This window comes from Anarhichas minor, unplaced genomic scaffold (assembly GCF_050575085.1).
Source record: "Anarhichas minor isolate MPS153535 unplaced genomic scaffold, ASM5057508v1 ptg000003l, whole genome shotgun sequence".
Classification (NCBI taxonomy): domain Eukaryota; kingdom Metazoa; phylum Chordata; class Actinopteri; order Perciformes; family Anarhichadidae; genus Anarhichas; species Anarhichas minor.
In genome coordinates, this window is record NW_027466449.1 from 6,172,161 (window position 1) to 6,296,891 (window position 124,731).

General features: G+C 41.5%; 14 protein-coding genes and 1 pseudogene across 27 annotated transcripts; 7 read left to right on the plus strand and 8 right to left on the minus strand.

Moving 5' to 3' along the window:
* Positions 1-1,423: 1,423 nt before the first annotated feature.
* On the plus strand, positions 1,424-6,377 carry ca6 (carbonic anhydrase VI). The gene is made up of 10 exons (XM_076095190.1): positions 1,424-1,546; positions 2,064-2,243; positions 2,830-2,978; positions 3,425-3,520; positions 4,503-4,569; positions 4,644-4,801; positions 4,989-5,115; positions 5,236-5,319; positions 5,402-5,434; positions 5,537-6,377. The coding sequence occupies exons 1-10, from the start codon at positions 1,456-1,458 to the stop codon at positions 6,169-6,171; spliced, it is 1,620 nt and encodes a 539-aa protein (XP_075951305.1). The 5' UTR covers positions 1,424-1,455; the 3' UTR covers positions 6,172-6,377.
* Positions 6,375-14,819, minus strand: slc2a5 (solute carrier family 2 member 5). The gene is made up of 11 exons (XM_076095187.1): positions 12,283-14,819; positions 12,044-12,142; positions 11,786-11,946; positions 11,576-11,700; positions 11,339-11,491; positions 10,947-11,260; positions 10,748-10,858; positions 10,560-10,661; positions 8,732-8,807; positions 8,391-8,518; positions 6,375-6,824 (listed from the first exon to the last, which is right to left on the minus strand). The coding sequence occupies exons 1-11, from the start codon at positions 12,325-12,327 to the stop codon at positions 6,600-6,602; spliced, it is 1,539 nt and encodes a 512-aa protein (XP_075951302.1). The 5' UTR covers positions 12,328-14,819; the 3' UTR covers positions 6,375-6,599.
* A 140-nt stretch (positions 14,820-14,959) lies between these two features.
* Positions 14,960-19,147, minus strand: gpr157 (G protein-coupled receptor 157). The gene is made up of 4 exons (XM_076095188.1): positions 18,520-19,147; positions 16,843-17,056; positions 16,452-16,646; positions 14,960-16,035 (listed from the first exon to the last, which is right to left on the minus strand). The coding sequence occupies exons 1-4, from the start codon at positions 18,894-18,896 to the stop codon at positions 15,811-15,813; spliced, it is 1,011 nt and encodes a 336-aa protein (XP_075951303.1). The 5' UTR covers positions 18,897-19,147; the 3' UTR covers positions 14,960-15,810.
* A 5,530-nt stretch (positions 19,148-24,677) lies between these two features.
* On the plus strand, positions 24,678-35,769 carry LOC142953163 (glycine N-acyltransferase-like; annotated as a pseudogene).
* Positions 35,770-38,934: 3,165 nt separating this feature from the next.
* On the plus strand, positions 38,935-46,515 carry spsb1 (splA/ryanodine receptor domain and SOCS box containing 1). 3 transcript variants are annotated; one of them, XM_076095208.1, is made up of 3 exons: positions 38,935-39,054; positions 42,490-43,378; positions 44,951-46,515. In XM_076095208.1, the coding sequence occupies exons 2-3, from the start codon at positions 42,685-42,687 to the stop codon at positions 45,076-45,078; spliced, it is 822 nt and encodes a 273-aa protein (XP_075951323.1). In that variant the 5' UTR covers positions 38,935-39,054; positions 42,490-42,684; the 3' UTR covers positions 45,079-46,515. The 3 variants fall into 3 exon arrangements, with proteins under 3 accessions (XP_075951323.1, XP_075951321.1, XP_075951322.1); XM_076095206.1 differs by having other exon boundaries at positions 38,981-39,150; XM_076095207.1 differs by having other exon boundaries at positions 38,981-39,150; positions 42,494-43,378.
* Positions 46,516-50,529: 4,014 nt separating this feature from the next.
* slc25a33 (solute carrier family 25 member 33) lies at positions 50,530-57,464 on the plus strand. Its single transcript, XM_076095203.1, has 7 exons — positions 50,530-50,756; positions 52,436-52,609; positions 53,691-53,768; positions 54,739-54,839; positions 55,160-55,226; positions 55,764-56,044; positions 56,149-57,464. The coding sequence occupies exons 1-7, from the start codon at positions 50,716-50,718 to the stop codon at positions 56,346-56,348; spliced, it is 942 nt and encodes a 313-aa protein (XP_075951318.1). The 5' UTR covers positions 50,530-50,715; the 3' UTR covers positions 56,349-57,464.
* Positions 57,465-59,440: 1,976 nt separating this feature from the next.
* LOC142953274 (uncharacterized) lies at positions 59,441-63,589 on the plus strand. 7 transcript variants are annotated; one of them, XR_012954933.1, is made up of 10 exons: positions 59,441-59,578; positions 59,848-59,956; positions 60,600-60,638; positions 60,724-61,032; positions 61,374-61,682; positions 61,795-62,109; positions 62,353-62,505; positions 62,581-62,654; positions 62,816-62,852; positions 62,948-63,589. XR_012954933.1 is itself a non-coding variant. In XM_076095199.1 (10 exons), the coding sequence occupies exons 1-8, from the start codon at positions 59,471-59,473 to the stop codon at positions 62,622-62,624; spliced, it is 1,386 nt and encodes a 461-aa protein (XP_075951314.1). In that variant the 5' UTR covers positions 59,441-59,470; the 3' UTR covers positions 62,625-62,654; positions 62,816-62,834; positions 62,948-63,589. The 7 variants fall into 7 exon arrangements, 5 of the variants coding, with proteins under 5 accessions (XP_075951314.1, XP_075951315.1, XP_075951312.1 ...); XR_012954939.1 differs by having other exon boundaries at positions 62,951-63,589; XM_076095199.1 differs by having other exon boundaries at positions 62,816-62,834.
* Positions 63,590-64,012: 423 nt separating this feature from the next.
* Positions 64,013-67,681, minus strand: LOC142953452 (uncharacterized). Its single transcript, XM_076095211.1, has 7 exons — positions 67,374-67,681; positions 67,095-67,193; positions 66,622-66,650; positions 66,172-66,197; positions 66,013-66,066; positions 65,858-65,920; positions 64,013-65,386 (listed from the first exon to the last, which is right to left on the minus strand). The coding sequence occupies exons 1-7, from the start codon at positions 67,453-67,455 to the stop codon at positions 65,179-65,181; spliced, it is 561 nt and encodes a 186-aa protein (XP_075951326.1). The 5' UTR covers positions 67,456-67,681; the 3' UTR covers positions 64,013-65,178.
* Positions 67,682-67,739: 58 nt separating this feature from the next.
* eps8l3b (EPS8 signaling adaptor L3b) lies at positions 67,740-92,997 on the plus strand. The gene is made up of 20 exons (XM_076095193.1): positions 67,740-71,665; positions 73,299-73,408; positions 73,500-73,597; positions 86,351-86,461; positions 86,654-86,769; positions 86,871-86,935; positions 87,025-87,183; positions 87,772-87,921; positions 88,109-88,194; positions 88,309-88,457; positions 88,652-88,770; positions 88,939-89,074; positions 89,224-89,300; positions 89,450-89,524; positions 89,611-89,756; positions 90,386-90,626; positions 91,121-91,237; positions 91,324-91,412; positions 91,521-91,653; positions 91,734-92,997. The coding sequence occupies exons 3-20, from the start codon at positions 73,566-73,568 to the stop codon at positions 91,773-91,775; spliced, it is 2,043 nt and encodes a 680-aa protein (XP_075951308.1). The 5' UTR covers positions 67,740-71,665; positions 73,299-73,408; positions 73,500-73,565; the 3' UTR covers positions 91,776-92,997.
* Positions 68,202-71,370, minus strand: LOC142953196 (uncharacterized). Of its 2 annotated transcripts, none has more exons than XM_076095192.1 (7): positions 71,296-71,370; positions 70,933-70,975; positions 69,130-70,827; positions 68,976-69,042; positions 68,797-68,863; positions 68,582-68,701; positions 68,202-68,482 (listed from the first exon to the last, which is right to left on the minus strand). In XM_076095192.1, exons 1-7 carry the CDS (start codon positions 71,299-71,301, stop codon positions 68,366-68,368), a joined length of 2,118 nt encoding a protein of 705 aa, XP_075951307.1. In that variant the 5' UTR covers positions 71,302-71,370; the 3' UTR covers positions 68,202-68,365. The 2 variants fall into 2 exon arrangements, with proteins under 2 accessions (XP_075951307.1, XP_075951306.1); XM_076095191.1 differs by having other exon boundaries at positions 68,797-68,866.
* dnase1l1l (deoxyribonuclease I-like 1-like) lies at positions 71,394-74,336 on the minus strand. Of its 2 annotated transcripts, none has more exons than XM_076095205.1 (8): positions 73,247-74,336; positions 73,077-73,165; positions 72,888-72,974; positions 72,673-72,794; positions 72,322-72,434; positions 71,961-72,118; positions 71,714-71,810; positions 71,394-71,627 (listed from the first exon to the last, which is right to left on the minus strand). In XM_076095205.1, the coding sequence occupies exons 1-8, from the start codon at positions 73,385-73,387 to the stop codon at positions 71,547-71,549; spliced, it is 888 nt and encodes a 295-aa protein (XP_075951320.1). In that variant the 5' UTR covers positions 73,388-74,336; the 3' UTR covers positions 71,394-71,546. The 2 variants fall into 2 exon arrangements, with proteins under 2 accessions (XP_075951320.1, XP_075951319.1); XM_076095204.1 differs by having other exon boundaries at positions 72,888-72,977.
* On the minus strand, positions 74,485-80,617 carry traf3ip3 (TRAF3 interacting protein 3). 3 transcript variants are annotated; one of them, XM_076095195.1, is made up of 14 exons: positions 80,462-80,617; positions 79,324-79,779; positions 79,069-79,213; positions 78,864-78,981; positions 78,747-78,774; positions 78,599-78,628; positions 77,834-77,929; positions 77,058-77,129; positions 76,702-76,842; positions 76,461-76,598; positions 76,250-76,385; positions 76,017-76,162; positions 75,556-75,672; positions 74,485-75,304 (listed from the first exon to the last, which is right to left on the minus strand). In XM_076095195.1, the coding sequence occupies exons 2-14, from the start codon at positions 79,744-79,746 to the stop codon at positions 75,104-75,106; spliced, it is 1,791 nt and encodes a 596-aa protein (XP_075951310.1). In that variant the 5' UTR covers positions 79,747-79,779; positions 80,462-80,617; the 3' UTR covers positions 74,485-75,103. The 3 variants fall into 3 exon arrangements, with proteins under 3 accessions (XP_075951310.1, XP_075951309.1, XP_075951311.1); XM_076095194.1 differs by having other exon boundaries at positions 80,458-80,615; XM_076095196.1 differs by having other exon boundaries at positions 75,556-75,691; positions 80,458-80,615.
* atp5pb (ATP synthase peripheral stalk-membrane subunit b) lies at positions 81,154-85,182 on the plus strand. The gene is made up of 7 exons (XM_076095209.1): positions 81,154-81,288; positions 82,074-82,110; positions 82,215-82,360; positions 83,129-83,292; positions 83,458-83,583; positions 84,654-84,833; positions 84,940-85,182. The coding sequence occupies exons 1-7, from the start codon at positions 81,261-81,263 to the stop codon at positions 85,015-85,017; spliced, it is 759 nt and encodes a 252-aa protein (XP_075951324.1). The 5' UTR covers positions 81,154-81,260; the 3' UTR covers positions 85,018-85,182.
* On the minus strand, positions 92,806-95,567 carry LOC142953436 (glutathione S-transferase Mu 3-like). Its single transcript, XM_076095210.1, has 8 exons — positions 95,428-95,567; positions 94,592-94,667; positions 94,431-94,495; positions 94,255-94,336; positions 93,974-94,071; positions 93,784-93,879; positions 93,428-93,538; positions 92,806-93,227 (listed from the first exon to the last, which is right to left on the minus strand). Exons 1-8 carry the CDS (start codon positions 95,461-95,463, stop codon positions 93,132-93,134), a joined length of 660 nt encoding a protein of 219 aa, XP_075951325.1. The 5' UTR covers positions 95,464-95,567; the 3' UTR covers positions 92,806-93,131.
* Positions 95,568-99,622: 4,055 nt separating this feature from the next.
* ampd2b (adenosine monophosphate deaminase 2b) lies at positions 99,623-106,183 on the minus strand. Of its 2 annotated transcripts, none has more exons than XM_076090940.1 (17): positions 106,139-106,183; positions 105,763-105,893; positions 105,577-105,645; positions 105,362-105,461; positions 105,010-105,199; positions 103,953-104,094; positions 103,732-103,821; positions 103,407-103,536; positions 103,107-103,301; positions 102,828-102,959; positions 102,560-102,723; positions 102,334-102,460; positions 102,074-102,237; positions 101,391-101,511; positions 100,991-101,164; positions 99,955-100,065; positions 99,623-99,838 (listed from the first exon to the last, which is right to left on the minus strand). In XM_076090940.1, exons 1-17 carry the CDS (start codon positions 106,166-106,168, stop codon positions 99,623-99,625), a joined length of 2,286 nt encoding a protein of 761 aa, XP_075947055.1. In that variant the 5' UTR covers positions 106,169-106,183. The 2 variants fall into 2 exon arrangements, with proteins under 2 accessions (XP_075947055.1, XP_075947054.1); XM_076090939.1 differs by having other exon boundaries at positions 104,998-105,199.
* Between the last annotated feature and the right edge of the window lie 18,548 nt (positions 106,184-124,731).

Consider the following 124,731-nt stretch of genomic DNA (forward strand, 5'->3'; position numbering starts at 1 on the left):
AAATTACATACGCTTTCCCTTAGTCAGCACCATTTAAGCCACCAAGACTTTAAAAGCTGTTATTGTCCTCAATGCAAAGATAAACCTAGTGATTTACTGAGCAAGAGGACAGCTTCAGTTCATTTCTAAGTGCTGGTGTATGCAAGTTGAGCGCCGAGGGGCATCAAACCTGTGGCTTCTTAATGATGTCAGACGTTGTGTGAGGGGAAAACGCTCTCCTGTCTTCTGTCTCCTCCATCTGGGCTTGTTTAAAATAGTTTTTTTAATCAGCCTGTATGTGTTGATAGACAAACAGGAAAACAACTGGCATCAATCAAATGCAGGTCGCCAAAAGGCCGTAACTCCAGTCCAGAGAGGAGGGACGCGAGAGGAACAATGAGGGTCTTAAATCAAGGTGAGTGCTTTGATCATTTGTAACTCAATCAGTTCTTTGCACACACGCAGACAAAAACACTCACACTCAGGGGAGATTTGTATTACCACATTTATGAGGACTCTCCTCGACTAAATGTTTCAAAACTAATTTAACCTTGGACTTTATTTTAGTGCACAGGCCAAGTTCACCATTTTGGGAAATACCTTTATTCGCGTTCCTGCTGAAAGTTAGATGGGAAACAGGGGAAACAGCTAGCCTGGCTCTGTCCAAAGGTAGTTTCCGTGCTGTTCGGCCAAGAAGAAGTTCGGCGCATACCACCAACTCCCGGTCTTAATGCTAAACTAAGCTAACCGGCTGCTGGCTGAAGCCTTATATTTAACGGACAGATACAAGACTGGTATCGAGATTACACCTCTGAAGACAAAAAAAAAAACAGCTTTCAGTTTCTCTTGTTTGTATGACCTTGGCAAACTGCACACCTGCACACCTCAGAGAACAGCTCTGGCATGTAAGGTGGAGGTGTTGGACATGTTGCAACTTGTGTGCATGAAGATGGTAGCACGTAATAGGACATTGTGATGTCACAATGTCCTATTACGTGCTACCATCAGCTCTCCTGTTTTTTTTTATCAGAAGCCATCATGGCTTTTTCAGAATCACTTGCAGCTTTAAGTAAAATGAAGATATTAAACAATGTTACATGCTGAGGGGTGATGTTCCACAATACGGCAACAAGATAGACCAAAGTCAAGTATGAGCCTCACCTTTGTCCTCAAAGACAGAAGTAATTGATTTATTTGGGGTATTAATGTTAATACCTGCAGTTCAACTCTGTGATACGAGTATAATAAGCATGCAGACAATCAACAGTTGTTTCACACTGAGAGATAACATTTCAACTAAGGCCTCTATTATTAACGTACAGATGAGACAGTCCTTTCCTTTCCCTTTCGGGCTGCTGGGCAGGGCTCTGGGCGTTCTCAGCAGAGATTTCAACACCTCCCTCCTCCCGCAGTTTATCTAGAGAGAAACCCTCTGTGAGCTGTCAGAGTCCTGTGTGAAGGATCAGAGGCGCAGCGATGGAGTTCTTCTCTGTGTTTGTATCTGCTGTTTTGGTCTGTGCCGTCAGTGCTGGGATTCCTCATGACGGAATACACTGGACGTACACAGGTAAGCTTTTCTTTATTTTAATATGAAAATGTTGGAATTTCATTTTTTTTTTTTTATTAAATTTGTTGCACCTAAACACAAAAAGTAACAGAGTTATATTAGATTCACAGGTGTTTGCTGCATATAAAAGGTGCGTGACGACCTGTCCTGTGAGTATATATTTTGGTAAGAGAGGCTGCCAAGTTATTTCTATTCAACATTCACTCGAGGAACTTGGCCACTATGTTTTCTGGGTGACGCGTGCTGAATTGGCCAAATACCTTTTAACCACTGTCAGGTTACATAAAGGCAAATGATTAGGTGTATACAGCGTGGCACTAGGCTACTAAATAATTGGGGAGTGAATACTGGGAACTACACAAAATATCCAGTTGAACAAGTCCTGTGCGTGCTGATAAAAGCAACAACATGGGAACAGGTTTGACACTCACCAACAAGGGGAAATATAGTTTGGCAGCTCCTGGGTGATTTGAATGATGTGATAATAGTTTTTCGGGGATGGGTTTTCTTCACACAGAGGGAGCCTTGGACCAGATGCACTGGCCAACCAAGTACCCTTCATGTGGCGGTAAGAAGCAGTCCCCAATAGACATCCAGCGCCGCAGCGTGAAACACAACCCAGACATGCTGCAGCTGGAGCTCAACGGATACGATGCTCAGAGTGGGAATTTTCTCATGTCCAATAACGGGCACTCCGGTAAGAGAAAATGTATAGATGACCCAACCTCAATATTAGCTACAACTATATTAACCAAAGGACCACAATGGAAATAAGCTCTTGAGCCTTGTTGTGTTTTATCCTTTTGACAAATATTGTAGAAAGATACGACGCCCCCTGGTGAGACTTCTATATGTCTTTACTTCACTGTTAGAGGACCAGACCACTGTTTCTGCTTAATGTCAAGAAATTATATTTTGATTAATTTCTTGTAAAACTGAATTAGCACATTATCAAATCTTTCTCAAATTGTGTGATCCATTACAGTGAACCTAAAGTCTGCACATTTTTCCTCATGCAGACCAATATTGCTGCATGGTGTTAATTTGATCTGAAAAGTCTTCACGGAATTAACTTTTATTAATTGAAGCAGACTTTTCACTGTTCACTGTGGTGCATTACAGAACTCAAACAAACCAATGACCGCTTGAAAGGAAGGAAATACATTTAAAAATGTGAAACACTATAGCAGTTATGTACAGTATTCGTGATTTGTAAGCTGCCTCTTTTTTTTGTTTTTGATTAAAGAACCTACATAATCTGAATGTCTTTATGTCTCCATCAGTTCAAATTGACCTGCCTCCCACTATGGCGATCACTAAGGGCCTCCCAGGAAAATACACAGCTGTCCAGATGCACCTGCACTGGGGCGGCTGGGACCTGGAGGCCAGCGGAGCAGAGCACACCATTGACGGCATCCGTTACATGGCAGAGGTTGGCTTAAAGAGAGTTTAAAAATGAAAGTTTGACTTGATAGACAAAAACAGGGCAGAAACTGACTATGCTACACACGCTGGTGCACCACTACAGCGATGACAAACCTTTAATCAACAAACATCTTCAGTTTATACACAGACCTAAACATGGAAACTGAATTTGTACAGAAATAATGACACTGCCTCAGTTAACCACAGTCTGTAGAACAATTTATTATCATCTAAGTATGTAATTCTCTGACTAAGCTAATTAAATTGACAGAGAACTTTGTTTCCTTCTTAATATTATTCTGTATATAATCAATCTCTTTGCTGCCTCCTTAATTTGCTTGTTTTTTTTAAATTTAAAGTTATAACACGAGTAGAGATTTTCCCATTTGCAAAGCAGGTCATTGGTCATATTTTGGCACCTAAACTGTTCTCCATTTCCACCTTGTCTTTCAGCTCCATGTTGTCCACTACAATTCTGACAAGTACAAGAGCATTACCGAAGCCAAAGATAAGACAGACGGGCTGGCAGTACTCGCCTTTTTCTATGATGTACGTAAGCCACAAATACTTTTGTTCCCTTTCCCCTATGATTTGCTTTGTCCGACCACAAATGTTGTCAGCATATATACAGTATGCCCTTCTGATAAATGATCTTCAGTTCGGAAGCTTACAAAAAAAAAGTATTTTTTAGTGAAAAATGATTATGCCCTTTGAAGTGTATGACACGTTGCTTCAGTCGTCCTGCTGGGTTAAAGGCTCCATTCAGTGTTAATTTACATGCCGACATGTTGAATGAGTTTCAACATGTCGGCATGAGCTTGTTTCCAGAGGAATGCTCCGGGTCTCCGACAGTCGGCGGCCTTTCAGCTGCGAGAGGTCGTCGCTGCAGCAACACCGCCGCTGGCATCCCCCGTGATAGCAGCACAGAGTGGCTGAGACTTAGTGCTATTTGGACAAACTCATTTGGCAACAAATGATTCAGATTCACTGACATTTGAAGTTTGAGGTTTGAAGGAGGATTCCAGTTAATTACAAATAAGAACGTGACTCAAAAGAAGTCCAATGGGACAACAAAGCAGCAGCGGTCAGATGATGAGATGGGATGTAATGCATTATTAACGAGGCGCACATTATAAACATCCACCACAGTTTACAGACCGACATACTGGTTCAACTTTGACCTTTCTGCAATGAGGGATTATTATGGACATTTTATGGGCAAAATGTAAGTATTTTATTAATTCATTAATTTGACTAAACCTTTTGCCTTATTTACAACCTGTCCGATGTTTCTTGCCCTTTCCGACTTGTGTGATGTTGCTGCTTTCCCAGATCTTACAAATTACTTTTGTGAATACAACATCATCAAGCTACATACAGTAGATAGATACAATGGCCAAACCAACGGAAAGAACAAGGCTCAAGTTATGATAAACCAGGACAATCATTCCTCATGCTTACACACACACACACATATCTGTGTTTTCTGTTTTAACTGAACATTTAAGCTTCAGCTTTGGTTTACTTTCAGGACGGGCATTTTGAGAACACCTACTACAGTGATTTCATCTCCAATCTGGCCAAAATAAAATATGCAGGTGAGTTACTGCACACATGAATTCACCGACCTTAGTGCTTGAGGTCTAATGTGATTTTAATGTGATCCTGTCAGGTCAGTCCATGAACATATCGAGCATTAACGTGCGCTCCATGCTCCCCGAGAACCTCAACCATTTCTTCAGATACCAGGGCTCCCTCACCACGCCGCCCTGCTTTGAGAGCATCCTCTGGACTGTGTTTGATACTCCCATCACTCTCTCACATAACCAGGTACAGCACACAGGACATTTTGAAAAAAAATTGTTTGTATTATTACAGCTGACAAAAAAAAGATAAAAACTTTCAACTATTTTGTCTTATATGGAACTGGACTTTCGCCATTTGAAGGCAATGTTTCTTATTTTGAACATTATGTGGTGCAATGTGAAAGCTTTCTCTTCTTCTCTGTTGTGTTCAGATCAGGAAACTGGAGAGTACTCTGATGGACATGGACAACAAGACCCTGTGGAACGACTACCGCATTTCTCAGCCTCTCAACCGCCGTGTGGTGGAGTCTTCTTTCCTTCCTAGACTCGGGAAAGGAAGTATGTAGCTTGTTGCAGCTGTGTGATTACACAATAGGGTGTATTCCTCAGAATTGACTTGGGCAAGACTAAGCCCTGAGTCAGATCCTCCTCATTTTTTATTCACCTCTTTCTTTTCAGCATTTTGTCGGCAAGATGAGATTGAATCCCGGCTCTTTAAGATCGAGGGTCTGATAACGTCTCTTGGAAAGCATATACATTCAGGTGAGTCGTAAAAACTGATAAAAATGCCTGGATGTAAATGAAAGTGCCTATACTTACTCTCTTTCTTACTTATGTCCTTAAGGTGGACTTCGTAACTCAAGGCCTACCAAATATGGTGAGTCCCTCGGTTTGAATTTCATTTGAGATCCAACTCTGATTTGTGACTGTGGATGATTAAAGGTCGATGTCTGATTCTATTTTTTTCTGTGTTCATCAGAACCTCGCGCTCTGTATCCTCTGGTGCTCGACTTCCAGGAGAAAAACTCTGGAAGTTATGCTCTGGCCCAGCTCAGCCATCCCATGAAGCTGGACTCCTTCACTGTCTGCATGCATGTCCTGCCTCCGCACGAGGGGATCCACACCGTCATCTCCTACGCCAGTAACGGCAACGACAACGAGCTGATGATCTCCATCGGTGAGGACAGCGATTCGAGAGAGGTGGGCCTCTGGATTGGCAACGAGTTCGTCAACCTGCCGCACAACGTCAAGTCCCACGACTGGGCCAACTACTGCATCACCTGGACGTCCCACACCGGCGGCGCGGAGCTGTGGATCAATGGCATGGTGGGGGAGCAGCGGTATCTGAAAAGCAGTTACACAATCAGCCCTGGCGGTGTGTTCATCGTGGGCAAAGATCAGGATGGATTACTGGGCATCTCCAACGCAGACGCCTTTGTGGGTAAGATGACTGATGTCAACGTGTGGGACTACGTGCTGTCCACAGCAGATATCCGCGACCAGATGTCATGCGAGAGAAACAAGACCGTGGTGGGAAATGTGTTTAGCTGGGGAACAACCAAACTCAGTCTGTTCGGTGGGGTGCAGCTGGACAGCGAGTACAGATGCTCCTGAATAGACTGCTTCTGTTCGCATGAGCTTTAAAATGCTGTAATAAACCAGCATATCACTGCTGATGGTGGGGGATTTAAAATGCGTTTGATGAAGGATACAAAATGTCTTTCATGCACCTGCAAAATATTGAATGCAAACTGTATCTTATAGCTTCAGCCATGTATTGTATTCATATTTTTGCAGCATCAATAAAGACTTACAAGTGACTTGTTGGTTTGTTTAATGACGCAAGGATCCATTCAGCCAGTACACACATCAAGTTTCACAATATTTAAGATCTTATAGCCACACAGACGAACAATACACAAAGCGATTATGTAAAGGTTCCTTGTGAAATAGAAAATAGAGGCTAAATTTAGACATTTCCAGTCCATTACAATCCTCCCCAGAGTGAAGACTTCCTCTCCTCTGAATGCTCTCATTATTCTTCAGAAGGCCGTGACCCTCACTGCATCCTCCAGGCTTTCTTTGCTCTCTTTTAGTGGCAGATCCACATCACCCAGTTTGATCTCTACTTTGTTTCTCTTGGCGAACATCTGGCATATCTCCAGGAAGGTTTTGTTCTTGGTCTCAGGGACCACCAGCCAGATGTAGATCAGCGTGACCAGACAGATGAAAGAAAAAATGATAAAGCTGTAGGAGCCCAGACCTCTCTGGGGGGAGAAGGAGGGAGAGGAAATGTGATCAGTTTGTCCTCAAGATGAAATGGTGTAAATATTGTTTGCCAGAAACAGTTGGTTGGACATAAACAGGTGAGGGGAAGTATGATTTGCACGCTACTTTTGTTGGAATGCTGTTTTTTTGGTTTCTGTTACTTAAACAAATTCCTTCCTTGTTTGTGTTATGGTTTGAAGATGAAGTCTTGATATGAAGTAAACATGCCGCAAAAATGGTTGTTTATCCCGAAGACAAGCTGACGAGAGTGCTCCTAATGAACAGGGATGAATGCTACTTCTGCTAAAAGAACATCACACATGAGTATTGGACCAAAGCTGTGAAGTCACAAAATCATACATCCAAATACGGATTGTAAAAATCCTATTGTTTGTTGAGATGCATTTTGAATGAAGTATGATTAGGTTTTCGTTATGAAAAGCATTTGTTTGGATATGAGACTTGGATTGGTTGTCGGCTCCTCTCCCTCCCACTTAAACTGCTTTTGTTGATAAAATGACTTCTATTGCATTGCCTATTCAGTAATTTCTATTACCATTTTCAAGGAATGGTTCGACAATATGACAATGTCCATTAAATATAGGGAACAGCCAGCACACAATTAGCTTAGCTTAGCATAGACACAGAGGATACAGCTAGCCTGGCCTTGTACAAAGGGAACAAAATTGGCCAATTTGCACAATAAAACTCAGCAATAAACATGCAATATCTCTTTTGCTTAATACTTAAATGTAAATATTACAATTCATGGTTATTAGTTAGGCTATTTTGTGGCCGAGAGCAGTGTGCCCAGCGGTGTAAGGTAGTTACGACGGGCCCAAGCTCACACTATTAGGCAGGCCCTAGTAACTTACTGCCTCTTCTACTGTTTGAAAGGCATGACTGATCGCTCGGCTTGCAGATGAGCTCAGCTTGTTAGGCTTGACATATTTTGTACCTGGACTAGCTACCATATATGGTATCGTTTTGTCACATAATCAAATAGAAACTTGACTGAAGACAACGTACAAATTACCCAACGCATATCAATGGATATATGTGTATGACAAAAATACTTAAAGGAATTTATAAAAATATTCATGTAATGCATTCGTTTTTAATAGTTTATTAATAGGTTTTTTTTTAAAGTTACGGTAGAATAAGCGTATTGTTTTGTTAAAGATTACTACTGACAATTTTACAAAAAAGAAAAGAAAACCGTGATGTAGCCTTTTCGAGGGCAAATATGGTAAATGGCATAAGTGCTTCTTTGAAAAGAGGTGTAATCCTAAACTATACTTCTCTCTAGGTCCTATTCTCTGCCCATTACAACACTGGAGGTCTTGTTTTCTCTTTTATTGGGTTAAATTAAAAGTCTGCAAATCGTAAGACAGACATACAGTACATGCAGAAGTAACTCAAAATAAAGTAGAAATGATCATGTCAGGATGCGACTTGAATTGCCTCGCTGTTTACACTTAAAAAACATCTGTAGCTAATTACATTTCAAAATAATAATCTTTCATTCCCCCAATGTAAGAGATCTTAGAAATTGTGTAACTGACCTCTAGGAAGGGGAAGACGAGGCCAACAGTGAAGTTGGAGAGCCAGTGGACGGAGCCTGCGACCATGAAGGCAGCGGGCCTGGCCGACTGCCTGAACATCTCAGTGGTCACCACATAAGGAATGGGACCTGTGGAGCACAGATGTGGTTAACCACAACCAAAACACTCGAGACACAGCATTACTCTTCAGGGTCACAGTGAGGATGCTCATGTCTCAGACACCCGAGTGCAGGTTTACAACATACATCATTACATGTCTGGGCACATCCAAACAACACTTCAGCTAATGGAGCACCCTGTTCAGTGTGGGTGTAAATAACCACTGGCGGGGTCAGACTCACTGGGTCCTATGGCGTGTCCTATGACGTAGATGATGACACAGGTGATGCTGATGTAGGGCATCCACGTCACGCTCTCCTGTCAACATAAAACAACAGCTGCTGTTATCATTAACCTGACATGCTGATGCTTTCAAACGGTAACAAACACGTAACAAAATCTCCGTAATGGCTGCACTGTGTGGGAAGATTGAAACTCCCTGTGCTGTTGAAAGTGCTGTCTGTCTGAAGATGTTGGATCCAGGTGAGATTACAGGGTTACAGGGGGGCAGCCCTGATATTGTGGTTGTCTAATGGCCAGTGTTTTCTCATACTTTAGTGGTCGGCGACTCTGTTTTTAAGTCTCAAAGTTCTCATGACCCCAGCAAATACAGATGTCAAGTCATCACATTTATTTTTCAGACCAAGCACTAAATGTATAATATTAAAATTACCGTCCAATGAAAATTGTAGTACAGTGACGCATTTCCGGTTGTTTTGGTTTCGTAAACCAGCACACCGGACCACAAGGTTAAAGTGCTTACTTTCAGCTGCGCTGGTTCATCACGACAGCTTTTTTTTTTTTTTTTGTCACTTCCAATGCCATTCTATCAACCACTACTGTTTTGTGTACCTCCCAGGTTTTCTGTCACCATCACCAGATCTCCACACACACATGCACATCTGCTCCCAATTTCTCCATCAGCTCCCCAGTATACACACCGTCCTCCTATGCCACGTTCATGCTGTATCGAAGCTGTCATAGTTATAGGTTTCCAACTTGTAAATAATGTTGATGTCAACATCCAAGTTGTAAGTTACGGCTAGGAAACTTAGAAACTATACACAGTTTGGCACAAAATTAACCAAAAAAATATTGACGCCTCACATCAGCTAAAGTCCAGCAATAAACGTTACTTAAACCCAAATTAAATGGATATGATGTTATAAGGTTAAAGAGACAGTAAGGAATTGGGGCCTGTCATGACTACCGTACGCCACTGGGCACACTGCTGTTGGCCACAAAATAGTCTAACTCATAAACACAAGTTGTCATTTTTCTATTCTATTTGTAGTACGTATTAAACAAAAGAGACATTACGTTAATTGCTGAGCCAATTTTATTACCTTTGTACAGCACTAGGCCAGCTGTTTGTCCTTTATTCTAACCTAAGCTAACTTCAATTTATTTCGATTTTTCTACTTCTAATTCCTACTTGAATTAAGGGTAAACTAGTGCAGTGCCCGTTCTAAGCGGGCCGATTGCCACGCCCCCGGGAGTGCTGCTTGCAGTCGTTTTCTCCAGGGAATTGAAGAAGATTTCGGTTGTAACATTAGTTCATCCAGCAGCAAAAGTGAAATGTCTGCTGCAAATGACATGCTTGACTTTGGCTGAGCCCTGAAGCCCCGCCCCCGTTTTTTAATTCAACATTTATTAATATTCAACGTATAACGTGTCCAAATTGCACCTAATTCAACACGGCACTCCTTTGGGTCCACAACAATACAAACGCCAAAAGTGAAATAGATTGGATAAATGGTTCTTCTTGAGATATGCAAAGGATACGCACACACACACACAGACAGACAGACAGACAGAGATTTCTTGCTTTGTAGTTAGATGTCTGCACTTTCATCTCATTGTCGTTGTTTCAAATACAATGTGAGCCACAGCAACAAAGAATGTGTCAGCTGTCTCAAACATCTTCCATGAATCCGTCTCCATAACAAATCTCCTGACCTTCAGGTTGAGACACTCTTGACATAAAACAGCAGATTTCTTTAATATGCTGAACCACTAGAGGACAGCAGAGTAACATGTTTGAGACACACTAAAGCTTTCACATGGTACCTGGAAGGTGAGTGCGACAGTGAGCAGCACACAGGCTACACAGCAGATCCCAAACCCACAGAGGAGCAGCAGCCGTCGTCCCGAGGCCTCCACAATGAAGACCTGGTGAAACAAACTCCCTGTTCAGAGCTATCGTCTCCAACTGACATGATCAAACAACAGACTGTTGATATCGACAGGGTACCTACAGCAGCTATGGTCATGAAGACATTCACTGCACCCGTTCCCACCGTGACGTACTGGATATCATTCTGCTTGACTCCTGCAGTGGCATATATGCTATCTGCATAGTAGTAGATCTGACGAGGGAGAGAGACGCGTCATGACTAAATATATAGCCAAGAGTTGGAGAACAGAGTTAAAACACAAGAAGGAGGCCAGGCTCACCGCGTTGACCCCCGACAGCTGCTGGCCCATGTTCATGACGATGATGGAGACCAGCTGCCAGCGGAGGGAGCGCTGGGACAGCAGGCTGAGCACCGACAGGTGTCCCTCGGCCCTCTCCGACTGGTCCTCCAGACGCATCTCGGAAAGCTCTGCATCCACGTCTTCGCTGCCACGCAGACGCTGTAGCGCCTTCTTTGCCGTCTTCTCGTCTCCTCTCTGGATGAGCATGTACCTGGGGCTCTCTGGGAAGAAGGGCAGCAGCAGGAGCTCTATCAGGGCAGGGATGCCGGTTATACCCAGCATGAGGGTCCAACCTGGAGACAGAAGGCACAGTCCTGAGTCCCCCCAAATCAGCTGTCAAGGATTGTGATGAATGAAGGCCAATCATGTACCTGTGCTGTTGCCCAATATGTTTCTGATGCCCAGCACTTGTGCACTGAGGATGCCAATGGTGATGAAGAGCTGTGGGATGATGCCAAGGGCTCCCCTCAGGTTTTTGGGAGCGAGTTCTCCCAGATACATTGGAACCACGTTTGATGAGAGACCTGCAGACAGGGAACTTAAGATACATGAGAATGACTTGTGGTACATATGAATCCTGATGGCTTGAACAGTACATCATATCTGACCTGCACAGATGCCCACTATAAACCTAGCCACGATGATGATCTCATAGGACTTGGCAATCTCACTGACTCCCATCATCACAGCAGGGGCGATGGAGAAGATGTTGTTGAAGAGGAGGGTGCCCTTCCTGTCATAGGGTTGATGCAGTTAAAGTCATGTCAGACCAACCAAGTATACACCTCTTATAGTGCATGATACACGTGACATGTTACCTCCCTAGTTTGTTGACCAGAGGGGCCACCATCAGGGAGCCAAAGAAGCCTCCGAGCGGGTACATGGACACAGAGAGAGACCACAGCAGAGTTAGGAGGTTCTCCTCCATCGGCCTGCCGTAACGCTCCAGGTAGGTGGCGTTATAGAACTGCTGCATGAACTGAAGAGAGCAGGACAATACTGATAGAAGCACATCAACATGTGAGTGACACTGGCCTCTATAGCATGTAAAGCTTGTGTGTCTTTGCTTGGGTTACCGGTGACGGAGAGTTGATGACGGCCACATTATAACCATACTGGAACGATGAACCAAATGCAGATATGAGCGTTGCCAACACCAGCACCACAGTTAATCTCTGTTGGGGGGGACATCAGCGCACTATGTGAAGCCTCTTTTTACAACACAAACATCATCCATCACGATCGCGCCACATTTTCAGACAAAACAAACGGCGATGTGAAGGTAGTGGTAATCACACCTGTGTGTGTCACTCACCCCTTTCCTCTCCACAGGCTTTCCCGACTCCTCATTCTCCGCCATGGTTGTGTTTGGACTCAATAATAAGAGCACACTTTGTTATTACGGCACCACTGCATGCCGTCTGCCCTTTGGACACCAGATCAGACAGCGTAGCAGCTGTTTACGGCTTGGCTACAGTTATCGTTTTCACGTTGCAGACTGTGCCCTCGGGTTCAGGAGGTTTTGTATTCAATACATTCAAGGTATTTAATCCTGCCCTGGGCTGAATGCTAGTATCTGATGCTTTTATTGCACTGCACCCTCAACTAAATTGGTTCAATCGATGACATCCAGCTGTCGTTATGGAGTTATGTTTTCATCAAAATGATAAAGACATGCCGACCTGCAGGCTGGATTACAGGAAAGATGTTACTACAGAATGACGACACAATGCTGAAATCACAAACAGATGGACTTGATCCTTGTACAATTTGAGGGATTTATCCTTTCTCGCGCTGAAGACAGCTCATCTAACACTGATTACTGAATAGAAACACCACACCTGACAAATCTCTTTCTATGTTTACTTTGTCTTCAACTCATCGTGTGCTGCAATGCCTCTTATCTCTGAAGCTGAGTGTGTTTGTCATTACGACGGCCCTGAGGCTGTTTGCTCCTAAAGCTGGATGTTCTTTGCTTCAGGGAAGCCTCATTGCAAAAACAAGGCTAATAAAATGTCTGAATGTCTGTGAGTAAATAATGCTGGTGGGAAACAGGAATAATTAGAGGTTAGAACTACGTATGCAGAGAGCAAAATCTGACGAGGATGAAGTGTTAAGTGAAGCAGGATGAGCTGTGAGACTTTAAATTAAACAACAGAGTGGTTTAATTTATTTTTACATATAATATATATAATACTTAGAAGACCCAACCGACTTTTCTGCATGTAAATTGTGCTTATAACAGCTCGTTAACAGAGAGGTCTACCAGCAACATGGTAAAGAATAGTTATCATATCCTGTTCTTTTATACCACAGTATTGGGCCAAGTTGATTATGTGAAGTGGTTGCAATTTTAGCAGTTAACGGTTGGGGGCGCTAATGATTGGTTGCAGAAGAAGAAGAAAGACATGTCATATGTAAGGTGCAAAGTTTACTTCCACTGTGTCACTTTAATATCTTACAGCCTAATTATTCACCCACTGACACCAACCGGTAACCTCTGGCTTTGTGTATGTAGAGTTTCTGAGGTTTTCTATGACATGTGTGAACATTGTTCTGTCATTTCTAATCTAAATACACTGTTGCAGCTCTGAATTATTGCCCATTACCTTTGGTGGACAGTGTGTTTGAGAATTGGCTCTACGAACCACTAACGCAGCCAAATGAACAGCCTGGGATGTGAAAAAAAATGACTGCCATTATGTTGACTGGTGAATGGTCACCCCATGCAGTGTAGGACGGCCCTCTGGTACTCTTTAACTTAATGAATTAAGTGGGCAGAGAGCCAGCGGGGGAGAGAGCATAAACCCCTTTCCTTAAGTGTTTACACCAGCTCCAGTTACTTCAATGTCAGCCAAATCTCACAACCGACACAATGGATTAATTCCTGCAGGAAATACAGTAAGTGTCGATCGTCTGCGGTCCTCAAGGACGAAAAAACATTTCACCGGCAGTTTTAGATGTCATCAGCATAAACAGCATTCACTTCCTCCCATTTTCCCAGACCTGGTATCCAGTGCGCTGTCAGTGTTACTGATGGTCCTGAGAGGACGACCTCTGCACTGTTTCACATAACTTTAGACCACCCATAGAATTAGATCTCCATGTTCTGGAAACAATGTGTGAGAACTAACTGCCCTCAGACGAGCACAGTGTTGTTTTAGTGTCATGAAACGTCTGCCTGACCTGATGTAAAGGCTTACTATAACAAAATCACCCACTTCTGCATTGCCTAATCCATCAAACAGGCCAACAGAGACCATGCAAGATATATTAATCCAGTTTCTGTGATGCCACCTTCACTAACCGAACAAGGGCTCGCCCTCTGCGAGAGTCAAAACAAACAATAATCCCTTGAGGATAAAAGAAAATTGGCTGTCAACAAGATGGAATTTCTCCCTCCAATCCCCAGAGTATGAATCTAATTTCAATGTAGCTCATCATCTCTGAGACTGGCTCATTAAAACTCAATGGATTTTAAACAATATTTCAAAGGGCTGAAGGAACCATGGGAAGTGGCACTGTGGTTGAGAGCCAAGTCGGTCCCATGAGCCCCGTGGGGTTCAGTGGGTTCCCACCCTGGTTGGTATGCGTTCGGCCTGTTGCTCAGTTGGGGAAACGGGAGCAAACAACAGCAGGGGTGAAAGGAGAAGTGAGGCTCACAAGGAAGGCTTAGGTTTCAAGGAGGAAGGCTGGTATGTGATGATAGATCACACACCCTGACCACAATGACGAGTTCATTTTGGCCACACGTCAAACACTGATGGGGTTTTGCAACTAATCTTCTGAAAAATGTTGCAACTATGAAGTTAGGCAAGGATTGATATCTGATATCAAGGGAGTAAATACTGAGTAGGAGCATCATAGGAGAATGTTTTTAGATTTTAATGTAACTTTTAAGTGAATTATACACAGACAGAAAACTGTGCTTGTATCATGTCATTTACTTTTCTTTTAAGAGACGATCACAAATCTGTTAAACATACCCAAAGTTATATTGGACATAAGTAGGAATTCGATTTTTATTTTGGGAATTGAAGTTACCTTGCAGAACACATTAAAAGGGAGAATCTACTAAAAATGTAAACAAACTCAAACAAAGGTGGAGCTGTAAAAAAGCTTGCAGTTTTGTCTCTAACAGCTTGAGTTCATGGTGACAGGTTTTCACTTAATAAACATTCATGAAACCTTCTCAAAACACACTTGCAGCATCATTAACAAGAGCTGAACACAAACTTTTCATCTTTCAAGCTAACAGACTTTGATAGTTGAAAGATAAGATTATGGGTTCTCACTTAAAGCTTTCTGCAAAAGTTCAGTGTCAGGGACAATTGTGTTCATCACTTAAAGTGAGAATGCTGTACGGACACCAAAATGTGGGTATCCCCCCCCCCCCCCCCGCCATAAATACAATACTTCAATACTCAGTGGAACAAGATAAAAACTGAATATTCATTTCACAGTGATAACACCAGAATGTAAGTGAATCGGCACAGTACATGATGAATACAGCTGCTAACCTGTCTTTCACGGAGTGTACAGCTGTTTAAAATGCAATCAGAAAACATGTGCAATGTACAGCATGTCTATGACACCGCGGTATTCATGTGCAACATATTCAGTATATGCAACAAATTCCTTCACCAAATGCTGGTGCACAGCCAGGCAGTATCACTCTCATTACCAAAAGTGCAGACATGTGACTTTTCTTGTGACACAGATGTGCATGCACCTGCAGAATCTCCAACCTGCTTTGCAGCCACTTTGCTGTAATGAGGTTCAATGTGAAGCAGAGACCTCCACCGCGCCCTCCGCCTTCGTTTGTCTTCTCATCCACAGAATATCATCGATCGGTCCCGACTCGACTGGCGCCGTCCTCTTCCCTCTGTGTGGAGGTGTCCTGTCCGGGCAGCAGCCCGTAGGGGGCGCCATGCGAGGGCTCCTCGCCTGCTCGACACTTGGAGGAGCAGCAGCAGCAGAGCGCGGCGCAGAGGCGCGTGCGGATTGGCCGAGTAAGTAACACAAACATGATGCAGTTGGCTGCTCCCTGCGAGGTGTTGCCAATTCCCTGTTGGGCCCAAACAGAAGTCGTTAAGGGGAGTGTAGCAGTTATAGATTATTACTGTAATGGGTTGAAAATGTGACAAAACCGTTTCATTTTATTATCGGACAAAGAGATAACGTCATATTATGAGTTTGGCTAATGACTGTCATGAGGGAGTTTTATTTTACTGTTTTAATTGACTAATACAACAACACAATTTATTATGAACCATTATTATATGAAATTTAATATCACACACATCACGAGTTTAACAGCACATGAACAACCCACACACATGTGCTGTCATACACACAAAACAACTAAAGGGTGATCAGTATTAACAGAAAAGATACATTGTAGGTTAGAAAGTGAGATTAAAGAGAATTAGCAGACATTGTCTCAATTGAACATCATTGGTTTAAAAGAAACTTTAAACTCACATGTAGTGTGACCAGCACTGCGTTCAGTCTGGCTGGAGAGCCGGCTAGCAGCAGTACGAAGCGCACGGTGCTCCAAATGCGCAGGACGATGAAGATGATGGGAATGAGTGTGAGCTTGATATCAGCCATGGAGGAGAAGGAGTGGGACGGAGGCCTGTTGGCCAAGATGGGACGGTACTCGGACAGGGCAGCATGCTGCGCCAGACACACAGAGTGAGACCAGATTTCAGAATAGCAAAAAAAAAAAAAATAAATAAATAAATATATATATATATATATATATATATATATATATATATATATATTTAAATATATATAAATTAGGTGTCATAAGAGCAGTGAATGTAATCTGCAGCTACAAAGAAACTATGTATCTGGCGGGTATCCTCACCGCTATGTGGATGTGCCTCTTGATCAGGATGTAGAGGACCGGCAGGGTGAGGTAAGCCAAGAACTCCCAGATCTTTCCAGTCAGCAGCATCCACAGGACCCGGTCAGGAGCGTGGATGCTGACCCAGCACCAGCCCACCGACACCTCTGACGCATCGTAGCCAATCTTGTTCAGGCACACGGCTGCAACAGTGATGGCCAGAGGGACACCCCAGCTAGACCACAAAACACAGAGGGTTTAGGAGATTAAACAACTTCTTCAAAAAGGTCAACTTCCTATCTTTAAACATCTACACAACATTTGTACATAGATGTTTGGAGGGTTAAACATCCACAAATGTTGCAAAGACATGTGACACCATGTGATAGATTATCTTTTGCTTAAGGCTGGTGTGTGTTGCATGGTGCACTCTGCAGAGTCGTACCAGTTGTGTTGCTTGAGCTTTGTGCATCATAAAAACTCACTTTAACAAGCAATGTTTCCCCCCACAAAGCACTACTTCTCATCTTAAAACACCAGTTTAAAAGGATACGATGTGTGTGTTTTATGTATACGAGATGAATGGCTTTGTGGTGTGATCTTCAATTCAATAGAAACTTCACAGAAGCAGAATTAGGACGACAACCACAAACACCGTGTTGAGGCGTACTCAGGGGTGAAAATGTTCTTGTGTCCAAAAATAGATCAATTGTACAGCGCTACACCACAGCGAAGCATTCAAAGTAGAGTCTAGCTGATAATAAAGCAAGTGGTTTGCTAAACTAGGCCTCATTTTGGCAATCTAGTCTGTTTAAATGTAACAGAAATGAACTAAATATGTTGTTACGGTCTACATTTCGGTGCCTATTAAAAAAATCTTAGTGATTATTTCCGGGAGTGGATTTCCCCAATTTGTTATCTAAAATGCTGAAAGGCAGGGTTGGTATTCTTGAGAAACTAGAATAATCATGGGGAAGCATTGTTTCTATGCATCTTATATCTGCTAGATAAGCACTAGCTTATCTTTTAAATCGCCTTATATTAAATTAAATTTGGGATCCATCCATGTCTCTCAATGCGATTGCACTGAAATGTGTATTCTGTTTTACTCAATTTATCTTATTGTTTCCACTTCCATTTCATTCAACTCTTTTTAAATACCATTATATCGCTTTTTACATTGCGCTGTGGTGTTTTAGATATTGTCACCGTGCCTTTTATGTCTCGTATAAAGCTCTTTGAATTGCTTTGTTGTACAAACGCACTTGCCTTGTGTTGTGAAAAAAAACTGGTTACGGCCATTTTACAAAGACAAGTCAGAGCCAACATGCTTATTCAATCCAAGTTCAAGCTAATTAGGTAAATGAATCATTATGAACCAGAGTGGAAATACAATTTAAATATCCTTCACGTTGGTTTTCTGACTTATTGTCACAGCAGATAAACAAGGTGGGGAGCTTTGGAGATGATTGTTGTGGTAAAAGCATCTGAGAGACGGTTAAGATCAAGTTAAACTGACAAATACCAAACTTGCTTTTGTTTTGCGCTCCAAACGTAATAGAATAACGCGATGCTACTTCTGTTTTAATTAAGCGAGCCTGCGCCGTGTGCAGTGGTCTCCGATTTCCTATCCCATGATGCTTCACGGTACAGGTTCCAACTTGAGCTACACACACAAATTCAACGTGACTCACTTACCTGACAATGTGGAAGAACCACACCAAGCTGTCAGCGACCCTCTGGCTGGCTCTCACGATGACAACGTACAGGTAAACAGCGATGGCCACCGTCCAGAAAAAAGAGCTGGTGTTGGCGAAAGTGGATATGGCTCCTTGGGCGACGCAGTCCACCGAGTCGGTGTGGAAGACCCTCCAGACCCCGAAGGCGTAGGAGACGGCGGACAGCCAGTCAGACACCGAGAGGTAGACCAGCAGTCTCCTCGGAGTCGTCCTCAGGTCTGCCCACATAATGTGGGTGAGGATGATCAGCGAGGAGCCCACGAAGGACAGCGCGCATGAACACAACACGACCACCTGCTCAGACAAGTACACAACCGTGTGGTTTCCCTCTGCCATCGTTCAGATCAGATCGATGTCAAACGTGCAGTAATGTTTGCAAACACTCACTAGCCTATCGCGTTGTGCGTGTCGTTAATTACCGTAGTCTCCGCATTTAAAAGCCGGGCGAATCGAGCTGAAAGACTTAATAAACTTCGTCCATTGCTTTTGAGGCCGCCGAACAAACTTTTCCTCCCGTGTTTAACCCCTCCTTCCCCGCCTGCTCGAGTCTCACTCCTCGCTGCAACAACCGGAACTCCGAAGCAGAAGTCGGTCAGCTGGTAATGGGCTCACGTCGGTCTATTTATGGCTCAGATGCTCTTTACTCGCGTATCCCTAAAGCTATGACTCAAATATTGTCTCATGAAAACAGATGACAATTTGTAATTTTTTCCCATTCCAGGCATTCATAATTCAATCCAAGCTTGCTAAACACATATCAGGTCATTTAGTAGTCGAGTATAGAATACTGCTCAAGATTTTATTTATTTTTTACATTGAAAATGAACGAGAGCTCATTAAGCTTTATTTATGACAGATATCACACTCCGCATTAAAGCTTGGTATTCCAGTAAAAGTGCTTTACAAAGCGTAAGGTCATAAAACAACCGTATAAAAGAAATAACTTGTAAAAACAGAAAAGAGGACATAAAAAAAAAACTAATACAATACATTTAAAGATATTATTAATGATATTATTTTTTTTGGTCAAATCCAGCTGCAGACTTGAAGGCTGGAAAGAGATATTGTTTTTTAATTGTCATGTCTGTTCTTGTGTGTAAATGTATAAAAGCATCAATATCCCAAAACATATCATTTGGACTGCAACTAACGATCATTTTCCTTTTCAATTAATCTTTCAAATTCATTTTTGGGTTAACTGGATTATTGTATGTCCCAAAAAAACATCTTGGTAATACGGAAAAAGGCCCGTCACAATTTCTGAAAATAAATTCTTAAAATAACTTGCTTTGTCTGACCAATACCGCAACATCTCAAAGTGTTTAATGTAGTGACACGAAACTAAAACGACAAATCCTCCAGTTTGTTGATTGAAAAATCAATGAATTGACTGATCGTTTCAGCACTAATTACCGTATGTTAATATTAAGGTGCTCCTCAGAACATATGAAGTCTCAATATTTCTCAGCCCTGTGCTCTATTGCTCACTGAACTGACTGAATCCTAACTGACATTTAAGGAAACGTCCACAGTAACGCACTGCTTTACTGAGACCGTCCCCCTCAGAGGACAGAGACCGTCTCAGCTCTCTGGGCAGTAAAAGACTTTTGGAATTAAGTTATTATACAAATTTAATTACAATGTGCTGCTGGTGGTCACCGTTCACCTCAAAGTAAATGTCCTCATTATCAAGCAGTTCTTTGGGACCGCCCCCCCCCCATAATGAAATACACATTTGAGACATTTTTGATTAGCGAGTAATGTCAGCTGTTAAATCTTTGTCGGACTTGTAATTGTGGTACCAAAGAGTTGAAGTGCAGACCGACTTAAAGCCATAAAGCAACGACCTTGTGTGAGAGCAGGATTGTATTGCTTCTGAATTGCGGCAGCCCCCCCACCCCAAAAAAAACAACCTGCAAGCTCTTTTGGGGTTTGCAGCAATGCAGTGGTGTCTTTTTCCTGCAGTCTGCAGCAAGCACATCTGCATTATCATGAGAATTACACATGACCAACAAACAGTTTTACGATGCACAATACTTTCCATCAAGTTTGAACAATTCATCAACGAAAGATTCTGTGATTCTGTCGAGAAAACTCTATTTCAGAGCTAAAATCAGGAGCACGCTGTACATTCAGCTGCGTCTGCGTTTACTGTGTGTGTGTCTGAAAACCTAAATTAGTGTGCACCTGGCTTACAGGCCCTTCTGCCTCATTAGGTCTCCTCTGTTCGCATGGCAACATTATGTTTCAAGGGTCTCAAAGTGCTGCTTTCACACAGCGCAAAGTGCTTACACAACAATATTTCTACATGGTTACAAAGTGCATGTGTACTGTGAAAACAAAACCACACCAATTACTAATTCTTTAAGTTATGTCACTTTTATTTACTACTTTGTTTTGAAATTATAAGGCTGTAACGAATACATTTGGAATCAACCACAAAAACCACAAAAAGCACTTACAATTCATGAAGCAGAATTATATTTGGTGACAAAAACAACATGCATTTGCAACTGAAAAGTATGAATCTGAAATCATGGTAAGCCGAGCCATGTTTTCTGATTGAAAGAGATTTTAGATTGTCTCAATAAAAAATAAAAACGCAGGTTTTACAGATTGCTGCAGTGTTAAATGAACAAAAAGCACGTTGAGATGTTGATTTCTGTCACAAGGTGGCAGCAGAGGACTGCGAACGTACAACAAGTAGAAGTTTGACTCTTTGATCCAATTGTAAATATTATAGAGTGTTAACAAAAAAAGTTAATTCTGTATCAGGTCCTCAGCTCTTGTTAAATCCCGCAGTGTCATCACACATGTAAGGCCCCCGTGTCGGCTACAATGCTGATTCAGGTTCTTGTCCTCCCTCTCGCGATGGCTCTGATCCCAGGGCCTCTTAGTGCGAAGAATTTCTGCGGCAGTATACTTGCTGATTGCTTCGTTCTCACTCCTCACAACAACCAGCTAAGACACTGCCAGAGAAACACCCACAGCAGCCGCATCCAACCGTCTGTCCCTCCCCAGCGGGACCCTGACTGGTGTTTGCCGTACACCTCCACCCGTGAGTCTGGCACTACCGGCGCTCTCACACTTTTCCTGCCCGGCTTCCTGGTGGTGTTGGTTGTTGGAAGGCAACTTCTAGAAGAGAAGTAGGAAAAAAATAATTGAGTAGCAATTGGTCCATGGAATAAACCTAATTTGACCTAATACATTTTAAAGTAAAATGAATATCAGTTTATTTTTGGGAATCATGCGTTGAGATTTAAAGAGGCACTCCCCGGCCTAACTCCGTTTTATATAACGCCGCTGCCCAAAGGGACCCAAAGCCAGTTCCAAAACAGATTCTTGATGCTCTTCTAGGCTTTTACACAGCATCACTTTAAGTGCACAACAACTTGGACAAACACAAACACAAACACCCCCCCCCCCCCCCCAACTAAGAATAGACTTGCCATGACTCATGACTTTGCAACAAAAAGCTCTGTTTGATTCAGCCCTCGTATATTCGTCTATCTGTTCACACGAGTACCATATAATGCAAGTACCTGTGTGTTGATGTACCTCAGGGACTCTGATCCCCTTGCAATCAGTTGTGTTTGCTTACTGCCGCGCTATTTCGGGCCAGCTGACCGCTCCATACTGTCCTCTCCCTGTGGACTCTGCTTTGCTGACAGGACAACATGGATACTATGAACAATCTGCGGTCATGAGCAAATGAAGGAGCAGAGGGAGCTATGAAGGATCGAGAGGTGTCGGGAGGGATGTTTGGAATACGTACAGGTGGATGAACGTCCTCTATCTGAAGTATCTTTACTGTTGGAATCCAGCAATGCTATTTGTAGCTCTCCGTGTCTGCTTTGGGTGCATTTTATGACGCATTTATGGTTGTATAACTGTAAATTCCTCGCTTTATGGATGGTTAGAACATCTTGACCCTATTTGATGTCAAAAAATAATTTAGATACTTGTAAAATACATGATTTGGGATGCCCTGAGGCTGATGCTAACACTAAGGATTAATTTGTCTGTCCCCGTCTTACACACAGGGACACAAGTGATGTCCACTGACCAACACTGGCTTTCAGTTTGCCAGGTTTGTCTCTTTGTGGCGAGCCAGAAGCTGCCCTCACTGAACACATGATGACAGGAATTCCTTCCTGCTCGGGGCTTGATGTAATCCCTAATACAGGATTGAGGAATGCCAGTGAAAACAACACCCTGGTTGCTAAATGAACGAGCGGCTGCCTCGCTGCATCACACAGCAAACGGCCGCAGCGACGAGCCTCGACTCACAAACCTGTACACCAATACGCTCCAGGCTTCGGGCTTAAGGCTGGGTTCGGCTTTACTGACAGGATATTGTCTTACTATTTTTTGTGCTATTGGCCAAACTAAAAAAATTATGTCAGTAGGACATTATTTAACAAATATTAGTGTGAGGTGTGGATGAATATCGCCTTAATTAATATAGCTTTTCAGGTTTGCCAGGTTAAAAGGCTCAATAATCTTAATTTACGGTATTTTTGGTTATACTAATATGACATATAGGTATAGGCTTAATTAGAGATATTAATGTACAAGTAGCATGCAATGGATTACTCATAAGTCCTAAAATAGGCAATAGTCATAGTTGGTGTGCAGATGCAGCAGCGGGATACTGGGAAGAGGCCTGGAGAGATATCCAAATGAAACAACATGATTATGGCGTCTGCTTTCTTTCTTTTTTCTTTATATTTAATGGCGCATAAAACAGATCATTTAACAAAAATCTATAAATAATAATTGAATATGCAAGGGAGGCCAGAAGCCTAAAGGGCTTATCACGAGTCTCCCCCAGTTTTAGTTTAAACAAACAAACTAAACTTAAGTTATTGTAATTTTTAATAGAAATAAATGCCTTCAAATGTCTTGTTTTTTCTGACCAACTTTCAAAAATCCTCACAGCAGAGAAGCTGGAACAAGGTAATGTGTGTTAGTTTTACTTGGAAAATTACTTCACTGGTTAATCTACGATCAAAATAGCTGTGGATTAGTTTTGATAACTTATAATATATAGGTCATTTATTGTTATTTTATAAGGAAATGTTCTTGAGTTAAGATGACCAAAAAACACAACTGCTAAGTTAAGTTAAGTTTGACTTATTTTGTTGGATGATAAAGGACTTATATGAGAGCAGAGATTGTTTGCATTTTGGTAAGTGTACTGATTTTACATATTTAATTGACAAATGCTCAAACTTTAACTAGAAGCTTTAAAATCTTCTTTCTTTTTATATATTCGTCTTCCTTAAGAGTAGATATTTGTCAGTTTATTAGAGTACTAGTGTCTGTAGCCACAGTTTCAAGTGTAACAATTCACAAAATACAGTGTTTGTCTGTTTAAGTAACCATTTAACTCTCACGTCTCCAGTTCTTGACAGGTTCAACCTACAGATCCTCATCAGTAACACCAGAAAAGACTCGTATATACACGTATATTATACACCCCAACCCCAGACCCACCTACACGTCCTGAACGAGCTGGGTCCCTCTGCTGCCGGGCCTCATCTGGAACCCACATTAACCCAGCCACCCAACAATCATCAGCCCCGTACACTATACTTCACCACCTCGCTCCTCTCCGCTGTGCATTTCTTGGTCGTTCCTAACAACGCTCAAACAGTCACGCTATCCCACTGCAGTCCCATTCCAGCAACCTAATCATCTTATGGGTAACAATGACACCAGTATTTACTGTAGAGCCATGTTTCTGAACAATGCTACACATGACAAGCACACCGATGGCGTGCCTGCTGCTGGAGCTTAGCCTCTCTCGAGGTTTAGCACAAGTACGTATATTGATTTAGCTTTCTAGATGTGTTAATTTCAAGGTGACCATTCAAATCCATCGCTGGAGGCGTTTGAGTTGATAGAAAATGATTAGAAGTAATAAAAGCCTCGTCATGACATGTATTCTTGACCTTTGTTGTATTAGTATTGCAGTGTTATTTATTATATAGTTTTGAGTCTTGCTCACATTTGCCTTCACCTATATGCAGTCTTGACGACACACAAGTAAAATACACAGATCATAGAACACAAGGCACCAAATGATGTATGTATTTGACTTTTGAAAGGCACGCAAGGTTTTACCATCGAGCTAATGATAGTCAGTTAAGGTTGTCTTTATCTGCTTTCCTGTGTGCTGTACAGTAAATGTAATCTTTTGTGAGCAGACACTCCAATCAGCTCTGTCTCCCCTCCTGTATTTGACCAGATATACGAGGAACTCTGAAGTCTTTATCTCTTTGGTCTCTGTTTTCAGGAAGGAGAGGCAGCCTGCTGGGTCTCCTGATGGAAACCGTCTCTCAGTCTGAACAGAGGAGAAAACAACAACAAAAACAACTGTCCCTCTTCTGTGAGGATCAGACTGTGGTCAGACAATGATGGCCGAGTCGCGGCGCTCTGTCTGTGCAGAGGTAACTGTGCCACTGTGCGATTGGTGTCTGTGTGTTTGGGCATATCACACTTCTCCGCATTCAGTAACCTTTTGTATAGTTACCATGGCATCGTGTTAGCATCAACACTTACAGCTTTGCACTCCAAGATCACATTTTCTCATTCATACTTCAATCAAATTCCAGGCCTTATTAAGCGGATCTGCAGGCCTCCTTTTCAGCATATTTTGATTTCCCCACACTAATTAGTGTTTCTGAAGTTTTACCTTAAAGTAAAGGAGCGCTGTGCTCCGCTTTGCAATAAATATGAACCTAGACGTTCACAGAAGTGCTCAGTTGTAATATTATTTGTCGGAGGCTTTTATCCACACACACTTTTGACACTCACCAAGCAGCGAGGCAGCCGCGGAGCTCCTCCATCCACACGAGTGCACTCCGGCGTTGACCTCCACAGGAGTCTGTCCACAGGTGCAGCAGGGCTCTCTCATTGTGTGGGTCACTTCACACTGGCAAACTGTTGACCACAAGCCTCTTCTCTTTTCCCCCTCTCTCTCTCTTCCTGTGACTGTGTCTCTCTGCTTCACTCAGGCAGTACAACAAGTCAAGGCATGTTCCAACATGCCACCAACAGCTGGACCGGGTGTATGAGCCTGCTCCTAGACCAGAGGGGGAGGAGCAGAGGATTAGAGAGGGGGGAAACCCAGAAAAAAAAACCCCCAGCATGACTCAGCCTGCTTCAATCAGTTAGCATGCACAGCTTTTACTTTTGAGCTCTCTAACACATGAAGGAGTTATTGTTTGAAGGTACATTAAGATTGATTTTCTGGGTGACGTGGTTCACTAGATTTCTTTACAAAAGCAGAGGTGGTGAGATGAAGTGAGGGATGAGGGCAACTGACTGAAAAAGTCTTGCAGAGAAGAACGTTGCTGTATTGGACTGACTTGTCAGATCATCTTTGCCATGTCACAGATCATAAAGAAGAACTCCACGATGTTGTCTATCTTTCTTAGCTGATGCTAAATCCTCAGTCTTTACTGGTAAGCTGAAAGGATGCACGTCAAATGAACAACTACAGTATTGGTTTCTTTTTCTCGCATGCAGAATTGATAGTTTACAGAAGCTGTAACTGGGCACCGGCACAGCATGCTGATGATTCATCAAATCATCTTGTGACCACAGTCGGTAAGGCCACATCAATTTCAGATGAAGCGCATCCGTATGAATTACATGACTGTGAAAATCCTCGGGAATGCATTAGCAAAGATACGGAAAACCTCAGAAATATTCATATTTTCCTGGATCTCTTGATGTTTAATGTCAAATATTAATTTAAAAGCAGCTCATTAGTGTAGCTGAGAAAGAACCCGTTATCTGATCCATCAGAGAGAGAGAGAGAGAGATGTATACAAATGTACATTTCATTCTATTAAGCTACTGACACATTCAACCGTATCAAATGTGCAGAATCATCACCATCCATGAGTGCTAATTATGCAGAGCTGCTCTGATGCAAGCTGTTTTTTTTTTTTTTACTAGAGGAGGGCTGATGCCAGTTTATCACTGCTGTAGTGGAAGTTGATCACTAGGCAGATTATGGGTGCAGCGGCAGGAACCAGCTCAGCAAAACTCACCTGCTACAATATGGTCCCAGTCAGGCTGCCTGAGCGTCTCTAAAGCCCCGTACTGTACATCACTGGTGCTGCTCTCCACTGCAGCCCGTCAACAGGCCGATGACCTTATCAATGAAACGGCAAAGTCACTACGATGTTTCGTCCGGAAAGAACTCAAAGCACTTTGCTGCTGCTCGGAGGTTCGTCTTTTCCCTGTAGAGCTGTACAACTTTGTAAGAGAGCAGAAGAGGCGTATTTGCCTGCAGATACTTGCTTTAATCTATTGGAAGGGCTGATGCGGCACTGCACTGCTCGCCAGCGTTTTGACAAAGTGCCAGCAGTAGTTTCACCAACTGAGCTGGTCCTTCATTTATGGAAGCATGAGCGATCCGTTTTTGAAAAAGAGTGAAATATGGACAATCGTTGAGCTGGCCCACTCGCAGCAAATTATTTTCTGCAGTTTCAGCCAAATAATCACATAAAAGTGTAATTTATTCATCTTCCTACCTGGGACACAGACTGCAGCTGAGGCCTCACACTTCCATCTGTGTTCGTCGGGGGGGAATCGGGGGAGGGGAAGGAGCCCCTAGCCCAGCAAGTTCAAAGCTTGCTGCATTGATTACATCATCGGAACTGGAGTGCTGGAACGGGACAATGCACCATCGGGGGGGGGGGGGGGGGGGGCAACTAACTAATCTCTCCAATGCCTCCCTGTGGAGCTTCATGAGCAGTGTGTGTGTGTGTGTGTGTGTGTCTGTCTCTTTCTCCTCTGTCTCTTAACTCAGCCTAGTCCGGTCCGGAGTGAGACGGCCTGCTCTCCCTCATTTACCACCACTGTGTCACGTGACTGAAGGACTGTCTGTGTCTGAGTGAATGATGTGCATCCCTGTGTGCATGTCTGTGTGTGTGTGTGTGTGTGTGCATGTGTGATGTTAGAGGCCAGGCTGCAGGAACTCAGCTGCTGCAGGATACTGCAGGATTGCTGCTCTGCTGCTGGCTCTTGCTTTCTCTCTCTCTATCTGTCTCTCTCTCTCTCTCCCCCTTCTCTAGTCACTCAGGCAAATTGCTCAAGGAGGATGGTGAGAGCATGTGCTGCATACTTTTTCAGTAGGGGAGAGGGTGTGAGTGGAGGAGGGAGGAGGAGGAGGAGGCATAATCACAGAGGTGCAAAGCATGCCAGTGAGGCGCTGTGCTGGGCAACTGTACCTCTGAGAGAGACTACAGTAGAGAAATTGGAGACGAGGAAGGGGGAGGGAAGAGGAGGAGAGCGGGCGGGAGGTGGGGGGAGGGCAGAAGTGAGGTGCAAGGAACATCAGGTGAGTGCGGCAATTTCCTTTGCTGGCAGTGCAGCACCCACCCTCAGTGAAAGTGTGAGCAGGAGAACTGCAGATGTTCCAAAAATGATGTCAGTGCTCCGGATGTGGCGCGGACCTGATGTACAGTTCGCTATCACTCTGTCCCCTTCGCTCTCGCCTACCTGCAGTGTGGAGAAATCCAAAGGCCAGAGAGATGCTTTGGACTTCTGCCTCACAAAGCTGACGACGCAGGGCCGGCTTTTTCAAGGTCTTAGCACAGTTACCTGAGGTGAACTCGGAGCAGACCGAGACTGCTTACGGGCGAGCTGATCTGTCTGGATCCACCATCCAGACGGGTTTCAGAGCACATTTAGAACTGACTCGCTTTAATATGTAGTTCTTTCGCCCACAAACTATTTTTACATAGCCTTTGAATAGGCTCGCACTTGAGCGCAGACAGTGCAATATGGCATAAAAGACAAAAACAGCAACACAGACTTTTAGAGCAAGAGAGTTGCTGCAGAGATATTATAGTGTTTCTGCTCTGAGAGATCTTTTCATTTCTGTTTTTATCCAAAAGACAAATAACAACTTAATCAACGCATGCACAAACACTTCACTACAAACAAACTCTCTAAAAGTCTGCCCTGGTATCCACTTTTAGGATGGAAGGAAAGTCCTAGTAGCTGCAGCACAACTTCATGACTGCACCACAGCTGCCCTGTCCCATGCAGGCCACTGTAGCCTCATTCTTATTGCCCTATTTTCAGCACTCAGACACCGACAGATCAGGACCACTGATACAATAGATCCTTCTTTCCGGTGTCCACTATCATATTCACAACTAACACATGCTGATGAATACAAATCCACACAATCACCAGCAAAAAAGAGTATGGAGCCGGGACTACGTGTCCTCTTCTAAAAGCTAAGTCAGCAAAGATGGAAGTCCCCTCTAGTGGAGGAAACTCTTTGTGACCTGGTTAGTCAATTTGTCCTTGGGTCAAATGCAGAGTCTTCTCAACCAGCCGCTATCTGACACGCCGGCTGCTATTTCCAGCCTGTACCATGTGTTAAACATGGATGAGGGGGCAGTGGAGCCTGACTGCTAACTGACTGGCTGTCTGGCTGGTTTTTACTGGTGCAGAGGAGGCTGACAATGTTGAGGCAGAAGCAGCCAAGAGCTTCAACATTGCAGGCATGCACACACCGACAGACGTATATATCAAGTCCCGTAAGGCTGATTTAAGAAGTGTATCATCCCACACAGAGGTAAGACACATAAGAAGACAATATAAAAGATAAATAAGACAAGAGAGAAAAATGTTTACCCACAGATGAGTCTCGGACGCGGGGCGGAGAGGAGGAAAACTTCTCTGCACTCACTCGGAGCCTCTTGGTTGCTGGTGATGTGCTTCCATGGCGCTGCAAAGTTGACTGCAGCATTGCCTCCTGAACAGAATGACATTGTTTGCACTCTCTCTCTCCTCACTCCTCCTCCTTCTGTACGCGCTCGCTCCCCCTCCTCTTCTTTGCACGCTTGCTGGCAGCATAAACTGCACAGCTCAGCAGTGTTCCCCCACTGCCGCAGCAGATCCTGCATGAGCTCTGCGTATCTGAGTGGGATGGGACTTTTAAAGGGGAACGCAACCTCCAGGGTCAGTGCGTGTGCACATCCTCAGTAGGCCCTCCTCTCCCCTCTGTCCTCCTCTGCAACAACCCCCCCCCCCCCCCCCCCCCCCTTGCAATCCCCCAGAGAATTATCAGTGTAAAGGACTCCTCACAAGAGAGACCCCCTCCACGCACACGTAACTCTTCATCCCCTTTTATTCATTTTCCCACTACAGCAAAAGCTGCTTTGAGATATGAGTGTGCTCAAACCTCAATGAGTTTGCTCCACAGAGAGGCCAACTTCTCTGGTGTGCTTTGAAACTTGTCACCAGTCTGAAATCTAATTTCCTAGAGGGATTTCTTCAGGTATGAGTTGCAAAAATGTGTATTAGACCACTTGATAAAAAAAAGAATAATTCCATGTAAGATCAAAAAAGGTGACACTGCGTCAAGTTTATTAAAGAAAATGACAGACTTGGTCACCATTTTTAGATAAAGGTTCGTCACCCGGTGATGCACGAAAAAATGCGGTTACTTTATTTTACCAATAAGCAATCGTTAAGAATCATGTATCAATCAAGTACATCAACAAAGTACAAAACACGAGGCGCACCACAGCATTATTGCACACAGCACGCTACGCATTTTGACAAATGAGACAAAAAACATGCAATCGGTTAATGAACGTCGCCATCTAAAAGCTGCTATCTCAACACTTGCTCAAAGTTTCACAATTCCCAAAGGTGCAAAATCCCCTTCAGTGAAGGGAAATGTCCTTAATCTGCAATCCCTATTACCTGCCTTTCATTACCCAAGGTGCACTGATCTCCTGGTGCTATTCTGCAGTGCGCTAAAATATAGAAATATCTTGACCAACCAAATTTGTCTTTTGCGCGTTGCACAACTCTGTGAGAGTGAGACCATCCATCATTTAGTCAGCCAATAAGGTTGAGCTTCTCTTCCTGCAATGTCTTTACGTCACAAAAAACGCACTTGGTAGTACCCTTCCCGGCTTACAGTGATGACATTTGCGCTGCGCTGCATGGGCTTTGTGTGGATAATGGTGACTTCATTATAAACGTGCTTTAGGTATCAGCCTCTGCAGCAGTGCAGCGCTCTCTGTTTCCCACTGCAGGAGCAAGGCTTTTTTTGCCCCCAGTTGAACCCTGTGATCTTTCATCCTCTGGTGCAAAATTAAGATCTGCATGTATCTCATATTAACCCTGAATCCATGAAGTCAAGGTGTGTGCTATCCGGTTTTAAGCACATTAGAGTCTGTGTTGTATATATCAAGGCTTTTCTCCCTTATTAGCTTGTATATCTGCCCTTATAAGATACGCCACTGCTGGAACAGATTGCTGAAGCAGCAAAACTCGTATAATGGAACATCTCTGACTACCGGGGATCAGCTGCATGAGGCTGTCCATATCGGTTAGTGTCGGTATTAATCATATGCATCATGCAGATTATCCATCAGCTGAGAGCAAAACCTCGTTCCCTGCATGTACGGTCTGCATGCAGTGCTGCTGCTGCTGCATCGGTCTGCCGAGCCTCCCGGCATCTGTTCTCTCCTCTGTACTCCGTGACACCGGGGGAAAATGCTCCCGCCAGCATATCCCTCACATAGCCAACGCCATTCTCAGTAATGGCATCCCCTGTGATGAATAAGCCATGAGGAGGGGCACTTTTACATGTCCTATTAGATTACCTCCCTATGCTTTACCTGGCTATACTGTCACCTCATCGCCTCTGGCTCCGCACTCTTCTTAATATTCTCCCTGGTTAGCCCAGCCAAGGGCAGAGTGTGTAAATGTGTGTCAGGGCTCATTGATCATATGAATGTAGAAGTTTGGAGTTGAGTCATCTTTGTGGTTCGTTGAATGTGTATATACACGACTCTCACTCGTGTTTATAATTCACATTGAGCTCTGGGAAAACCGCCCGGCGATTAGCATTTTTTGCAGTTGATAGGAAATGTTTACCTAAATAGGTGATTGTTTTTGTTTGTGTGTGCCTGGGATCACAGCAGACCAACATCATTAGCTTATCAGACATGAGCTATAACAACCCTGACATAATGCTCATCTGAAGGGAATTTTTAAGAAATAGCAAATATGGACAGTCTTTACACATGCCGATAATGGAGTCGAGTCAGACCATCGGCTGGTGAGTTTGAGTCTTTTTTTTTTGCCATTCGCAGCCTATTCCTCAGCCCATTGATCTGCCCAGAAAAAGATAATAGACACATTGATTCACAAGCTCAGCAGCTTGCTTGGTTTACACATCAATTCAGACTAATTCTCAACAGCCCTCAGTCAAGGAGGAGAATTGCTTTGACTGACGACTGACTCCTGGGTCTTTTGAAATGGGAGACTTAAAAGCCGCGCTGAGGAGGTTTTCTTCTCTCTCTCTCTGTTGGGTGTACGGCATAGCAGAATCTAGGGGAAACCTGACATTAACAATGGAAGACATAGAGTCAGAGGAGGTAATTGAGGCTCACTTCAGTCAGTCTGGCACAGAGATCGACTGAATGATGGGATCTGGTTTTGTTGGAGTAGGTGTGTGGTGTGTTTCACTGCACCAGTGCTTCTTAGTTGATCTCATTTTGTAAAGCGCAGCAGATTCCTCCCGAGGCCGAGTGGAGTGAGAAAGACACACTGTCAACAGCAGAACAGGTCAAACGTGGCTGTAAGCACAAAAGCTGTTTAACATTCAGAATTGTGAATTCTTGATACTTAGATATAACTTATTTCACTGACATGGAAACACTGGTTCTCCATTTTATCAAAGTATCCCCCCTGACATTACTCACCATCATTTTCAAGATCCCGTTTTGAGAGGCAGAGCTCGATAATGTGAAACGCATGAAGTGCGAGGAGTCATCGGTTTCTCCCCCAGTATGAAATAAATAGTTGTAAAAGGTCGATGACGGATCGACACTATGGCGAGTGTCTGAACTTCTGTCCGCTGGCTGCTCTGTTGTGGCGAATGAGCAGCCGCTCCGTCAGCTGTCGGTGTCAGCAGCAGCCAGTTTGCTCTCTGCAGCGCTGTCGAGGCAAAGCATAACGCACCGATCAGCTTTTACTCCGCGAGACTGCAGCCTTGATTAGGCCTTCACAGGCATAGAATATCAATTTCAAGCATTCCTAAGAAATATACCAAGATAGACCGTAAAGAAAAAAAACAGTTCTGTGAGTTGTGTTTTTGTCTGGATTTCTCCTCAGCATTTTAGGTATTTAAGTTGGCTGCAGTTAAATGTGCACATTGTAGTGCAGGTTAAGGAAATATGTATCTTATCTGGCAGTATATGTAGATGCCATTAAGCTGTAAACCAGCTAAATTACACCTGTGAATATTAAGGTTTAAGGCTGAATGGCACTCTGTACTTTACGTCGAACAAATTCTAGGTAGATGCAAGTCTACACTGAAAAACAAAACAAAACGATCATCTTGAAAGCACTCAAGGACCTCAATTTGATGAAAAATATCCTTTACAGGGAACTGCCACAGTCCGTCACTGTAATGCTGCTTTTCTTTCTTAAGAAACATAAATATTTGTGTGATTGTGTGCCAGAAAACAATATTGTGTTTAATAGAAAATGTGTACGCAGTTTCCAGTGTTATTTGTGCCATTTTCATCTGCATAGATGGCGAGCAGCTTGCTATTTCGGTCTCCTCCCTGCTGCATTGTGTTCTGCGTTCCAGGTTCTTGGAGGAGTGTTGCATATCCTCCACAGCAATCCGTGTCATCTGGAGATGTGTGTTGACTCCTGGCCTACATTCACTACTGCCATTTGTTACCGTCAAAAGCAGGTATGGCACAGAGGGACAAAGATAACTAGTAGGCTCCTCCAGAGTGGCCCGTTGACGTCTATATCTGCCCGTGAAGCATTTCAGCAGCAGCTCCGGGACGATTCCTGACATCCGCACCAAGAACTCGGGACGTCTGAGAAGTCTGCTGCTTAATGAGAGAGTCGTACACAGGAGGTACGGACTCGTCTTCAGAGGTAGTTCGAGTTACCCAGCCTATCTGTGGCGCTCAGACCCAAACCCGTTAAATGCTAGCAAAGACATAAATCTTTACAGATAGTTCGCAAATATATACTTTGATTAAAAAAAAAAAGAGGCTTAGTCATTTTCTAAAACAGCTGGGCAGTGTAGCTTTTTAGCAAACGTTACTAAAACAGGAGTATGTTGTGCTTTTGTTGAGAACCATTTTCGCCAATGGATTAATACACACTCTGTGTGCTATTGAGCATTTGTTTGTGGGGTCAACTCTAAATGAACTACAGCAGCTCTTTTCATTGTACAGAAGGAACATGTCACTAAGACATATTAGTCTTTCGATACAATACTTTTTATTCAAACTTGGTTTTGGTCTTTAATGGAAGCTGTTGACAATAACAAACGTATAAAATATCACCAGGCTTATTCTTTAAACTTAAATGTGGAATGTTACACTATTTAGCCTTTTTTATTATCAAGCCTATTTGTGTTTGGGCTTGCAAATAGTAAATGCTTTGTCACTGCAGTCTGTTCATTAAGGTATTGAGTCAATATAATGCAACACAGTTTTAATATCAGAGCAAATACAACAACATATTTCTAAGCAACAACTACACAATATGTGTTTTTTTTCCCCCAATCAGATGGTTATGTAATATGACATTTTGTTTGTCATGATTAAGGAAGCACCGGTTTGATATGCTGGAATACTATTGGCACAGATACTGATACTTACGGATCAGGTGTCACAATTGATCTGTACTAAATACAATACAATACCATCTTTGCGTCTCTGCTATGAAGTCTTTCAGTCACTGCGTTCGACCGACGTTACCGTCTGTAAAAAGTATTCTAAAGAGTTCCATGCAGTGTGATATGCAGATTTTAAATGTGGAGAAGGGGAGCTCTGGCATCAGATTGGTATTCTGTATGGGTAGATACAGCTACTGAGTTGATGATGAAGGCAAGTTAAAACAAATCATCCCTTTGCTTCTGTGTCTCTAAAGGTATACCAAGCTCACGTTGTCATCTCATCAAAGAACTCGCCTCTCTCAGCGGGCTTGATATTACAGAATATGGGGATTATAACACCTTCATCTGCAAGAGTGAGTTTCTGAAATGTGTTCATGTATTTTCCATTATATTTTGCAGCTACAGAATTTATGACATGCATTTCCTTGATTCATCTTCTTATATTTCTGTTCACATTCTTCTCTGCCGAACCAGGAAGGTGCTGCCGCTGCCAATTTCCATTCTGGATGAGTCCCACGCGAAGCTCGTTGACACACACTTGCCTTATGGAGGCAGCCAGGAGAGCCTCAACCACGTGAGAGCCTGTATCCGCCATCTGCCAAACCACTGTGTGACGGATGAGAAAGGGCCGACCCGTGTCGTGGGTGCTGTCTGACGAGCTGTGTGAGCTGAGGATGGCCTTCACCCTACCAGAGTTTTATTGTAAAAATGGAAAATGTAACAATACATTTCCCCTTAGAGAGTTTAGTCTAATTCCTGACAGTAAGCTGTAAGTAGAACAAACTCAAAAATAACATTTTCTGTGGCTTAAGGGTGGATTTGATGAATGCCTGCCGTGCTGCTCATTTGTATTCATTGTAAAAATGTCCCTCAATATGAAATAATTCTGTAAGGACTAAACAAAACTTCCGTTTGACCCTCTGGCGCGTGCTGAAGAAAAGACCCCTTAATCTGCAGATCACCCAAGGAGGCTCCCAGTCCACCTGGGACCCCTCCCCCGGAGGTGAGCCGTTCCACTGCCGATTGCCTCTTTGTGTTTTAGCAGCAATGCACCACTCAAGTCTGCAGGCCACATGACAAATGAGCAGCGATCTGAGCAGAGGGGATGCTCGTACTGCACCACACATCCTGTCCCATCCACATCCCCCTGCCCCGCAGTGGTGCACCTCTTTTAACTGACTACCTTTCCTTTCTCTAAACCTTCAAGCGCTCTTCTCAGGGTCACACAAACACAGTACACTCTAAATACATGCTTGCTGACGCATGCACATACAAAGACACGGCTAAAAGAGTGAGGAAACACAAGCATGTACATTTTTTAGTGCTGCTGCTTTATAGAAATGTAGATCTGTACTGTAAACAAGTTGCACAAATTGCCATATTTCATACTTTTAATACTTAAAATAATGATTGTTTTATAGTTCATTTTGGAATAATATGAAATATAACTGCATGTCAATGAAGCTGAAACAATAAATCGATGAATCAAATTGACAACTATTTTGATAACAAAGCTTTTCTCTATTTTTAAAATTGTATTATTTTGTGTGGTTTTGGACTGTTAGTTCGATAAAAACAAGACATTTTAATTTGTCACCTATGTCTCTGAGGAACTGTAACAGACCTTTTTATTATTTTATAGACTAAATGATTATTGAGAAAACAGTGATAACAAATAGTGGGATAAACTGTTTATAATTACAAGAGGTGAGTATTCCCCGAGTGAATACATTTCTAAACCGTACTCTCCATGCACACTACTCTAATAACTGAAGATTCATTTTATCTTGTCAAAAGATTTTACAAAGCTGGACTGCACAGGTCTTATATTGCAAGCCATCTACTGAAATATGAGAGGTCTTCTCACCTACACCATGTATCTGTATCGGTTTGAGAGCTCAACCTCCAATACAGCCAAAGAGGTGTAGGACGATTAAAAAAAAAAAAGGCCCCACGAGAGTTTTATGCAAACTGCATCGGTTGCAGATATTTACTCATCTCGACGCAGATTTGTGAGAACGTGAATTACCTGACGACTGATCTAGTTCTGTGACTTCATCAGTATGTTTCCTGCAACTGTAACCATCACTTGAGGACAGCATCCACCCACTGGCCCTTCTCAGAAACTGCATCCCAGTGCAAGTGAGTGTCTGACGCAGCATGCGATCATTCTCCTTGGCTGCGAGTGCTGCTCGGACTTGCCTTGGTGCAGCTGTCCACACATAACCCCCCCCCCCCCCCCACCAACACCATCCATCCCAACCCCCCCTACAGAAGCGGTGCACTCTGCCAGCCGTGGAGTGGGACGGACTATCGATCCTGCTGAAATGATGGTTTCTAAAAGGGAGGCAGTAAGCATGTCTATGCTCCCCTCCTCAACTGTGGAGGGGGGCCTAAGATATCCCCAAGCTCAGCACATTGCACCATCACCGCATGAGAAAATGTGATTTCCACCGCGAGACAAGCTGAGGGGAAGGTAATTCAAGCCTCCAAGCTATGTTACCCACCAAGGATGTAAAACGAGCCATATTACCTTCAGCCGCCTCACGCAGTGGACAAATAAGGTCATTTTAAATGTCCTATTAGTCCCAGTACTTGTCACAGAGAAATGGGAAAATCTGCACGAGAGCTGAAGTTAAGGACGTGAAGATGTTCATTCAGCAGTCAACCATGCACTGATGAGCAATGTATGCCATCACATACAAGTTGTATGATTTTGCGGGTAATGTTATTGTGAATGAGTGGTAAAGGAGTGAAGTAGAGCTTTATGCAGACTGATTTAATAATCCAATGTGAGGCTCTACACCTCAAGAAGAAGGTGTTTATTCCAGAGAAACCACTAGATGGCAGCAGTGTCCTAATATTTCCTGACACTCAGGTGAAATTTGGTGCATGTATACAGTATATGCTGCGACTCACACAGGGCTGCAGATTCAGAGGGAATTCTGAGCAGGATTTCATATTTGTTAGTGTTCGGTACACAAACCAAAGTTAAACAGGCGTTAATATCGTTTACTGGGGTCGCTTTTTCAGGAAAAAAATGAACGTGCTTGGCTCCATTCCCATTTATGAATGAACTTTGTTGTTGTAAAGGGGCCACTGTTACTGAAGATGTTTGCTTGAGAGATTAGAAGTGACCGCATCAGTTGTGCGGCACATGAAGGTTGCGTGCTGGGTGCTTTTTGTCCTTGTCAGTCACCATACTTGACATTCCCCTGGGGTCAGTGTGTCAAGTCAGTGGAGTATGATTTGGACTCACTAAGCAGCAGTAACTGACGTTTAGGATTTTCACTCGTCTTAACGTCACTCTCTGCTTTTTTTGAAAACCGTGTCAGCAAAGGGACTGAATGGCCTAGAGGTCAAGTTGCACAACAAAGTGCGCCAGTGTGTCATTGTGTGAGCAATCGTGGTTCACTGGTGCGGTTGATTGTGTCATGCCCCTGCTGAAGTTGGTTATGTGTGTGTGTGTGAGTGTGTGTGTGTGTGTGTGTGTGTGTGTGTGTGTGTGTGTGTGTGTGACAGACTGTAGTGTGAATTATCAATTATGGCTACTTTCACCATCACACATCACAAGCATGCCCTTAGGACTGTCAATTATAACTTAATTATTTCCAAGAATGCATTTAAGGACACAAGTACTGAGGAAAACAGAAATATTCTATTTTTATGGCATAGCCCTAGAGATACCAAGCACAACCCAACAGAGAGTACCACGGACAAGGTGTAAAGCCAAAGCAGCCTTTTATATTTTCACTACAAATGAATCCAACACGTTTTGCCTTACTGTCAAACTAACAAAGACATGAATGAACAGTGGTTCTGTGACATCCTACCTGACTTGTTCAGCATGTCAGGTCAGTGTAATCGGCAATTCAGGTTACACATTGAAAGAATCTGTGCTGGTGATGAACACTGAAGTCAGTTTTATATTTGAAAGAGGCATTTAAATATGGAAAATAGGATTTTAACTTTAGTTTCTGTTTTTATGCAATATATTTCAATACTAGGTGTGTTCAATTTTGTATTTATCCATCTATCTTTTTTACAGTACGTGATATTACAATTAGCTTAAGGTTTGGATATTATTATTTAGCTGCAACCTAAATCTATTCTAAATGTATTAACTAATCTTCCTATGAATTAAAGCTGTAAAGACAACTTTTTCATGTGTGTTTGTATATATATCATTTTTTTAAAGTGAATACAAACGTAATTTAATAGTTTCTGTACATGAGCATTTTTTTTACAGTCAGTTGATTTTACAACAACAATACATTAGTATTAATTACAGCATAATTTGGGGTGCTATGGTTTTTATTCGTATCGTTTTATCAATATAACCACTTAGCTGCCACAATGCGTTTTAGGATAATGGAACCACAAAACAAATACATGAAAGGTTTTGAGAAAAAAATAATTTTCTAAAAGCACGAAATTAATATATGAGATATAGAGTGAGTCATTTTGAATTGAACGTGTTTGCGAATGTGATTTAAATATTATTAAAGAAAATAAAAAATCTTAAAATGTTCAGAATTATGCAATACAAATCAAAGCGACATGTGTTTTCTAGTTTCATGAATACATTTACAACACTACACACAAAAAACACAGCAACCGCATAAACTGCAGTACCAACATGAAGCTAACTTCTCTCAGGACCGTCAGAAGGGAGGTCCTAATCTAGCAGAGCAGCTGGGAGCATTTTATCACGTGATGCGAGAGATGTTACAGAGCAGCCATCATCATTTCACCTAATTCATGTGCAGCCTGAAATGGTAAAAGGTAAGACTACAAGGAAACGGAAAACTACGATGGAGTAACTAGGAGAAGCCTCTGAAGCCCGTCTCGTCCTCTCTGTTGTTTCCTAACTTTAACAAGGTTAGCGGTGTGCTTTTCACCCCCTTCTCTCCTCTCTCCTTGTTTTCTGATCATATGGTGGCCGCCGAGGCTCTTGTTTCGCTTTCTGTGTGTCCCTTTACGTCACAGTTACATACTTTTGTATCAAAAACAACACGCGCTACGGGTTGTCGTTTCCCCCAAACGGCCGGTTTGGAACGAGTCGTTGTGTGTGTGTGTGTCGTCGCGCCTCATTAACATTAGCCATGTTGTGGTGCTGTGTATGCTAACACGGGTTGTGCTGCTTGTTGTGTAACAAATGTTTCGAACGCGGTCGAACAGAAGCAATATTCCTAATCAACGCTTGATGCACGCGCCGCTCCTGTAGGTAGTCGCGCGTGGACGTCCCTTGTTCACACGGCTACCTGGCCCTCGAGCTCATGTGAAGTATATAGGCTGTTTTTACGTTAGCTAGCGTGACAAGCTGCTGTGGGTTAACCGGTCCAGAGGGCCTAAACACTCAGGTAAAAGTTTGAGGTGTGACATTACTTAACTTAGACAACAGACACGACATGTTAACGTCCATTAAGGTTACTATAAGACTGGTTATGATGCTGATTCAACTTTATGGTCATTCTGGAGGCTGTAGTTCTTGGTACTATTGTTTTTTTTCAGATATCTTATATATCCTCTGATATTATTATGTATTGTCCAACCAATTTATTTCAGTTGGTCTCTACCAAATATTAAAAAGTCATCTGAGTGAAATTAATTCCAGTTCTGCAGCACTATATAAACTACACCCTCCGAAACTACCCGTTCACAACTGAACACAGTGTCAGCTAAGCCCATTTCATTCCTCAAACATTGTTTAAATTTCTTCATAGGACATAGAAAATATAGTTCTGTAACAGTTTTCTGCATAACCTCTTTGTACAATGGATGACTTTGTCTTTGGTAAACCCTGAGCTTTGTACACTCAGCAGGTCAACAAACAAGCCGGGGCTTAAGTTCAGGTGGGCCCGGTCTAAATTGGGTCTTACAATAGAGACAAGTGTTTCCTTGGCTCAGCAAATCCAGCGAGTCCTTCCTCCTGCATTTTAATAAGCTGCTAACCCAAACCAGGGGCCCAGGAACCCCCCAACCAGACCAGGCCAGGATCCTAGCCCAAATATATCCCTCCACAAGCCACCTATTATACTACTAATGGCTATGTTTGTTTTGAAGTCCGTGGTAAATGTGGGAAGACCTTTTTATTGTTCTGTTAGTTTTGATTTACTTAAGCATGTGCATTGTGAGGTGGGTTTTTGCTATAGGGAGAGGAATGGTAAACTTCTGGCTCAAAGTTCAAATTAACATGTTTCCCTCTCCCTGAATGTTGGACAGGTTGAAAAAGAGATTGTTTACGTTCAGATGCTGGCAACCTGCTGCGTGCTTTTTCTTCCCTCCTGCTTTCCAATCACTGTAGAGACATGACCCATTTAAATGGTTGTTTACTTGCATTAAAAGAAGAGCCAAAGCACTTCTCAATGAACTCTTGTCTGCAATTCAATTAGAGTGGCCTTCCCCAGCAACACGGCTTTCCACATTACACAATGCTCTCTCTTCAGCCGAGCTGCAACACGGGCGAAAGTACGTGTACGACCAAAGAGCAGCATGTAGTCACAGGTCACCATAAAACAAGGGCCTGACTGGTGACCTGAAGTAGTCCCACTGGCATTCAGCTGGGTTTAACGTTTCAAATGAAGTGTAAATAACAGCTTTAACATTTGGATTCAGGCTCCACAAGAAGTGCCCCATGAAAGCTGTCTATTGTAATGGAGGCGGTGAAGTAAAGCACAGCAGGTATTCAACAGGCCTTTATTGTTCCTGACTCAAAAGAGCTCTGGTCTCGCAGTGTCTCCTTCAACAGAACATTTAAAAAAAAAAAAAATGTTTTTAAGCCAGATGTTTTATTACTGCTTTTCCTGTTGCCCTCTGACTAGACAACCATATAATAAGAAATGGCTGGAGTTTTTCCTCTCCTATTTTTGGAGATTGTGGGAATAGTAGCTGAGTAACGTGTCAATGGGATCTACTCTTGTGTGGCTTTTCATGCCCATTAGCTTTTGAGAAACCAACTCGTGTGTGTGTGTGTGTGTGTGTGTGCGCGTGCGTGTATGCATATCAGACTGTCCATTCTGTCAGGACGGTCAGCACTTTATGTTGCAGCTGCTTGATAACTGGTCCTGATTAGAGACATCATGTTTTCACAAATTCTAGGATGGACTCTGTTTTATTAAGACAAGTTGGATGTAATGTGTAAAATTGAGGACAACTAATGAAATCAGGTTTTAATGTTTTTGTTTTCTTTCTTTTTCATGTTTGTGCGCTCTAATCCTAAATGAGTCACTGAGCAAAAAGAGCATAACATAACATGCTTGTTTACCAGTTGGGCTTGTATAATAAGCTCTTGATGATAAACGGAAATGATTGTTTTCTCAACGATGTAGAAGCTGATGATGACAATATTAAGATCAACGTAGCATGTTGCTCTTCTACCAGACATTGTGTACTAACTGGATCTAGATATTGTCCAGCTGCTGGATCTATGGCTCATGTACATTTAAAGGAAGATGTGTCAATGACATGTGTATGGTCTCTTGTAGGTCTGCAGTTGTTGTCCTAAGATCATAACTAGTGGATTATTCAACATGTGGACGTGCACATTTGTGAATTTGTAACCATGCAAATTAAATTTGCTCCATCAAATCAATCAGAAGTGATTAATTAGGCCAGTCTGTCCTCTGAAACGATTATGTATAATGGGTTGGACTGCAGTCAATAGCAGATACTTTTATGACTTGAGGCAGAAACCTGTTGGTCTTGGTTTGCTCAACGTGATGGTGAACTCAACTGGTAGGTCATACGAGACCAGACAATCTGGCTGCTTTAGATCATCTTCAGATGGCTGTGAGAAAAACATGTCTCACTGATGGCGCACCTTTGCCGTGGTTAGCAGATAAATGATTTCTTCCTGTTGTGTAATGATGGTATTTAGGTGTACGATTTCACTGCCGCCTTTATGGTTTCTACACTAAACATCACATGAGAACAAAGTGCTTAATAGCCCTGCAGCTAATATCCGTCATTGTCCACTGATGAATCAATCTAGTTAAACCAGTTAATTTACCAGTAAATGTAAACATGCACTGTAACATTAATTGCAGCAGATGTACAATTGTGTCCCAATCAAAGGGCGTGATGAGGATGGACTCTCTTATGTTGAACGTGCCATTGTTTTGTTGGATCTGAATTTCCTGATTAAAAAATGAATTGCCAAGATAAATTGATAACTAACTTGTTTGTCTTATCTGCTTTCATCTCTTCTAATCTCTCCAGGTAGGCTTTGAACAACACCTGGTGAGACCTTCGCTGTCTGCAGCTCGTGACGAGAGGAAGCGACAAACCTGCTGCTTGGGTTGCAGGAGCACAGTGGATGAGAGGCTCTGAGGCTGATTACTCCCCCCCATTAAGTCTTTGAGGAGGTGGGGGGAGGAGGAGAAAGAGGAGGGAGCTGCTATAACCACCCAGAGCATGGGGCAAAAAGTCCCAGGTGGCATTAAAACCATTGATATGCGGGATCCAGCGTTCAGCCCCCTGAAGCTGGAGCTCCAGGCCCTGAGTCACACCAAGCCGTCTCGACTGGACCTGCTGCTGGACATGCCGCCCGCCGGCGTGGACGTCCAGGTCCAGCACTCGTGGAACAACGACGACCGCTCCCTGAACATCTTCGTCAAGGACGACAACAAGCTGGTGTTTCACAGGCATCCTGTGGCGCAGAGCACGGACGCCGTCAGGGGGCACGTCGGCTACACGAGGGGACTGCATGTGTGGGAGATCAGCTGGGCCATGCGCCAGAGGGGCACGCACGCCGTGGTCGGAGTGGCTTCGAGTGACGCCCCGCTACACTCCGTGGGCTACACGGCTCTGGTGGGCAGCAACGCCGAGTCCTGGGGCTGGGACCTGTGCAGGAGTAAACTCTACCACGACGGCAAGAACCACCCAGGAAAAACCTACCCGGCTTTTCTGGAGCCAGACGACGCCTTCATAATACCAGACTCCCTTTTAGTCGTGCTGGACATGGACGAGGGGACTCTGGGTTACATAGTGGACGGACATTATCTAGGGGTGGCGTTCAGAGGACTTAAGGGCAGGAAGCTGTACCCTGTGGTGAGCGCCGTGTGGGGACACTGTGAAATAAGAATCCGGTACATAAATGGACTCGATCGTAAGTACAATCTTAAAATGCTTTTTAAATATTCTGTTACTCTTTTCTCTCTGCGCCGACGGTGCTTTGCCATCCGTGACGTCTTGTTTCCAGCTCTTACTCAACCAGTGGCAGCTTTTATTAATGCAATAAACAAAGGTGGGACAGCTGAGGGTTTGCCGTACTGTCTAAGCAGGACATGTTCCTGCTTAGCTATTATGTAAATCACTTCCTGTGATAACATGACATTATTTGTATTCTTGCTCTGCAGTCCAGAATGCGTGTAAATTAATATTTAACAAAAATCCATGAATTGCCTTTTCTCATATGTGAATGTTTCTGAGTTAGCTCGATAACTGTACTTTGCCTTTGTTTTTAAACTAGGCTGTGGCGCCTCCATTATAGATGTCGGCGCTTATGACTTTAAAGACACCCAGTGGTCCTTACTCTTTATGGACAAAGACAAACATGGTTTTAAATGATTTTAAATGATGGTGAAAGGGTCATGAGCTTTAAATGAGGAAACGTAGGTTCTTATCAAAACATGCGGTACTGCCCTCATGTCCCAAGTGCTGTGTGCTCATTCGATTTTTATGTTCAGCTCAGATCCCGCGACCTAGTTTAGGCCTGTGGAAAACGAGCACGACAGATGCAATCTGGCGACATGAAAGCCTGCTTCAATTTGATAGGACATTCCTCTTACTGGGGAAATATGGTGATGTCAAGGGCAGCTCTGATTCAGTATGCAGTGTTTGGCACTGCAGCTAAAGAACATACAGCAAGTAAGGTTTCCAAAAAAAAGTGTATAGATACTGAAACTCAGATATCGCATTGCAATGGAAATTTTTCAAGATGCCCAGCCCTAAATTTCCATCACGTAAATTGTTTTCTCACGAGCGGTCACAAAAGAAAAAAATATTCTCACGGATTGAATTCAATCATTTCACATAAATGTCATTTATTTTTAGAAGTTATAGGCGCTACTGGAGAAAACTACCTGATGTGTTAATCTACCTTGTAATCTATGAAAGCTACTAAACAGACATTTGCTGAATAAAATTTACTTTAGTTCGATGTTCTCTCTAGTTCACACACTCCAGCATCCAGATGTGTTAATACCACCTCCTGGAATGTTGGTCCATTTCATTACTTGAGAGTGGATTTCACATCTGTGTGAAGTTCCTCCTTGAATAGCCTTCTTCTGTTGGCCATCTTCATTTAGTAGGAGTTTATTAAGAATTCTTATCCTATACTTGAAAGCACAAAACGGCTTAAATGTTTAATATCAAATTGTCTGGAGGCAACAACATTTCTCGTAACTGGTTTGTGAATATCTCGGTTAATGTTGTATTTTTGCACAAAAAGCCACGTTATGGCCCACAAACCCTCTTGTTGTGATCTTCATGACAATGGAGGATAACTGTTGTAATGCTGTTCCATTCCCATTTCATATCCGGTCACTTGTGTTCACTTCATTTCAGCTGGTGTCTGACACATTAGACACCGTCCCTTTGGTTAAGGCGTGACATTAACACACTCCTGAAACATGCTTCTCCTCACCTCTACTCCCCTCTTGTCTCCCCCTCTCTCCAGCTGAACCCCTTTCTCTGATGGACCTGTGTAGGCGTTCGGTGAGGGTGGCGTTAGGAAGAGACCGTCTGGGTGAGATCCATAGACTGCCCCTGCCGGCCTCTCTCAAGAACTACCTGCTCTACCAATGACGCCGGTGACGACGCCCTCGGCACACCCTCGTCTCCTGTTTCTCTGGGATTCTTCTGGGGTTGAACCCGTTTGACCGCATTGCTCGAGCCTCCTGGACTGACTCAGCCTTTAACAAGTATGCTTCTGTGACAGTGGGTGGACACCTTTTTTGAGTTTCTTATCCTGTTTTTATGACTCTTTGCAAACGTATCCTCAAACTTTATAAAATCAGGAATCACTGAGCGCTATGCACATGCTGAATCCGGACGATGCCCTGACGGTCACCATGTTGGTGTACCTCCTCCAGTTGTTAGGCTAATGTGGCATTTGTGGTCGGTATCTCTGCTGTGACTTTATTATTATGAATTTCTATCTCGTAGCCTTTTTAAATTGATGTGTTATTGGTTGTGCTACAACAAAATTTGTGTGATGGAAATTCAACTTTTGAGAGTTCGTGCACAAAGCACTGCCAGCATCTGACCACAAGGTGGCAGCACACACATCTGTACATCCTCTCAAATGATATTCTAACATGAAATCCTAGTTGTTTTTAAGAAATCATGGTTTTTAAATGGGTGCTTAATAAATTTGTGGTTGACACAACACAAAGGAGATGCTGACCACTCCATGGTGAGTCTGTAGTGCAGCGTGGATGAATGCACTGTGAGGCAGCTGTAGAGCAGCTCCGACCTCTCGCTGTACTCGGGTTTCTCTGTGATTATGGAAGCGTGCCCCATTGCTCACCATCAAGGCATCCGACGGGAACGTCCACAGCAGAAATTTTAACGTAAGGTTAATGTCACTGTGATTATTTGTAGCATGCATCTGCAGGAAATCTTTCTCAATACAATCACGTCTTTTAAAAAAAAAAAAATCTTTTCTGTCACTCCTGCTTTTTGTAGTGCAGTAGTTTTCAACCACATGCGGTCAGGGCCCAAGAGTGCGTTGTTGTTGTTTTTTTTTTATTCACCTAGTCTTGCCATCAGCTGATTTCACTGGTTTGCACATATTCAGCCAGAGAATGGAAACTAACTAATGAAATATCCACTGACATGGTTCTTTGTAAGGACAACCTGCTACTCTTGGGTCTCACTGGCACATAGCTGAGAACTCTGGCTGTAGTGTTTGTGTTATTCGACATGTAAAGGGGGGGAAACTATGTAGGTGGGCGGCGTTGTGCCTGAATCCACAAACTTCAGATTTAGGGCACCATAACAAGAGAAAAAGACAATCTACAAAGTGCTGCACAAATGTAATTGCCAATATATTGTCCAATGCCATATCATAGACCTGTTAACTAGTATTTTTAAATGTGCAGATGTTGTCTGTATTCAGCGCTCAGCTGGGTGTGGACACACTGTGCCTCATGCTATTTTCTTTGATTCCAACTTCCATTTTATTTGTATTCCCTGTTGTAGATTTGTTTGTATGTATCTATTAAAGTTTATTTCAAAGTATATATTGTGTGTTGTGCATTGTACAGGCAATGAGTACATGGGGTGCTTTTCAATATGCTAATGTGTCTCCTCGCCTCCTCTCCTTGCGTCTTAGTCCGGCCTAGGAGAGATGCGAGCGGAAGAGGTAAGGGCAAAAGAGTTGAGGCAACGGGCATTTAACAGATCAGACATCCTTGCTTCCGAGTTGTCATTTTGAAATGATGTAAATTAAATGTAACGTATGGCTCGGCAGCATCATTTTATGATTTCTCAGATGAGCAGAATAGTGTTCGTGGCAACTTGTACACTTACTATTATTTTGAAATATAAAGATGGAATAGCTTTTATATATTTTATTTTGTGAGGCATTACGAATGTTTTTAAAAAATGTATTAAAAGTTATATCAAGCTGAAACGTGACCAAGGAATGTGGTTAGAATAGAGCTTTACGATGCACTATCCAAACTGAAGGCAGAAAGTTGGATCAACCATTTGATCATCTGAATAACTACACGTTATGAAAACAAAAAGCCGTTTGCTGAAATTTTCGGCACTCTACAAAGGATACACCGGTGTTTCCTCGCTCTCAGCTCCTCCAGAAGCCTCCTCTTTCCTCGATCCTAGTCTTGGCGAGATGCCTTTTTAAGGGATTGGAAAACCCTCCATGATGGCGAAGGGGGCCAAGCGAGGCGATGGGATGCGAGGAAGCATAAGTTAGCGTATTGAAAAGCACCCATGGAGTTTGGTGACCTTACTCAACCTGATCAGTGGTCTAATAGGCCACAATAATTAATAGCACCTGTGTGGATGTGCAGGGTCTTTAACCTGTCGAGGAATGCTTTTCTTTGCATTTCAAGTTAATTCAAAGTTGTTTACTTAAGACATAAAAGGCATTAAAATAAAGATATTAAACAAGTGTAAAATAAAATCCAACTACTGTAACTGTTTCAGTGCATGTAGAAACGGGCAGGCAGTGACTTTGAACACACACACAGGCTAGATGCATAGTATTCACCATGTAAAAGTCTTTAACTGCTCTTGGCCTCTGAGCTGAACAACACTTATTTATACAGGAACAGAATAATTTGACCCCTGACTTTGGGACCATAAATAGTACAGGAGGACCCTCTTTAGATGTTCTTTCCAGAAGGGAACTCCTTCCTGTCTGAAAGCCAGTGAGATGTTGAGCCACAACTGAAGGTTGCTATACGTCCTCTGCTCTAAAACTTGTTTCCTCCTTGCTTGCTGCTTATATTTGATTTACAGTTGTTAGTGCATTTTATGCGTAGATTCAATTTATTTCCTATTATTTTTTTGTCTTGTGCATGTAGTTATGAAATACTTTGAAGAATGTTCCCAAGCAACCAGCTACATGTGAATACAATACACGTTGAAAATAATAAATGGCACTAACTATCCCTTCAAAAAGGTTATAAGCTAATTAAAAAGCAGTATCTAAATAGCAGGGATATTATAGTACATTGGGTTACACTAAATTGCAAAAACGAAATGAGCATACACACTTTAAAAACACCTTAATCACACTTTAAACTTTAAAAGAATGTAGAATAAAGTCGATATGAGAGCGACCATTTAAGCTTGACTACCTCGTTTTTGTATCGTAAAATGTCAGTGAATGTTGCCAATCAAAAAATATTGGCAGACTAGCAGACTCCCCCTGAGATACCACTGGAGGTAAGGCAAACAAGTTCTAAGCTTTCGAAATTAAATATATTTAACTGTACTTTAGCCCGGCACCAGTGGGAACAAATACTGATGGGAGTGGTGTGGGTGTGTGTGTGTGTGTGTGTGTGGTGGGGGGGTCTCTCTCACTGTTGCACCACTCTCCAATTACTTTGGCAGTTTCGCTGATACAGTAAGTGAGGCATTTTAATCCTTGCAATGGTTTAGCTTTTTATATGAGGCACAGGATTAGGTTCAGCTAAATTTATTTGCACACACACACACACACACACAGCTGTATGTTTCATATTGGGTCACATGGTGTCAGCATTTCCAACTTACTATAAAACCATAACAACCAGAAGATCATCCGGTCTCATTGTTGAGCATTAATTCCTCGTGTGACTGAGAATCGGTGGTGAAATAAGTATTTAGATCCTTTACTTAAGAAAGAGTACCAATACAACAATGTAAGTACTCCATTACACGTCCTGCATTCGAGATTTTACTTGTTAGACTTTTATTTTTGCGCTCTTTATATTTGCACTCTCCCTACACTGTACTGCAACTGCTGCTCAGGATAAATCAAGTTGTATCTTCGCTTATCTTGAGAAGTATTATTAGAACAAATGTACTGAAAGTATCACAGTTAAAGTACTCCTTGCCCTTTGGACTGATCTCATAATATAAATGCAACAATGTGTAAGCAGCTTTGTACAGTTGTAGCTGGTCGAGGTGGATATTAGGTGATGAGATGATTTATGGTGCAGGAAAGAAGAAAAAGCTAAATCCTGCTCGACACATTTGTGTAGTACATGCCATAAATATCTCAAATTTGTACTTAAAGTGGCAATCCTTAAGATTTCAGCCTGGTGGATTTAGAATTTCTATTTGAGTGAAAACAAAGAAAGAATCTTCCAGTTTGCCATTTCAAAGCTACTACAACGAACTTTAAGTTTGTGTTAGTTTTGACGGTCCCAATGGACAAAAGCATTACTGTTACTGAGTACCCTTTTACTGCAGCAGAGTCAGATAGCAGGCCCCTCGCAGACCTGGCCCCGGTTGTTGGCTCCCAGCGGGGACTGGCGCAGCAGCGGGGTAATGCTCTGCTCCTGGCCGGAGGAGGAGCTGCTGAGGAGGAGCGAAGCCGGATCTGGGGCTGGTTGCTGCTTGAGGCCGTGGTCGAGTCTGAACTGAAGGAGTTTCTGGTGAACCTGCGCAATTTTGTCTGATTATGCGCATAATCTGATCTGGTGGCACCATTGACGAGCATTGAGAATAACTATATAGAAATGGCCAATCTCCTCACTGGTGGTCTTGTTTACTCATGTAGAGACCTAAGTACTAAATTGGGACTGTTTTATAACCAGTTAAAAGTTCCTCACAGTAACTTTAAGTACAATACTGAAGTAAATGTACATAGTTACATAAATACATTTGCCAGTTGAAAGTTCAATTACAGAAGCATTTCATGTTGGTATGACTCATATAAAGGGCACCCAAAACCTGTTTTGCAGTAAGTGAAATGCACTTTATTGCTCAAGCACATGTTAACACGCGATGACAAACCTGTGTTGTGATTTCAAACAGGACAAAAAGAAAGTGCAGCTGGTTTGACGAGACAATTTTGATATAATGACAAAGATGTTATTGCACAGACAAAAGAACAAACAAAGTGCTATTATTTTTTTGTAGATTTATAGCCTCAACAGGGTGACAGCATACCAACTTGTATTACTCACCGCTCATTGGTGTACAGCACATCCCATAACATCACATGTCTATTATGTCACACAATCAGGCATGGAGTCATATTTCAATAAAATCAAAGGCCCTGTTGTCCTGAGATCTTCCTTTCTAAAAAGATGTGACCATCCATTTCCTATCAGAGTAGGAACAGCCACTAATAGTTTGATGGAAAGTCAAAAAAGACAATCGGTCTGTTCCCAACCAGACTTCACTGAGAAACCTTTTTTCTCAGTTTCATAACGTTTTTATTCTCATTATGTCGCATTCTTATTATTCATATCTACTTCACAAGTGAAGTGTGAAAAAATAATCTGGTGTTTTTTAGTTTAAAAAAAAGTTTTTTAACACATTTTAGTCTCTATATTTAATGATACCTCATTTTAAGACTAATTCATTGAATACTAGTTGTCAATCGTGCAGAGTGAAAATTTACACTGAAACCAGTGAAGGTCAGGAGGAACTCGGAGGTACAAAGTGTTGTTCTCCTGTTGTTTTGTTCATATTTGTTGCTGGTAATAATTGTCCATCAACATGAGAGAAAAGACCAATCGCTTACGGCAGTGAGCACGTGTACCTACGTCACGGACAACGCCCCCGTCCGGCCCCCTGACGTAAACCGTGAGCAGTTCCTGAGGTCAACCACTGCCGCTCCACCGAGCCGGGTAGAGACAGACAGACAGACACTCACGCGGGGATCATACAGCCGTTGTTCTTCTCCTTCTCTTTGAACCAACGAGATTTGAACAAGCGACACGACACGAGTATGGTGGCTGTTTGAAAAAGAAAAGGATGGCACAGAAAGACACTCTGCTGAACCTCTTTGCAGGGGGGTAAGTCTCATTAATGTTACTGCTTCTAACCAGAGTAACGTTATTAATAGCTCAGAGGTTCATGTAACACGACATTGGGTTATGCGATGTTTGTCACATAAGTACATCTGAGTATCCACGTATAAATGACTCGTTAATCTAACGCATTCTCGGCATTAGAGAGTCAGCATGCTAAGGGTATCCGAGCTAGCTCGTGTTAGCATAGCACAATCAGCCGCATTCAACACAGGAGACGTTTGTTTGACTACGTTCTCAATTATGCTGTAAACGCACGAGACGAAATAACAGCTCACTACAACATTAACTTCTTAAACTTAAACTAGTTATTAAATAACGTTGTTGTCGTGGACAACGAGCCCGCGGTACATCCGTGCGGGCGTTTGCTAACACCTGCTAGCTACAGTTAGCTAGCGAGATAACGCTGTTAAATGTGTCGTATTCGTGTTGTGAGTTACAACGCGATGTAAGATGACACACTGCGTTAGAAATGACGCTAATATGTGTAATACAAGACTGTGAAGGTGGCGCGGTCATAAGAGATGCCGGCGGGCTTTAGCTAACCTTATGCGATGTCCTTTGGCGTTATGCAACGTTTAAAGTGGAGACGTCCATGCTCGCGATGCTAGCTAAACTCCTCATAATGACATTAAGGCCTGTGACGTTAAAGTCGCGTTTAAAAAGCACAGGCTTGTTAAAATGACGCCATTTCACCCTTGAAATATCAACTGTATAATAATACGACGATGATGTTGACAGCTTTGTTTAACTGCAGGCAGTCTTAAAACGTCCAGTATGTGGAACCTTGGAGAGATGTGTGTTTACCTGTCGAGGTTACTCAAAACCAGTCGAACTCGTAGAGCAGCCTGTTGTCGAAATACTAACGACAGCAATACGTAATGCACACAATGTAGTACTACAAACACACTGGTTCTTTTCAGAGGGCCCACTCTCTTGCATTCGCAGCCTGGATTTCTTAACTTTGTGGCTACATGTCATGGCCACGACAATTCAACACCGCATTGTGTCATCATAGTTGCATGTTTGTCAAATTAGGTTATGGAACATGGAACATCCTGTAACACTGAGTATGATTCCATGTCTGTAATTCAATAACAAAGCACTCGGATATGGGTGGACAGGTGTTAAATAATCATTGATGTAATTGTGTCAGGTGTTCCTTTTGCTGAGATGTTTGACTCTGTCCTCACAGCACAGAGGCATAGTCTGATCCCTTCCAAACTTCTAAGCTTGTCACCGATATGTTTACAGACACAGTTGATAAAGGATCTACCAATTTGAACTGTAGATCACTAAATGAATGAATTTGTTTTGCTGGAATAGGAAAACTGGCATAAATAAAACAGGCAAATGACTCCGTCCAAGTGCAATTAAAGTGTCTGAGCCATAAAACCCTCTGCACCAGATGTGTTGGGTTAACTCTGAGTATTTCGATTGCACAGCCAGAGACCGGTCTTTGACCATACTTGTTCATTGCAGTCGGCCATAGCTCCTCGGCTTTGTTATGATGGAAGAACACTCTGCTCAGTCAAAGCCAATATGAGTATCCTTGCAAATAGAAAACCCACTCTACTTAGGTTACGTTCATCTATTTGCTTGTACAATGTAAAACACTCGAAAGTCCATAATCCTTACTTTTTTGTATTATTATCAATTTGCAGATGTAGTGGTACGGTGGGAGCCATCGTGACCTGCCCCCTGGAGGTGTTGAAAACACGGTTGCAGTCTTCTGGTCTCGCCCTTCGACCCATCTTCCAGGTCCATCTGGGCACCCTCAGCGGCACTGGAGTTATTCGACCGGGTACAGTTACTCCAGGGCTTCTTCAGGTTCTACGGTAAGACGTTTGTCTTTGATGTGTTGGCTGTTACTTGAGGTAATTGCATTTTTCTAACTGCAAACAAAGGTACACACAGTTGCACTTTCTCCTTAGTGGGACATTATTGGGTCATTATTGTAAGCTGGCTACCTATTATAGTTACAAAGTGACGCCCTGCTGAGTTTTACCCCGCGAAGACCTCAACGTTTAAGCATAACTGATGTGTTGACATTACGAATTATAATATATATGTATATGCAATATATATATTCTTGGAATAGTTGTATTAAGTCATGTGCTGTTCTTTTGATTTAGTCCATGAAATTACTTTGGTCTTAAAATTCAGACCTCAAATCCTACATAACGTGAGGATCTGGACCCTCCTGTTTGGTGTCTTTAACCAGCTGTTTGGGGCACATTGTGGCACATGTTTTTTTTGGTGTGTTGTCCATGAAAGTAGCCTTTTTATGACTCTGCTTAGGTTGGTAAGAACTAAAAGCAGCCCCAGTGGGCCAAGACGAAGAGGGGGAGGTTTTATCCAGGGTGCTCAGTCAGAGTCGTATTACACTAGAGGGCTGAACTAGTCTGGACTGGTCAGCTGTTGCTGTTAGCTGTTTAAGTTATATATCAATATGCATATTACCTCAGTAGTGAGCACTGCATTATTGTGTTTAAACTCATTGTTGTTAAGGTGTCCGGGTATCAGTGAGAGAGAGGTGGAATGCGTGCACACTGCTTGAGAGACAGGTTCGCATTACAGACACCAACACAAATTGCAGTTTCACCCTCTCCCTCTGCGTAGCCCCAGACAGACCTGAATATCATCTGGCGAGTGAAGTTCACTCCCTACAAAGAGTTTAAAAAAAACCTTGTGGGGACGTGGCTGACGTGACAGGTCACTGCCGAGAGGTCTGGGTCTCATGTATACACTTGGTTAAACCGGCTCAAGTGAACAGAACTGGCGAAACACAGCGGTGGGGTCAGTCCTACACTGACCTTTTCTGTAACACATGTAGAGACAGCTGAATATGAATAAAACCTGTGAATATATGTAAACTCAAATATTAGTGTTTTGATTGGTGGTTTTCTTTTGTTTCAGGTCTATACTAGAAAAAGAGGGACCAAGATCACTTTTCCGTGGTCTGGGGCCGAATCTTGTTGGTGTGGCCCCGTCAAGGTACAGTTGAATCAGTGTCTGCACTCGGTCTCGCCACCATCCCCACCCATTGCAGTTTTATTTAACAAAGACCTGACACTATGGCAGTCTCTGTGTTCATGATACCTGCCAGTTGGGGTACAGGTTATTGATGATGCACATTGAAGTGATATTCAAAAACAATAAACAAAGCAGAGGCCAAGAAGGTGGCAGAGAGTGTGTTTCTCTGTAAAGTCTGTTGTTTTGATGTGGCAAAACACGAGTCCTCTGTACTTGTATTTGATCAAACTTAACACAACATAAAATACAAAAAAGGAACTATGTTTGTTTAACTCTGCGACACTAAAGTATCGCACATGGTTCTGACGATGGCTTGATAGTAACTGATCTGCCTTAAGTCAAAACAAAAGTTCAATATTATGTAGGTACATATTGTTTCATTTTCACTGTTTATTTTGTAGTGTCAACAAATAGTCTGGCCGTTGGCATGTTTTCTCGTGGTTCATAATCTAAACTCAATGAAACCGTAAAATGAACAGTCCTGATGCATTTGCCATAAAATGTTGATTTAGACTTTGGGACTGCGTTAAACTGAAAAAGGTTCATAGGTTACGTATGCTTTCCCCACATGGTTAATGAGTAGCTGCAGCATGATCCTTCGCCCAGTGATTCCACTGTCACTCTATTCCACTGGCCAGCTTGCACAGGCTCACTTTCACTGCAGCCCTGTGGGCATCTGTGGTGCTTATTCAGCCCATTCTGGTGCAGTGGCAGTTTGTTCCAGAAGTAGAGAGAACAGGCATTGGGAAACAGACTGCTCTGGATGCACTCTGCCAAAGGCCAACACAAGTCCAAATGGACTCTTTTTTTTTTTTTTTTTTGCAGAATTGCCCAGTTCACATATTGAAATGCATTCATTTAATCACTGTGTTCTAATTCTTTATAGCTGCTTCTGTGTAGAGTCCTCACCCGTTTGTTCTCTGTGTTTCAGAGCCATTTACTTTGCTGCGTACTCAAAAGCTAAAGAGACGTTCAATGGGCTGTTCGTCCCTAATAGTGGAGTGGTGCACATGTCCTCTGCTGGTGTTGCAGGTGAGCAGTCTGCATGTTAGCCTTTGTTTATATGCTTATATACAGCTGTAACATGTAATGCAATCCAGGGCCCTGCAAAAACAGTATTGCTAAAGCGTATGTTTTGTCTACCCTGTGGATGACATAACAGAATGCCTCCATAGCATTTTTGAATATAAAAACAAACAGACTTCAAAAGGTCAATCATTACAAGGCTAATATTTCTGACTGCAGCATTTTTTTTTTTACAGATGTCATGAGTTACATTGAGGGGATGAAATTAATCTTATATTGAACTGCAGTGTAAAACTGAATGTGCTTCTTGACCCCTCTGCTCTCAGCTTTCGTTACTAACTCTCTAATGAACCCCATCTGGATGGTCAAGACCAGAATGCAGCTGGAGAAAAAGTGTGTACACTCCTAATTTCACCTATCATGTGTGTACTCATATTTTAGCTCTAGTATTCTGTGTTAGGGCTGTGTAGAACAATCTGACTTATTTTAGGGTAAATTACTCCATATAATGTGACCTTTAACAGAAACCTTTAACAGACCTCCACGATGGTGTCCTTGTGCAGTTTGTGAGACTGAGCGTGTGACCCGGCTCCATAAATACACAGTCTGACGCACTGTCCTGCGTGCAGAAGAAGAGTCTATATTTACACTACAGAGTACAAGGCAGTAGTATCATGTGAGGACTCAGGAACAGATCTGTCTGTAAAGAACACCTGTCCTGTGGCACAGAATTCAGTCAACTCGTTCAACTCAATAAGGAAACTCCAGGGGGTTACATACTTCCTCAAAGGGCTGAAAGTTGATTAATCACTTTGACAATAAACAGAAAAACAGATAAGATGATCATTAACAGTTAGAATTGCTGTTGTTTCAACCTTTCCACCAAATGTGATTTTGGCACTAATGAGTCTGACCGTCTCTCCTCTTTAGAGCCAGAGGAGAGAAGAAGATGAATGCACTGCAGTGCGCCCGATATGTTTACAACACGGAAGGAATTCGGGGCTTCTACCGAGGCTTGACTGCATCTTATGCTGGCATCTCGGAGACCATGATCTGCTTCCTCATCTACGAGACACTGAAGAAACGCCTCGCCGAGCGCCAATTCGCCTCCTCAAATGGTGAAAAGGAGAAAGGGGCATCCGACTTCCTGGGTCTGATGATGGCTGCTGCTTTTTCAAAGGGTTGTGCGTCCTGCATAGCCTATCCACACGGTAAACACTAACATCCGTTGTTTGTCTCTTGCAACACAACAACCTAATGTCAGGAAGATGTATTTGTCTATATGACTAATACTTTTTTTTTTTTGTCTCCACAGAGGTAATTCGGACAAGGCTGCGTGAGGAAGGCAGCAAGTACAAGTATTTCTTCCAGACGGGGAGGTTAATAGCTGTGGAGGAAGGCTATGCAGCTTTTTATAGAGGACTCGTTCCACAGCTAATTAGACAAATCCCCAACACAGCCATCGTCCTCTCCACGTATGAACTCATTGTCCATCTTCTTGGAGAATCAAAGTGAAGAAAAAATGCTGGATAGTTGGGATCCTGACAAACAATGGATGCCACACAAAACCCCAAAACCTGCTGCGCAAACGACTTTTGAAAATGCAGTACATACATTTTATTTAATGTGGTGCTACAGAGACTTTTATGGTGGAGCTGAAGCAGGTTGTACTGTTATCCAAAGAGCTAAACACATTGTTTTATTGAAAGCTTGTTGTTAGGAGTTTATCAAAACAACTAAAGAAGTCATGGTTCTTAAACTGAAACTCCAATCCTGTGGAAAAAAAGGTCATCTTCTTAGAGAACTAGTGTTAAGTTAACTAAATTATTGTATATTTTGTTCTTTTATGGCATTGTTTGTTCCATTTTATCGGTGGTAAATGTACCAGCAGACATGATTGCACAGGTTGACTCTTTTGGCAATTCAGATGAAGTGCTACTGTTAGTGCTGCTCCTTGAAATGTAATGACCACCAATCATTTTGAGTTTTTCTGTTTCACAAATTCACTGGTTTTGAAGTTTGATTTACAGAGAAATGTATCATATTTTTCATTAATATATATATATATATACATACATGCAGGCTTATCTGTATGTTTTCTTTGTGGAAAAAACCTTTTACAATATAATGAGAACTTGGATGCCTATTTGACCAATGGCTCAATAAAATGCATCAAGAAACAATTTCAGTTATTCACCCAAATATTGAAGAAATTATTTCATTATTACAAAAATGTACAATTACTGTGATGAAAGCACAAGGGACTAGTTGGCTGGTTCTGTTCTGAAGTCCAAATATTCTGTTTGATTTAATTGAGAATTTCTAGTCTGTGATGACGCCGAGATTTTGCTGGAAAATATTTTTGGAGGAAAAAGGTGTCTTCAGAGCTTTCTTAAAGGAGTTCATCCCACTTTTAGGATTATTCTAAATGTCTCCAACCTAAAACGTGCCGTATAGGCTCTGCTCTCTATTTGAAACATGCTTTATGCTTCGACTGAACATCAAGATGTGTTTTCTGTTCACTTTCGTCCAGTTAATTTAGGTTGCTGACATTGTGTTACCTTTATTTAGTAATGGCTGCCTCATGTACAGTCTTCCACATATGTCTATAAAAAAAAGAATCACCCCGTGGACATTTTTGTACTTATTTTTACAACTTTGAATCAGAGTAGAGCTCATCTTGTATCACCTTGAGCAAGATTAAAAAAAACGTTTGATGCCAAAGTGAAAGGAAATGTGTACACATTGAGCTAAATGAAATATAAATGGATGGATGTGGAAGTATTCACCTTAAAGTCGGTGTTGAATTGTAAAGGCACCGTAGGCAGCAATTACAGACTTAAATCAGTGTAAAAGTTTGTCTATTTTTCGTAAAATTGATGACGTCAAATTGTAAAGGATTCACGATTCAACAATTTTCCAGTCCTACAAATTCCGGGTTGGATTGAGGTCTATAGACTCCGTTTCGGTCATTTCCACGACTCCAACCGCTTGGCTTTGCAGCCTCTGTGGTTTGAATGGAAAATATATCTTCAGCCAAGTCGCAGTTCTCTTTCAGACTTTTCAGGATATCTATTATTTTTGCCCACTGCCTTCGCCAGCTCTCCATGCCAGGGCCTGACTCAGTCAGAGTCAGAGGCTCTGTTCTAAATGACTTGTGGTCTATCATGGACGCAAATGAGGTACTGAAAATGCAAACCCATTTGGTTAGAATACAAACGAGGAAGGAAAAAACACCCTAAGCCAAAGGAAAGCCTAGTCATCTCTGACCAGGAAACGGGAATTCATTGGGTTAGTCACTTGGCGTGTGAAAAGATTTCACATCTCGGGCATGAATCAGCACATATGTCTTCTTTCTGATGTGGTTTTTGGGTGATTCATTCACATTGTCCTTTCTGTCTTGGAAGAACAGGCTCATGACAAAAAGGGGAGGATGTGGGAGGATTGCAGCAGGAGAATTGTGTTATAGATAATTCTTTGGATGGCTATCTGTGTCTACAATAGTGAAGGAGGTGCTGGTCACCCTTTTCCGGCTGTTCTTCCCACACTCTGAACTGTTTAACCTACAACAAGGTAACACCTTTAGGCTGCCAGGTTGTGAACAATCCCTTCTGCTGTTCTTTCACTTCCTCATAGATGAAGGTTACTAAATGTTACAACAATTGTTCTTTATAGTATAGAATTCCCTTTCTGTGCCTCCACAGACTGTGTTTCCTTGCCCAGCCCTGGTACAGGAATAGTAGGCAAACAAAGAGATTTTGTACTAATAAGGCTGTAACTTTGTAATTGAAGCCTTTACGTCCTTGATAAAGATACAATATAATATTTAATGCTAAACATATAGACCTAAAGTAAGTATAAAAAGAACAATTAATTGCAGAATTCATTATTTTGCAAAAGACAACTTGATTTTGTTGACTCAAGAGTGCTGAAGCCTCAACTGAGTTTAAGAATGTATTTTTTTGCACAGAACAAGGGTTGTGTATTTTCTTTTCTATTTCTTGACATGCAATGCGTTTCAGCTAAAAGCCTTCCTCTGGGTGCTGAAATAAAATACAGCCACAGTCAATAAACACGGCCTGTCCAAGTTCACATTACAAATATAGGAATCCAATCAGAACCTCTCGAAAAGACAATTCAACTTCGTCAAATTTTAATTAAAAAAAAAGGGAAAGGACTAAATGATTTGTATTCTCACCTTTGACAATGCAACAGTGTCCCTTTACTTTATGTAGGCCTATTCAAATTATGTTACATTAAATTAAACTGCTACTCCTACTACTACTAATAGTTCTGCAACTATTACTACTACAACCACTACTACTATTACTACTTTTACTAATATTACTTAGTTTTTCCTGCATTGTAATTCAGCTCTTAGCTTCTTTAGATAATACAGTTTAGCTTCCAACTCTGCCAGTTAGACATTTCAACTAGAAGGGTTTTCAGCGGTGCAGGTCAATGCTTTTGGCCTTCAACATTTTTCAGACAGGTAGTCTCCCATTTCTGTATTTTCAGCAATTTCTTGCGAATCATTTCAGCTTTCAAACGCATTTCCTGCAGGAAATACATTTTCTAATTGTAGCTACTGCCCTCTACCGAGTAATGACCCTCCAAGGAGACACTAATCGGATTAAATGCAGCGCTGCGGCTGTGGTGACCTCTGTCTGCCGCAGGGAGAACGACTCCACTGCTCAGCTCCGGAACTCCCGAATGGGCGACGTGAGGAGGATGGTGGCCTAACGGCGAGTACTTTTATTTTCACAACGTTATCCTGACAGTGTACGTCGTGTAATGGTGACAGCCAACCGGACTCATCAGCAGCTTCACTTTTTTCTGGTGACAATAATTAACTGTTTGCATTAGTATTAGTATAATGTCTTTGCACCCCGGCCCCGTCAGAGTCAGTTGGGTTAAGTTACGTAGCTAGCCGTTAGCTGTTTGAACGTTACTTAGTTAGCCGAGCTGACCCTTTGTAGCACACAAGCTAGCTAATGTTTTGTTCGGTCACTAGCTTTCAGCGGCTGTCTGCGTCATCACCACAACGGGCACCCTGACCACCCAGCCGTCTGATGGAAGGGTGAGGGGAGCCATGCTGAGGTTCCTCCACATCCCTTTAACCGGTAAGCTAATAACGGGTGGTTACGGTCGTTCGTCAATTAACGCCACCCCTGACGCAGGACCATCTAACATATGTAACGTTAACGATAGCTTATGGTTCATGTGATTATGCAACAGGATAACTTAATTTAAATTAGCACAATTCCTTTGGTTAGCGTACTAATACATTGTAAGAGAAAACGCCATCATCTTGTATCTGTTTATTGCGGCCATCTAACGTGAGCTCAAAGTAAAGCAGTCCAATACAACAGCCCTGTAATAAATGTTACCCTCATTAAGGATATGATGTTCAGTGGTTGTTGTAGAGAGGTGCTGTTACTAATGTATGGTTATTTTGGGTTGTATTGTTTTGAGGGGTATTATGATATTTTGGTCAAGCTCATGCCATGGCTAAATGGGGTGAACAAGGTGAAAATCTCAAACTACAGCCTTTGAAAATAACTATAAAGTTGAATCGACTCTTCTCACTTCTTTCAACCGAAACTGAACACACTGATAAAGGGGACATTCAATGCAGCACTGTTGTATTAGATCATATTAGTTAGTGTAATGTTAGGTGTACCTAATGAATTAGCGACTGAATGTTAATAGTTGACATTTCTAATGGATTTTAATCTGTATTTTTTGTTTGTAATTTCCTCACAGGCCTGTTAGGTGTTCTGTGGGATGGAGTTGCTGCTTTTGGTATGCCTGGGATTGATATAAACCTGCTGCATCCATAGCTGGTCCCACTCTCTCTGTCTCTAAGTGATTTTTCTCTGATCCACAGGTGGGGTCAGACTAGTGGACGGGGAGAACAAGTGTTCTGGCAGAGTTGAGGTGCTCCGCCATGGCCAGTGGGGGACTGTGTGTGACCATGGCTGGGACCTCCGGGAGGCTGATGTGGTGTGCCTGGAGCTGGGCTGTGGCTTAGCTGAATCTGCCCTTCATGGTGCAGTGTTTGGTGCAGGCAGTGGAGAGATCTGGCTGCGGCATGTCCAGTGCTCCGGACACGAGGCCAGTTTGACACGCTGTGCTGTCGTCCTTCACAGTAACACCTACTGCACCCATGAGAAAGATGCAGGGGTGAAATGCTCAGGTGACAGCCCACTCTGTTCACGCGTTTTATCCACCAAGGAGCAGTGCGAGATGGTTGAGTGATTTCTGCTGGGTTGATTCATAGAGGCTACTCTGGTCAGTGACCAGTTGGACATGTATGCATACAAATTCATATTCATACTGCATAAAATTTTCAGGAAATCTGAAATTGTCATCCAAACTCCTTTCTGCGGTGGAATGAGTTCCCAAACTCAGCAGAATCCCACTCTGTCTTCAAAACTCACTTGAGGACCCATCTCTTCTGAGATTACTCTCTACCCTTATTTACATTTTATAATTGCATGATCTGATTCACATTTTGTGATTAATCTTTACTCACAGGTACCCTTTTAATGCCCACCCTCACCCTCCTGTCACCTCACACTGTGCTCTCTCCTGGCGAGGCTGTTCGCTTTGGCTGCAGTGTTTTGCTGGGTCACCACCTCAGTGACTTCCACCTGTACAAGCATGGAGTGTCTACACCACTGGTTACACAGAGGGCGGACCAGACCCAGACCAAAGTGGAGCTGACACTGTCCGACATAGAGACTTTCCACCAGGGCAGCTACAGTTGTCTTTACAGGATCAAGGGCGGCTTCCGCTCTCAGCTGCTGAGCTCCCCACCAAGCAACTCTATAAACATCACCGTTGGTGAGTCACAACCGCATCGTCTTATCTAATTCTGTTGCACCAGTGCCCACTCCAAATGTCTGTATTACCCTGAATACCATAACCAATTAAATTCCTTTTTGAACGATCACAGTGGAACTCCTGACTCCCCAACACTGGTACAACACGTCCACCGAGGCCCCGGCTGGTTCCGTCATTAAAGGCCACAATTTTAACATCACCTGCTCCACCCCGCAGCAGTACCCTGGAGGTTCCTTCCAGCTGCGCCTGATCCGCTCCAACGGCACAGTGCGCCAGTCCCTGCCCGCCCTCAGCCCGTCCGTCACTTTCACCTTTCCCAACGCCCAGAGCTCCAACGAGGGATACTACTACTGCCTGTATCGGGTCCAGCTGGGTGGACGCACCTTTGTCTCCAGAGAAAGCCAGCCCCTGCCTATAGCCATCAGAGGTGACACTGATAGTATGATAGAGACAGATTAAAGATCAGTAACATTGGTAAAGAATAGCATACGTATGTGTTGCCAAAAAAAAACAGGATACCAAATTATTAATATTTATCATTTAGATTCTATGTACAGATTTTTTTTGTGTTTCTCGTTTTCGACTGTATTTGAATCACATAGCCGCAGCGGTAGATGAAATCCCATTTATGAAAACCCATCCTGTATGTAACGTCTCCTCCCCTCCTCAGACCCAGATCCAGTACTGAGTCCAATGGTGATCAGCTGGCTTGTGTCCGGCCTGACATTTGTTGTAGCTGTCATCGTTTTAATCATTGTGGCCAAGGTGCTGTGTAACAACAACAAGAAGAAGCCCACTGAACTGGAGCGAGAGACCAGAACCTGTAAGTTCCTTTGTCCCTTTTCTCGATAACGTCCTGTATGTCTGCCCGGACTAATGGATGTGTTTCTGCTTCCAGGTGTGGATAACACTTATGTTGCCTTATCAATTAACAAGCTATGACGGGGTATGCAGGCTACCATATCACTAAAGGTATTGAAGGTCATGATTGTTGCACATAACATACATTTTTCAAGCATTTTGTTTTCGTAATTAATTTAGATCACTTTGTAGTCTGTTTTTATTCAACAAATGATTTTTTTGTTAGTGTCAAAAATCCACATTAAATCTACTGTGATTCATTGTTGTTTCAGTGAAAACTTGCAAGGAGGGGTGAATATGTTTTTATAGGTACTGTAATATTTGATTTGTCATTGTCCGTGGGCGTATTCTGACTTGTGCCACACTAGTAAATTAAAGTGAAGCATTTTGTTTCATCCTTTAAGCAGAATCACAAGTGAGAGGACGTTCAGGGGGCTCGGACAGCGTCCATCGTGGATTCAGTCGGCAGGAGACGTAACACAGAACCAAACCGCTCAGTTGGTCATCCATCCACCTCTGGAAAGAGGCACCCCCTAGACCCAGTTCAGTAGTCTGGATAAGGCAGTTTTTACTGGACTAACATTGACCTACATCACACCAAACTTCAGGCTAGTGGTACTGCTGGGAAATAATGGATGTGATTGGCTTTAAAGCCTTCTATTACGATGAGATGTGAACTAAAAGCCACAGTAGATTATTTCCAGTTCAATATCTGTAGGGGTTCCAGCTAGACTTCAGATTTGGCTACTGCCATGACACCAGATGTGTCGAGTGACTAAAAGCTAAACTGGGGAAACTGATGCAGATCCCTCAGGTCTGTGTAAATGCATTGTAGGACATTTGGTATTTATCACCAAGTAACACTAAAGACGGGCTCTACTAGCTTATTATGTACTCGCTTCCACAGATCAATGATCCTTAAAGGATTAGAAAGTGTTTTTGTATTTTAAGTCTAACCCAATGCATCTTCTGTCATTTACAATATGTAGATCACTGCACTTGAAGTTAATAGAAGCTGTAGTTAATTAAAACATGCTGTTGTTGGAGCTTCTGGGTTCAGTGAGTTTTGTTTGACAAATATTTCTGCATGAACTGTAGGTTGGTTTATCGCATCAGATCCAACGACATAAGAGGGGAAATCTTTCAACATAATGGTCGATGGACTGCACTTGCAACCACTCAAAGTGCTTTCACACTACTTGTCGTCATTCATATGCTGATGGTAGGGGCTAACATGCCCACCATCAGGACTAACATCCACACACACCGTAGGCACAACTTTGGGGTTAAGTGTCTTGGGGACACATCGACATGCGAGACATGAACCGCCGATCCTTTGATTGTAGGACGGCCCCGCTCTCCACTAAGCCACAGTCGCCCCAGTAATGCATAGTATAATTCATTTATTTCTATGTCCTCAATTGCTTAAACATTGTTGCTTTTGAATAAATTACTAGGCGCTTCAAATGTTTCTATATGCAAGCTCTTTTAATAGTTGAAATTATGTAACAGCAATACAAAACACATCACATCAAACTCTACAGAATGTAAAGGTTGGATAATATAAATGTAATATCTCGACTGGAACAAAGCATAAACATGTCATTACAGCTTGTACAAATGGTTCAATTCCATATTTTCACCCAAGATAAAATGTTACTACTTATTAAATGCTGAAAAAAAAACAATTAAATCCCAATTATTCCTACAAAACCACTTAGGCACTTGTAATACAGCTGGTCTGAAAACTGTACTTTTTAATATTTATTTCTGATAACTGACAAATGGAAGCAGTGTTTTGATACTCAACAGCAGATTGATTAATGCACTGTGACACGAGTTTAGCCGTTTGTTTGGTTTCGAAACATGGACCCAATCTGTCCTATGTATTTTAGTGCTAAGAAATATATCTAAACATTGATTTAAAATTTGGTGAAATGACAAATTATCTTGATGGAAGCTCAATTTTAAACAATGGCCTATGAAGTCTGAGAGATTTGTGTCCAATTTTGTATGATGTGGATTAAAAAAAGGTGAGATCTTCCCATGCAGATGGTTTCATTGTGAATTGCTGAGACTTATAGTATATTTAATTGACTGAGGCTAACGACGATAAAATGGGGTTGACTGGCATTTTGAGATTCTTTACGCGCAAAAACAAACCTTTGTCAACATCAAAATGTCTCTTTCTAAATATCAGACATCTTATGATAATGACATCAAGATCTGTGGAGATGTAATATGCAACTGTGGCATAATATCTGGAAATGTAATGTAATTTCTTGACATATTTAGCCCTGCAAGAAGTGGTGCATTGTGCTGTGGAGGAGCTGTGGATGATCTCACTGAAACTGTCCAGGTAAGAGGAAGAAAGCTTCTCTGTATTTCTGAGTGATATGTCCTAATAAAGTGGCATCTTCATCTTTTCTAGTAGTGGTCATATAGTAATGCTGGTTGACTATTATACCCAGAAACATAAGCAAGCAAGTACACTGCAACTATAAAGCATAAAAATATTGCATAAAGCCCAATCTCAGCAATGTCTAAAATAAAGGCATCAACCAAAACACATTCATCCAATTAAACCACACAATTGTATAATATCCACATCCACTGAGCATGAACGAAAAAAAAATCATTCTATTGCTTTGATGGATTCATTTGACTCCATACTGGAAAAGACTAAGTAGAGGAAGGCTGCCACAGCCAGGAAGAACACAAACTGAACCCAGAGTGGGATGAGGCGAGATGACTTCACTGCCTTCGGAGCCTCTGGAGATTTCATGGGTGTCGGTGTCATGTAGGAGTTACTGTAAGTCGACGGCTTGTCGTACATGCTGGGCCTGAAAGAGAATGTAAATTATCCTTGAGCACATTCAAAAAAAAATAAACATAATTGGCTAAATGTACTTGTCAAAAGTAAAGTGAGTGTTACCGTTATAGTTTACATTATTCAAATGTTATTACTGATGCATTAATGTGTACGTAGCATTTTACTGTTGCAGTTGGTCGAGGTGGTACTCGTATAACTTTATATATTATATGCTGTTGGGTAGTTTAGTCTGAAACCACATCATAATTTATAAACTCATACATTTTGGATGTAAAATCTTAATCTTTAAAGTAACCAGTCACTATAGTTGTCTAATAAATTCAGTAAATATTACAATATTTACCTCTGAAATGTAATGGAGTATAAAGTAGCATGAAATGGAAATAGTCAAGTAAGGTACTTGCAGTAAAGTAAAAAAGGTGCCACAAACAAATTTGCTAATTTTAACCGACACTATTTGACTTTGTATAAATACACTTACTCATCAACAAAATCCCTTCCTCTGTATTCAGGTGTTGGCCTTGAGTAGCTTGAGTAGGATTGCCTGCAGAGAGTAACATAAAACAGAACGCGTGGAAGCTTCTCACCAACTGAGACAACAACTACTGCAAAGACGTATATATTTATACAACTTACTCATGTTCAAATTCCCTCTCACTCCACTCTGGTCTTGACCTCATGTAAGAGCCACTAGAGACACAAGAAGACGTTTTTATTTTTCAATTTGATTTACTGAAATATAAGAAAGGCGACGAATGTTTGGAGCTGACATTGGAGGACTTAGAGAGAACTGACCTGTTTACTGCGCCTTCACTCCTGACCTGCAAAACGGCAAACAGTGATCAGAAGTAGTGAAGTGTTACACCAGTGTCGATACAAACACTGCATTTAATTTACATTACGTTTCATTTATATTTGTATCTCAGGCCCTTCCATGGGACACCCCTCCTCAATAAGATTAGAAAAACAAATGAGCAGTAAGTCCTTTTTCATATGCACATGTGATTGTGGTCTGTATAAATATAAGTATAATTTACTTGACATAACTTTATTTTGTTGTCAAAATCAGGCAACAAAATCTCTCAGACACTGGCCCACTCACCCTAAAAGTTTAGGAGACCCACAAATTCTAGCTGACATGCAAAAGGACATTTTCCCCCCAACAGTCTTCATCAAATATTTATCTTTATTTATAAGGCGAGTAATAATAATAAAACTAAAAACTGCATGGACAGATGTACTTACAGGTGTACTGTATTCATAGGTGACTTCCTCTGAAATGAAAACACAAACATGAGGTTAAATGTCAGCGCAAGTCTACATTTCCATTACACCATTACCCACACAAGTACAATAATTGCTACCCAAGTATATTTTGCCGCCCTTAAACAAAAGACATCTGTTCATTAATACAGTTAAGAACTCATCTAGCTAGTTAGTGGTGGACCACCTGATCAACATCCTCTCTTGTTAATTAAAACACAATAGCAGCACAGATGTTTCCAGTCTTTTGGCATCTTATTTAATAGACACAACTTTAGAATTTGTTTGTAACAGTACAGTTATAATGGCAAAATATTACAGTTATAAATCTTGATTATATATTATCAGACTTCTGGTACATTTGTGGACTTGTGTATGCACTATACCGTCGCATTTATTTATCAAAGTAAAGCTTCAGTATTCAAGTGTAGGTGTTAGATAAAAGTATAAGTGACCCTCTTCTCTGAAGTAGGTTTTATCAGATGATTCTTTCGGTCGTTTCCCTTTGGCCATGGCCTCCTTCAGCTTCTTCTCATACAGACTTCTGGTGGAGTCTGGGAACAAACAAAAAGTCATTTGAGAGATGATGAACAAGTGTACAAAGACAAACACAAGAATTCAACCACTATTACAGGGGTAGAGTGAGTTAACACGTAGCGGGAGGCCTGTGAAGTTAACGTTGATTCAAAAACGGGCGCAAAGTAACCGTTGACTGTTGACTGCGAGTCACTCACCGACCACAGGCCCGTGCTTTATCCCGTATTCATCCAAAAGGTCGCTAATGTCCTGCGCGGATTTACTTCTTAGCGAAGACATTTTTGTAATTGCATTTACTCGTTCAGATTCCTGTGATTTGTTATTTTTTTGGTGTGTTCCTGTTTCGTTAAGCTGTTAGTTTCAGACCAACAATCTTAACTCCTCCCTCCGAGATGACAGGTAGGAGCTCGTTTTGGGACGCGGGTGGTAGGGACAATTCCGTGTGGAGTCGAACGCTGGTTTAGAAGCATAGAGAGGGTTAAACCCCGCTCTCCTTTGTTGACCCAGGTGTTGAAAACATTTGCGCTTTCCGTCAAACGTTGCATCATTTCCGTATGAGACATTCTTCTTTTATGGTTTCGAGTCTGGTTTCGTTCCAGAAATATAGCAGCGCCACCTGCCGTTTGATTATATTCAAATACACAAATACAGGAAGTAGTAAGAAAGTAAGTAAGTTTATGCTTTTATTAGCGACAATGATAACAGTATAACAGTAACTATCTAAAATAAAAACACTTTACATACTGTTGCATAGTTTAAACTGTAGCAATGTATTGTGTATTTTAAGTTCGATTTTATATGTAAAAGCTTGTGTCTGCAAAGCAATTAACTATAACTTTGTAAAAGGGTACAACATTTCCCTATGTGATGATGAAGAGAAGAAGTATCTCAAAACTGTAAAGTACTTTGGTAAATGTACTGAGTTATGGTCCACCACATTAGAGGCCTTAGATTTAGGCCTCTTTAGCCCTGATATAATCTACATAAAAAAGTGGGAATATGACTCATCTACAGATACATCAGCATCATTGTAAACAAAGATAAATCTTTATTAAGCACACAATTGCATGTAACAGACAACAGCACTTTACATTGCATTTTTACAAGACAATATTGTCATTTTTGGATTTTTCTTTCATCCGCCGTAAGCATGTGAACAAATTTCAATGACCACAAATTAGGCGTTGACCTAAAAGAAGGACACATGGCTGAACCAGCCTGCTTGGTCCGTGGCAAACCAGAACATCAGCAGTCCCGTCAGTATCACCAGACCCATCTTCAGTGTCAGCTTCAGCATGTTGAAGCACTGCAGGAACAAAGGACAGGGCAGAGAGGCAAAAGTAACTAAACAATTCAGGAACAAATGAACAAAGTGAATGTCCAGTAAACGCCAGTGAGTACACACTTTGTGTTTCTTGGTACAGATCTGTGTGTCGCTGATATCTGGCACGTTCTCCGGTAGCTGAGTGTTTGGGGGGTCACAAGCCTGTGACATTTCCGTGGTGTTGTCGAGCTCCTTCAATTCCTGGACAAAGGCAAAGCAGTTAAGAAATCTAGTTTATGTGTTCATGTATTTGTATATATTTTTTAATGTGTGCTTATATGTGTCCACATGCAAACCTCAGATGTCTCTGCAGAGCTCAGGTCCTCCTCCCCGTCTGTGGAGCTGCTGAGTGAAGCTCTGTCACTGCTGAGAAACAAGGAAGCAGACACGGTTGTGTTTTGTTTGGATCTGTCGTTACTCAAGTTGTAGTTTTTGTTCAAGAAAAAAAAAGTTAAGTACTAGGAGTCCTGCTCACCTGTCAGTTTCATAGTGAATGACTTGAGACAATGGATCTGCACAAAATTGAACTTTTATCTGTCTTCCTATAGAAATGCAGAAATAGAAACTTATAAATCGTTTGAAAATGTGATTCCATATAGATGATTATACGCTTCATCATCTTCACTCACCTTCTCTTTCATTCTCTCCGTCGCTGTCATCATAAAACTCGTAGAAAGCCTTGATTCTCTGCTGCTCTTTTTCCCAGTCCCTCTCCTCTTCGTCCTCGTCGTCTCCCAACTGTCCAGTCTCCATGATCCCAGAGGCTTCTGGTTCAGTGTTAAAGAAGAAGCTATCATCCAGGGATCCCTGGTTAGAGGGGTTTGTTGTTTTTGCACTCTGTACCACTGAGTAGCTGTTGCCGTCTTCTGCAGGACGCTGAGTCACATCTGAAAGCGGTGCATCCGCTTCATCTGTGCCCTCTGCGGTTAACAGGTCTTCAGACAGACGGGTATCAGCTGTTAACACGTCTACATTCCAATGAATGTGGAAATCTGCTGGATCCACTCTGTTGTAGTAGTCAGAAGATGCTGCATCTTGTGGACACATGAGTTCCACATCACTCCTCTTTTCTTGGAACTCATCATCACTGGAGGTGTAGGAATCACTCTCACCTGTCTCACCTCCATCATCAACCCCTGTTACAGCTGCATCACCGGACACCTTCTCCACAAAGTCTTTTTCTCCGTTAGCCACGTCCAGGCTCCTGAACTCATTGGCATCCACCTCTAAATTTCTGCTGTACAGATACCCGTCCTGCTCCTCACCAGTGTCCTCAGCTCTCCCCATCTGCGTGACATCTGTTACAGCTCCTTCCAGGCAGGTGTTCTGCTTTGTAATTGAATCGCTGTCGGATGCACAAGCCGAGGCCTTTGACTGGTGATCCTTCTCTTGATTTTTGCCTCCATCTTTGACATATTCACATGAGGAAAAGTCTGAGGGATAATCTGCAAAGCTCTCACCTGCATCTTGGTGCTCCTCCCCTGAGAAATCCTTCATTTTCTCTCCATATTTCTCACTATCAACTTCAGCAATAAGATCCTGCAGATTTTGCACTGATATTTCTGGAAACTCCAAATTGGCTTTCGCTGGGCCATCCCCGCAAGGATCTTCAAGCTTCTGCTCACAGCACAGAGCGATAACAGCTTCTTCTTGTTCGATTTCCCTGCCCTCACGCTCAGAATCACGCGAGTCCTCTTCTTTTTCCCTCTCTCGCTCATCCTCTTCAATCCCATCACCTCTGACCATCATCTCACTGCCACGTTCAGGGACTCTCTCAAAATAGGACACCTCCTCATCGCTCTCGCTCTCACCTTGCTCCTCGTTTCTAACTTGAGGGTTTCCAGCAGCCTCCGGGGCCAGAGGTTGTTCCTCAGTGAAGATCCTGTCCTCTTTATTACCATCGCAAAACTCGTCGTCGCAACGAACCGACCTCAACAAATCCCCTGGTTCCTCTCCTGGTCCTATATCATCTTCCTCATCTTCCTCCTCCTCCTCGTCTTCTCCAGAGCCTTTCTCTTCAGTCTCTTCTTCTGAGCTTGTGTAATCCTCCGGTGTTTTGTCCCTGTTCATGACCCCTACACCTTCAAAGTCCTCTTCGCTTTTATCATCACACTGCTCTTCATCAACATTTTCAGCCATGTATATATTTTTAGTTTCCATGTTAGACAAAAGTGCAGTTTGACCAGTTGCTTCCTGTTGCAGAGCCCCGTCTTCCTTTGTTACTGCGTTTTCTTGAGAGATGTCTGTTTTGACTGCCTCAGATGTTTCATCTAAATTTAAATTCTCAAAGTCCAAATCTTCATCAGGGAATGATGGAACAGCTGTTTCTGTGACAACATCATCATTTGAAAATTAAATACTTTCATAACTAGTTTCAAAAGAAGAGAAAAGTAAATACAACAGTAGTGAGACATATAAGATGTATTTCTTACCTGAAAAAGCATCACTAAGCAGATCAGCAAAACTTTGTTCCATCTTTTCAAATAGGGAAAACAATAGTTTATATTGTACAAGTTATATCAAGACAAACATTACTGCCACAGATAATCTCTTCTCGGAAAGGAAGAGAGCGCAATGTATCTCTCGTCTGTTGTTGCTGCGTGTGGCTTCCTGTCAAACAGACGTTGCAAAAATTACACAATAAATCTAATGTTATATATTTGGCTAAATATATAACTACAAATGTCTATATCATGTAAGCCGTACCATAAAGCGGAAGATAATCAAAATGCTGTGTGTCTTGTCTAAAAAGTGAAATCACAAAAGTAATGTTTTGCGTTGCTTCGGGAACTTACCTTCATGAGCTCATGAAATGATGTCAGCTTTGATGTGGTCTTGGTTTCAGATGCACAGTATGAACTGCAGCACTTGTTCCTTCATGCTGAAACAACTCATGTGTACGGTGTCTTACATAACTGAGATGAATACAGTGCCACTTAAGTGATGAGTTAGAGTCGTGAATTTTGTGAACTTTGATTTATTTTGACAACTAAAATCCAGTAAAACGGCAGTTAAGATCCGACATCCTGGTTTGTTGCTGGTTGTCCTACAGCTCACTGCGGAGGAGGTAGCGGTGGTTCGGCTTCAGGTCGACTTCTACAGGAAAATGATCACTCACCGCAAGAGCCTGAAAGTGCCATCAGAAGAAATTAATCTTCATTTTAGGTATATAACTGAATTAAAGAAGTGTATATGTATATATGACATGTTTACCTCCTCCTCTGTCAGATGGAAATTCTTCTTAAAGTTGAACGGTTGAGCAGAACCTGGCACTATACTGGAAATAATCTCACGTCCGTGGACAATGATCCTGAAAAATCCAAAATTGTGTATATGACATTACCCTGCAGCAGAAAGCCTTTCACAATAATCTTAAATCATTATAGAGACTATACATGCATTTCATTGTTGAGCACTTCTTCAGTGACCTTATGTGATTCAGTTTTCAGCAGTCACTGACCTGTCATAGGCACAGTGCGTCTTCTCACGGACAGTAGTGTCTTGCTCATCTCCAATTAACCAGCGAAAGTTTGGGTCACTCCTCAAGCGCACAGCTCTCCAGCCCTTGATGGTGACGTAGCTGCAGCCGGCGTTGAGGTCCCCCAAGATCATCACATTCTGGGTGAATGAAAAGAGGCAAAAGGAGAAGTTCATCAGACAAAAGATACTCATAAATGTGGTCATATGTGGTAGAGAGAAACCAATATGAAGCTAAGCTGAGGAACTCTGACCAAGATACACATTTTAAAAAATGACCAAAAAAAGTGAAAAGAATATATATAAATATACTGTATTTAAATGATGATGATGGTTTAACCTACATCAGTCTTCCACTTCTTGTAAATTCCTTTGAAGACAGTGTACAGTTCATTAATCTCCTTCATGGCACTTCTTGGACTGGTGTGCTGCCCAATCAGGACCAAATCCTTCACCACTGCAAAATAACAGCAACCGCCCAAAAGACAAACATTTATGACACATCTTCAATTAAGGTGTTTACAAGCAAACTTCAGTCTTTTCTTAGTTTTGCTCATATGGTATGATCATACATATACAATGCTCACATGGAACATAGAGAACCCTGATTATTAATATCTCTGTATATAGTGTGTGCTAACGTGGCTACTTTCTTCTTCTGTATAATTCCAAAGATGCCTTTTGCTTCATCGTACATGTCGTTGGGGAGTGGAAGCGGACGATGAAAGGCTCTCTGGAGAAAACACCTGTTTCATTGGTTCCTTCTCCTTCTAGTTTAGGATACTGATAATGCTCTTTGACCGTCAGCACATTGCTCCTGGAGAAGATGAGAGAGGAAAAACAACAACATTAAGGATGTCATGTTAATCTGACCACTAAGAGCAATAGGTGGTGTTTGATTATGGGTTACCTGTAGATGTAGACATACTGCTCCTTGTAGGTCTTCCTCCCCAGTCTTTCACTTTCCACATAGGAGTACGAGTTGGATTTGTCAAACCTGCTGATGACCACATAAATGAGAAGTTTAACGCTGCAGTTGTGAAAGAGGCTTCACCAGATCTTTTAGATTAGCAGTTTTTGAATCAAACAAAACTCTTACCTGTTGAGATCCTTAACCAAAGCTTGTATTGCTGCTCCTTTAGAGTCTCGGACCTCCTGAATAAGACACAAGTCGCACCGAGAAAGAATCTTGGGAGCAAAAAAAAAAAGAGATCTATCAGTTACCTAGTTCTGCGTGGATATTGCTCCAGTTGTTGTACAATAGAATACCTTTAGAAGAATCCCCATAACCTTCTTGTTGTTTGCCTTTGATTCACCAAAGCTCTGAACATTGAAAGCGCAGATCTTCAGGGAAGATGCGGCGTTCGACACACACAACCCCACAACAAACAGCAGAACAGCAGCCCTCATCTTGTGGAGGAGTGTCACTCTGTAAGTGAAAGAGAGTTTTGCAAGATCCGCCCTGTCGTGTTGTGAAATATGTTAAAAGAAACCTCGGCACTCATCAGCATCTACTTTGCAGCCTCTTACCTTCAGTGCCAGTTTCAACCAGAGACTGACCTCAGTCCAGCAAAGATCCATCTCTTCAATGAGCTGTGGTGTATTTGGGGGAACATGCAGGTAAACGTGTGTGTGGGAAAGGTCTGTGTGGTGGATGTGCTGTGTCAGTGCCTGTTGAGAATAGAGCTTTATCTGGAACAGTTAAAACCGCCGAATACAATGAACAATAGTGTGTTTTGTCTCTGGGTTTGAGTGTAATCGGACAATAGACGGTGCCATGTGTCATTCCTGTCAGTTTCATGAACATTTCTGTAGAATTTGCAACATATTATTCATTTCAGTCATTTTAGCATTGACACGAGCAACTGGTAGTTACCACACAGTGCCATCACATCACTGAGACAATTAATGCTGTACACTGGTGCAGTCTGAACTGTGATGGGGATGGTTCTACCTCTGATTTTTGCTGTGAGAATCATTTTTGTTTTATACCAGATCTTAGTAAGATGAGTAAGTAAGATGTGTTATGTCCATAACTTTTGAACACAGGGAGAAATCCCCCAGAGCTTCAAACCCTTTGTCTCCCCAAAGTTTCATTCCTCAGCTCATCGATCAGCTCATTGCTTGGCTGAAGTCCAACAAGCCTCTCCTGGGCCGTTGCCCCATTGTTACTCTTAACACCTCAAGCAGCCACTTTCACACAACCCCCGCTCTTAGCACATTCCTCAACCCTGATCACACAGACACTCAAACACACTACTGTGTTCAAACTCCTACAAGTAAATACACACATATACATCATATAATCCCCATAATTAGGAGCTTTAAAACTTAAATTTCTCACTGATGAGATCTACTCAAAGGGGAATACTTGTTTGTCGGTGGATGATGATTTGTTTAAGATGCATCAGGATTCAACTTAAGAGTGGTCCTTCTTCACGATGTCTTCAATGATGGAGATCTCACGTATCTTGCTTGACACTTAACCCACCATGAACTCAAGACTCTGACCGATGACACTTTATTTGATTTCAACTCACAAAGCTTAAAAATGTTTAAGCACTGACTCAACAAACAGTAACATATGTTATAGTAACAATATTACTTTATTTCTGATCATGTAAAACTCGGATGGCTTTTTATTGCGTACTTACGCTCCCTTGTTTTGTTTACTGAGAGCAACAGCTGAAAGAACTATGTTTTGTCTTTGCCTAATGGCCTTTTATGTGTTTATTATGAGTTTTTAATAATTAAAGGTGGTGCTATTGACCAATCAAGCTGTTTACAGTACATAGGATACTTCCTGTGTTCTTACGCCTGACTATTGTGTTGATATTGTTGACACACAACTTCTTAAAATCGTATTAACCTCAGCCAGCTTGTGACATTTGCTTTAACATGTTTTCATTGTTGGAATACATTACAAAGACATTTTTCATTCACATTCAGTTACATTTTGACTTTCTGCAAACATCCTACACATGTCAACACAACATTTTCAAAAATACTTTGAGCTCTAAGTCTGAAATGTTTTGAAATACAAAATGATTAACAAACTACATCCTGTGTTTCTTTAAAACAAAGCAACACAACAACAAAGAACAATGTTCCTGAGCAGTGACATTGTCATATCGGTCTAAAACAGCCCGAGTGTTGAGGAGACGCCATGTCCATGAGATAGTTTTCAATACGTGATTCTATGTCTGAGTACAGGTCTTCAACTTGCTCCCTGAAAGGAGGATGCCACACCCACAACATGGCAACCCCCGCCACAGCAAGGAGAAGAAGGAAGGTCACAAACACTTTCCACCAGGAGCCACACCGTGTCTAAACAAAGTGGGAAAAAACGTGTGAAGAAACGTCAAATTATATATATATATATATAAAGTATATATATATATATATATATTAAGCTGATTTGGTCAATCCAGAAAAAATGAAGCAAAATAAATTGTGACAGTGTAAGGACAAATGAGCATTTGAGTATAGCAAGGACATTTAGTTTCAAATTCCCCTAAACCCACACACACATATATAGACACATACCCATACACACACACACACACACACACACTGACCGGTCTCCTGCTGCGGTGGCTGAGTTGCCGGAGCTCGTCCCTGCACTGCGACAGCCGGGCCTGGCTGGACTGACACTCCTGCTCCATGGCATGCAGCTCTGTCTGCAGCTCCTCGCACTGTGTGCACATTGTTTTTCTAGTAAGGAGGGCAAGTAATATAAAATGTATCTTGATAAATATTTTTAAAATAGATTTGACACTCATTTGAAATGTATTAGAGATGTAGAGGGTAGTGAGTAGTGTGGAAGCTGAGTTAATTTATGATTTATTTTGTCAATAAATACAAATTAAATTATCATTATGCATCAGTGGAAACATTGTAGAAATCCTAAATGATTGGGATATTATCTTTGACTCATTTAGTGTGAATTCATGAAAATCTAATTTTGTGAAACAACTAACTCAAACAAAACGTTTAGCTTGTGAATGTGCTGCAGTACACTGTGATATCTCCACTTCACCTCTCTCTCTTTGAGCCCGAGTTTCTCCTGAGTGTGACGGAGCTGCTCCTCCACCTGAGAGTCTCTCCTCGCCGTCAGTCGTGGCTCTTCTTCTTCTGACGTCAGAAGCCCCTGCATCATGGCGCCCTGGCTCTCCTTGCTGCCATCTAGGAGATAGAAAACTGTTTGAATAAATGAACCATGTTGCCTTGTACTCTGTATAAACACATGACTCTAAGGTCTAAGGGTCTTGCCTCTGAGGTGCTGGATTTCCTCTCTTAAAATCTGATAGTCTTCTTCCAGCAGCCCAATGTTGTACTGTAGTTCCTTCTTCTCTTGTCGCAATGACACCACCTCCTCCCTCAGCTCGGCCTCTCTGGTTCTGGACAGCTGCACAGGACACACGTTTTCACAACCATACACATTGAAACTTCTGGCCATCCACATGGTCACTGACTACCATACCTCCACTTGGCTTTGCAGCTGTTGCAGCTGTTCATTACTGAGGTGTTGGTTCTCCCTGAGCTGTCCAGAGCTCAGCTTCAGCTCCTCACAAAGGCTCTGCCACCTCACTGCCTCTTCCTTTGTCGTAACTAGCGCTTCCTGATGGCAAAAAAACAAAACAAGTCAATGACATCGATGTGCCTTTCAAGATAGTCAAATAGAAATGTTGTTTATTATTTGGGTTAAAAGCTAGTTATTTGACCTGCATTGTCTCAGACTTGATGAGCGCCTCAGTTTTCTCCTGTGTGATCTTCTGCAGGGCGACCAGGGCGCTCTCCTCATACACCAGTTTCTGCTTCTCCATCTGTATCACCAGTTTCTTCACTCCATCCTTTGGAAACTTCTATGAGGACACAACGCTGTTGAGTTAAACCTACAAGCGCTTACCAAACCCAGAGTAGACACTGGACTAACACTGCGTGACAGAGTGAAAGTGATGAGCAGGTCGGCTGCTTTAGGAAGGATTGTTTGAGTTTCTGCATTGAAATGGTGTTTTAAAAAAGATTTTAAAAAAAAACACTCAGTGTTTGCATCTTTACCACCAGCTGCTGTTCTTACCTGCAGGCAGACTTGCAGCTGCGCCTCCAGAGCCTTGATCTTGTTTCTCAGCAAGTCTTCACTGAAGCGAGCCTGTGTGGGTTAGAAAGGAAATGACTGACTGTCACGCTGTGGCCTGCAGATGGAAAATGAATGCATGGTTCGTCTACCAGAATCTGTGACAGTATGTTCTTTCACTGTCTACACTCACTGGTGCACAAAGGCAACTTGCAGCATCAGTGAGCCTCAAGAAAGATCACAATGTCTGCATGTGCCGCAGCAATAAACTGTTTTGAATTCAAAAACATATATAAGTTGCCTGATAATAACATACCTGACTGAGAAAGAAAAAGCAAGCATTATTTAAACTAAATCAACTTCTAGATCCACTGCTGTTCAAATCCAAATTAAAAAAACAAACAAAAAAGGGAAACACCAATATTTCCCCTTCATTCATTACAGCTAGAGTAGCCAAAAGAGAGCTAATGAGGATTCATAGCACCTATAGCTGCTGACTTGTCACACCCTTCCTGTATGAGAATGACAGCTTGCACTCCTCCTATGCAGGAGGTTAGAGCAGAAGCAGGAAGCTCCAAACCACAGACTGCATAGGCCTTCCTGGGGTAGCAGCCACCATACGCGACTTTGACGAAGACATTTTCAGTTTAATATCAATCATGGAGCCAAAAACAACAACATGAGCTTATAAAACAAGAGATATGTGTTTGGAAACTGTAACTGTGACACCCTGGGGGTGTGCTTGATGATAGGCTGTACATACGGATGCAGAGTCTTACCGTCCATATTTTGTTGGAGGAGTTCACGAGGTTTGACGTGCTCTCCTGGAGGGCGGCAAGCTTCTTCTTCATGGCCTCCTCTCTCCACAGAGCCTCCTGGTAGAAAACAGACAGCAGAGGAGAGAAGAGATACAACATCATCATCTTCTGTACTCCGTTAGATGAAACCGATAAAATGTGCCTATTTTTGTCTCAAACATTAAAGGCAGCTGATTTACTTCAAACAGGATGGTGCTTACAGTAACTTCAGATCAAATAAACAAAGTAGAGAAGAGTCATAAAGTCACAAACTTCCTTTATGTCAGTTATACAACTAATCTAACCAGCGTTTGCTAATATTAGCCACCATAAGCTACGGGCCATACAGTAGCTTCAGATAATATAAACAAAGCAAAACTGTCTAACTTTAGTTTATTAACAGCCACTGTAGCAACAGGATTGTAAGTGGTAAAATGTAGTGTTACAGTAAGACAGGTAGAGGAAAAACACAAACTTATGTCAGTAATGTCCATTATAAAGCAAAATCTAGCTAACCTTTGCTAACATTAGCCACCATAAGCTTCAGTTCATACCAGACCAGGTGAGGCTGTATCAGTAAAACTCTTGAGTGTGTTCAACTGAGAAAGGCTGAGTTTTATGGCTTATGAATTTAACTTTTCATTCATTCGAGGAAGAATGTTTTATTGAATCGCTCAAAAGTGACATAGTCCTGATTTAAAGAACAAACAGCACAGAATTGATTTGGAAAATAATTGTTATGTTTACCTCCAAGTAGTCAGTTAAACTCTGAAGATCCTATTATATGTGAGATAAGAGACATCAAAAACAGTTACATTTTATTAAATCTTAGTTTTCTAACATGCAATTTATAGATTTAAAACCCCATTTAATAAAGCAACAGTTTGAAACTTACTGACTCCTTGACAGTGACGTGACCTGACCTGCACAGAAGAAAATATCTCAATATAGAAATAGGAAACACTATCACAGCTGCCTCTGATATCAAATTTGAGATTTACATTCAACCCACTCTGTCTGCACACTGGCCTCTCGCTGTGTATTCTTTTGGAGAATATTTTCAGGTTGGATGGAGAATTTTTGGTGAATCTTTTCTGCATGGATGAATGTTTTGATGCTTGTCTTTTGAGCTTTGAGAGAAAGTAAAAACAGCATTATTAGTGGGCCAATGAAAGATAATTTGACTCTAATCAAAATGTTATAGGCAAGCTATTTACCATTAATACTATTCTCTCTTTTATCTGTGCTTTTCGCCCTGTGCTGGTTTGATTCCTTTATTGCTGGTGTGGAGGAAGATGCTTGCTTCCTTGCATGGCCTTTCTCTTGGCTCATCAGTGTTACCTGTTCTGTCCATAATGACGCCTGGGGAAATAAGGAGAGAGAAGATGATGCAGGTATTATTACTCCTGTGGACGTGGAAAGATTAAACATGGTTCTAGTGAAATAACACTAATAACGTCAAAGGATATTACCCAGTTGCTGGTGCTTGGGCCTTCTGTTACGCTACTGTTTGGTGTTAAAATTATCATTGTATGCCTCCCTTTATCGGTTGGAGTATTTTGGACATTTGTATGCAAAGTCTCTAACTTGCTGATTGGACTGTATTGTTTCATTAAAAACGTCTTTGTTGAAGGTTTTCTCCTAGAATAATAGTTTGTAGTATTCAAACCACACGGCTCTGGGCTCACTGATCTCCTCCTCAGAAATTCAAGTTGCCTCTTTTCCTTCAGTTCATTCTTGATCAGTCTTGTGTTCAACTCTCTCGTAGGGCTGCGACATGAAGTCACGTTGTTGCGTCCTCGCAGGTGTTCACGTTTCTCTGCTCTGATGTCCACTATTTGTTCAAAGTGTTTCACTGGGGAGAGCTGTATACATCTGAGAGTCAGGGCGTCCATGGCAGCCCCTCTGGCTGTTACAGTGTCCCGAGCCTACAACGAAAATGCATCATGAAATTTATTAGAATTGTCTTAAATTATGAAAAATACAGCACGTTAACATTTCAGTTGAAATCATACAATCTACTGATGTGTATCAAATGTTATAGGTAGCTGAAAATTATTACTGAATGATGTGTTTCAGGTGCAAAATGACAGTTCAGACAGTACACATGAAGATTAGATGTATATAACAGTTCAGGTTTTTTTCATTTACATGGAAAACACAGTGTTTGAAATATGCCCTTAAACGTCTGTGGAATCAATTTGTATATCTCAAACACAAAAAAAAGAATATAAAGAAAGACAGTTAGTGTTTGGGCTCCAAAGGTATGTGAGCAGTATGCATAAAATAAAGCAAAATTCAAAACCTCAACAGTATATTTTACATTTAGGATGCTCTGTGCGGCAGAAATGCATTTAACCATGCAGGTCAGTAGAAGCAGTAGTAGTAGGTCGTATAGTTATAGTTGTAGTCACAGTAAATGTAATGTAGATGTTACAGTGGTTGCATTTTTGTTGTTATTTGTCAGAAAGCTCCTTTAATACTGAGTATCAGAGTTATCAAAGATAGACTAGGCTCTGGAAAGTGTAGATTGTGGAGGGAAAATGTACAAGATAATGCAAAGAACGTATGTTGCTTGATAAGCAAAAAAACATGGCAGATCTTACCTACAATGCCATCTCATTCAGTGGGGGAAAGTCTTCACGAGGCGATTGAGAAGTTATCCATTTTCTCACTCTTCTGAAATAGTGTCCGGAGGTTTTGTGTGTTTCACATGTAGCTGTTTCTGTTGAGCATATTTTTTACAGGAAGTGAAGTGAACCACAGCGTCATATGTTCCTCTATCTCACCAGCCACTCGCATCAAACTGATGCCATACACGGGTGGGCCCCAAGATTACACACAGACTGAGACAATTCCCCCTACATGCAGCCTGGGATAAAACCCACCACATGGGAGAGAGTGCTGTGTGTGTGGTTGCCTCGTGGAAATATACATTATTTTTCATAAAACCAGTCAGATTTTCATTAAAATGAGTTGAGAAGCTGTAAATGCCATGAGCTTCATCATTTGCTGGTGGTGTGTATGCGTGTGTAGGCCTATTTGTTATTTGCATTAACTGACTGACTTAATATTTTACTTGTTAGAAGTTTTGATTAAAGTCATGAGTATTTTCAAGATTAATTAACCCAAAACACTGGATTTTAGCATCACATATAAGCTAAAATTCTCTCCATTCATATATTAACTTAACCCAAATTCAACGTGAGGACAGCATCTTGCGTACAGCGTCATCTCGTGGTCGTTTTCTTTAACAACTCTAAAAATAGGAGCTTTACCCTACTCTCGCGATACTTCACGAGGATATCTTGTGTTTCCGCCATCCTTGTGGCTCTTTGCAGAAGGGCACGAAGAGACCGAAACAAGGGTGCCCCGGTGTAGCAAGAACTCGGCACTTCATTCTTCAAACATGCTGTCCAGACTCGTTATTGTGTCAGGTATGCAGTATTCTTTCTTTTATTGATTAATACATCTCACTCAGCTCTGACACAACCAAACTGTCAAGAAACAAAAGTTTAAATTGAATGTGAAGCTGAAGGGTAAAGTGAAGGCCGCACATTTGAATGAGAGACATGCTAATGCTAGCTTACATTAGCTACGGTAACTACAGGATATAGCGTTACGATCTGAAACTGTACTTAGTTTATTGCATTTATTTATATCGACGGTTATTGGTAGTGCTGTTGACTGTGTTGTTTCTGTCAGACATCGCTACAGACAAGTTAGATGACGATAGCTAACGTTAGCTGTAGCTACTTTAGCTAGCGCTAGCCCTGCACGCCTGTAGATGTCACCTGTTTGACAGCTAACGTTGGTCGGTTTCGTGCTGTTTACGTTTGTAGTAGAAGGATAAACTCCATTGGCTACACAATGTAAATCCACCAGAAGTATGTGTTTTTTTTCAAGTTGTTCATTTACAGCCAGACCAGTTGCTACCAGACATCCACATGATATTATCATCAGGTGTTGAAATGACCTCGTCCTGTAACTGGGCTTCTGTTGACTTTTGTCATTGTACAGTGAAGTTATATATACTTCGTTTCCAGTTCATTAGTTGCACTTCACTAATAAAACAGTCCTGTTATTAATCCAACCTTCATGAAGGCTATACTGGTCGGCTTTTGATTAAACATCTGTAGAGAGGTATTAATCATGAAATAAACATGACAAACAACCATCATTTGCTTCACTGACTTTGCGTCCTTGTCTCCTCTGTTTGCAGCTGCTGGCCTGAAAAGCAGCAGCCCCCTTGGAGCTGGGTATGTGTCTTTACAAGTAGTATTTTACTGTATTTGTTGTTTTCATTAAACATTAAAAATACACCCTACGTCCTTAATATAAACTATTATGTTGTCTTTCACAGCCTGGTCCAGGCGTCTCGCTCCCTGCACACATCATCCCAGAGTCTGGCCCCGGTGCCCGCTCTGCCAGAGAAGGGAGGCAAAGTTCGCCATGGCATCTTCCCCGACGAGATTTTCCAGCTCCTGTACCCCAAAACTGGAGTCACAGGTCAGTAGGCAGAAGCAAGACTCAATTTTCACATATTTTCAGTTATTTTAATTTATATGCTGAAAATGTATACCTTTCCCTCAGGTAAAATAATGAATAGCAGCTTTATCAAACCTAAAAATTGTGTCTATTCACTCCCATTAGCTCAAATACGTAAGCAGAATATACTTCAGTCTTCTGCACTTAATTTCATAATGCAGTTATTGTATGTGCAAGATATGAATAAACAGTCCCAAATTTGATTAAATGAAATACAGTCGCAAACAGAAAACTCTTAAGCCCCGATTTATAAGAATTGAGAGATGATGCAGACCTCAAGTTTACTGAGTTGGTTCAGATATGTGGTGCTTACAAGCTGAATGCCGCTTGTCCATTTAAGCACACAAGGCTTATGGCTGAGGCTTAATGTAACACAGGCCTAGTCTCTCATGAGACATCAGTGCTCCAGTAGAAAGCCAACATGTTCTGTAAAGAGCAATGTATCGGATAGTAACGCATTGCATGTGCAGTTCTGCTGTTAATAGAAATGCTTGTAGTAATAATGTGATTACATTTTAAATGTTAATATAAAATGAATACAACTTTACCCTGCCCCTAAACTACATATGCTGACTTTGTTGACCATGTCCCACTAGTGTTGTTATTGATGTGTTTTTCCTTCTTTATATCTTAATTGAATTTTGTAAATTTTCATCAAAAACTAACTGCTACATGAATCTACTTTCATTGACAATGAAAGGAATTCTAAATGTTTCTCTTCCTCACTAGGACCTTACATGCTGGGCACTGGCCTCCTCCTCTACATGCTTTCCAAGGAAATCTACGTCATCAACCATGAGACCTTTGCTGCTGCTTCCATCGGCGCTGTCATCATCTATGGTGTCAAGAAATTTGGCCCAAGTGTTGCAGCTTTTGCTGACAAACTGAACGAGGTAGGCCGGCAACCGAATGGATTTGCATTTTTTTTCCTCTTTATTTTGGGGTTAATAATTCGATATCAAAGTAGAACAGAGATTACTGTTCAAAGATCTTTGGTCTTTTCTTTTGTGCACAGCCATTGTAAGCGTGTGTGTGTGTGTGTGTGTTTGTGTTTGCAGGACAAAGTGTCTAAGGCTCAAGAGGTGAAGGACGTGGCCATGGCCAGTCTGGCTCAGGCTGTTGAGGATGAGAAGAAGGAACAGTGGAGAGCAGAGGGAAGATCAATGCTCTTCGACGCCAAGAGGGTAAGCAGCATCGGCTTTGCCAGTTTCATTTTTTATCTTCCAATATATTCTTTGTTGTTCATATTGTACTTTTTCATATTTACAAAATATTTTTGACTCATATTGACCCAGCATCATTATGTGATCTCGGATATTTGTCGACCTCTGCTGGCAACAAGTAGGAATTGCAAAAACATCAGAGTGGCCAAATAAACCTGCTCTGAATGTGTGGAGCTGTAATACTATGAGAAAATTAATTCTAATCTTGGAAAAATACTATTTCCCAAATGCATAAAGGTCCTGAGAGTCGTCACTGATCTATGCAACACACCAGCTTGCATCCATTTGTTTCTCTTTATATATTTGCAGTATGTTTAAAAATATGCAGTTTATAATTATTAGCATATTTTGTCATCCTTGTAAATGTTTTTTTCTTTTACTCCAATAATGGCTATTTTAAAGGGGCAGTTCACCCGAAAATCAAAAATACCAATGTAGTTTGTTTTGGTGTGAGTTGCTTAGTTTTGGAGATATTGGCCATAGAGAAGTCTACCTTCTCTCTAATATAATAGGACTATATGGCATTCAACATCTGGTGCTCATCAAAGAGCCAAAAAAATACATTTGAAAAACTCAACAAACAAACAAAGCAATGTTTCTTTCTAGAAATCATTACGTGGTTACTCAAGATGATCCACAGACCTTGTTACGGGGTGACGACAACACGAGCTGTTAAACTTTCCTCAAACCTGCAGTCATTATTTACTTATATTGTGCTTTGCTAGGATTGTCTGATGGGAGATGAGGACAAAAACTTCATGGATTTTCCTTTTTATTGAATAAAAACGCCTACAAAATATGAAATAACTCATCAAATATATTACACCGATAGCCCATCAAAACAAATTTTTTCATATATAAGCAAATGAATGGATAGACTGTAGCCTATGCCAACATTAAATACAAGACCTGACTTTGTTGAGACTGCAATAGTTGAAGCTTTGAAGCAAATATTTTGGCAACCCACGTGTAGACCAAATATTTCCACAGCGTGGTTACAAAGACGACATGAACTCCTCTTTTCCTCTCAGAACAATGTGGCCATGCTGTTGGAGACCAACTTCAGAGAGAGGCTACACATGGTTACCAACGAGGTGAAGAGGCGCTTGGACTACCAGGTCGCGCTGCAGAATCTCCACATCCGGATGGAGCAGGAGCACATGATCAACTGGGTGGAGAAGAGTGTCATCGGCAGCATCACTCCTCAGCAGGTCAGTCTTTCAGTGTCAAACTGTCCGAAGCCTCCAGCTGGGGGATGATTCCCCCCATGCATCAACAAGTTCACACTTCCTCATTACTGTGTGTGTTTGTTTTTAGGAGAAGGAGAGCATCGACAAGTGCATCACAGACCTGAATGCTCTGGCCAAGGCCACTCAGGCCACAGCTGTGGCCTAAACTGTCAAGTCTTCAAAGAAGACTTCTCTAATCCCCAACTCATGGTCCCAGGACGAGGCGTTCACTTTTCTTCAAGGAATAAATATTTGTCTCCGTCAATATGTTATGGGTGTGTACAGTATTTACACGTCAGCTGATGGTAAAATAAAAGGTTCTCTTATTCAACTTCATCTGTCTATTTCTTTTCTTTCAACATTTCATTTAACCTCTGCATTTGTGATTTGTCAGCGACGTTGTTTGTGTGTGATTGTGGAAGATATTTACCATCACCATTTTTATTGCCATAAAAGATTACGCTTCAGCTGGATAATTGCATAATGGCATTTTCATGAGCACTTAAGACCTTTGATCACTTTGAAGGAGATACTGTGACGCATTTTCTAGACCTTTGGACTCAATGAGCCACAGATGCAAGTACTTCAAATACTTGTCCTCAAATGACAAACCCGGCCAAGCCTCTTGAGCCGTCACTCCCGTCAGATCGTTGAGCTTTGATCCTGGTGACTTCAAGCAGGAAGTCAAGAAAATTTTCTCCGCAGTCTCTGTGAGGAGCGGATCCTTGTTGCTTGGTAGAAAGTCTATTTAATAGAAGGGAAAGATGACACCGGATCAGAGCCAACACTGACAGGTAATGAATACATTATGTAAAGCTGATTAGAGGTTGTAATGAAAGGCGGTTAAATATATCTTGACTGATGGTGGCATAACCTCTTGTTTGGAAATGGCAGGAAACGGAAAACTCATTTTGCAGCCTACATTTAATCCAGGGTCTATGTAACACTATATACTTAAACAGTACTGTGTTCTTGTGATGAGTTTCATCTTATTGCTGAATTCAAAATTCCCTTTATTGATCTATTTATTCTGTCCAGTCACTAACTGAAGTCTTCCAGACAGATTAATAATTACTGAATCTTTGCTCATCTTAACCATGAATTACTAACCGTTAAGTAACTCTTTGTGCCTCACTGCTTCTGGTTATTTTCAAACATATGTAACTTTTGCTGAATAGCTGACACCAGCAATCATGAGATAATGGTAAATAGTTATGTGTATATATATATGTATATATATAGTGTAATGAAATATACTGGCTTTAGGATGAGTGTGCTTGACTGAGAAACGCTGTATTTTATCACTTGTGAATTCAACTTTTAACTTGTAAAAATGTTATTTTGGCCTTCAAATGTGATATAGTCTTGCTTTCAGCTGTCAAGTTCTGTGAATATCCCCGCTGGGTAAACACATTATTTGTGTCTATGCAACCATCTGTCCTGGCTTCACATGAAAACAGCTGTAATGTTGACAGAACATCTTCTATTCAATCTTACAGGTTCAAGTGGCTCCAAGGGATTCTTGCCAATTTGAAGTTTTTACTTTCCAAAAAAGACGGACGTAGTTTAAAAATGTTTGGAAACAGCGCCCCTTTCTCGTATTCCCCGAGGTTAGTAAATTTAATTTCACTTTCAGACTCCCCAGTCACTGGAATTCATTTTGTTAAGCCTTTGAGCACTAATTCGATTATTTACAGCACTATACACACGTGCTCACACCCTTTCATGATAAAACACCACTGTGTTGTTGTGACCGTGCAGCGGCTGGTTTATCTTCAAATCGCTGTGCCTTTGTACCGCAGGGGTTTCTCACCAGAGGACCTCCCTCAGCAGAGGCGAGCTTTCCAACAAGATAACCCCAAGGGTGCTCCACTGCAGAGAAACGACATGTCAAGGCCCAGCGGAAAATCAATATACAGTATGCTCGGACATAAACAGCCATCTCATCTGGTTGTATTTCATTTTTTGTGAGAACAAAATGTGTCAAACATGTCTTTGAAACCATTTTCTTTACATCAGTACAGAGAAAGGAGTACTCTGAGGTGCTGAACAAACATCCTGACAACTTTCAAGTCAGAGTGGAGGTAAGTGAGTGTGAAATGTGCACCAGCACGGAGACATAGTACAACCCATAGCCGTCCTAATCCATGACGACTCCACATTGACTCCACAGCACCTGTTCACCTGTGAGCTGGACGGCCAGGAGGTGAAGACGGTGGACGACTGTTTGGCCAAGCTCAAGAGGCTGGATGCCAAAGGTCGTCTGTGGCCTCAGGAGATGATCATGGAGGTTCACGGGGGATATCTCCTGCTCAGTGACATTGAGACCAAGGTTGGCAGCCTTCACACTTCAGAGATGTTTTACTAAGTACGGCACATGGCCAAACGTATGTGGACATTACAACTTTCATGCTGAATTCCAAGTGTTCTGGTCTTTATATAGAAAATGAGACGCTTAGAAAAGTTAAGTTTAGCGTGGAGACGGAGGAAAGTGTATGAAAAATCTTAAAGACGGAAGAAATGTTGAAGGTCTCTAATAAGTTTAGTAAGTGCTGCTGCTGACAAAAGTAGGTGATAAAAGTTTGCATTTTTATTATAAGTATTTTTTCATCCCTTTGTCATTGAGCATGAAGTACATCTGCAAGTTTTTTAGGGAATTGACAACATTCAAATACATTAATAAAAATATAACATGTCATAATTTGTTGCAGATGGAGCATAAAGTCCTTGATTTATCTCCATCGTTGTCCCTGGTCAAGACAGAAAGACATGTTCAGTGTTCAGTGTCTGACATTAAAATGTATTTTAGAATATAAACAGAATCGTGACCATTTTTCTGTGTATGAATATTCTCAATATTGATTATTAACTGTGTATTTCTGTCATCATAATGTTTGTCCTGTTTAATCTGATTCCAAAGTCAGAGCTGGAGTCGCTGCCTTTGAGCTGCATCATGCAAACCAAAGCTGTGCTGGATAGCTGCGCCTACAACTCTCTGCTCACAGTCTCTGTGCAACAACGCAACAAACACATCCCCCAGGTCTTCATATTCCAGTGTGAGGAGACTGGGGTGAGTCACATTTCACCCTAAACTTGACCTCCTGACCGCATCCAGAGAAGAAAGGATGTGGTAGTCATGTTGTAGTGCGCAATCTCTGAAACCGAGGCTATTATCTGAAACCAGTGTCACCATTTCACAACAATGGTTTTTGTTGGTGTCACGAAAGTTTGATTTCATACATAATGTGTTTCACCAGGCGGAGCTCGTCAAGAGGGATCTGGATAAGGTAGTCCAAAAAGGAGGTGATGTTGTGGAACCACGCAGAGACCATTCTGACATCAGGTACAATATCACGTCACGGGACTTCAGTCTAAAGGGAGATGAAATCACATTAGTGAGAAGGAAATTGAAGGGTAAAATAATGCATTAACAGCTGTCTGTCGCTGATGTTCTCAGGACTAATCTTGAGAACATCATCGGGCAACAAGTGCCAGGAGGTTTCTGGCAAGCTGGGCCTCATTCTGTGCGGCAAGAGAGGACCCCATCACCACCACCACCACCACCACCGGACCACCCGCCCCCTCAGTGGAGGATCAGAGAACCAGGTACGCATGCACTGAAAGCATATAAAAAAATAAAAAATAATAAACGTTCTTCATGGAAGAGAAACTCTTTCATTTCCTCAAGGTTTATGGATGTGTTCTGTGCAAACAAGATGGGTTCAGCACTATACTATCCAGTATGTTTTATACTGTGTGTTGATGTTCATCTTCAAACAATTAATTTTGTTGCCTTGTAGAAAATATGCCGCCTCCACAATTTGACGCCCCACGAGAAGCAGCGATGCACCATCTTGATCGTCATGAACTGCATATTAGCCCAGAGGTCGCTGTGCAAACGGACACAGAGAGGAACACAGTCAGTACTGCCAGTTGGACTGTTTACACTAGTCATAAATTATAGATAGTGGATTATATCAGTAATAAATGATCATAGATGTCTAATCATTTCTCTCACCTCAAGGAAAACATGCTCACACCTGCCGCCGCTGAATGATTTGTGTCATGCGTGTGCTCCTTTTCACAGGACATTTTAAACCACGTTATAAGTGATTTGGAGATCTTCATGGACAAAGTGTCTGCTGCAGCAAATGCTCCTTCTTTACCGCAAAAGGAGAAGAACAAAAAGAACCCATTTAAGAAGAAAAAATCAAAGACAAATGGTAATATCCTTTTTTTCTTTTTACCGTTTCTCTTTCCAAGGGCACATCTTCTTATGGAAGTAATTACTGGAGAAGTGACCTCCTATAGGTGCTGACATGCAGATAGCACAGATGTTTGTGTCTGATAAGTTTCTTTCCCTCTCTTGAAGTACCCACTTTCAGTCTGCCACCCTGGGAGGAATATATCTCCTGTCTTCAGAAAGTCAAGTATGGATTCAATATTCTGGTAAATACTTCATAAAATGTCTCCAAAGATGATAAATTGACCAGAGTGGTTTTAGAAATATTTTGTGTGAACGCTGTAATGTGTTGACTGGAGTGTGTGATTGCAGCAGAAAGCAGTGGGATGTGATTGAAAAGCTCTTTGTATTACAGGGCCAGCTGGACGGGATACTAGCCGGCCCTACTGCTCCTGACTTTGTCCACATCTTCTTCACTAGTTTAGGCGCGGTAAGTTCTTCTGAACGTATTTTTCACTGGACGAGTCTACTTTCAAGGCACAGCAGTTGATATTTACTTCCTTCATTTTTAAACAGATAGTGCCTCGGTATCCTGCAGACCTTCCTCCTACTGTTCTCTCACCGCTGCTGACGGAGGCGGCCCTGCAGCTGCTGAGTCAGGTCGTCAACCTGGAGGAAGATCACCTGTGGAGGTCTCTGGGAGACAGCTGGAACTTCCCCAGGTAGACCGGCCTTTATAACCCTCACACACTTACACAAGTCTTTTGTTATCAAGCGTGTTACCTTCTCGTATATAGCCCTCTAATTGTATGTCACCTGCCCTGACACGCCCCAACCTGGGCGTAGTGTGTGTGTGTGTGTTTGCAGTTGTGTAAATATAGGCCAGAGTTAATGCTTCAGTCATGTGCTAACAAGTTGCCAGATTGTGAAAACCCCTCTGGCTGGTGTTTAACTGCCCTCCGCTGTGACACTTAGACTTAGTCTTTTTATATCAGTAGTTCTTCGGGAACACCCCTCCAACCGACTGTTTGACCACCTAAACCGTATTAGCATTTATAGCTGCATTTTAGAGAGGATAAACAAATAAATGTAATTATTTCAACTTTGTGCAAGCCATCTGTTTCCCTGCTTGATTTAATCTTATAAACTAAAGGGTGCATCATTATAAACGTGGTATAAAGGTTTGTTGGGTACCTTTGAATTATCTCAAAGCCATCATTCACAGATGTCTCAAAAAGCTCATTAAAAGCAATGTTGCATGAAGTCAAGTTAAGAGGTCACTTGAGCATTAGATCCTGCGTTCTTTTTTGTAACTTGACTGACAGTTTCCTCCCCTCCTATCACCTCGTAGATCTAGATGGCCGGACGATGATGTCCCACTTTACATCCCAGAGTTCTATGATGGCTGGCAGCCGCCTGCCCCCTCACGCATGCCTTCCTCGCTCCCTTATCAGAACGGTCCGTTGAGCAGGAGCAGCAGCCAGCGGTTCCCACCCGGCCCTCGTGAGCCACCTCTTCACATGCGGGTCATTTACGACTTCATGGCCAGGAACAACCAAGAGTTGAGCGTTATGAAGGGTGATGTTGTTCAGGTGAGATGAGAAATATGGTAATAAAGGTACAAATCCTTGTCTTGTCCAACACAATGAGATGATTGCTTGTGGTGGTAGATAAAAATCATAGTGAACATTGGAAACTTGCATTTTTTAAATATCAAGCAGGTTTGGAGCAGTTTATTGTATGTGCCTGAAGATGTATCTGCCTCAAACTGTCCAAAGTTACTGGAATGAGCAAATTTACATTAATGTATCAAAAGTAAATTTACTCATTCTGCAGGAAAATGTTCCTTCGGTTTTTTACTATTATATAAGGATTATTATTACTGCTGCATTGATATGTATCTGAAGTTGTTTAAGAATGTAAACTACTTTATAAACTAACATATTGTACTACATTACTCTAGATACAGCCTTGTCGTCAGTCAAATTTTGATAAAGCTGTTTGTATATTTACAGCAGTCACAATCATTATTGCCAGTATCAACATTCAGGTGCGTGAGATGTTTGGTTCTTTGGGCTTTTTACAGGTGGTTCAGAAATCCAAGCAATGGTGGGTTGTTCGCAACGCCCGCGACGAGGAAGGCCACGTTCCTCAGAATGTTCTGGAGCCGATGAAGAGCGAGGGGCCCATGGAAGACCTACCGGTGAGCTCAGTGACACGTAGCTCTGCTGAGGAACCAATATTTCTCATGTGACTTCATTCCCTCCCGTCATTCTCTCTCCCTAACAGCGGGACACTCGCGGTCCTGTGACTCTGGATATGACGTCCCCATCCACAGAGGTCAAAGCCTGGCTGGAGTACAAAGGTTTCTCCAAAATGTGAGTGAAGTAATGCACAGACTGGCTGGGAGCTTTAACATGTTTGTACTGTAAATAAGACTTGTGTAGCATGCTGAAGTCATATATTCTGTGTGTTTTCATCGGCAGCACTGCGACCAGCCTCGGGGTGCTGAATGGTAAACTGCTTCTGGGGATGAGCAAGGATGATATTAGGACGGTGTGTCCCGAGGAAGGAGGCAAGGTCTTCTTCCAGCTGCAGGCCATTAAATCAGCCATTGCAGTAAGTAATGTGTCAAGTGATACGCACACCCTAACATCCAGCTGCAGCACATCAGTAATGTCTGATCCTGTCTCCTACAGCTCGCCAGTGAACCATCAGGCCTGTACAACGGCCGCTACTAACGAACCAGACGCTTCAGTTGGTTTTCTCCTGACTTCATCCACAGAACAACTGGAATTATTGTGTCTAATTCATCATTTAGTCATACATTCTCTGCTTTTAGCAATTGTTATTTAAGGGAAAGCACTTTTACTGAATGAAACTTGTATAATTTATCACCAGCAGCAATAATTGAGTTACTCAAATCAATTACTGCAATGTACTTATAATGTACTTTGTTATTTCAAGGAAATTTAGCAGTTTTCCTAACTGAGTAAACCAAAATATTCATGTAGACATTTGCTCAATTCAACACTGTCCATGTTTCTTCTTTAGCAGCTGCATGTAACAAAGTTATACTGTAAATATACGCTGCATTCACGGGTAACTTAGGTATTTTTCAACCGTGTCTTTATGTTCCCATGTTGTGTGTAAGTAACCAATGGGACCATTTTTAAAATAACTGGTCCTGTATTGAAGGATAACAGTAACCGACAGCCGCTAAAAAGAGCAAAGAGCAATGAGAGGGCAATTGTTCAGCGTCAGTGTTACGCGAGGTCCACTAACAGTGCTTGTTTTTGCAACGGACAGGCTCAGATTGTTAGAAATGTTCAAAAAAACAAAAACATGTTCCCTTGCTTTTCTTGGTCTGGTCTGTTTATTATTGTGTCCAAGTCTAAGGATTGTCGCCTCGTTGTCTTCTGGCAACACGTCACCATGTGAGATTTCAGAACAGGACTTCTCCTTGAGTGAGACCCTTTCTGTAATGTTGTCACACTTTATAACAATCAGAACGTGTCAATGGCAAACTAAAGCACTTTTAGTGGAGAACAGCTCGCTCCGATAGGATTACATTGCAGCATGTGAGAGGCTGCTGTCTGCAGTGCTCTTCCTCAATACTCGACCAATTCTAAAAATGAGTTGTGGGAAACTACGTCCAGGTTAAAAATGATCAAAATTATGTTTAACTTGTACCCTATATTATATCTTCTTTAAATTGATGCTTCGATGTTGTGTACAGAAGGTGAAGTTAAAATGAATCACAAAATGAAAGAAAGTCAAACATTTCACTTTAATCCGTCAAAAACAAATTCTATCACAATGTGACGAGTAAATTAAGTGCTTTAACTCAAATTAAACTTTGGTTTCTTTTTACACAATTCTGATTCAACTAAAAATGGTTCTCATAACAGGAATGTAAATGTTTGGGAAAGTGTAAAACCTGATTAAAGGACTTGAAACCTGCACATCCAGCTAGTAAACAGCTTATTCAAAAAAAAGACATCCAACAAACAATCTTTTCACTGGTCTTCAATTTATGAGTTACTGAGACAGTTGCACTTGTGAACATTGTTGTTTCTCTAAGGCGTCATCGTCTTCTACTCCTTCTTGTTTCCCCACTTGGCCATCCTGTTGTTGACGGGAGTCTTTATGAATCCGTCTGACTTCATGTAGGCAGCAATCTTCTCAAGAGCCTATGATGATATGATAACGTACCAAGGCATTAAAAAAAAAAAATATATAACCACATATACAACATTTACCTCACAGAGACTACCACAGCAACACAGAGAAAGATAAACAATAAGTGCTAGAGTGCATATTTCCTGACTGCAACTTTCCGTGGTAAGTGTTGGATGTGCCGTTTGTATCTAACTAACAAACATGTTCTCACCTCAAAATTGTCTACAAGAGCTTTGAGGTTCTTGAAGTCATCCAGGCACTCAGGAAAACACATCCTGTGTTGATCCAACAGCTCGTATAGGATGAAGTCTACAAAAGTGATCTGTTGTAAAGAAAAGGTATCATTCACAAACATGTTAAAAAAGCAAAATAAAGGCTCAAACCAGAGACTTTATAGCCGCAAAAATATATAGTTTTATCTGATCAAAGAGTCAAATGACTTGAGTGTGTTTCACTATGAACTTTCACTTTGCAGTTGTCCCTCAGCTCTATGGAGCTCTATGATCCGTAAAAATGACTGTACCACAACCTAACATAAAGAACCCGTTTAATGGCTGACTGACATACCTCTTCACCAGCAAACCACTTATTTTCCCCCAAGAAATCTGAGAACTGCTTCAGTACGCCTGGCAGAGTCTTCAGGTAGTCTGGCTTCAGCGTGTCCTGATTTCAGAGAGGTGACGTTGGCATTAGTGGAGGCTCAGAGGAGTAAAGTGACACATTCAGCGTCCTTAAGCGTTTTCAATGTCGTACTCACAAAGTCAGAGTAGCACAGCCTCACAAAGCCGTTTCTGAAGTCCATCGCCTGGTTCTCCATCATGTCCACACGGACTTTCGCATCTTCTCCCTTTCCACCTGTGAGCAGAGCAGATTTAGTGAGGCACTCGGAGAATGAAGACCGAGATGCTACACCTGAGACCACGAGAAATAATATAATATATTTTGAAACATTCAGAACGGATCAATGGAAATGGACATGAAACAAAAAACATCTATTTTGAACAACATATTTATATGTGGAATAAACACAATACTTACACAACTTGTGCTTACGAGCAATGTATCTCATGATAGCATTGCTCTGCACTATCTTCCGGTCTCCATCCTCCAAATAGGGCAGCTATGGTGAGATGTTAACAATAACATTATTAGTTTGTGTTTTATGTTTGCCAGCTTTACACTTCAATTAATACTCAAAAGTTAAACTCGCTTACATTGGGAAACTCCATTCCAAGTTTATCTTTTACGTCCAACCAGGACGTCTTGTCATAGCCGGGAGCTGTGTGAGAGAATAATGTGGGTTAGGGGTTAACGGACACTTAAGTCACTATTTTGGTTAAAATTCTGACAACCTTTAGTTGAATTGGTAAGTCACCTTCGCCACAGACGTACAACTTGTTCTCATACTTGGAGCCAGTGTACTCCAGCAGCAGACGGGCAGGCTGGGCGAGCTTCATGAGTGGACAGAAATCAGAGATTAAACAGAGGCTGGTCCATTCCTTATCTTATATATCAACACATAGAGCTTTAAGATTCACAAAAAAAAACATCTTAATTCATTAATCTATTAGCCAATTAATCGATTATCGTTAGTCATTCTAAATAAATATAGGTGCCAATCAATAAGCATGTTAAAAATCACATAAATCTGTGGGTTTATCAGGTAAAACTACAAAACATTTGCAGCAGACTCTCAAAAGTCAAGTTTCTCTTTGTTCTGCGATACAATAGAATCATTGAGGTTTAAAGCTATAAGAAAACGTACGCAGCTTATCAAATCAAGCTACTTCAATGCAACTCCAGGTACTGACCATAAAAAAGTGAAAAAGAACAGAACTATTTCAATGGATAAAGACATCTGACGCTTTTAGAGATGGTTACAGTTTGTTATCTAACGTTAGCACGTGCATTGATTTATTCCCCCCCTCATTACATTTCCCATCAAGTGTTACGAACTTAACCGCCGTTTCATTGAACTGGTCATACAGGCAGAGCAGCTCCATTGTCTGAGCGCCGGATCACTTACAACCGCACAACTAGCATCGTAGCTAATGCTAGCTCTTCAGATGCAACTTTGGCTTCATTGATAGCAACAGTTTGAGCAAGTGGACAACGCGCCGCCCGCCTCCATCGTAGTTGCGTCACATTTAACCCACAGCGCTGCACACAACGGGGGCTACTTTATAAACGAAGAAGAAGACAGACACTCACCCCACGAATATCCCAGTACGACAGTTTCATCGTCATGTTGAATCGCTAGTAGGGACCAAATGTGGCTGATAGCGACTCGTGCAGCTGCTTTAAACGGAGGGGTGGGCTGGTTTCTTTGTGTGAGAGGACAGAAGCGCGAGGTGGGCGGGGTAGAACTGACGGATCACGTGTTTGAGGGTTTAGACCTGCTCCAAACGGGATTCAGATTCTTCACGTGAATGCAGCCTCGTGTGTAGGCAGTTTCTGTAAACCGGTTCTTTGTTTCCACAACTATTGTACATGTCCATGGTCTGTGAATATGAATGCGCTCTGCAGCTGCTCAAACCGGTATATACATCTGACATGACCATGTATCCAAAGACAAGTCCAAACAGAAGCCACAATGGAAGCTAATGTCACTGCAAGACTGTAACAGCTTTTAAAATAACGCCATGCGTCACCTGCATTCAAAAGAGTTTCTTCATGGGGGGTTTTGTGCAATCATTGGCCTCCACACAAAAGGTGATAGGGGAAAGATGAAAGTTCACCAACTGAAGTGCCAGTTACTAGCTTTTTTTTCTGGAGCTTTTAAAAGTCTCACATGGTATTCATCAGCAGATTTGCTCAGCTGTCTCTTCAAGGCAAGCTCAGTAGTTCATTTGTTTTTTTAATCAATAGCGCTTTTTCAAGAGTGACACTGTTGGAAGCTCTGGAAGGAGCTGGTAAGTGATTTGGGATTGTTCTAACAAACAGGTACCAGTGGCTATATAAGGGCTATTTTTGTTATCAATATACTTATCAATCATGTTTTGATTGTGTAGTGAGAAAAATGCTAAATAATGACAACTGAGCCTAAAGTGAGGTGAATATGCCTACTCAGTCTTACAGAAATTCTTGCACATTTACTAATGCTTATTTTCAGTTGACAAATGACTCAAGCAATTAATTGTTAGAAATATAATCTATTACTTTTCAGTAGATCAGCTAACTGACAATCGTTTTAACACTACCAGACACACAAAATCCCTAAATGCAGTCATATTATAAGGTTTACGGTACAATGTGTGTGATCGATAGGAATTTATTGTTTGCAGCCACACCTCAATCCTTGTAGTAGGTTTGTAGACGGTCTGAATGTTGTGTTGGATTTCCTGCTAACTTTGACCCAGAGTGGAGCGTAATGAGCTGAATAGGATTATGGACACGCCACACAATGCACTCTTTGTTTCACGCCCTTTAGTCACTCCTATACGACTGACAACAAAACAAACTATTTACTAATAAAACAGACCTTATTTGTCTCGATACATTCACCATACTGTTATTATTTGCTTTCTGGGATGTAAAAACGGCAGCAAGTCAAGCGCTCCACTGTATACATTTCTTTTTCTTAGACACAAAGGCCACATAACACTTTACAAACAGCACACAGTTCTCTGGGGAGGGACACATAGTGATTGTGCATTGTAACAGTACACCCCCAGAGATCACAACATCAAGACCCAGACTGAAGGCAGGAGTTCAAAAAAGGGTTTGTGAACTTAGTCGACTTTCAGTTCTCAAAAAATGTGTTTATTCATAAATTTGGCACCAGTTGGACTCGTGTAAAGATTGAAAACTGAAGGAACAGATCATGCATCATTCAGTGTGACTCAAAAATGTATGTATTTTAAATATGTGTGTGTAAAGGACAGATCAGAGTAATGTCATAAAATAAGAGTTCGTATGATGATATACTACAACTGAGCAGCATTACTGCACACTAGAAACACATATTGACAGAAACAACAGTATTGCCTATATCACGTAAATGTCATGCCTGAGTACTAAACTGCAAACACTTGTTTGATTGTTATTATTCGGTGACAAGAAACATTGAAGTTTCATACCTTTATTATTACAATGGACATACAATTAAGTGCATTTACACATAATGACTGTTTGATCCAGATAAAAGCAACTGCACACTATAATCTGGGTGATACAGCTGAAAAAAACCTTAATAATCAAAACTAAACCACTTTCTTCAAAATAATACTTACTTAACATAATAATAATTACTTACTGGGTTTGACTTTCACAAAGGTGAGTAGCCCATAACACCCAGCTCCAAAACAATGTATCAGGATCTGACAGGAAGTCACAAACACATTAAATCAGGATGCATGGTATGTAGTCATAACGTATAAGAATATAAATCATAAGTACAAACAAACATACTGCTGTGTCAGCATGATCTCAAACTAGGAGACTTGTCCAAACAAATGTACTGGCATGGCGGCACAGACAAAGGGAACAGATCACACGCTAAAATAACCTCTCCTTCTCTTAACTCCTCCCCTGTGCAGAGACAGGTGAATCACTCCACTCGGCAAGATTATGACTTTATTGTGACCTTTTTTTGACATACTGTATGCATGGTCTCCTGACACTTACCCATCTTGCGTCAAATCATAAAAAGTCTAGGACTTTTATTGACATACTATCCAATGACTTTTTTATGATTTTTATCGTCATACTATACTATGACTTTTTCATGACTTTGTTCTACATACGTACTATACTATGACTTTTTTAGACAGAACATGCTTTGGCTTTTTATGATTTTTATCGTCATACTATACTATGAATTTTTTCAACTTTTTTCGACATACAATACAATGACTTTTCAAAAACTTTTTACAGCACATGATACTATGACTTATGATTTTTATCGACATACTATGCTAGGATTTTTTTTCCACATACCATGAAATGACCCTAACCCTAACCCTTTTTATGATTTTTTTTAGACATACTATAGTATGTCTAAGAAAATCATAAAAAGTAAACTTTTTAATGACTGACTTTAGTTTGCTGACAAACTATGTAGTATAGTTTAAACTATTATATATCATTTGCTTTCTGGGATGTAAAAACGACAGCGAGTCAAGCACCCCAATATGAACATTTATTTTTCTTAGACACAAATGCAATTAAATTATATTTCACAAACAGCACATATAGTTCTCTTGGAGGGACACTTAGGGCTTTTGAATAGCAACAAGAAACCCCAGAGACAACATCAAGACCCAGACTTAAGGCAGGAGTTTGAAAAGGGTGTGTCAAGTTAGTCGACTTTCAGTTCCCAAAAAATGTTTTTCCATCAACTTGGCAGTTTTGTGCAAAGAGGAAAAACTGAAGGAACAGATCATGCGTCATTCACTGATTCGGAAATGTATGTATTTTTAATATCTGTGTGTAAAGGACAGAGTTACTGTTCAGACTGAAACAATCATTAAATAAGAGTTAGTATAATAAGATGCTACAACTGAGTAGCATTACTGCACACCAGAAACAAATATCGAGGAGCACACATGCAGCTCTACTGAATAACTGTAAGGACTGTAAAAATAAGCCCAACAACCATATGACGCAAAACAGCTGTGGGAAATATGTCATCATTACCAGTAGAAGGAAGGCAGAAGATGTAGATTTCTCTGCCAGTTATACAGCAGAAGTTATTGTGCTGTGGATAATAACACTCGAAAATGTCAACTGTACAAACAAAAAATCATGCAGTGCGAGGTTTCAAAACCTTCTCCACACTTCGAAATAGATTGGAGTCTATAAATATGTGAATCGGATTTTTTTCCACCCGTTTTTAAATTGAGAAAGTAACCTCTCCCATGGTCACTAAAACCTTCAAAATGTCCTGAAATGATATTTTGAGGCATGACCTCAGTGTCCTCAATGGTAGCTACAGCCCTGTACGTATAGTTAGAGACTCTTTACTTTGAAAAATTGTTCCAGGTCGTCTTCCTGCTTTAGTCGGTCAGTGTAGTATCAAGTTTTTAAGTATTATTAAAGGGTTGAATCTTGAATGTCAATATTATTAAATGCTTGGTACAGGAAATACAGACTCTGTACAGAAACTCTGACAAAATGTAGTCTCAAACCACGAATATCTTATTATTTAAAAATAAATACATCAAGAGACAACGTGAAATTGACACGACAAATTACACAAAGATTGACGCAAGAAACTAAAGGAAGTAAACACCTTGGGTGCACAGATTATAGGTCCTCTCTCATACTGCCACAGTAGCAATTCTCAAAATGGCCTTGTGTAAAAGCTTTTCTCTTTTCACAGGTGTGATATGTCGATATGCAAATCTTTACAAAGTCCTGATGTGAGAACAGGGAATGTCGAGAGTGTTTGTGTTGTAGTGCCTCTTCACTTCTCTCCCTGCCCAGCTCCCATACACAGACTCCCCTCTTCCTCGATGGTATCCAGCTCGTCTGTGCGAATGGCCTGTGTGATTAAATTCAACTCCTCACACATGGTCTCATACCGGTACCCCACACGGATGTCAGGAACGTTGGTGCGCCTGATGTCATTACTCTCCTGCCCTTCCTTGTTGTGATGTGGGCCGAGCCAGGATCTCTTCACCTGATACAGGAGAGGAGCGGAATTAAACTGTCTGCAGAACAATAGACTGAGGAGGGAGTTTTGTAGTTATAGACAGTAAAACTGGATAACGTGTTTTGTGCTATAAAGATAATTACCCTTTGAGAGAATCCGCTCATCAGCACGCTGTTTCTGGCAAGCTCACACATGTCGCAGGAGCTCAGTTTCCACACCTGAGCAGCAATGCTGTACTCCTCCATCAAGGGCTCCTACACAGCACAGAATAAATATCACTTTAAGTCATACACGGCTCCTTGACCATCTTATACAATGTAGCATTTTCATTAAAACCTGTAAATAACCTAATTTTAGTAAACATAGGTATGGGGGAGTTTAAAAAGTAAATTACAACATACTATTTGTCTTGCAACTGAACAGTCTAAATGTATTACTGCAGGTCGGCCATACCGTTTTTTTGCCATTTTTGGATTACATCTTTAGATAGTTGGGATAACAGCAAGTGCATTTTAATGACATGGTCCCAGAAATTCTGTCTCAAATAAGATGTGTATTGACCGCTCGTGGAATGAAAGACACCTGGAGTGGCCAGAAGTCAAACCAGAAGCCCAACTGGGGGCTAAGAGGATTCATCATCTGACATGGTTTTATTAAGAAGACAGTCAACAGGGTCTTCAGATGTCATAATGCTAAACCTATGATCAAATGTTGTCCTCTGCAAGATTAGAAATATGTGCATTCAGCAGCTTTAATCCTGGACATGTGTTCATCATTTTCTGTGAATTTCCCGTGTGTTCGAAAGCAGACGCTGCCAGTTACAATGTAAACTACCATTTAGAGAAGCAATTAGATGCATTCAATGTATCCAATTCAATTAAATGCTGGCAATAAGTTGTTTAAAAAATTGGGTGTGATATCATAAAAATACTGAGAATTATAACTTTAATTTAAAGTGCTTAATATTGCTTTTTATCCATCTAATAAAAAAATAATTGAAAAAATCTGTAATTCCTGAGTGATAACTGCTTGCCTCCTCCTAGGACCTATTACCCTTTATTATATTTTGCTGCTACAATTCTAATTGTTTTCACATTTGAGGGGATTAATAACAAATTTACAGAAAACCTAAAAATCTAAAATGTACGAGGTTACAATGATTGACTGGCGCACACTGACCTTGGTGAAGTGAAACTGCAGAGGGTCGTCCGTGGACAGAGAGACCACGAGGCCTCTGGACAGGTACTCTGGTAGAGGGTTACGATGGTAGCTGAGGAACAGGCTGTTATTGCTGAGAGGGGACATGGCGATACCTATCTGGGCCAAGTAGTACAGATACTGCAGCACAGGAGCCTGGAGGACCATAAGGCATGAAGTGTGCTGTAATAAACAATCAATGCTCTAGGAGTAGATTAATACCACAGCCCTAATTTTCCATGAGCCTTTAAGGAAGTAACATTAAAACTCAAGTATTACTCAGCTGAACAAACAGTTAGATTATCTATTATAAGAGTCATAAATTCCTCACAAACTCTTGGACTAATAAACTCTGATTAGAGTTGTGATATTGAGGCCACACCTTCCTGAGCAGCAGCCCATGGGAGATGTTCTCTGACAGCATGAAACCAGACACCAGGTGATGGATCGGCCCCGCCTCCCCACAATGAGGACGCAGGACGAGCGTGGGGAACCCTCGCTGCCTGGAACACAATAGACACAGAGACCCGAAGGTGACTTCAGCGGATTAAAGGGAGACAACAGATTTCAGCTTTGTTTGAGGTGTAAACAATCAGGCAAAGTATGGTCTGCATAGATGAACATTCGTCTCGTATAAGAGTTTATTTTGTTGTTTGTTACCCTGTACTACAATCTACACAGACACTTATACATTTGACTTGTTATGAAGGTTTTTGTATTCTGTTTTCAATGAGTAGGTGGAGTTGAGACAATTTGCTATCAAATCAGTTCAGGATGCATTCAAAATGAAATCTTTCATAAATTAGTCCTGTAATTAATAGTTAATATCATAAGGTTATTCAATCTATTCCATTCCAAAATATTTACATGCAAAATATTCTCTCATTCTCAAATAATTGTGTTTTTATGTATTGTGTTTTGTAGCTGGAAAAATGTGACTGAAAAGAAAGAAAAACTGACATTTGTTGTTGCTCTATTATTATTTGCATATAAACTGCAATTTATCTTGGATATTTAACACATTTTAAAACGAAAAAATGAAAAAATGAAAAGTAGATTATGTACCTGCGCAGGTGATTGAGCACGGTCATGTTTGCATACATATAGTAGAGGTAGTAGGAGTAGGGCGGGTTGTCCTCCTCTGTCCAGTTGACCGGCAGCGGACTGTCCAGGTTGAAGATATGTTGCTCTGGTTTCGATTCATCATCCACACTGTCAAAACCCACAACCTGTGTGAGGAACCGACAAGAGATCCATGAAACCCTTTGAGTTCTGGCGACATGTGAATAATATAAATTTGTGATATTACAGCAAAGACTTCATACGTGCTGAAGGAAGAGGTGCAGCTCTGGATGGCTGCGGGGGTTCACTGTAACCTCAAACAGAGGCACGAAGACATTCTCCAACATCTCTTGGAAGTTGCACAGCTGTTTCTTCGTGTGGTAGACGTCACTTTGAGAGAGAAATGCAAACGAAGAAGTGACTTATGGTTGTGTTGATGAAATTTACTTATGTATGCTGCAGATATTTCAATGATGCTTAGCGACTCACAAGAGTCTTGGCACTTGCACAAGCCAGCGCACATTGCCGGAGTAGACCTGATGCGTTACAGCCCACTTGGCAAGTTTGTCCCACTCGTCCCTGCAGCGTCCGTAGATCGACAGCCTGAGCTCCACGTTCTGGTACTTGCTCTCCTCCAGGTCTGCCATCACCTCCTGAAAAGCAGTGACACAATCAATCAGCAGATGGCGCCAGTGTCTCATGCACTCGTTCTGCAGCTAACAGTGGTAACGGCATTTTTTAAAGAGCAAGTGAGCACCTTAACAATGTGGCCAAAGTATTTCCCCTCGATGTGGTTGTCTGTTTTGATGAAGATCTCTCTCAGGATGGACTCGCCAATGGGGTTGTATTTGGCATTGAACTTGTCAAAGCGATGAAAAGTGTTACGGTCCTGCAAGAAGAGTTGAAACACTGTAATTCAAATAGTCATTATCTGATGCTGTTGTCTGGTTGACTCAACATTCGTCTTTTTAACATTCTGGTCCAGTTTTTTAACCACTGATTATCTTTTTGTCTGTCCATCATGGCTGTTACTCACTGCGTGCATGTCCAGGGTGTCCACGCTCAGGTCAAAGGCGGTCAGGTTCATGGTCTCAAACACCTCCATGAGCGTCTGACCCGTGCCTCCTTCTACATGCACAATCTCCTTAGGGTACTTCTTCATTGCCCTTTTGATAAAACGCAGAAGGTGCTTCTGGTTCATGCAGGATGAAGCGTGAATGTGTGTGTCCACCTGTAAAAACAGATAAATGAGACAAAGAAGTTATACTGTATATTGGAGTCTGGTTCTGGATAAACAATTTTGGTTAGGCTCAGTAGAAACAGCCGCCAAGTTCACCTTACGGATATTGTAAAAGTCGCGATGTGGGACTTTTTTCTGTGCTGCCAACTCTTTCATCTCATTCAGCAGAATGTGCATCTGGAACTTGGAGCTAAGAAACTGCAGACGACGGTAGCAGAAGGACTTTCTGTAGCACAGGGAAACAAAAACAAGTAGTTGGTACTTTCTGAGAGAGATTGAAAATGTGGTTCAGATGGTTCAAAAAGTACAGAGACCAGAAAGTCTTGTGATAAACAATTAATCAAGTATCATCATTAAAAAAAACAAAAAACAATCTAACATCTATACACACTGTTCTGTGATCAATCATAAGGAAGCGTACACTGGTCCGTTGATAATGAGGGCCATCATCACGTTCATATCAGCGATATACTCCTGCAGGTCTGGATACGGCAGGTCCAGCTCTGTGCTCCTGTTGGCAACATCAAAACTTAAGCAGGGAAGTCTCCGCTACCAACAAATAAAGGTGTAAGTCTAAAAACATCCAACCACATCGAGGACTACAACATAAAGCATGCGAGTGAGTCCTCATAAATATCTCACTTCTCCATAATGTTCCTCGTCGTGTACACATGCATGACACCATCCACCATCTTGCAGCCGTAACCAATGTCATGGGGCATGCTGGCAGGGTCCTGGTTCTCATAGGGGTGCGTTTCAGAAGCAGATGGGTGCACTGTGGCATCTGAGAGGAAACAGAATGGCGCACTGTGTCACGGCTCTGAACGAGGTGGGAACGCACATGCAGCTAAGGTCCGATTTAAACAGCTTGCACGTTGTGACAGCTTGGGAAGAGGTGGAGGTGGACAGATGGATTATGAAATCTGTGGGTGTGCCAGATTAGGTCTTAATATGAGAGTACGGCACACAACACTGGACATGACTTGTATTCCCATATTTAAGAACCAGTATGTAGGACTTTGATTGGCAGAAATGGAATATCATATTCATAACTATGTTTTCATTGGTGTATAATCACCTGAAACTAAGAATCATTGTGTTTTCTTGTTAGCTTCGAATGAGCCCTTCGTATCTACATAGGGAACAGGTTCTCTCCACATAGTCCACAATGTTGCACCGTCATGTTTCGACTGCTGCTCAGAACGGACAAACCAGACATCGGCTCTGGAGAGGGCCTTTTGCGTTTCTACGCTTCCTGAAGGCCACCGTAGGTTATACTGGGAGGGGTGTTGACTGTTGTTTTGAGTTCAATCAATCAATTTTGCTGCTGTTTTTGTCTACAGATATGATATCTATTGCTTGTCTGTCTGTCTTGGAGGAGGGCTCCCTCCAACAAGTTTTCCTCGTTCGCATTGAGGGTCTGAGGACAGAGGACGTCTTATACAGAACAGTTTGAGGCAAACAACAACAAAGAAAAGCAGAAAATCCTCAAATATGAAAAGCTGGAACGACAAAATTATAAATTACATAAATACTTTATGATTAATCAATTATCATAGTTGTTGGAGAATATTTTTTGAATAATTTGATTGACTTATCGTTTCAGCAGAAATCAGGGCCTCCTATTTGTTAAGTGATGAATGATTTTTTGTGCCCAGTATATGAGGATGGTGGTGTAGATGTGTACATGTGTACACACCTGCAGTGGCTGAGGTCTCTGGGATCTCCTCCTCATAGATATCCAAGTCCAGAGGTCTTTCACTCAGCTCCTGAAGGCAACGAGCGGTGGTGACGCAGAAACTCTGCAGCGACAGACCCATATACTTCTGTCTGATGAACAGAGCCTTCACCACACATTTGGCTGCATCCAACAGATCTGTGAAGGGAACCTTGATAGAAGAACAATAGGATGAAAAGGAATCAAAGGAAACAAAGAAGGTGTCCTTTTCAGAGAGGAGGTGTTACTTAATTGTGAGAAACACCACAACATGCTTCTAGTAAGAAATACTTTCTTTTCCAATCGTCCCTACATCACTGGTACTCTGACTTACCCCACATTTCTCCTCTCCAGAAATAGCGACTCGCTGGTACTCTTTCTCTGGAACCGGTTGTCTCTCCAGGTCAAAAGCTTGGCTCTGCTCTTTCATGTATCTGATAAGAGATTAACAAAAAAAATGACTTAAACTATTTTCTATTCTGGTACTTTCTGTTAAGTATTCAATGCATAATGACACAACTGTTGCCTATAGCCAGGGAAAACACTCACTCGAGATCACTGGCACTGTCAGTCTTCATGAACTCCTGTTTGGCTCGCAGGAGGATGTCGGGTTCAAACCTGAGAACAGAGAGGCTCGTCGTTGTTATAGCTTTCGGACCATTAAAGCAGAGTCTCGTTGCAAATACAGCCACAGATGTTGGTATATTAACTAACAACCTCCTTGTCTTCACTTACTTCACATCCTGGCTGATCTGTCGCTCAAGGCGATGACGTCTCTCCTCCAGCTGTTCTATGGGGCTGTCTTCTGGAAACTCATAAGGGGCGCTGCGCATCTCACTCTCTGCCAGAGTGCGTGAGAACAGCTCCTTCACAGAGACAGTAAACAACATTATGAAAGTCTACACATCTAGCCACAAGTCATTTTAAAGTAAATCTTTAATATTCAAATCACAAATCAAAACCCACCTTTACAGAGCTGCTTTTAATGTGTGACGAATGTGCTTAGCTTTTTTAATGATGATTTTAATGTTTGTAAAGAATTTTGAAAAGCGCTATATAAATAAAATGTATTATTATTATCTTTTAGGTTAATAATTCACGGAGTACTGACCTCAGCAATCTCCTTGTACTTCCCGTCCATGGATGTACGCAGGTCAATGGATTGTTTCAAGGCCACCGGGATCCCAGGCAAGGAATGCTGGGAAGTGAGGAGGTGGCGGGCACCACGGAGATCAGCTGGAGATAAAGAGGAGGAGAAAGAGGGAAACTCACAAAATAAGTGAGAAAATGATGTCTCTTCTAGAATAATCCAAGCTGTATTTTCAACTCAAGAAACGAAGAAGGGCACATTACTCAGTATCTTCTAATCAGACAAGTAACGACCTCATTTCAGTCGCTCTAAAGATGCACACAGCAACTAATTTCAGGTCGAAAAGATCATGAATCAGTTTTGCTCGCAACAGCTGCATCCTATTAACTGACAATGAGATTATCAACCAAGATCAAAACAGCAAACGTCTAGTATGAAAATGAATCAGCTAAACTCACTTAATCTGTTTCATGAGAGTACTCTGTCTTTATGATTTGTCATTTCTTCAACATATAATTCACAATGTGTCACGAATTCCCCTTCATATTAGTTTGTTTTCATCCTGTCTGCTTATTTTACTAACTCTCCTGTCATTTCAGATCCTACCATTCACACCCGATCATCTCTCGTTCCCCTCACCTGGTCCTCCACACCCATCTCACCTGCAGCCCATTCCCTCATTAGCCCTCACTATTTAGGTTCCCTGCCAGTTTGTCTTGTGTGTTATTGCCAAGTTCTCCAGCGTATCTTTATTTTGTTCATGATCTGCCTGTTCCGACCCTGTCTGCCTGTTTTAGACCTGGGATTTGTGCCTGCCCCTTATTGGATTTGTTCGCCTGTTTGACTGACCTCCCGGTTTTGACCCTGCCTGAACTCAAGTAAAATAACTGAACTTGTATCTTGTCTCCGAGTTGTGCTTTTGAGTTCTAGTATCTGTAATCCTTACACAATGACCAAAACAGTCTGCAGAAGATTGTTGTTTCTCTGTCAGTGGGCCTTCACACAACAGTGGAGGTCTGAGGTCAGCGCCTGAAGACACAATGGACCATTCAGGTGGAGAGCCCGTCAGCACATACACCGGCTAATACCCTCCATTGTTGACATTTCAAGACTCAAGTTTTAGACAAACCCAGTTATCATGGAAAGGAAAGAAACAAAAAAGAAGGGGGATGATCATTGAAAAAAGACTTGGGATAAAGACGGCTGATGATGCTCGGAGAGGAAAACAAAGATGTGAGAAACAAACGGTGAGGAGAGACGATGCCTTCACTGCTGTGTTTTCCCTCTGGGTGTATATTTAGCAGTCTGTCTGCAAGGATATTAATCTTTCCCTTGAAACTACGCACCTGCCACTGAAATATTCATCATCCTGTTAAATATTTCATCCTGTGTGTGCTAGAGTGTCATTGATCCTGTTGTCTCTCGGCATTTATAGACCATACACAGAAGAAGGTCAAAGAGGGCACACTGTAGGATACCTGTCTGTGTTGAGCCTGATTTATTTAACACAGCATGTCTGAGTCTGTCTGCGTTATGGGAACAGTAGAGGATACCAAAGAGGCCAATTAACTGGGCTGATTAGGACTCAACTAAAAGTTTCATTTAAGGTACAAAAACACTTGAGAAGGCAGACGGAATGGTGGCTATGAAGAGAAAAGAGGCGATGTTGTAATCATTGGCCCCAACTCACCACGTTGCTTATCACCTTCTGCTTAACACTGTCCAATCAACACATCCCACTCAACACGCTGAACAAGTTTGCCTGCACCACAAGGCAGCGACGTCAAAACATACACAAGTATCTCGGACTAAATCGGGCTGAATAGTCGAGCTCCAACATTAAGCTTTGAGTTGGAGTAAGAAAAGTAAAGAAAAGATGTACAAATAATAATAGAATTCAATGTTGATTAATGAGATCGCCTCTACAGGAAGAACTCTAACCATATGAGTTCATCTGTGAGGTAGTTTGAAAAAAAGACACAAAATGATGGTAGATATAGAAAAATATATATTTGGAAAACGATTGTTAAATAAAATAAGCAAGAAGTTTAACAGACAGAGTAAAACAATACATTTTTGAAAATGTTACAAAGGGTTGCAGAACATATAGTATAGCTATGCTATGTTACACCATAAAAAGTATATATATATATTATATATATATATATAAAGAGTAAACAAGACATCTGAAGACTTCATCTACAGAGTTATGAAATACTGTACGAAGGACATTTTACAAACAATCACCAGACTAAACGATAATGAAAATAGTAGTTGCAGCTCAAGGCAACTTTGATATGGAAAAGAACAATTGTTGCGTCACCTGCAAACATTATGGAAGAACCTCTACCCGACAAATTTGTTAAATCGTCATACATATACATAATAAATAATACATCGCTTAAATGAATAATAATGACAACGCATGCTGTGAAGCCAAACTGTCCTGGAAGTTTCAGTCACAAAGTCCACAAAGTCAAGCTACAGATAGATGCTCCTCCGGTGAGGGGAGGGAGCATGTCTGTGTAATGCACTGGCCGGCTAAGATGTTGTCTCTGCTGTCGGTTTGGTGCACATCAATTTCTCGTGATAACAGTGGACACTGGTGTGGAGGGCAGGAGCCAACCAGCGGCAAAGACATCCATACGGGGCCACGGCAAAGCCGAGCCTAGCCAAGCCTGCTGGGCCCGGAGCTAATCCCCTAATGGCTGCTATATTTGGATCATAGCATCCGTGGTTACATAACAACTCATCCCCCCACAGTTTGAGAGCAAACCACTCAGAAATGAAAAGTCAGCCATGTTTCACTTGAACATGTACCACATAATCTAGTTGTATGAAGCGTTTATTGATCTAGGAAGAAAGCAGCATGAGGACCAAATGTAAGCTGAGTGAAACGGATTGAAGGTGCTTAATACGACTAGTTGAATCGAAGACGATGCAACACATCATCTTCCACAGCCTCAAAATGAGGTCAAAGAGTTTCAGCTTAGTGGGGGACTTCCGCTGCATGTATATTTCAGCAGCAACACAAAGTATGGAGAGCCTTAACTCCAGTGAAATTTAAACAGGACGGCGCGGTGTAATAGGTCCTCGGGGATGAGATCACGAGTTGAAAGTCTACAGGCCATAGTAGAGCAAGAGGTCAGGGGTCAAGAGACTTTGTGTGGGACTGCTGTTCCCCCTGCTCCTTTGTCAGAAAACTTGTTGTTACTGAGAACAAAAAGAATCCCTGTCCCAGCATATTTAAATACATTCCTGAATGATTATACTTGAACATCCTTTCTTTCACCCCCATCTCATCTCATCTCTCCTCTTCTCTCTGTGTTTTCTGCCATCAGGCAGGCCATGCATAATCACCCACTGTCTACCTGTTTACATTGACGAGGCAGATTTGGTATTCAGTCAACAAGAAATGCCAGTGACTCACAGCCTCCGTGGCAAATGTCTCACAGCGAGAACCAATACTTACTCAGTGTGTCAGTGCTGCTGAGAAAGCAGGAATAACAATATAAACAAAGCAGGACTGGAGGTTCATTTAAAAATGTTTTTAATGAGATTGGATACCTTTTAAACTATGGAAATGCTAGTGCTGTCACACCACCTCCGTTTCAGTGCAGATAACTAAATCATACTTTTTCTTAGTACCTTACTTTGAAGAATATACTTTTTTTTCCTGCAAAACCCCTTTTTTTGATTTAACAAAAGAAGGCAAAAGTCTCAAATGTTCCATGTTATCTACACTCAAGCAGGTGTACAGGCAACATGCAATATCCATAAACTAGCTACATTAATTCAGGAAATATAGAAAAAAGATTACAAATCTCACCAGGCATTTGAAGCCAGCTTTTCAGTATTTGAGAGTTTTTGACACTTTGTGCTTTGGACACAAAAAACGATCAAATCAAAGCAGTTTGGTTTCCACAACTATAAAACATCTATAAAATCAGAAAAAAACATGTCACTTATCTGTCACTCCAGAAAATATGGCAGACACACAATTGAACATAACAACAATTAAATCTGCTGCTCACTATCACATAGGGAGCGTCTATGTTATAGGACAAGCACATGCATGGAAGGGAGAATGAAGCAGGATTTAAAGGACGCTCCTCTGCTCCTCTTAAGGATGCCTACTCCTCCTGCATCTCTCAATGGCTCTGCATCAAGCAGCTGACGTCACTCAAGATGTGTAATCAACATCTTTTGTTTAGTCTCTCTGCATAAACTAAATCTCTGCTGATGGCTGATGTTGGTATTCAAGTAGAAACTTATTTCCTGCCTTCTCACTTGAACCATACAGAAAAGGAATGCTAAAAGCATGAAGGCAGGATGTCCACTAGCCCTAAAAACAACCCTCTTGTTTAGATCCCACAGCTGCAGGTGTAGTCAGCACAATTTATCGATCTGATCCGCTTCCTTGTGCACAGTTGCACCTTAACACCATCTCCAAAAGATATGAGACAGCTAGTTTGTGGGGCAATCAATCGACACACTAAAGCCCACTATAGACAGCACTGCTCAGGGCTATTACACAAAGCCGTCAAGGGACAGGCAGAGGAGTGTGGTAGTGAGTGTGAAAGAGGGAAAGGAAAAAGGGGGGATGGTTAGAGGGGAAGAGCGTTATTTGTGCTTTTGCACAGGACGAGGGTAGTAGAGCGTACCTGTCTCCTCAGAGCCAGGGTTAACCAGCAGCTATCAGGGCCAGGAGAGGAGAGAGAGACAGACAGAGAGATGGAGCATGCCATACAGCAAATGGCCCAGGATGGCGTCTGCTGTCATTTCAAGATGCGTTAAACATGATGGGAGGGAAGAATGGAGATGGATAACAAGAAAGAAACACTTCAAACACTCATAAAAACACACACATACGCTCAAACATAAACATGCTCTGACAGAGTCAAAGAGTCATCTCCTCTATTCCCTTAATCTTTCCCTATCATACATACAAAGAGCTGGTCCAGCAGGTCCATGAACTCCCCCTCACATCAGTGGGTGACCCCCCTCTGCTCTGTCTGCCTCCTGGTTCAGGCCAGCTGTCGCTGCACTAGCTTCCTCTGGAGCTGACTGATCCTCCTCATTTAAATGCCTCTGACATGTATCTGGAACGTACCACAGGAGGGAGAGGAGGCGGGGGGGGGGGGGGGGGGGGGGGGGGGGGGGGAGACGTACATCACTGGAGGATGTGGGTCCTACTGCTGTGAGTTTCCCCAACAACACCCCCGCTGTCCTCTACTTTGTCCTCTGTGCTGTGTTTTGCTGAGAGGACCATGTGTTCGGGTTGTTTGTGTCGTCTGTGTGAATAAAATGGTGCTGCCTCAGCGGTAAGGTTTGAGATGTCATGGTCTTTTTTTCGCCAGCTGAACAGCAGCAGTCTGAGGGAGATGACCGTTTAATAAACGAGACCTTGCCTCCATGTCCTCTCACATGAATGCAATTAAAGGGCCAGCACGTTGTGCTCATTATGGTTGCAGCAGTAATTTCTGGAATATACTTTCTCACGCTATAAACACAGAACCGTGTGTATGCTAAAACTGCTGAAATAAGACATTCATAATTCATTAAACCGATGCAATTTCATGACACAGAATGATAGACGTTTGTGACATCTGTCATTGTGTCTGCAGTGTGCAAGCTTCTCTGCGGTCATATCTCTCCTCTTATTATTATAACAGCTGCATGCTTTAATTGTAAAAATATGTAATAAAAAAGGTTTCAAGCGTTTACCGGACTGCACTTAAACTGCTGCTAAGATCTGGATAAAAACTTCCAGTCACGGCAGATCAAAACAATGAGACATTTATATTCCAGATTTGCAAAAATACCCATTACTGGGTAATTTGAGGGTTTCAGAAAGTGTTACAAACAATATAGACAAATCTATGATTATTAAAACTGTTGTAAGTTAAGAGTTGATCAAATTAATTTGCCACCAATGAGTATGAGCCTTTTAAGCTCAATCAACCGCAGTTTGTATAAAGTGTTTGCGCTGCCCAGCGTATCTTCTCTTGTTCAATACTGTCTAGAGTTCAACTCAAATTGTCTAAACTTGAAACTCAAAGCTGAATCAGAAGGCTTAAATCTTTTCTGGCCCAAACACAGAATCTTATTTAAGCATTTGTGCAGTTTTCTTACACTTTTCTTACAAAGAGTAAGACAGGCAACAGTCTATATATTTGTTATTGTTGTCTCTACCCTGTCTGTGGTCCTCAGCCCCAAGCCTATTGGTTCATGCTAAAGAGGTAAATCTTAAAAAGTTTGTCACAAATATATTTTTTCCTTTTTAAAAACACTAAATCATTTTGGGTTTATGTCTCCAGAAAAAGTTACTCAGACAGAAGTAAATAGTGAATTTGTTGGGGACTATTTTCAGTGCGCCAGTGACTATTAACAGCAGCGGGACTGTGTATGTGGGATTCAGTCAAAATAAACTACAGTTCCCATGTTCACAGTGTGGTTCTTCGATGTGTTTTTAATAGTTGTTGGACAGCAATGGAGCTCTATGAGACAGAGGAAAAAGCTCGATCAGGCTTTGGAAATACCAGATCAATTAATTCGATGAGATTTGTTGACAATAGGGACAATATATAGAATATTGCCCTTCTTATTCTTTAAACTATCGTTTCTGAAGCTGTTTTCATCATCTGTTATCAAAGCAAATATAATGCACTTTGCTCTATTTTAGGACCCTGAGCATCCAATCAGAATTTCCATTCAACTCAATACAGTATCATACATACAAACCGACTAGTCAGAACTTCATATACCGCAAGTAAAACACATCTTTCTCCTCCTTTCAAGCTTATGGAGAGCTGCTGACAAACTGGATTAATCCAGTTTGAAAGCACTGCTGACAAACTGGACAGAAAATAAAACACTGAGTGCTACAGAAAGCCAAACGCAATCCGACTTCAGGCAAATCACTGCTGACCCTCGAAAGGCACTTAAAGCCAAAATAGCTTTCACGAGATGGAATCAAATTGATGAGGCCTCAAGAGGAGCACAATAAACAAGATTGCTGTTCATTGATTCATCAGGGCAGCTCCATATATTCAGACCCGGCTCCCTCTGGTGGTCTAATACTGCATCACACACAAACCAACATAAGCTTGTCACAAATTGAACTCTAGATGCTTGCAAAGCATGAATCCACCCAACCTAAAAGTCATTACTAGAGTCAAAACAAAAGTCCTGCATTCCAAATTTTACTAAGTAAAAGCATAGCAGCAAAATATAAGTGATCACTTTGCAGAATGGTCCCTTTCAGTGGTTTATATGATATTATTGCATTATTATTGTGATACATTAACATGTAAATAGAATTCAGGTTGAGATGGAGCTATATTGAGCATCTTCATCTATAGAGATGCGTCGTACTTTTTTGATGACATGTTATATATGAAAATGCTTAGGGCTGCAACTAATGACGTCTTCAATTCGCTTGTTTTTTTCCTTCGTCACACAAGATAATAAAGCAGCAAATGTTAACATTTGGAACCAGCTAATATTTGGTATTTTTGCTTAAAAAATGCTTAAAACAATTAGTTGATTTTTAAAACAGAACAGCTGCCAATTAATTTGATGTCAATCGACTAATCATTGTAGCTTTAAAAAAGTTATCTGAAAAGTAGCCGGTAACTATATGGATTTAAGATGAATGAAATAAAAAGTTTCCCGTTGAGATCTGGTGAAATATAAATTTTAATAGGACCAAATATGAATACATACAGTACATAAGTAGATGTCTATCTCTTTAATTAAGCCAAGAGACAAAACTCTACAAGATTTCAGCCACTAGATATTTTCTTTAATGTCATATCATGTCAACAGCAGCATGCACAGTACCTTTCAAACAAGATTCTGGCTCTCCACACGTCGATGTGCTGCAACTGGCATGAAGTAACTCTATTGAGCACCACGCCATTGAGTATGAATAAGAGGTGGTCCCACCCACAGGTCACAAGTCCACGAGACCTCTAACAGGCCAGATGTTGATTCATACGAGACACAGACAACTAAACAACAGTAGGCAGTGTAGATGCACACGAGGAGTGACTCACTAAAGGTTATCAGATGAAGGTGTGTTGGGGTGGGAGTCCCAGGGCTCGGTCAATCATTGTTTGTACAGATTGCGTTCATGAGGGGAGAGACGAGGCTTAACATTTAACCGACAGGGTCTCTCTCCTGTCATTACAGTATTTGTTTATGACACAGACCCCGACATGTGTGGACACAAAACGATAACAAGCATGTGACACAGCCAAAGGCGGCGTGAACAAGATGTGGGCGAAGTACAATGTGTTCAAAGGTCCATCATGAACCTCATGTACTGTATACATGATCATTCTGAATAACGGCCAGGTTTAGTAAATCGTAGTTTTTCCTCTTTTATGTTATTGTAGTATTGCTTTCCTGCAGAGGTGGAAAGTACTTCTATACTTTTATCAAAAATTGCACTTTTTACCCCACCATCATTTTCTGACCGCCATAATTACTTGTTACTTTGCAGGTTACAATTGTACCTACAAAAAACATCTGATCAGTTTATAAAATATGATGCATTGGTACAAGTTTAACTAGCCAACAGAATATGAAGCTACAACATTAAAAATGCCGTTTACACATTAACTTATGAGTAATAACAATTTAAGATATGATAATATATTACACTGGCAGGAGCCCTTCTGTTGCATAATCAGCATACTTTTCAGAATATAGAACTTTTGTGCTTTTACTAATGGAGTATTTTTCTACAATCACTTAAGTAAAGCGGCTGTCCTGGATATGGGAGAACCCTTATTTAACAAATATCAAGTATGAAAGAAACAACAGTTATTTAATATATATTTTACTCTTGTGAACTATTATCAATCATTTATTTTGTGCTCCTGTGAGTAGTAATATTGTCATTGATATTATAAATCCATCTGTTTTTTATATCTGTTAAATACTATAGTGCTATGTAATAAAGTTTATGATGATTATAATTATATTTTCCAAGAGAGTGTGTGTATTTGCCTTTGCTGAATATAATAATGACTGTTTATGTCACTTACTGTGCAAAGCTTTCATCAGTTAGAAAATATCTTGCTACGTTCTTCTTGTCGCTGATTTAAGTAGTTCAACAAGTGTAAAACAGCACGAGGCACAGAACAGGCTGACTGGTGAGTGGGTGGCGCTCTAATCTCAGAACCACCTTTTTCACAGCCAGAGAAGTGATTCACACGCTGCCGTTCTCTGCAGAGTTCACTCCACAAACCCTGCAACAATGTCTAAATATGGACAAACACCAAAACAACACTTTGCCTCAGCTCTTCACACAATAACAGCACAACAGAGCAAAGGGTTGTCTGATAGACAACGGTATGTGTTTAGCGGGTCCATAAAAGAAAGGTTAGATGTGAGTGATTCAAACTCATTTGATGCTGATTAGATGAGCTGCAGCCTTCCAGGTCTATTCCACTCGGTTGTGCTGATTGATTGGCCCGTTAGATTGGATCAAAAGTTCAGGATCCACAAGATAAAGCTCCTCCAGCATGCTAAGTGTCGATTTAGACAATCGTTAAACGAGTGAAATGAAAGTTTCTGGCGATAAATCCTTTATGATCCTGTTAAGAGCGACTGCAGCAGATTCAATAATAGCAATCACTTTATCGAGTTTTCATTAAGCATTTAAAGAAAAGACACTTATTATTAAAATAGTTCATCAAAATGCAGTTAAATTATAGTGTATCTGCAGCCTGTTTTCACTGCACGGATTACTATCTACACAGACTGTACTGTTACTGTACAGTCTGTATAATGTTACCTAAACTAGATCAGTGCCCTTTTGAAAAAACAAAAGATGATGAGTCACCTAAATGTCGTCTTTGCCTACTCAGATGGCTCCCTTGGATGCTTTAACAACACAACATGTGAATGTTATCTTAATGTGCTTCTGCAGAGTCTTTCTAAATCAAACCTCAGAGGAAGAATCTCTGTGAAGCGCTCTACGTCTATAAAACAGAAAAAGAAATCCGGCTGTCAAATATAAAAGCTGAGACGGCCTCTCATCATTTTCTCTCATCAAATTCTGTAACAGCCACAGACAGCTACGAGCTATAAATGAGGGTAATCATAGAGAGCATCCTGATTGCAGCGGTTGGTAAATCACTGTGATTTCCAGCTGTTGTATTCATTGTCAGGGCTTTAAATCAATCTCTGACCACCATGACAGTCATCGTAATGTCACAGCATGTCACTGTCTGTCGTACGTGTCTCCGGTGGTAACGTGACCTGGGTGATTTTTAAAGATACAGCATATTTTAAAGCAACGTTTGTTTGCTGTGTAATTCTAATATGTAAAATGCCAGCAGAGGGAGATTATATGTGATATCATCCACTTCCAATTAAAATAAACTAATTTCAAGAGAAAAAAGTCCACCAGTGTTTTCAATTAAATGCATGATGGTGATGAACCTTTTTTACATATTGGAGAAAATTAGTTTGGATTAGGAGACGACACAGAACGAACAGATGGGAGGGTAATGGCTGTCATATGGTCATTCTACACTCTTTGTAGTTTGGGTGAAAGGCTGACCAGCGTGTGCCTACATCAGAGTGGAGGCTAATCCTCTCATTCAGCGGGGATCAAGTCCTGAGGTACGAACCTACATATTCTACCTAGGCCACATACTGCCATCAGGCTACATGAACGACGCTGTCTTCAACGTAAGCAACTCATTAATAACAACAAAGTATTTTCAGGTCATTTTCTCATCTTGCAACATGTTTGGAAAGGACGTCACAAGCCAAAAGGGTCCCCAACACATGAAGGACCATGCGATCATTTAAGTTAAAACATGAAAACTGAAAAAAATTAGTTTCCCCCTCATAACAGCGAGTTAAGCAACATTTCAGTGACGTCAGAATGGTTTCAGCACTGGCTGATCCTACTGTAAATTAACCTCTGGCTGATGCTAGAGAATTTATGTATGCATGTTGTGTCCCTTATAAAAATAAGCCAGAGAATAAGGGATGAAAAAAAAGCTGTAAGAAAGCACACTGACATGAACCTGCAGGGTATAAGTGCCGAAATCCTCCACAGAGAGGATCCTCATAGCTACACCTCCTTCATCAACAGGTTTGCATTTCCCCAAACTACTCGCAGAGAAAAAGTATTGCACACGGGCTTCCTCTGATGAGTGCTTTGTTTCTTTGCTAATAAAAAAGGACAGTCCAGAGCCACAGTACCTCAGGCTCATTTCATGTGAGATTCCTCCTCTGTTACTGGACCGACACATTCAAGCCGTCCTCCTTCTCCATCTCCATGCAACCTCCACTCACCTGTGCTGGCTGCATACTGCAGGCTGCCCCGCTTCCTAAAGGGGGAGAGGGGCTTGTTTTTAGCCCCGGTGGCGGTCCCTGGGGGCAGGTTGGAGGACATGATCCCAGGTTGTGTGGTTCAGCTTGGCAGTGATGGGAAAAGGAAAGCCGAGTGAGTCAGAGCTGCGGAGGACCGAGCGTCGGAGAGCTAAGGAGGAGAAAAGAGAGGAGAGGGAGGAGATGTAGCGCAGATGCTGTGAGCTTGAGGGGGTTTGATTGCAGTCAGCGTACGTGTGTATTTAAATGTGTGTGTGTGTGTGTGTGTGTGTGTGTGTGTCTGTGTGTGTGCTACGTGCCTGTGAGCAGGGATTTCCAGACTGGTTGGTCCAGCGTGGGGCTGCAGTGCATCCCTCTGCAGCGAAACAGACCCCGCCCCTCCAAAAGGCTCTCGTGCCTGAGCTGCAGCACTGATGGAGGCTGAGGGGCGGGATGGAGGGTCTCGGCTTCCCCCCTGCCACGCATAAATACACACACACACACACACACACACACACACACACACACACACACACACACACACACACACACACACACACAAGACAGCCTGCAGTTCTGCTGTTGCCATGACAACCACAAATCATGAGCAAATCAATGGGGAGAAAAGTTGTGTTTATAGAAAAATGTAAAGGAAAATAAAATGCTACAAAGGAATGTGACAACATGTTTGCGAGCAATAGACTTATCCTACGTTATAAAACTAATAATAATCAGAATAAAAAAATAAATGTAATGTCCAGGTTGAAGCTAAAACTAAGGTTACAAAAACATTGGAATTAAAAACATTCATGATACATTTATGCTGACAGCTTGACAATGGCTTTAGGGCAATGTCCGTCTGTCAGGTCACCATTTTGGCAAAAAAAGACCAAAAAACTGCTAAATTAATGATATTCCCATCATCCTTAGCTGACCGGTTTTGCGCTAATTAGCACATGTTAATATGCTAACACGTGTTGATGTTAGCATTTAGCTCAAAGTATTGCTGCCCATGTACAGCCTCACAGAGCCGCTGGCTTGTTGTGTCATTTGTAAAGCATGAAAATAAGGGATGAAAAGAAAAGCTAGAATCCAGCTCACCGACACGAAACCTCCAAAATCCTCCACAGAAAGCATCGTTCTGCTGTCGACTATTAGTTTCTGAAGAGATAAATAAACATAAAACAGATGAGGAAGATCTGACATCCACAGGGACGAAGCTAACAACACAATGTCTATTGATTTGATGAATACCTTTATTCCAAACATCATCTCTTCTATCATCATGTAAGTGGAGAATTATTAACGGGCAAAATCTAAATGAATGAAACAGAAAACTTAAGCTATATTTCATGCAATCACCTTTGTCACTTGACAATTTCATAGTTTCACTTTATTATATTTTGACACACATTTTAGTTTTATTTCTCATGTATTTATTAGTTTTAGCGCGTCAACTGAAAACTATTTTCATTATTGTTTAAAAAATGTTCTGTAAAATGTCAGACAATTGTGAAAATACTTCATAATCAAAGCAACAACAAGCCAGGAGGATGGGCTTTAAGCGTCTTCAAATTACTTTTTTTTGGGTCTAACCAACAGTCCAAACGCAACCAAGTCAACTAATTGATTAATCGACTTATATCAGCTCTAATTATCCTAAATGTATGATAAAATTACACTTGAAGATCACCGTTTTGTTGCACCCCTTCTGTTGGGATGGCCCTGAATGATGCTCAATCTTTATCATTTGATTGTTGTGACTTCTCACAGGCCCGTGAGAGGAGAGACAGTGTGATGAGAGAGGACAGTAGAGACACAGTAGCCTGCGGTGCAAAGTATTCTTGGAAAACCATTTACATTCCAGAGAGACGGTCTAGAAATGCAGATGAGAGCACAAATCAGTCTGACATCCGTCTTTCCTCTCTACAGGATTTATGGGTTTTACGTCACAATGCCTTTGTGAATACAGACCAGGAGGAGCTCACAGTAAAATATGACAGGATGATGGAAACCCGACGTCTCACCTCCTGGCTGAAAAACACATATAAGTGCAAAACAATGACCATTTATAATCAATGTGGAGCCAATGTGGAGCCAGCGCCCTCTTGTGGTATTTATAGGGAAGTAGTGAAACAGACTGCAGCACTTCATTTTACTGCAGTCTGTGGATGTGAGTGAGAGAAAAGCTGCTCAGTGACACCATTAAAATGGTAGAACATGTTTAAATTGCCAAAGACACATTTTAATTTAAATTAGGGACCTTGAAAGGGCACATAGTATATAGCCTCAGAATTATACTATATTCTAGGAATGATTTAGGTCATGAGTGTCAGTGTAATAGTCATGATGCTCAGCACAAGTGATTCGTTATGTAGAAGGAAAGATGGTCTATGTTTGGTTCATACCCAAAATGTAAACATGGTGTCTTATAGAATATAACTACACTGTAATGAGCTGGATTTAGAGCACATTTTTAAATGTTTAATAACGCAGCAGTAGCATTAGCTAATGTCCATGTGGTCTTTACTTATGATGAGTTCTTAAGGATTCTTAAACCTGTGGCAGATTCTAGTCGTCTATCTTGGTGAATGAGTGTGAATAGGTCCAAAGTAAATGATGTTGAGGAATCCAGATATTATGGTGTTTTGCAGGAGAGATGAAGCTGTGACATCTTCTTCTTCCCTGACAACATTTCAGAGTAGATGGAGATGGATGTGTGAGTGAACAGTTGATCTGAATGTCACTGTGGTTTTATGCAGTGACTGTCTGTGATTGAGAGCTGCAGACAGCTCAAGACAGTCAACGTGTTGCTGTGTCAGACAGCAATAAGAGAAGTGAACGGATGAATGAGGATAAGGAGTCTAATGCATTGTATCCGTTAACAAAATCACATTAACTCCACTCTTGTGCGCTCTGACTTCGTTTCACTCGTTTCCTCTAAAGTTAATCTGTCTGTGGTTAATTCCTCTTCAGGAAAATAAACGTTGACCTTGGACACACAGCTTCCTCCTCTGGCAAAGACACATCTATACATGCAGCCATTGAGAAAGCATTAGGAGAGAATTTGGATTATGTTCTATTTGCTAAGTATCCCAGCATGCACTGTGCAAACTGCATGAAAACCCTCTGCATACAGTAGGTGGCCAATCAATTACCGGATATTAACACAGAAACATTTGGAGAAGTTTTGGAGTTGCGGGAGGAACAAAGGCGGATGTAAACTGAAAGAAAGAACAAAGGACGTGGGATTCAGACCGTGTCAACAGAGCAATCATAATTCTGTTTCTGCTGTGCTGCGCTGAATATCTGTGTTTTGCACAAGGCTAAAATGTATTTTATTTTGTCTATATAGGTATATTATTTTTATTCTGGAGCTTGACATTTTGCCACTCTTTTGCTATTTGTCTCTTCACCATTCTTATTCTTATATTTAGAGTTTTTCAATCAGAAATACTGAGAAAATTCAATTAAACTCTGCAAACCAACACAAATAGAAAATAAACCATTTAATGATGCATTATTCATAATTAAAACAAAATCAAAGAAAAATACTTTAAATGATTTTAGCTCAGAAATACATACGAAGGTCTTTCAAAAAGAATTGTACGAGCATAAATACCATAGTGTTCATTTATCTCTATATTTCATGATTGAAATCACAGAAAGAAATATAATAAAAATACTCAAAATCTATCTTCAAAGTCTCTTTTACTGTTTGGACGCAAATAAAATCTTACAATTTAATAATTCTACAGAGTTAATGGTAGCTATCAGGTGGATTCACAAGATGTTTTGTGTAAGAGGATTAACAGCGAGTATCACAACATCCTGCTACAGTATGAGGTCTCCAAGCTCCCTCTATGCGTCATCAGAGCGAGTACACTCATTTATTTGGCAGACTTATTAAAACGCATGTAGAGTAAAACCACATGAGCTCATCAGTGGGACGGGATCTCCTGTAATGGAGTCTGCCGAGGAATCATAAAGCAACATCACCACACGTCACGCTGAGGACAGTAAAGAGGATCCATCTGTATTTATCAAACATAAGTTAACTTTATGTCAGTTGGATCCTGACAGGGGAATGATTGGATTTTTGGGGGGCAATATTATTGATTTAAAAGAGATCTTTGATTATCTATCTGCTTATTTATCAGCCTATGTTCCTTCTAAGAGGCTCTACAGTTCGACCTCAGTGAAGCCCCAAATTTAAGCAGGAGAATTAGCTGTTTCTTGTGTATTTATGGCTGTAATATGAGGTGTTTGAAGATGCATTAAATGGCAAAAGGCTCACTGTGATCATGAGAGTGTTGGTGTTTTACTAATGTTGTGGATGAAGCATCAATGAGCCTCCAGCTTGACCTACTTTGACAAATAAATATAGGGTTAGGGTTAGGGTTACCCTAACCCTTATCCATCCTTTCTGCACCGTGATGTGTTGTAGTATGTCGCAAAAAACCTACAAAAAAAAAGAAAGAAAGTCCTACATGTTCAGTTTCCCTGCACCCTCCACCCAAAAAGACAATGTATTAAGCCCCTGCATCTCTGGTCGATCTGTGGCTCTGTGTGTAATCTTGTCAACAGATCAGAGACGTAGGGACTGAGCACAAAGCAGGGCTAGGCCATCCTCCTCCTAATGAGATTGGCCACCATCACTAGATGTGCTACTGCGATTAGCCTGCTTGGAAGCATTCAGGGATTTAGACCCGAAACACCCTGCCCCAGGCAATTAGCACTACATGCTTAGGCAGAGTGATGTGAGCTTAGTGCTCAGTATCTCAACACAGAATTGGACTCTGACATGAGTGAGGCAGTATGAAAGGGAAAGTGGGATTTCCTTTTTCTGATGCATTGATTCTACAATATCTACACTTAAAGAAGTAGCGTCAATGATTAGAGTTGTTTTCTTTTATATTTGTGCGGCTGTTGAAATTTGACAACAGATTCTGGAGTAAAACGATAAACAAGTGTATTAATGCCTGTGAGGTTGAACTTAGTTAAAAACAGGAAACAAAGACGATCTTTTGAAGCCACAGTGAACCGTCATGGAATCACTGTTTCTGTTACTGTCACCTTCATTCACATGTCACACCTTTTCTTCTTCAGAGGTCCCAGTCTGTCAATCCTTTAGCTGCCCGCTGAGCCTGTTTGACCCTGATGTCACTGAACTGGTACTCGGACTGTCTGATCCAACTTCTCTTAAACCCGCTCCTCCTACAATAAACGTACAGAGAAAGTTAGAAACACGTGGGAACAATATGTGCAAAGTTTACAAAAGGCTTTTTTTAAATACAGTAATTCCCCTCTAGGTCATTAGACTTCACTTGATAAACTAGAAATACCGCCTTGTGGTTGAATGCCTCGGAAAACCAGTCAAGTTTACGTGGCATGTCAGTCCAAAATGTCATCTCTTCATAATTTTATCCTATTAGACATTTGTGTTAAATTGTCATAAGCATTGAATTTGACACACTTGATGTTTTTGCTTTCATTTCATAGTGCAGCTGCCTTTACAAAGAAAGCACTGTTGCATGCAGTATGCATTCACTTGGGACATACTACTTAGTCATAACAGTGCAGCTTCAACTTTGACCCTCTTGCTCATATCTCCGCTGCTTAGAGGGTTGTGGATCAGAATGGCCAGAAATACATACTGCTTACATACTGCAAAACGCGACCGGATGCAGGAGGACATCCTGCTATTTTTAGCATGCTGCATTTTAAATACTATGTATTGGGACATACTAAATCGTTTTCTGGCATACTAAATAGTATGGTAGTATGGGTATTGGATTCCACAAATGGTGTTGACAAGAACACGTCGGACGGACGTACAGATGGACGGACAAACCAAAAACATAATCCCTTTGGCCATGGTTGTTGCCGGCGCGGAGGCATAAAAAGCTTTATGGGGTGATGTAGATGACTGTGCAGTCAAACAGCTGCAGTTGATTAAAAGACACGGTCCTACTGCTGATGTAGATCATTTTAGCCATAATCACCATGACACATTACACACAAAAAATTTGAAGATTGATAACATCAATTCAACAAATCTATGAATACCAGCTATTTTTATCTAAACATGTGTGTAGTCACAAAACATAGTTTCTTTTAATTAATATTATCTCCAAATATTAAAGCCATAAAGAATTGTTGCAGTAAATGTAAATATATAATTGCATGTTCCTGATTAATTTGCCAGTTTATGCAGCAGCGTGTTGAAGAATATCAGACAAGAATCTACACTGTAGATGTCTTGTGTCTGCCGCAGGGTTTATTTTCTGCAATAATCCAAAATCCAATAGAAAATAAAATCACAAATGATGCTAACTTTCCAGGTTGGCCTACAAAAATACCTCATCCCTGCAGCACTCTATTACAGGCTACATTAAAATAGGTTTTAAAGAGTCTATTCAGGACCAGGACACTGGTATCAAACTATCCAAACATCCATCCAGAACTTTACCTTCATCAAATACAAAGGTTTTAAACATTCAGCAACCAAAACTGATTTATGCTTTCGCCGATCAGCTGCTCCAATCGTGCAATAACAAGCTTCATGCACGTAACATCCCACCTACTGTCTTAATAAAAGCGTCTGCTCTGGCTGAAAGAAAACATTAATATATTTTTGAGATAGTTTCAGTTATGTTGGATGTAACTTGGGAAACATAATTAGGTCATGTTATTGCTGAGACCCCACCAAACAGCAAAGAGCACCGTCAGTTGCTTTATTTAGCAGGCACCACACCACCTGGGATTTAAACGTCTTAACTATAAGACGTTTAGGAGAGGTTAATGCCTCCCTGCTTTGTCCACGTGATTGACACTGAAGTCAAAAGTCCCACAGGAAATACAGCATGGATCAAATGTATGCACACTGACTGCAAACCACACATTGATATAAATGGACGTCTTGATCCCAGTCAAGTCTAAATGTTTCAAAATGGTTACCCCAACAAATATATGAGGCTCTATGAAGACAGGAAATACAGTTTATATTGTTTTTCTAATGTGCACATACCACAGCCGTAGAAACAGTTATATATAGAGTTAAATAGTGTACTTTCTTCCTCCGTATATACACACACACACCCCATAGACTCATTTTGTATATATGTATATGGACAAATCATATCAATGACTGATCAGTCATTGAGAAGATTCTCACTGAGTCCAAGTATGTGGGTGAGTTTATTTTTCTCCCTTTCTTTACATCATTCGCTATTGGCCTTGTTTCGATAATTGGATTGACTGGCCAATCAGGA

Excerpts from the sequence above, each read along its gene's own strand:
- eps8l3b (XM_076095193.1), top strand. The coding sequence starts at position 73,566 with ATGAGCTGTGGTGTATTTGGGGGAACATGCAG. Across the intron at positions 87,184-87,771 it reads TCAGTGACATTGAGACCAAG|TCAGAGCTGGAGTCGCTGCC; the intron begins GTTGGCAGCCTT and ends CTGATTCCAAAG. Across the intron at positions 89,301-89,449 it reads AGTATGGATTCAATATTCTG|GGCCAGCTGGACGGGATACT; the intron begins GTAAATACTTCA and ends TTTGTATTACAG.
- slc2a5 (XM_076095187.1), bottom strand. The coding sequence starts at position 12,327 with ATGGCGGAGAATGAGGAGTCGGGAAAGCCTGTGGAGAGGAAAGGG. Across the intron at positions 11,947-12,043 it reads TCATCAACTCTCCGTCACCG|TTCATGCAGCAGTTCTATAA; the intron begins GTAACCCAAGCA and ends TGCTCTCTTCAG. Across the intron at positions 10,859-10,946 it reads AGCTGTCGGGGGTCAACGCG|ATCTACTACTATGCAGATAG; the intron begins GTGAGCCTGGCC and ends CTCCCTCGTCAG.
- spsb1 (XM_076095208.1), top strand. The coding sequence starts at position 42,685 with ATGGGGCAAAAAGTCCCAGGTGGCATTAAAACCATTGATATGCGGGAT. Across the intron at positions 43,379-44,950 it reads GTACATAAATGGACTCGATC|CTGAACCCCTTTCTCTGATG; the intron begins GTAAGTACAATC and ends CCCTCTCTCCAG.
- ampd2b (XM_076090939.1), bottom strand. The coding sequence starts at position 106,168 with ATGGACGGGAAGTACAAGGAGATTGCTGAG. Across the intron at positions 105,894-106,138 it reads AGTACAAGGAGATTGCTGAG|GAGCTGTTCTCACGCACTCT; the intron begins GTCAGTACTCCG and ends GTCTCTGTGAAG. Across the intron at positions 102,461-102,559 it reads GTGCAAGTGCCAAGACTCTT|TGACGTCTACCACACGAAGA; the intron begins GTGAGTCGCTAA and ends TCTCTCTCAAAG.
- LOC142953274 (XM_076095199.1), top strand. The coding sequence starts at position 59,471 with ATGCAGCGCTGCGGCTGTGGTGACCTCTGTCTGCCGCAGGGAGAACGA. Across the intron at positions 59,957-60,599 it reads CCTCCACATCCCTTTAACCG|GCCTGTTAGGTGTTCTGTGG; the intron begins GTAAGCTAATAA and ends ATTTCCTCACAG. Across the intron at positions 61,683-61,794 it reads CTCTATAAACATCACCGTTG|TGGAACTCCTGACTCCCCAA; the intron begins GTGAGTCACAAC and ends GAACGATCACAG.
- slc25a33 (XM_076095203.1), top strand. The coding sequence starts at position 50,716 with ATGGCACAGAAAGACACTCTGCTGAACCTCTTTGCAGGGGG. Across the intron at positions 50,757-52,435 it reads CTGAACCTCTTTGCAGGGGG|ATGTAGTGGTACGGTGGGAG; the intron begins GTAAGTCTCATT and ends ATCAATTTGCAG. Across the intron at positions 55,227-55,763 it reads AGAATGCAGCTGGAGAAAAA|AGCCAGAGGAGAGAAGAAGA; the intron begins GTGTGTACACTC and ends TCTCCTCTTTAG.
- traf3ip3 (XM_076095195.1), bottom strand. The coding sequence starts at position 79,746 with ATGGACGCCCTGACTCTCAGATGTATACAGCTCTCCCCAGTGAAACAC. Across the intron at positions 77,130-77,833 it reads CCTCCAACAAAATATGGACG|GCTCGCTTCAGTGAAGACTT; the intron begins GTAAGACTCTGC and ends TAACCCACACAG. Across the intron at positions 76,386-76,460 it reads AGCTGCAAAGCCAAGTGGAG|CTGTCCAGAACCAGAGAGGC; the intron begins GTATGGTAGTCA and ends TGTCCTGTGCAG.
- gpr157 (XM_076095188.1), bottom strand. The coding sequence starts at position 18,896 with ATGGCAGAGGGAAACCACACGGTTGTGTACTTGTCTGAGCAGGTGGTC. Across the intron at positions 16,647-16,842 it reads AGAGGCACATCCACATAGCG|CATGCTGCCCTGTCCGAGTA; the intron begins GTGAGGATACCC and ends TGTCTGGCGCAG. Across the intron at positions 16,036-16,451 it reads CAGTGCTGGTCACACTACAT|GGAATTGGCAACACCTCGCA; the intron begins GTGAGTTTAAAG and ends TGGGCCCAACAG.
- ca6 (XM_076095190.1), top strand. The coding sequence starts at position 1,456 with ATGGAGTTCTTCTCTGTGTTTGTATCTGCTGTTTTGGTCTGTGCCGTC. Across the intron at positions 3,521-4,502 it reads TACTCGCCTTTTTCTATGAT|GACGGGCATTTTGAGAACAC; the intron begins GTACGTAAGCCA and ends GTTTACTTTCAG. Across the intron at positions 4,802-4,988 it reads TCACTCTCTCACATAACCAG|ATCAGGAAACTGGAGAGTAC; the intron begins GTACAGCACACA and ends TGTTGTGTTCAG.
- LOC142953436 (XM_076095210.1), bottom strand. The coding sequence starts at position 95,463 with ATGACGATGAAACTGTCGTACTGGGATATTCGTGGG. Across the intron at positions 94,496-94,591 it reads GTTGTACGTCTGTGGCGAAG|CTCCCGGCTATGACAAGACG; the intron begins GTGACTTACCAA and ends TCTCTCACACAG. Across the intron at positions 94,072-94,254 it reads TGCTCGTAAGCACAAGTTGT|GTGGAAAGGGAGAAGATGCG; the intron begins GTAAGTATTGTG and ends CTCTGCTCACAG.
- LOC142953452 (XM_076095211.1), bottom strand. The coding sequence starts at position 67,455 with ATGTCTTCGCTAAGAAGTAAATCCGCGCAGGACATTAGCGACCTTTTG. Across the intron at positions 66,198-66,621 it reads CCTATGAATACAGTACACCT|GTCAGGAGTGAAGGCGCAGT; the intron begins GTAAGTACATCT and ends GCCGTTTTGCAG. Across the intron at positions 66,067-66,171 it reads AGTGAAGGCGCAGTAAACAG|TGGCTCTTACATGAGGTCAA; the intron begins GTCAGTTCTCTC and ends TTGTGTCTCTAG.
- atp5pb (XM_076095209.1), top strand. The coding sequence starts at position 81,261 with ATGCTGTCCAGACTCGTTATTGTGTCAG. Across the intron at positions 81,289-82,073 it reads CAGACTCGTTATTGTGTCAG|CTGCTGGCCTGAAAAGCAGC; the intron begins GTATGCAGTATT and ends CTCTGTTTGCAG. Across the intron at positions 84,834-84,939 it reads GCAGCATCACTCCTCAGCAG|GAGAAGGAGAGCATCGACAA; the intron begins GTCAGTCTTTCA and ends GTTTGTTTTTAG.
- dnase1l1l (XM_076095204.1), bottom strand. The coding sequence starts at position 73,387 with ATGAGGGCTGCTGTTCTGCTGTTTGTTGTGGGGTTGTGTGTGTCGAAC. Across the intron at positions 73,166-73,246 it reads TTATGGGGATTCTTCTAAAG|ATTCTTTCTCGGTGCGACTT; the intron begins GTATTCTATTGT and ends TTTGCTCCCAAG. Across the intron at positions 71,811-71,960 it reads ACGCACTGTGCCTATGACAG|GATCATTGTCCACGGACGTG; the intron begins GTCAGTGACTGC and ends TGGATTTTTCAG.
- LOC142953196 (XM_076095191.1), bottom strand. Across the intron at positions 68,867-68,975 it reads ATTCACTATGAAACTGACAG|CAGTGACAGAGCTTCACTCA; the intron begins GTGAGCAGGACT and ends CTTGTTTCTCAG. Across the intron at positions 68,483-68,581 it reads TCTGTACCAAGAAACACAAA|TGCTTCAACATGCTGAAGCT; the intron begins GTGTGTACTCAC and ends TTGTTCCTGCAG.